The sequence below is a fragment of the Vanessa tameamea genome, chromosome 17 (genome assembly GCF_037043105.1).
Source record: "Vanessa tameamea isolate UH-Manoa-2023 chromosome 17, ilVanTame1 primary haplotype, whole genome shotgun sequence".
NCBI lineage: Eukaryota > Metazoa > Arthropoda > Insecta > Lepidoptera > Nymphalidae > Vanessa > Vanessa tameamea.
Genome location: NC_087325.1, coordinates 8,323,303 through 8,467,481, shown reverse-complemented (window position 1 = coordinate 8,467,481; position 144,179 = coordinate 8,323,303). Strand labels below are relative to the sequence as shown.

Below are 144,179 nucleotides of genomic sequence, written 5' to 3'. Positions count from 1 at the left end.
ATTTTGTACTGATGCTATACTTAGTACCTTTCATGACCAGATACCGTCAGCGGGCCGCCCCCCTGATTTTTGTGTAATATAAAATAATTTTAATTGACTTGTTTAACCAAGAAGATTTATGTCTTTAGTTTTAGTTAATTAAAAAAAACTGATTAATATTTACCTCCATTATTTTTATTTATAATATTTAAGTAAGTGGTTATTTAATGTGTCTTAACGCCCTAATTCGTTATACCTACCAACCTTAAAATATCCAGAAAATAATAATTTAGTTAGAGGAGAGCAGTAGAATCAATAAAAATCATAATGTATATGAGGCATCTTAATGCACTCTGACCGCACCCTATGCTAACAAATAATTTATAATTGTGTTTGCGAGTGACAACCTTATAGCTAATACATTACTCATAAATAAATGTATTTTTATAAATCCTACGTTATTAACGCGCAATGAAAATTTTATTTATTCGTTGCAACGAAAACAAGCAACTAATTGTCTAGGGGGTGCGTACGATACACTGCACAATGCAAGTGTATTATTGGAAAGTACCTATGTGTGTGTTCTAAAATAAATTCCTACGCTTACAAACTATGCTCTTAAATGTTGTGTTTTCAATCATTTTATGAGATATTTTGATTGAGAAGTAACAATCAATTGATAGCGGCAGTGTTACCCCAAATTTTGCTGCCGAAGACATTTCGCGAATGGAACTGAACTATACCTTTGCCGTTTAGCATAAGCAGAAGTGCCAGAAAATTCAATTATTTCTCAAGCTATCATCTCCATATTGTACGTAGGCCTTTAAATGTTTAACATTTGGTTAATTAAATTTGACAACGTTTTTATTTACACTAAATCAATGTTAATTTGTTGTCATATTGAAGCTGTTTTTATTGTTAAATGCTATAAGGCGGTATTATTATTAAACTAAAGTAACATCTTTGTTTTGATAAACATGTTCAAAATGTTTGATAACAAGGATTATGTTGTAATTTATTTTACTCAACTTCTGCGTACATATTATATACTACATAAACTCTACACCGTTATATTATAAAGTAATGAGCAAGCTTCGTTTAGATAAGCAATCTTTAGGTATTAATATACTGACTTTAACTTTTCATTAGAACTGCACAATTCATAACATTAGCCATTTAAAGCAGTACAGCCATAGAAAATCGTCAGTACTACGCATATATTTTCTGAAATATATTAATATTAGCCAATTGGAATAACACATTTATAAACTATATGTAGGTTGCAGGTATGTAGGTTTCCTACATGGAGTGTCGTCGATTTTTTATTTATAATAACAATATATATATATTAATAAATTAGTCTATATTTCTCCTTACAAAACCAGACAATCGAAAATATATAAATTAAAGTGGATTTAATGATATGTCGATTACAAAAGAAGGCTGAACTTTGACGTGTCGTGTGTTTGATAACACATTGTTACGTAGAATTAAATGAGGAACCCGTTTACTGGACAAAGAGGTCCCTTTCAATTTACAAAAAGGATTAAAAAGGATCATTATTATTATAAAATACTCTATTGATATAAACACAAATATATTTAATATTTTTTATATATTTTAAACTAGCTGAACCAGCGGTTTTAACCGCGCGTAATTTATAGGTAAACTTATAGCACACAAACCGTCACCCCCATTTTTACGCCCCTCGAGGCGTAAATTGAAAAAGTAGCCTAAATCCTTCCCCCGGGACTTGACTCAACTCATCTATGTCCATACCAAATTTCATATGAATCGTTTCATCGGTTTAAACGCGAAGAGTTACAAAACAGAGTTACTTTCACATTTGTAATATTCTCATAGATAATGAATATGGTATTGTCATAATATCTTCAATAATTTTGCTGACGGCAAAGCATTGGCGTTATAAGAATTGGCTCATATATCTTACAATGTCTTTGTTTACAGTTGAAGGTGACTAACATAATGTCCTACCTAATATTATAAATACTAAAGTAAGTTTGCTTGTTTGTTACGCTCTTATATTCAACAATTCAACGATTATCATTAAATTTGGACATACATTAATACGGACATAGGGTACCTAACTCATATAGCCCCCAGTACAAAGACCTTAAATTGTTTTGACACAATTTCAATTCCAGGAATCGAGCATTCGAAAACGCAGCAGCGCCAAGATTTTTCGTATTAGAAAATTTTGTCGGACTCATCGCAAAAAGGGCACTCACAAAGTTTTACATTTATATGTGTCAAAACAATTTAAGGTCCTTGTACTGGGGACTAATACTCGGGTGAATTCACAGAAGGAATCTAGTTGATTATATAATCTCAGACTTTCTATAAAAATAAAACAATGACCTCAAAGTTGAATTGATGTCCATATAGCCAACGCTGGGCCTTCTCTCTTTTTAAGAAGGCTCATGCTCATCTCAGAATTCTACCACATTGCTCCTGCTTATTTCCATGGCGATCGATGGAACGGTATAGAAGTTTGATATGCTTCATAAAATCGTTTCTCCATGAATAAGTACACGTCAGTCGCAAGTTTCATGGTGACCTAAAAACAAATTGGAAATGTAAATCGAAAGACAACAATAAATTATAAATAAAATACTGATTTATAAATTGTTTTAAGAAATTTCAGGACACTTCACTAAAATAATTGGAGCAGTGGAGCGGTCCAATGAATACCACGTTTAAATAGGCTTTGTGATACTGATATACAAAAGTGTTGAATTTTGTATGGTGAATATAATTCAATGGAATATTTTCAATAGCTTACTCTCTGTATATAACCCATTGCAAAATAAGGTTTTTTTATTACCTATCTGTTTGTCTGGCCGCGATTTTCATTAGATTTGATGTTTCGAACCTCGTTCAGTATCGCGGTCAAAGCTTGGTGTGGAGCAGCAGGGCAAGACGATACTTCACGTCGGCCCATCGCCTAAAACTATACAAGTCGCAAATTCGGCCTCACATGGAGTACTGTTCTCGCCTCTGGACGGGTGCCCCCAGTACCAGCTTCTTCCATTTGATCGTATTCAACGTAGAGCTGCTCGAATTATCGACGATCAAGCCCTTTCCGACATGCTTGATTCTTTGGTTGTTGGACCACTCTGCATCTTCTAGCGCGTTTTTCACGGGGTATGTTTCGAGGAATTGTTTACATTAATCCCAGCTTCTGAATTTCACCTTCGGACATCGCGTCAAAATTCCAAGATTCACCCGTACCAATTAGATGTCCAAAAATCCACAACAGCGCGAAGTCTCCTGCATTTTCTGCCTTGCAACTCTGAGTAGTTTTCCCGAACCGACAAGACTTGGGAACCTCCAAGAAAAGAGCTTACACGTTTCTTAAAGGCAGGCAACGCACCTGCAAGCCTCCAGGCGTTGTAGATGTCCATGGGCGGTGAAAGTCACTTTCCATGAGGTGAGTCTTAAGCCCGTTTGCCATCTGTACCATAAAAAAAAAAATTCAAAAACTACTCAACTGATTTTCATACGGCTTACAGTAATGGGCGAAGTGATTCATGAGAAAGGTTTAGGTGTATAATTCATTAAAGGTTTGTGCAAATTATCTGAATTATTTATTACGCAAACGTTTTATGTAGACCCTTATTCCGTCTCTGCGAAGCTGAGACAGGTATATAATTATAAAATCGTTTTTGACTGACTATTAATGCAAATCTACTGAATCTGGAAAGCTGAAGCTTGGTGCACAGGTTTACCTAATACGTATAAAGAGGTGAAATAACGATTTTTAGAATTTTAAATTTAAATTTAATTTTTCCGCTATTATCTAGTTAATATTCTAGAAGAAACTACTGGTACCTAAAGTATGTAACATTATATCTCCAACAGGATTAACAAGTTGCATATTTAAAAGATATGCTAATTTTATAACTAGTTCTTTCGTCAGTAAACTGGTGTTACTGGTCAATTAAATTTTACTTTTATGGAAAGTGACAGTGTTTATCTAAAAATAGAATCACCTTCTTAATTTGCTATACACATTTTATTTCGATGATATAATATTACTCGAGGCCTTTTGGTATTAAAATATTAATAATGCCTCGAGCTTAACGTCTAGTGTAATTTTGATAGAAATTATGCTCTGTTGAGATACCCTGTTATCTATTTACAGCACAATCTCAAATTATTTATAGTGAGGAAAATATATTAAAATCGGTTTTAGTTCTGAGTTTCATCTTGGTAATAAAACTGGAACATTTCACACTAAACATTGACCAAAAATATTGTTTATTTCATTAACATAAGGTTAAAGATTATCATTTGAGTACCGAATTAATTGAAAGTTGAAAAAGTAATGCTAGATTAAAGATTGACAATTACGATAAGTGAGTGTACGATAAGTGCTGTCCATATAAAATGTGGTAAAGTCCAAATTGAGAATATGTAAGGTAAACATTTATGTTTGTAGACTCGTATATGATAAGCTGTTTCAATGTAGCTTATCGATTGATTTTCTATTGTTAATAAATTATGCCTTTCGAGCGTGAAATATAGGTAAAGTGGCTAGAATAGATCAATAGAACAGGCATAACAGCCACATTATTAATGACTCGGTAAAATTTGACACCTAGATCGGCAAGTACTGGTGCGTACACGACTTGCACCAGATCTTGCTTCGTCTGACACGTCGATTATATTCTTACAAAACCACTTGCTTTTTTTTCAGCGAGAAAATTGTATAAGATAATATCTTACTAAAGATCATATTTGTTTTAATATAATCCGTTGAAAAATATGGAAATGTATTCCGATTTCGTTGAAAAATGCCCCGAACTTATATTGTTATAGTATAAGTTCGGAACATAATAAAGGAACATATTGATTTAGTATAATCGTTAAGCCGAATTTACAAAAGCTGGAGAAGAACCAACGGGAGTACAAAATTGGACAATAAGGTTTTAACAAATTACGCTTCAGCTTACAAAAAGGTTATTTTAATATTTTTTCTTAGAGAGGAAAATAGGGAAAAAATATTGATTGAATTTTTATTTTTTTACAGAATAGATACGCTGTTGACTAATTGGGTCACCTGATGGTAAGTGGTCACCGTTGCTCATATACATAGGTGCTTTAAAATATAACAACCATTTCTTACAAAATCAATGCTAGCAACCTGTAAAGCTAAGTTTTTCTGTCCCTTGCGTGTAAGCATGCCGAGTATTTACCACCCACTCATCATGTATTCTATCGCCAAGTGCCAATAGCAGCAGCAATGTTTAAAACTGACGTAGAATATTATCGTAATCAAGCTGAACTAAAGCTAGTTACCATAAGCCTTCATAAAAATGGAGAAGATAGTCGTCAGGTTACAAACACGTAAAATTAAAGTGATGTATTTCATCGTTAGTGAAAGGTGACCACGAGTGTAAAACCAACGGAACAAAACAATCATAAATTTGTCATACGTAACAAAAGACCACATACAAATACTTTTATCAACGAGTAATAAATCAAAGAGTTTTCGCGCGGAATTCACTTTTTCACTTCCTCGTTGTAAATTGTTTGAAAGTGAATGGAAAATAGTTTTTGTGTAGCCTCTTAGTTAGCTGACAAATAAATTGATCATTTTATATTGTTGTATAACAAAGCTTTGTTGGTCCAGTGGTTAGCTTCACATCTTGAGGTCTTGGGTTCAGAATCTGAGTCGATTTTTTTTCCTGATATACTTAAGTGCACCAGCAACTGGGCCACCAGGATGGTTAGTGGTCAACACTGGCATAGACATTAGTGCCGAGAGAAATATTAAATATTCCTTATAACGCCAATTCACCACCAACCTTGTTAACTGAGATAGTAGATTCCTTGTGCCTGTAATTACACTGGTTCATTCATAACTAATAATAAAAGTTTATTGGGTTTTTGTGTCAAAAATAATTGGCAGTCCGACGTTTGAAATTTGGCAGTGTATACACAATCATTGTAATGTAATATTCGTAACTTTATCCATTAGAAATTAATATTTATTTTGTAAATGTTATCTTTTATTTATATTGATAGAAAATTTATTTATTAAATAAAAAATTATTGCGTTCTCAATCATTCCAATCAAAATTGAAAAACAATCGAATTATTAAGTCGTTATTTGTTAATCTGATTGATGTGATTCGGTTGTGAATGTTTCATATTTCAACAAAATAAAAAAACGTATACATTTGTACGTAATGGATTGGTAGTCGAATAATCTGTAAAAAGTATTTGGTATTATTTATACAGAGAGATTGGACATTAGTAATAACCAAAGTAGCAGTTTTGACAAACCTTTGGCCATATCGATTCTATACTACACTCATCACATATTCTACCAAACAGCAATACTTAATACGGTTGTGTTCTGGTTTGAGTCAGTTTACATGCAAAAGTGACATATTAGTTCCCAAGGTCGGCGTATTGGCCATGTATGAAATGGTTATTCTTATGGCGTAAATGTCTATGCACGGTGATCACTTATCTACCTTTTGTATACAACAATCACTGAGTTTTCATATCTGCTTAATTTAATTTGCTCGTTGTTAAAGAGAAACATTGTTAAGATAACTGATCCGAATCGTATGAAATTCAACTTTTTTTCCATTAGAACCCTAAATCTCCTTTTTTCCTGGGCTCCTCGCTCGGCAGTTGTATTTTCCCCCTTTCGTTTGTAAATAATCAGCAAGGTGATGAAATATAAAAATCACTTACTGATAAACGACTACATTCGCAGAAAATGACTTAAGTGACATGGTGATTAGATGGATTGGGTAAAGACAATTATCATAACTAATAATGCTACCAAGAAAAAGATTTACAGCGGATTTTTTTTTTCGCTTTTACGAACTATAATAATACTTATATATTGTAAATCGTACGATTTACAACATAAAATATTTTTACAAAACATATCGTATATCACTGGAGACTTTAAAGATATTATTTATAATATACCTACATAGTTCTCAAAATATTATATAGACGTGTAATTCTCGCTTGTTACGTCAATAGGTAGCATAAATTTATACAGGAAGAAACTGCGAAGCGTAGCTACTTATATAATAATATTATATAATAAAACTTTATCTGAAACGTGCTGCATCTTCTCCTATATGATTTATGAATAATTTATTTTTATTTTTATGCATTAGGTAGGTGAACGTAGATTTGGGCCACCCGATGTTATGTGAAGAGCCGAGATGGCCCAGTGGTTAGAACGCGTGCATCTTAACGGATGATTTCGGGTTCAAACCCAGGCAGGCACCACTGAATTTTCATGTGCTTAATTTGTGTTTATAATTCATCTCGTGCTCGGCGGTGAAGGAAAACATCGTGAGGAAACCTGCATGTGTCTAATTTCAACGAAATTCTGCCACATGTGTATTCCACCAACCCGCATTGGAGCAGCGTGGTGGAATATGCTCCATACCTTCTCCTCAACGGGAGAGGAGGCCTTAGCCCAGCAGTGGGAAATTTACAGGCTGATTATGTTATGTTATGATGTTATGTGGTCACCACCACTCATAGACATTGGCGCCGTAAGAAATATTAATCAATTCTTACATCTCCAATGTGCCCTCAACCTTGGGTACTAAGTTATTATGTCCCTCGTGCCTGTAGTTACACTTTTATTTTGGCTGGAAAATCGCATGACACGTTTCCCCCACGATGATTTGGGGGGTATGTGGGGCTCGCCGGCGCTCAAGGGTCCGGAATACCCACTAAAAAACCAGCGGTACCCACTCCGTCTTTACGGTGGGGGGGGGGGGCATCACCGGATCGCTTGCGCATGCTACCGTGAGCCTGTAGATACACTGGGTTACTCACCCTTCAAACTGGAACACTCAATACAAAGTATTGTGGCTTGGCGGTAGAATATATGATGAGTGGGTGTTTCCTACCCAGACGGGCTTGCACAAAGCCCTATCACCAAATAATATATTAAGTATATTTGTGTTCTAGTTTTATCAGTTACGACTTACTAAAATCAGTTTGTTCATTTATGATTAAAGATAGATAGAAGTGTTGTCAAAACAAATGAAAAATATTTATTTTTGAAAATGGAGTTGTTTTAATGTGATAACTTCTACCGCTTCGTTACGTAACGCGTTACGGCGCCAGTCTGTCTGGCTTCCCTTTCTCTTACGCATAAGGCAGCGATAGGCGGGCTCCTCCTCTCTCACTCTAACCCACAGTGATTAAACAGACGTTTTTTTTAGTTCCACCACTTCTGTCGGGCGTCCCCAGACGCACATGTTTTTTTTTTATAATAACAAAAATAAAAAAAAAATAATATCAAATATTTTCCTCTATGATTAATATGTATGAAAAATAAACGCAAGTTAGATACATATATTTACAACCTCTAACAATAAGAGGGTAAATCCTGTTTGTAAAGGAAGAGGGACCAACAAAGATCATGATGTGAATTTTATTTGTACGAAAAGTAATGGAACGTTAAATGCTATTTACTTCCTTTAATAGAGTTTTAAGTGGATTGGATCGAAAAGTGTTTAATGTCGTTTGAGGATACTAAGCGTGTTTTATTTAACACTACTGGATTTATAAGCAGGTTGTGAAGGGATTAAGAGATGAGATGACTCAGTAGATCAAACGTAGATTTACTCGAAGGTTTAGATCCTGGCCAGCTCTACTATATACATGTGATTATATTATTATTATTCTTTTTATATTTTATGTCATAAAGGATTACTATCTGAATACAGTTTTATGGTCGAATAAAATTACGTCTCTCGTATATCTAATAACGCACAGAGGATCATCGCAGCTCTTTAAGAGAAGAGGTTTTTACTATGTAACAAAATAACGATTTGTCCTACTACACATTATATCACATAACACAGGTCATGTTCAATACCCACTAAATCAAAGACGTATGGACAATTTTTAATACTACGAGTACATAGTAAATGTATTCAGATTGACAATTTATACACAATGTCATGTCAATTACTCACACAATCCTGTCACCGAATCCCGAGTATGAGTACATCGTTAGTTCAAGGGTCATGCTGTCTCAGAGAGAGGTGTGCAAATAGGTATCCATTGACGAGGTATCTATTGACATTCTATTTGGTGTATATTGTGAAAATATTCACGTCGAATTTCGTTCGTCTCCTATAAGTACGAATATATTTTTTATTTGCACAAATTACGCAAAAGTATACAGATATAATGCCAAAAAGTATTGTGCTTTAGGATAAGTTGAACAAAGAACTGTATGGAAAATTAATAAAGGAAAAACAAATATGATAAAAAAACACACGCAATATATAAACCTAAATAATATACAATATATATTTGTAATACAAGAGAGAAAAACTAATCAATATGACTCAACTTAAGGGGGAAACCGAATGAGATAAGAAATTGCGTACATAAGGACTGTTAGGTTAGGTAGGTTAGGAAGGTACGCTGCAGCTTGAGAAAAAGTCTTTCAAACTTGAACGTAAAGGATTCTTAGTGTTTTTCTTGCATCAGTGGAAAGGAAGTTTCAAAACATTTTCATTCGTTCATTTATAAAAGAAACACATTAAGATTATGTTATGTCTGTATTCGTTTATTTCAGAAAATACTAGTGCGGTAGGGCTTTGTGTTAACCTCTCTATATAGGTACCACCCACTTTTGAGATGTACAAAGAACAATACTTAGATTTGTTAGTTGCTGTTTGAAGGATGAATGAGCTGTTGCTGCTACAGGCATAAGGGGCGGGCACCTAATATCTTAATTTCCAAGGTTTATGACGCATTGGCGATAATTATAAGGAATTAATGATATCACTTACAGCACCAATATCTATTGGCTAAGGTGACCACTTATTATCAGGTGGCCCATTTGCCGGTCCAACTATCTTTATAAAATAAAATTTAGTTTTATTTAATTGAGTTCTGTACCGTTAGATTGTCAATTTATTGAAGAACACATTGTATAGAAACCCACCTATTTTTTTTTAGTATTACAGTTTTTTGATAACTGCGTTGCCTATTGACCAATATTTTATTTTTGGAAAAGAGAGAAACACGTGTGCTGGTAAAAAGGTCAATTTTTTGGGAGTGCGACAAAGAATATAGTTGTCAAATTTCTTTGTGCGCGATGGGATTGATGTCACAGTTAGACGGTGACATCGTGAGCCAGCACGCTTAGATCTGTGAAGTAAAGGGGAAGCAGGGATTAGCGAGATAATTCCTCGGAGCACTCGCCGTGATACAGCTTATGGGATTAGTATTAAAAATGATTTATTGACCGTCTTTTACTCATAAGCAGAAGCTTAAATACCGAATACCATATTTTTTACTTTAAAAAATGACGAACTTCTATACAAACTTCATCTTTAATTTCATCCTAGTAATGGATAAATTTTCAAAATGACTGTTATAAGTTTGTCCTTTAACAGAAGCTTAAAATCAATATATTTATAAAACTCTTCCGTTCTCTTTCAAAAATAAAGTTTCATGTTTTAGCTTAAAAAATGACGAACTTCCATAAAAAAATTACATCCCTTATTTTATCCCCTCAGAAGTAGAATATCAAGAAACGCATAAATACGTATTTACTCATTTTAATCAGTATCCCAAAAATAAAGTTTCATATTTCTATCTTAAAAAATGACGGACTTCTATAAAAACTTTCAACCCTTATTTCACCCCTTCTGGGGTAGAATATGCAAAAACACTTAAATAAGTATCTACTCCTTTTTAATAAGTATCCCAAAAATAAAGTTTCATGTATCTAACTTAAAAAATGAACGACTTCCTTTAGGGGTAAATTTCCAAAATTCGCTCCTTAGTGGGTGTCATGATAAGTAAGTTTATAAGTGTACAGCCTAAAATATAAGTTTTATGCTTCTAGTTCTAAAAATGACAATACTTTCAACAACTTACAACCTTTCAACCCCCTTTTCAACACTTCACAGCATTTTTTTCCAAATAAAAAGGCCTATGTCCTTTCTCAGGCTCTAGACTATATGTGTACCAAATTTCATTTAAATTGGTCCAGTAGTTTTGGCGTGAAAGCGAGACAGACAGACAGATTGACAGAGTTACTTTTTCGCATTTATAATATTAGTATAGTATGGAAGTATGGATTTGCAAACATATTTTCTGAGGTGTGTTTTCTGAATCATTTTAACGAAATGCAGAGACACGATTTTATTCAACTTTAACCTGCAAACCTAATTACGAACTAAAAAGAAACCAACTAAAAATAAATGAAACCTAAAAATAACTATTCAATTGAAACTAACCTACCTAATAAAGGGCGAGTCGGACTCGTGGACCGAGGGTTCCATATACATATTTATAGGTATGTAAATAGCTCATAGACCTACCAAAAGGGAACGATGCTTGAAGATATTTCCCTTTTTTTCAAGTATTTTAAATTTTCCAATGTAAGCAGAGCCCTGCTCCTAAGCAAAATGTACGCAGGGTGGGATAAATTTATATTCGTTTGTTTTATAAACAAATAAAAAAATCATGATTTTCAGTTTTTTTTAGTTTATTGTGCTATAATAACTATCTTCATGCCAAATTTCAAGATTCTAGGACTACGGACTTTCAAGAAAAAAATACAATTCCCGTTTATTCCCTATCTCCTGGGAATTCCGAAATATCCTAAAAATAGTTTTTAGTTGTTGTTATAACCTACTTGCACGCTAAATTTGAAATCTCTAATAATTATAGTTACGGAGATAGAGCTACTTTGGTTCCAAAATATAAATCCTATTTATTCCCTATCCCGTGGGAATTTTAAAAAATCCCTTCTTAGTGCACCTATACGATACTCAAGGTATATGTGTGCCAAATTTCAAGTCTCTAGGTCCAGTAGTTTAGGCTGTGCGTTGTCTGTCAGTCACTTAGTCACTCAATCACTCAGTAACGGAAGAGTTTTATATATATTGATAAGGTAAGTTAAGTATTATACAGTATGTGTCAATTTTAGCTTCCTGTAATTCTTCTCGATAAAAACTTTGATAATGCGAATGCAATCTCACTCTCCTCGGGGTATAAATGACGTAATCAGTATCCAATGCCGCACACCCCTCGAATTTTTATGTTTATTTAAATAGCTTATGATATCGTCTAAAATATTGGACCGAATTCGAAAATAGTGAAGATATTTTTATAGAAATGTTAAAATGAATACGTTAACTTTGATACCGAATATAACTGAAAAATAAATTTAACTAAAGTGACCCTTTTTACCTATTATTTTGGAACATTTAAATTGTTAATGTTTGCCTATAATAGATAGCATTAAGCATTAAAATAAGCATACGATTCATAGTGACTTTGTTATAATTTTTTTTTCATATTATCTACATTAATATTATGAAAGCAAACATAACTCTGTATGTATGTATTTTACGCTTTCAGGACTAAACCACTAAAAGAATTTAAAGAAATTTGTATGAAGCAAGCTTAAAACCCAAAGAAGGACTACTTTTTATACCAAAAATAAATATATATATTACTCCCTCCTCCAAAATGCGAGTGAAAACTATTCCCATTAAATAACGAGTCCCATTTAATATTCCCAGATAAATTATACAACAACCAGTCTCAACATCCAATGTGTAGTATAGAAGAAATTAACAAGCTGCAAAAATCTATTCTATGATGCATCATAATATGTACTAATATTATAAATACGAATGTAAGTCTGTTTGCCTGTCTGTCTGTTACGTTTTCACGGTTAAATCTCTGAATTGATTATGATGAAATTTGTGCATGACTAGTAGAACCTTAAGACGCACATAATTTATTTTTTCGCCTTTTGTAGGCGATGTTGAAGACAAGTCTTGTATAATAAATAAGGCGATGCCGCGGGTTCAACTAGTCCAATCTATAATATGGATATTAAAGAAATATTTCGAAAAATGATTGGAAAAAAGTAATATTCTATATGTTGCAAAAGCAAATCTCTAATATGTGGCTCTTCTTAGTAGAAACGGAATTTAAAAATAAATTTAATAAATCCTCATATTCCGACGGAACACTCGTGTTATTTTCATAACACTTCGTGTATATTATGTATTACTGTAGTTTTCAATAGATTAGAAGCAATGTGCTAAGTCACTGCAATTTTTATAATTGCTTTCAAATTATAGATAGTGATATTGTCATTATAATAACTTGTAAGAAATATATATAAACAACGTTAAAAACTATTCAGTATCTACTGAAGACCTCGAGACTCACCATTATGAAGGCTTTGACTACAGCTGTCCTTTTATTCTTCGTGTTAATGGCTTTCACTGTTGAGGCTGGTAAGCAAATTTTTCATTTATAAAGCTCTACCTATATTACACAAACCATAAACCGTCTACTCCCGTTTGACCTTCTCAAGGGGCAGGGCCGGATTTACCATATGGCTTTTTGGTCTTCAGTCCAGGGTCCAATGGATACAAGGGGCCCCAGCATCCATTAACTTTATTAAATTAAACATATCGTATGGTTTAACAGCCCTGTGAGTACTGCAATTAATCAAACCCATTCAATTAATTTAATTAAAGTCTACGTTCATATATGTATGTCTTCGGTGGGCCTAAGTAGTGTTAGCCCAGGGCCCCCTAAACTTACGATCCGGCTCAGTCAAGGAGTGAATTCAAGAGTAGCCAATGTCCTTCCCCAGGACTCAAACTATCTCTGTACCAAATTTCATATAAATCGGTTCAGCGATTTAAGTGTGAAAATATAATAGATTTACTTTTGGATTTATACTCATAATATTAGTATAGATTTTAATTTGATTAAAAACAAACATTTGTGTTTTCGAATTTACAAATATACTTTTAAAGAAATATATTTGTTTCTCTGATAAATCCTGGTACACATTATAATATCTGTAACCTGCTATTCATTATAACATGATTTTTATTTTAGTAAATTATGTGTTCGTTGATTCGGTGTTGAATTTTTTTTTTAATTTAATTGGAATCTTTTACATTTCCGGCCTGTTTTCGTCCATAGAATCTATATTCCAATCGGCGGTAGCTTAACGTTTAGCAATAAGTCAAACGACACTTTATGAGATCTCGAAAATTTACGTGTTTATAAGACTCTTCTTCAATAAAATTATTATCTGTTTAGAAGATTATTCGATGTTTTCAGTTCCTTGTGCATATTTAGTCATAAATCATGATGCAAATGATTAGAATGGTATATTTTTCAATATATATTTATAATTGAATAAAAGTATGTCATGGTATGTTATGCGGAGGAATGACAATCATTTTTAACCATGTTCAAGGTCTTGAGCATAGACGTGGATGGATGTAGAGGTAGGGGATTGTGACAAGACGATATAGCTAGACCCGAAATAAAATTTGGATAAGAGGAGGATGATGATGATTATAGTTGAATAAAAACTTTTTCATAATATTAGTGGCCGATTTTGTCCAACCCGTCAGGGTAGATCCCTTATCAGATATTCTACCGGCAAACAGTAATATTTACTATTAGTATATTGTATTCCGGGTGAATATAACTACAGATCCAAAGAAAAACGTCTATATATATTTTTTACTATATATTTATAGTCGAATAAAAACTTTTATAAAAAGTCTTTAGGTAGATTTTTATAAATTTGATCTAACATTTTCGCTTAATTTATTTTGAATTTGAAGGAAAATATTGTATTGAAGAAAAGTATCTGCATCCGATACATGGTAATCTGTCCCGTGAGTAATATAAACATAAATATAATAGATAAACATAGAGCTGCGTTTGAGAATAATCCCCAAACATTCCTCTAAAGGGGAGATTTAGAGGCCTTAGTCCAACTGTTGTGAATTTAAAAACTTTTATTCTTTTTACTTTACTTATTTTTTTGGCAATGAAATGAATATTGAAAACTATGTTGTAGGGAAAATTACGATCGTTTTATTACGTAATAGTAGTTTAAAGTACATATTGAATACTTCCAGATGCTGGAAGTTTCAATTTATCAGGGTCTTTTGATCCTGGTTTTACGATCGGACGCGGTAAGATATTTCCTTAAGTCACTTTTATTTTAATTTAGTTACAGTTCTTTTTCGAATTTGTCTTTTGGCACATTTTTGTCTTAAATCACTTTGTTTAATTTGGTTAATTCAGTCCTTTTTCGAATTGGTCTGTTGGCACCTTTTTTTCTTAAGTCACTTTTAGTTTAATTTGATTAATTCAGTTTTTTTTTGTGATATAATATAGCTATTCTAAAGTAGTTTGTTTTTTGAAGATTTATTAGACTACAATATAATATACTTATATTTTATCAGGATCAAATAAAAAATATTACGCCGTTCTAAATACAGTTTAGTATGAAGATACGTTTAAAAATGCTATACATATATCTTCGAAAGTGTAACAGCCTGTAAATGTTCCACAATATACAAGACGAAGCCACATCTCCTCTTAAGGTGACTGCAAGATGGCTCAGCTTATTCCAATATTCTGCTTCTCTCTCCAAAGTTGGTGGTGCATGTTGGCGATGTAAGGAATGGTTAATATTTCTAACGTCGTCAATGTCAACGGCGATGGTGAGCTCCTATAGATAGGCCAATTGACTACCTATAGCATCATGTATTTAGTATTAAACGAGATTATATATAATTTACATATCTATAGAAAAATAAGGAAAGACAAAATGACTTAGTACCTTTTTCTCTCTTGTTTCTCGAACGTTTTACTTTTATTGTTTAGCAGCTAGGGTAGACCGAGGCGAATCGGATCACAGGGCGAATCGGATCTAAATAAGAAATTTGTTGATAATTCAAATATCGCATTTACATAGAACGCATTCAACCGTCGTTTTTCGTCTCTCCTCTCACCCCGCACCTCCCGACATAATCAGTATTTCGATCGCGCTTGTGAATCATTGTCGAAGCCGCTCGTCAGCGACTCGGTCGTTTGTGTATGTCGCAATTTTGGCGCTAATCTAAGGTACGTACTTACAATTTATTTGTGTCATATTACGTATTTGTGTTAAAACTCAACTGCTTAAGGTTTATCTTGTTAAGCAAGGTGTCTATATTAGAGAATCAATTCGCTTTTAAGTATGATCTTAGATGTTAACGTCTAAAATATTTATTTCAAAAGTCTTGATTATGGGGCTAATCGGATCATATCGTCAGGGGCGAATTGGATCACACTTTTAAACTGACTTATTAAATGTTTAAGGTTATTGATTCATATTTATTTAATTGTATGTAGATGGTTCGCACGTACAAAAGAAAGACTAATACCGGAGAATGGTCACAAGAAAAAATGAAAGAGGCAGTAAGTAAAGTCCAGAATAAAGAACTTTACGTAAGGCTGCTGAGATTTTTGCAGTACCGTTAACGAGCTTACAGAGAAGAGCTGCTTTATCCAGGGATATTATTAAGCGTCGAGGTGGACAGCCAGCTTTAGATGAGAACGCAGAAAAGAAGTTAGCTGACCGGCTATTGCACTTGGCAAGTCGTGGCTTCGGAATTACACCCAAAGCAGTGCGTTTGAATTTGCAGAACGTCAAAACATTAAACACAAATTTGACAGAAGTGCCAGAATGGCTAGCCAGGACTGGTTTCATCGCTTCATGCAAAGGAACAAAAAATGGTATGCAACCTGGTACTTAAGTGGCCATGACAGAAAAGGGTTGGGTTACCGAAGAAACTTTTAAGTTGTGGCTGCAACATTTCAATCGCTACCGGACCCCAGGAAAAGTAATTCTAATTTTGGATGGACACGCGTCTCACACCACGCGGGGACATGGACCACATATATGTGAATTATGTGCCGATACTTAAAATTGATCTCATTATTAATTTTTTACTCATTCCAAACCTATAGTGTTAAAAAATTTAAATTTTATTTTTAATTTTGTGTACGATCCGATTCACCCCGAAAATTGGGGCGATTCGGATATTTTTGTTTTTTTTTGTTTTTAATAGCTAATTAAGAAAATATATGTATGATTGAAGTTTTCAAATGTTTATTCCATAGCTGATTGTTACTTCTTACGTTTTTATCAATAAAAATAACATTATATAACACTTTAGTATGATTTGCTCAACCTCAAAGAAAAAGTGATCCGATTCGCCTCGGTCTACCCTACAGCTTAGTGTCAAAAATGAAATCGAGAAAAAAATAGAACAAGAATTATTCTTATTCATACACGTTTTCCTAAATTTTCAATAAATATTATGGTTTCCGGAATGAAGATTTGGTATAAATATAAATATTCGAAGCTCACTGAGGTCAAAATATTTTATCGGGTATCAAAACGTTATTCGCAATTACTGGCAGCGGGTCCCAGGTTGGTCCTGAGTAACGATCCGGACGCAAACAGGATCCGATAAGGAGTATCTAAATGTCTTACAGTCTGTTGGACTTGTCATTTCAAATCTTTAATTTAGTAAAATGCCACCTTGAATAATGTTTCAGACGAACACAGCCGGCGTTTACATTAATTTCATGTTTTACAATATTTTGACTTATAATATAACATTGGCGGCCAAGCTTTGTGCAAATCTATCTGAGTAGGTTCCACCCATTTATCAGATATTCCGACAAATATCAATACTCAGTATTAGTATATTGTATTCCAGTTTGAACGTTGAGTGATCCAATGTAACTGCAGACAAATAGCATATCGTCTTATTTTCCAAGGTTGGTAGTAATACGTTAGTGATGTAAATGTTGGTTAATATTTCTTATATAGGTAGTGATGACCACTTAACTTATATAGCTAATATACATATATATATATATATATATATATTAAAACGAAACAGAACAGTACTAAGTATTACTGTTTGATGGTAGAATAATATGACTTGACAAAGGAACTGCATACAAGCTGATGAATTTTGATCCAATGGCTGTTAAATATTATGATGAAAGATGAAATGGCTACTACATAAATATAATATTTTTATTAATGTTTGCCACTAGAAGGACAATTTATGACATTAAAGTGGAAATACACTCGAATACTCCAAGTAACGTGTACATATTCGTATTAAGAGTGCTACATCGTAATATATCAAAAAGACCGCTTCAATATTGACTATTAAACATCTCTGTATTTATGACGTACATTGCTAAAGCACCAGATAAATTGCTTCAATAACATTTCATATCATGTTGCAGCACGTTATATTAGAAAATTAAAGTTTAAATGTAAATTAGCTTTTGGTAACAATAACACCGTTAATATTTTACCTGCAATGGCACATCTGATTAAGTATCACCCAATTATCATATATTCTATCAACTAATACACCAAGTACTGTAAAGGCCGGTAACGCACCTGCAAACGCCCCGGTAGATGTCCATGGGCGGTGGTAATCACTTTCCATCAGGTGAGCCAGCTGCTCGTTTGCCCCTATAACATAAAAAAATATATGGTTGTGTTCCAGTTCGAGTGGCATTGTAACAAGGGATGGTAACATTATAACTTCTACAGTATCAATGTCTATAGGCAGTAGTGACTGTCCATGGTCACTGCCCATAGACAAAGGCGCTGTAAGAAATATTAACCATTCCTTACATCACCTATGCGCCACCAACCTTGGGAACTAAGATGTTATGTCCCTTGTGCCTGTGATTACATTGGCTCACTCACCCTTCCAACCAGAACACAACAATATATAATATACAATATTTAATATAATAAATACAGAGTACTGTTATTTGCCGGTAGAATATCTGATGAGTGGGTTGTACCTACCCAGACGGGCTTGCACAAAGCCCTACCACCAAGAACAGTTAAAGGAATAAATAACTTTAAAACAAACTCTTCAAATTTAGTATAGGTTAATTCGAGAATTTCACAAAATATAATAGTTATTTAATTGTAATGCAAAACGGAGTACCTCAGTCAAATTTCTGAGTCTAATTAGAAATGTCAATGATCCAGTGTAGTTACAGGATCAAAGGATAAAAGTTCTGGGACTCGGTGGCATATTATATCGCAGAAGTTTTTTTTTAGTCCTTGAAATGTTTTTGATTATTCCTAAAAAATTTAGTTTTTCATTGCTTATAATTTTTTTATTGAATCTAACAATTTTCTTAAGGTAGTAATTGTCGATTCCAAAGGAATTATACTGACAGATCGCATTATGCGATAATATTACAACGGTTCAGAAAATATACTTACGATTTATTGGAAAGTGGATAGCGCTAATCCGTTTCTGGTCTAATGCAATATACAGCATAAAAATCATCAAATCAAGTATAAAAAGTTTTGATATAGCCTCTGAAAATCAATTACGGATCGTCGTTTTATAAGATATATTAAACTGAAATCTAATACCGGTTCGGAATGTCGATTCTTCAGAGAAGAACCAGCATGGAAGCCAGAAGAGTAATTACTCTTCTGTATCTATCATATACGTACATATGAATAATCATATGACATTAGTATACTTATCTTATTTTTCAAGGTCGTCATAACCGAAAATCCAAATCCCAAGCACGCAGTGACGAAGGAGAGGAAGATGCGGCTGCTGATTTCCCAAAACCTCAAGATATTCACAACTTCGATGTACCTGAGGTGTTTACCCAGACAGGAGAAGCGGGTGATAACAGTGAAAATGATGACGTAAGTGTTGCGATTTTTTTACCGATTTCGAAATTCAAAAATGGCGTCAATAGCTCAACGGTATACTGCCTAGTAATGTTGGGGCTTCAAAGTTCGATTTAATTATTGACGCTATTTTACGCTAATTTAAAAAATATATATATTTATATGTAAAAAAAATTGAAAAGATGTTACATATTATCTATATTATATTGTTATATATCTTAAAATATCGTAGAAAGCCTATCTAAATTCAATTTAAAATTTTACATAAAGTATTTTTTTAATTTCCGATTAACATCTATAGTAGTAGTAGACTAGCCAGTAATGTTTTACATATGAACATGAGAACACATTCAATGATTTGAATGATATAAACCTATTTAATTCAATTATAATATTGAGCAAACAGCTCAAAAAATGTTCATCGCTGGCGTAAAATGATAAACTTTAACTCTAAAAAAATAAATAGATATATCATATATTTTCAAATATAGAAACTATTTCACGTCAAACTTTTTGGTTACTGTATTAATAATAATATCATATTACATTGTATAGATGAAAAGTTACCGTCATATCAAGATTCTATACAATATCTACTAATGATAATTTTAACGTGATGTTGTGAGAGCTATTTATTAAACTGCATATGCGGAATTAAAAAGATGATCATTGTAATTCATTGTAATATTGATTTTTTTTCTTGGTTGATCTTTGATATACCAATGGATATTTTAATATAAATGAATGGATTTATTTTTTTCATATAATATTACAAATGTAAGTCTTTCAGCTAGGTGCCTGAAAAAGGGTATATCTTGCAAATTACCAGGCTTCCAACCCTCAATTGTTACAATATTATTTGCACGATCGTATAAAATAGGAATTATTGAGCTCCTCCGGGAGGTTTTATCAGCATTAAGCATAACTACTGCGCCCCCGTGGCTCGTTGTGAGTCTATCCTTTTAAAATAACTGGGCTATTTAATAACCAGTCTTGAATTCAGATAGGAAAAAATCATATTATTATTTAGAAAGGATTTCCGATAAAGTTTTCTGTATGATATAATATCAAATGCACTAAGATTTATAGTTATTAGTATTACTAAAATTTGGATTAGTACGATGATGCCTAGAAATAAAATCATGCGGACACGTCTAAAATAACGTCAATCAAAACAATGGAAAAGCTGCATTAAAGACACGGAAAACACTTCTGTGTAAAAGTGATTATTTGAGAAAAATGTTTTAATAATAAATTTATTTTATTTTAGCAACCGACCCGCCACCGTGGAGGCTCTCATCGCCGCGCCCACAAACATTAAATAAAAGTAATGATTTATTCCAATGTACTATGATTTATTTTAAATAAACAGCGCCGAATCATGTTTAAGTTTTTTTATCTCATCAATTAACCCTGTAGTCAAATCAAATCAAATGAAAATATCCTTTATTCAAGTAGGATCTTATGAGCACAATAGAACCATCGTTTGACAAGATTAGTACGGTAAGTATTGCTCCGAAAATATATTTTACTGATAAGGTACGGGAAAAATCACAGTGGTTACTCCTTTCTGACAATTAGTTACATAAATCGCATTACTTTTAGAAATATGAAGCTTATTAAAGTTAAATTATAAAAATTCAAACCTAACCTAACCGAAATATCATAAACCATCGAAATTTTTGACGTTTTATTTTGAGTTAAATCACCGTTCACAATAATTCGGCAGTACAATCTCGTTAGATAGATTACAATCTAACGGTATTTACAATTCTACGGTGATATACAAGGATATAATTAACTAAGATGGGAGGATATATTGAAGCTCAATTTGTCCTATTTAGATACTAGTTAATATCTAAACTTGAGAACAATAGATCACCGTAAGCACGTGAAGAGCACGCATCGCTGGAAACTCATCAAGTTCATCATAATCTCCCATTCTATCACGCGTCGCATGAGAATTGCGTCGCACGTCTAGATCACGCAATTTGTTGCACGAGATATTGACACGGTAAGTTTAATATGAGCGGTTAAATACCTTGTACATAGTACTAAATAGGTAAATGATTAAAGGATGTTCTGTAATCGAGATTATTAAGTCAGTTTAAGAACCGGCGAATGAAAGCCATGAAGGGTTTCATTCGGCGGTTCTTATCAGGTCTGAGATATTTCTTACCAAACCGATGGTAGATTTTTGTTAATCAATAAGTAGGTGTTGGTGTCATAATGGCATGAATTGAGATTTGATGTTTGAGTATTTAAAATGAAAACGACATTTCGACTATTCGTGGTAGATTTTATTTTTGTATTTGCCAACTGATGATAATAACTCGTCACGGTTCACTAGTCGACCTTCAAGAAAGATCAGCAATACAAAGTCAATACAAATTGCAAACAATAGCTGGTAGGTAATACTGTTTGCAATAAATTTTGTTTTATCAAACTGCCAATGTATGTTAAGTAAATAAATAAATAAATATCGAAAAATGTTAATTTAGATTGATCTCAGTATATAGAAAGTATTTATTTGTGTGTCCAAGAATAAAATGTTTAAAAATTATAGTTTCAATAATGAGACAGTTATACGTTGTCACTTTTTACTTTATATAGATATTATCATAAGAATCTTCATTTATTTTTATTTGCTTGTCTCCAAGGAGATCGATTATTTAATATAAAATTTAGTTGTAGCTAACTAGACCTACTTCAAGATAAAAGCACATTGGAATAAGGATAATTCTGTACATACAATTTAGAAAAATATTAGTACATAGTTGTAGCCCGCGGCTTCGCTCTTGTTTTAGTCATTGATCGTCAGGTTTAAGGTATAAAAAAGTAACACATGTCCTTTCTTGGGGTTCAAGCTTGCTTCATACAAAATTTCATCAACATCAGTTCAGTGGTTTGGCTGTGAAAGAGAACTACGAGATAGAGTGGCATGTGGACCGCCTTAAAGTAGTTATATATAAAAATAAAAAACATTTTTAGGTGATTACATATATTTTTACATTGTGTTAATATTAAGACAGGAATACCAATGTCAGGATAATTTAATTTTACTCGAATATAAAGCAACAACAGTAGAATGATGACATCACTCTGCAGCAGTTGTAGCTTCAGTAGTTGTTGTACTTATTTTGGGAGTAGTTGCTGATGTCGTTGTATTGGTTGTAGTAGTTGGAGTGGTGGTACTTGAAGTTGTACTTGAGGTTGAATATTGTAGGCACGATGGATCGAATCCTTTGCATAATAAGCATATTATCTGAGGGCAAAATAAAGTTTAATTATTCATATTTTTAGTAAGTCTTATTTGCAAAAAACTAATATGCTTCATGTTAGAAGTGAGAATGTAACTTAACGAGACAGAATTTAATCTGGTACTCACAGTTTGCTAGACAGACCATGGAACATTGAGCTATTGACTCTTGAAACAAGCGAAACATATAGATTTTTTAATTCTATATTTCATTGAACTAATGTCAAATCAAGACTTTAAACATCGAGTTTTATCTTAAACTAAATATATTTGAATTTAAAAGAGTAAGAAGGAAGAAGGAATAATAAGAACCCTTTTAAACATTAGCATTAATTTTCAACGCCTTTTAGTCTACAGTTTTTTTTATGTGTCCTGTACAAATAAAACGTGTGAAGTAAAACATTAACGATCTTTTGGAAAGGACGCGAGGGTTCACTAAAATGTCGTAAAAGAAGAGTTACAAATCTCGCGGGCCTGAAAGTAATGGCATTGTGACTTCAAACTCCTGCACTGAATGAGGCTTTTTTTGTTATTACTACTAGTTTATAGAATTATTTATTTATTTATATATACAAAAGATTAATTGACTTTTAGAATGAGATATGATTTGAATAATAAAATTTCACTAATCTAATTTTGAAATATTAAATGACGTGAACCCTACCTACTAAATCTAAGCCTATGTGAGACTATTACGGTAATAAGCTAGAATAAATCTTTGTTTAACAATATATCTATAATAATAATTTCATGCAGATCAGAAACCTACCACAATTATTTTAATAATATTTTAATTATGTTAAAAAATAATATTTAATATGTTATATGTTAAAAATTAATATTTTTTAGTAGCCAACATATACCCGCAAAATTCGTATAATCGAGATATTTCTATATTAAATCCATAAAATTCAATGACATAACAGTTCAACGGGTAGCCATATTTGAAGTTTACGCGTGATGTTATTGATATTTGATAATCACATCGATCATGAAAAAGTTATGTTATATGAAAATTAAATGACGGCTTATCATTTATTATATATATAATAATATTATATATTTGTTTAGTTTTATCACACACACAAATATACTTCTACATTAAACTTCTTGAGAAACATAAACGTAATTACCTTCCTACTTCTTGCGAAATATAACCGATCGGAGCACAATCTGGTGACGTTGAAAATTGGAAAGGCAATTTTGGTATCTGAAAGAAAATCAAATCAATCAATAGTCAAATATGAAAATCTTGAGTTTAAGGTTCTATATTGAATACTAGTTTCCGTAATTTCACTGGCGTGGGTGGGGGGACGCTGCAGGTGGGTAGATGAAAGTGTTCTATTCCAGACTATAATCTATCTCTGTGTCAAATTTCATACAGATTAGTTCGGCCGTTTTTACGCGATTGAGTACAAACATCTATCCAAACATTTATTGGTAAGATTTTTTTACTAAGATGTTATGTCCCTTGTGCCTGTAGTTACACTGGCTCACTCACCCTTCAAACCGGAACACAACAATACTGAGTGCTGCTGTTTGGCGGTAGAATATCTGATGAGTGGATGGTACCTACCCAGACGGGCTTGCACAAAGCCCTACCACCAAGTAAACCACCACCACTTGATGGTGATTATAAAAAAATGTCCCTTGCGCCTGTAATTACACGAAATTATTGAGCAGAACATATCCAGATCAGTTTGCACAAATAAATTAACTATAATGTCCAATATATTTTATATGGACAGTGTCAATGACATAAAACATTTTTACTTCTATATTGTATAAAGTTATAAGAGTTCCTCCACCAACACCAACACTGTATTCATTAAAATTGAAGTGATGCTCTGTGTAATTACGCGGAGCCAGAGTTCATGAGTAAAAATATCTTTTTCGTTCATATGGGACGAGTGTAATTAGAACTATAAACATTAATAATGTTAAATTAAGTAAAATACAAAGAAAATCTCGTTTATCTTACATATCACTACAATGTGATATTTTTACTGAAATTTAAATAAAAATATTAATGTTAAGTAAAAGCCTATGAATGATACACAGCTGGAAAAGTGCTTCCCCTCTTGTAATTGTAATCCAATGACATTTTGCTGACTAAGGTACAACTCTACTGCTAATAAAAACCTCTTCAAGGAAAAAGTGAGGTTTGAATATTCTAAACTCCCTCATGACATTAGACATATCTTCGTTAAGCGCTCGGGTAACTGGGGTCAGTTGGGTTATCTGTGTCTAATAAAATCCCTTTGGCCGTCCTCGACACAGATTTGGAAAGCGTTCATTTATGTAAATATATGTATATATAAAAAATAATAAGTATATAACAAAATATAATAATTACCTTTGCTTGATTCAGTTCCAGATATTATAGAGATTAATAATAAACAAAACACAATAGAAAATTTGCGCAGATACGCCATGTTGTTCTAGCTGAGAATTTGCAATAATGAAAAAAAAAGCTATCAAGCTGTCCCTATATTTACTAAAACAGGATTGCGCTAGACATATATGGATACGACAATAGAATTACGTCACGTCGGAAATTAAATAGAAAATATATTCGCTGCCTAAAACATTTACGCGTTGATTATTTTGGTAAATTAATTTAGAGACTTGATTGAAAAATAAATTTGAAACTCTATATTTAGAATATGGTTAAAATGGTAGTAAAACAATTTTTATCATGAGTCCAAACATTCCCATTAAAGTATTTTATAGTATTATAGTATTAATGAATTATTGAAGAAATACAAGTAGAACTCGTATTATAAATCTAAAAATTTATCAATATATATAAAAACCAATAATTAAATTAAAACAATCACGTCTGTCTTAAAATTAAAATACCATTAAAAAAAAACCTTTACGTATAACTTCATATCTCAAATCAATCAAATCAAATTCCTTTCTTCAATATGGAAGCATCACACCCATTTAATGTACAATTCTGTTCTAAAAATAAAATACCTTGACCTGAGTCTTCTCAGAACACAGATCAGCGAAAGAAACTCAGCGGGATTCGTGGCAGGGCTTTGTGCAAACCCTTCTTGTTAGGTACCACCTATTCAACACATATTCTAACGAAAGTATATTTATTTGTCGATGATGTACAATACGGGATTTGATTTGACTACGAGCCGCAAGTATTATCAGTGTCACAAAACGTTTCGACGGAGTGTAGAGCGGTCGGTCGGCTAGCATCGTACAAACAACACTTACGAATCATTGTATATTATTTGTTACTCGTACCACCTGATGGTGAGGACATCCACTTAGATCGAGCACTTCATCTGTCATATATAAAATTAGTCCATTTCTTTAATAAACAATAATAAAATTAGTCAAATCCCTACTATTGCTGCCTAGAAATGTAAGAGTTGTAGGGTAATATATTAATTGTAAAAAGTCTTCGTAGTCGTTATCTCTCAAGTTTTTACGAGTGCAGTAAAAGTGATAAAGCAATTGTCAATGCGTGAAGCGGATATAGAATAGCAAGTCTACTTTAAAGAGCTTTTAAATGAGGAATCTTTAAGCATTGTCTTTAACGCACGCACACATACCAACAGCCACGTACGTCATACACACCTTCTGTCATATTTCTAAATAATTTTTAAACGCTCAAATGTTGTAATAGGGTTACTTGTGTGCGGTTATAAAAATGTGGAGTATTTTTGTTTGTTTTAAATGAACAGATAGTCTATTGCATGTTTATTATTTTGAAATTTCATTCAAAGTAACAGAATGCTATGGAAATCTCGAAGTCGCTTTATAATGACTGATGCATACATTTCTCGACGTTAGCTTGGAAGGAAAATTACTAACGCAATCGTACGTCGCTATAATTTAGTTGGTATTTTACTATTTTTACATTCGTTCGACAATGAACTAACTTTAATTCATAGTCAATTTTTTCCAAGCATTAAGAATAAATATAAATACTTAGATATTTAAGAGTTACAACAATGTTTGGCAAAGTGTAGGAAATAATAGTCAGAAGCAAATAAGTCGGTTGCTCAATGAAGTGTCACGATTCTCTTTATTTACAACGCTGTAAATATTTTATGAAAAAAGAAAGCCATTCCACAAGGGGTTCTGTAACGTTTTATATTTTACGAGCTAGAATTTATCTTTTACTAAGTAAGTCATTTACATTATAATAGTAATTGTACCTTATATCATATTAATGTCTATCACATTAAGTAATATCACACAAATAATTATAGTAGTCAATTCTTTTAGAGATTGGCGATATGCATCGCCAATACGCCACCAACCTTGGAAATTGGGATGTTATGTCACTGTTGTATACAGCTGTAGTTACACAGATTATCTTAGAGAAGAATATATGGTTTGAGGTATGGAGGTTATTTTACATTGATCTTTTGTTAGAGGATACATATATTATATAACATATTTTTAATCGACTTCTGCAAGTTTTTTCAACATCATTCATCACTGCGTACGAGATGAATAATAAACGCAAATCAAGTCCCAATTTGATTCAATATTCTAACAACGGGGCCGTTTCGGTTTTTAATTAAATAAAAAGCAATTAAATTAATTGAAAGCAACCTCGATATCAATCACAATCCGAATTGTAAGTACAATCGAAACGTTAATTAAATTATTATTATTATCATTTGTATATATTGTAATATAATTTAAAATAATTACATTGAACTAACTAGAGCGTATATAATGTATAATAATTATGTATATTTTCATCACAAAGACGAGACATTATTTGTAGTTTCGTGAGTATTCTCATTAGCCTGCATTTAATATTATTGCATGTAATAAACAAAGCATTCTTGACAAGATAACAACTATTATACTAGTTTATTCTCATGGTACTGTCTTGCTTCTTATAAATCTCCTCAATGATTTTTAAGTGATTGTATTGTGTTTACGCTCTCGATGGTAAAGGAGAGCATGCACCCTCGTGCATTGTAGCAGCCGGAAATAAACTCCTTATGAGGACAGGAGGGCTTTGACCATACGTGAGCTAATTACAAGCAATGGTTCCTTTTTTTAATCAAAGTTGCTTAATTACTAGTCATGGTTTATAATAATCAAATAATTGTTGTTGTTGTTATAAAACTTATCTAAATATCATGTAAAAGTTTATTTACACCGGTAATGTATTACAGAAATATTGCTATAAAATGAAATACAAAAATGAGTAAATAGTAAATACACATACACTATTTATTTAGAACTAAATTATATGTTGTCGGCAACATGTTATTTATATTACTATTATTCTAAGAATCTCTGTTGTTACCAAAGTTCGCAGTAAAGAATTTGTGTTCGAATTTTGAATTTTAAATTGTCTCCACCGGTGACAGAGGTAGTTCATTTTTCGCCTAGAGAATCGGAATTGCGATTCACGCGCTATGGCCATGGTGACCACGCTTTCGGTATTTCTATAGGAGCTATTTTTAATTTGGGTCTTAGTTAAACCCTTAACATAAATAATCGCGTATAAATAATTTTGTACATGATTGGAATTGGCATGTTAAAAAAATTTACTAACGTTTGTTCAAACAGTTGGTTTTTGTTTACCAAAATAAATATTCAATTTCAAACCTTCGAAAAACAAGAGAAAAGGTAAAACTTTCTTTTGGTAATGTAACTCATTAATAGTACCTAGTGATTTGGTTGGAATTCGCAAGGTAAACTGTATTAAGTCAAAGTCGAAAATTTATTGGCTGTATTTATGTAATCCAAACTCCAACTTGAAGTTTTCCGGCAAGTCCCGAACTTCTGGAAGACTGCTTTGGTGCATCTAGAAAATCCTTAAAAAAACAATCGCTCAGACACCTGCAATTATATGCCTATAACTATCACCTCCACCTTTTTCTCCAAGAATACTTATATGGATTCTATTATAAACGGCCAGTTCATGCCAAATTTGTGTATGACATCGAGTATTTGTTAAATAAATTCTCGGACTGGGGGTGTCTAAGCCTAGTCTAATTCAATCACAAAAAGACGCAATTTTGCACGTTAACCGCTATAAAGTCACCATTTGTCATATTTTCCCTATTTGCACAAAACGAACAATCTTTAGGTGGTATTACAATACTTTTTTATGGTGACTCTCGTCACTCTACATGCGAGGGCTGATGAGGTGAAACCCTGTTTATAGAGTACCATTCTGTGGTGTTACATGATCCCTCCGCATTTGACAATAAATCGCCGACCACACTACTGCAATAAACGTTGAAATTTTGGGATTTGTTCCAGGGGATAATACATCGATCAACAGAGTTATGGAACAGGATGCCTGTACTGACTATACAGTTAAGTTTTTGGAGTCGCTGAGTGCTTCTGGCCTGCCATAAGAGCTCATAAGATTAATTTGATAGTCGGCGTACCTATAAAAGACCTCCTTAGAAATTTAGGCACCAAAAAAAGTCCACGAAAGCTACGTGATAGAAGCAGAATTTTTACAGGGTGCGGTGCAGCTGATTCTTTATTTAAACACTGGATCCATTTTATTCCAAAATAAAAATTGTTAAGTTTTCAAAGAGTTCAATCTATAAATAAATACATGATAACTTTTTACCAAGAACATTATAAATTTAAAACATTCGCTTGTTATTCCCTAAATTTTTAAATTTCTACACCCATTTGTACTATAGTTTCTGGTTGTTTATTTGAATACTTAATTATAATCATATTCAAAGCGGTACACTATTAGAGCTGTTTCAATATCTCCGAGTGTAAAACAAGGCTATTATATTCTACTCGTTAAACAAAAGAATATATTCATTAAATCGGTTGTTACCTTTTTCTGCGGGTATGGATTTGAAGAAAACGGTTTTGTTATATAACTATTTAATTGTAGAAACCTAAATTTATAAATCTTACAATAAGTTTAGTTACAGCTTTTGTACTATAGATAATTAAAAAAATATATGCCAGCTAGACTTAGCGTGGGATAAAAGGAATGTTTGAAAATACAATGCATTATACTTTATCTTATTAAATATTAAAATTTAGGCGCCACTGACGATTCAAAGATTGTATATTTGATTATTTAGTACACCGTTCGCCAGGCCGGTGTAACTAAGTTTGTATAAAAAATTAAAGTGGGTACATCACCAAATTTCCAGCTACACGTGGATATTGTTTATATCTAAGGGAACAGGCATGCCATCCTTGGAGTTGCATCAGCAGCTATCTGGACACACTCAACCAAGAAACTGCAGCCGTCCACACTTAATATATCAAATCCATGTGGTGGGTAAAAAAAAACTCCATTATAAATATATTCTGAAAAGATATATGCTGTTAAAGCACTGAAGTAATAATCAATCACAAATTAAGAAATTCAGCTATTAAGGTAACTCACCGATATATTCAATATATCGAATTTGAAGTTTGAATTCGGTGTTAAACTGAAAATGTAAAAATGCAAAAAGAACGAAATCGAAAGTTCTTGAAACTTTGAAAGATTGCGGGAGCGTGGCCAGCATCACCAACAAAATTAAATAGGAATTATATCCATATTTAAATCAAAGAAATAATTATGGAATAATTATTTTAATAAAAGCCAATTATAAGGCAAAATAAATCTGTCATAATAAATTTCCGACATTTCCATACAAATACTAACCCTTGATTGGATGACAGCTAATAAATGAATCTGAAACGATGCGAAATGACTTCTAGACAAATATAGTAAACGAATTAGATAATAAAATCCAATTGTACTAATTATTTCACTGCACTGATAAAATAAATGTAATTTATTTTATTATTTAAATTCAAAGAAAATGCCAAAATTATGTATTGTGCTAGCAATACCGATATATGGGAAGTGGGAAATGGGTTAACGGCACGCATTTTAGAGAATTGACACTTTTGTGACGTTTTATATAATTAAAAAAAAAAAAAAGTTAAAATTATAAAAATATTTTTTAATGTAACACGGTTACTTTTATCACGACTGACGGCAATGACCAAAAAAAAATATATTTTAAAATATTATATACGGCACGGAAACTTTATATTTTTTCTACACACGCTATAATTTATTCCATGTACTAAACTGTGCTAGATTTTATCGACACCAACGTCGAATATGTATGCTAATTTACAGCTCAATCGGTAGGGCAGTTTTAAATTCAGTTGATATATTTGACCCAAATATTAAATTATTTATTATATTTGGATATTCATGATATAATACGCCTTACCGGCATTCTAGTCATCATTCCAAAGATGTTTCTCATAAAAAAAAGCTATCATACACATTTACTTGATAGTATTTTTTTTATATCATTAACAGAGCATCTTGTTTAAAAATTTTAATATTTAATAATATTTTAGAAAAGTTAGATGAAATCTGAGATTTTGCCGATAGAAACTCCAATCGGGATGAAGTTACAATTACAATAATTTCACAATGATTAATGATTATACCAGAAATCTTTATACGAATTTATAGTAACAAATACCCGTTACTTTATTTTTAATTAAAACCTATCAGTCTTCTCACCTGTTATGTCATAGCAATTTATATTCAAATAATATTTTTTATCTCTAACGACCAGGACAGTTATTCAAAGCAAGCTGCGTCGACTACTAAGATAAACTACGCGTACCCTATTATCGTACTTTAAATTAAATTAGTTTTTCAAGATGATTCTGACAATTGTTACAGTTCCTGGCTATACAAGTAAACTTTTAAAAAGTTTTGTGATTACATTTTATTATAATAATTGATACCAATAATACTTTTTATAACTCGAAGCAAATATTCAATATCAGCGAATTCCGCGTCAATTTATTATTGTCTAAACGTTGGTTCAATATGTTTGACTAATGTTATAAGCATAAAATTATTAATACGAATTTTAAAGGCAAGTAAGTTATCTTTTACATCATCGTTCGAATACTATTCAATTAATTACTTTAAGAAAACAGATTTATGTATTTGACGACCTCCGTGGCCGAGTAGTGTGTACGCCGGTTTTCAAGGGTACGCCACTCCGAGGTCCCGGGTTCGATTCCCGGCCGAGTCGATATAGAAAAGCTCATTAGTTTTCTATGTTGTCTTGGGTCTGGGTGTTTGTGGTACCGTCGTTACTTCTGATTTTCCATAACACAAGTGCTTTAGCTACTTACATTGGAATCAGAGTAATGTATGTGATGTTGTCCAATATTTGTTATTTATTTGTATTCGTTATCTGCTAATCTCTTATTATTATCGCCTTACTATTCCAACGTCGTGTCTTTCCTTTTTTCAAGGAATTCTTATTAAATACCTGTTGAAGGTTAGCTCGAAGTGGGACGATAATACCGCAAAGAATGAGCGTTCAATTGCTTCCGCGATATTTTTTTTTATTTAATTTATTATTATATAAAATAATTGTTTTCTAAATGCTCATCAGGTAATATCACCAGCATAATTTTGGATCGATGCCCAAAACGTATAAATATTTTATTTGATGGCAGGGCTTTGTGCAAGTAGGTACCACCCACTAATCACATAGTCTACCATCAGATAATAATACCTACTTAGTATTGTTTTGTTTTGGTTGGATGGAGTGACCATGTTAACTATATTCACAAGGGACATAACATCTCACTTTCTAAGGTCGGTGGCGCATTGGCGTATGTAACGGTCAATATTTCTTACAACGCTAATGTCTTTGAGTGTTAGTGACCACTTAGCATTGACCCATTTGCAACCAACCTATTCGAAATAAAAATTAAAAAATCTTTCATTATCTAGTATTAGTCCAGGTCTTTTTTCTACAAGATATCTAGAAAAGGAACTTGTACAAATTACTTCATTATTTCGTACATTTAGGCTGGCATTGGAATGTGTTTTCATGATCGTGCCAATTTCAGATCTCATTCTTTTAACAGGAACGATGAAAAAGTTTTTCAATTTTCCTTAACGACGTATTAATTTGTCGCACAAATTGTACCGTAGATTGTCATTGTTTAGTGAATTAACAAGACTTTTTAATTAGTATGAATACAATTATTGTGATTTTTTTAGAAGATAATTGTTTTTGTTTAAAACTTGTCTGTTTTGTGTTATTTTGTGCTTAAGTTGCTACCTATCCGGGATTCTCAAGGGTGCGACTTATTACTATAAAAAATGATATGATATCAAAATGATGTATATAAAATGTATGTATATCATAATAATTTAGCTGTTTATCAGTGAAATTGGGATTGGATCATTAGTTCTGGAGAACAAACGGACAAACTAATTTTACCTCTTCACAATATTACTATAGAAGATTTGTGTAACTGCCCTTTATTATTCTACCAACGAGTTCTTTGCTAATAAGTTCCGATTTGATAGATATGTAAAATAGTGTATTGATTAGTAGTTTAGATATAACGTACATGCATATTTTGAGTGTCCGTAATGTAATTAACCTCTAGTATAAGTATACTTTAATAAGAGGGTTTACTTATCATAGTGTACTCGAATTGTAACTAAGCCTTCTTCAAGCAATCATTTGTAGCTGACCGGAGTTTATGTAACATAATAAATAATATAAAGCTTATTTTCATGTTAGGAACGAAGTTGATACCCTGAACTGGAAACATTCCAAGATATTTTCGACGTTGGAAATATTTGTAGTCTATAATATGTCGGTTTGTAAGTCGATGTTTCCTTTTTCCATTTTCAAATAAATCGGTGTCGCATTTTGTGGTACTTGCTTAAGGATTGTTTAACAATATATTTATTTATTATATAAGAATTATTGATATTAATGCCTTTATTATATACAAATAAAAATTTAAAATAGTTATCGTACAAATCATGACTGCGTGTAAATTACAAAATTAACAAAATTACTTTTCGATGGTAGGTTCTCTATTGACTCGATTCAATACCCTAGAAGGGTGTTTACAGCTTATAATCCCACAAGTACGCGTTTTTATATACTAGTAATGCGTTTATGCATAGCACAAACTTTCACATTTTAGTAAATTATGGGTTATACCCATTTCTGTAAGATCTCAACGTTAAAATATCGGCGTACATTACGACAAAATTTGTGAATTTTCAGGAGAGCGATTTTTAACTTTCATCTTTGCATTGCTCAACCACCAAATACAGTTTGTGATTAATTTGGAATACAGCACTGATTGTAGGTTAGAAAGTATAATAAGGCTTTATCATTGAATTAAAAATTCATATTTTAGTAACAATGGGTAAAATTTTAAATCTTACGACTTCATTCTTGTTGTCACAAGATCTTTACTTTAATATGAAATGACGCATGTAATCGTAAGTTATACTTACGACGTAAAATTGCAACTTCCATGTTGCAACGTTTCGCGTCGGACATAATATTTAATTTCGGACGTCGGAACTGAGCCATGGTTCACTTGTGCGTGTTATCCATCTATCCATCCATCATCGTTATATAGATCCACGCAAATCGTCGCCGAAACCAAACAAACTCCAAACCGAGGACACGACTATATTCGCGGGAGTTTAAATATGATAAGACTATTACCGAATTTATTTTGGCCAAAAATTATGTTATGTTTTCATGAAGGGTGTCGATTAGTATAAGTGCTGCTCGTACTAATAATTTCGCTCTCTTGAGTGAATAGATCTATAAAGTGCTAAGTGCTATGTTGATTGTCATTGTAATATTGTTATGTGTATACCCGCTGGTAACATATCCTACCTTTTTATTACGTTTATAACAGCTATGTAAATAGTTCTAAACCTAATCTCCATTAATATATTTGCGTCAGCGCCATCTAACGGTCATTTAAAACAACTATAACTATAATAGCCTATTAATAGCCCATTGTTGGCTTAAAGCTATAAAAGAGCTCATTCCATCACGCTGCTCCAATACAGGTTGGTGGATACACATATGGCATAAATTAATTAAATATAGACACATGCAGATGAGCCGATATGGCCCAGTGGTTAGAACGCGTGCATCTTAACCGATGATTTCGGGTTCAAACCCAGGCAGGCACCACTGAATTTTCATGTGCTTAATTTGTGTTTAAAATTCATCTCGTGCTCGGCGGTGAAGGAAAACATCGTGAGGAAACCTGTATGTGTCTAATTTCAACGAAATTCTGCCACACGTGTGTTCCACCAACCCGCATTTAAGCAGCGTGGTGGAATATGCTTCAAACCTTCTCCTCAAAGGGAAAGGAGGTCTTAGCCCAGTAGTGGGAAATTTATAGGCTGCTAATGTAATGTGATTTAAAAACATGCAGATTTCGACGAGATGTTTCCTTCACCGCCAAAATTCTCAGCTCATAACGTCATTTGCTCTAAATGACTGTGCTTAAAGTGGCTAGAATGTGATGATACTATCGTGCTTCTACAGAACGATTAAAATCAACAATTAACGCCTCCATCTCACTGAGCACGTCATAAAATGAGATAAGATCTCATCGAACAATATCAGGGAGGACGTCAAACGGAGATAAGTCGAGAAGTAAGAAAACAAGGAAGAATACTTTGCATCTAAGCGGTTTGTTTTTAAAAACCAGAACTTATTGATTTGTGATTTTGAGTTTATATTTCAATTAGTAATAAAAGTGTCAATTAGTCATTATGAAAATGATTTTAATCACCGAAACAACAAGACATGTGCGCTTTCAAATATTTAATTTCTGTACGTCTCAAGAATAACAAACAAAAATAGTTTTCTTTATTCATAATTTTATATTACTAAGACTATATTATCGGCTTTCCATGTGTTAGTAAGCAATTAATATCCTGTTAAGTGGAAATGGTTGCTGGTGATTAAAGGGATACTAGGAAAGAAGATGTGTTTCCTACAGAAGCGCATTATTCATGTCACCGATGTTATTATTTTTCTACTGTTATTTATGTTAGTTCTGTTATTTATGTTCAAACATTAACGTAGACTTTACTAGACCTTTCTTTTGACGTCCTAAGAATGAGACTATGTATACAAGTAAATAAAAGTGTTTTAAGTTCGTCTGCCTTTTGAGTTACCAAAATCGAAATAATTATTTTTTTGTCTGGCTTTTTCTTTACGGTAATCTTCAAAAGGCTAAACATATATTAACGAATATTCCAAGGTTTTTTATCAATACGCACGAATCTATCAAAAGTTATAACAACTTAAAGCTTACGTAAATATTTTTTGACAACAATTTTAGGTGTTAATAATTAATTATATTTTTAGAAGAAAATAATAATAATTCACCAACCTAATTTTACTTTGTCGAAATTATCTAATTTGGACATAAAGGTTATTTCGAATCATGAACATAAAAGTAAAGTATGAATAATTTTCAGGATGTACGAGATGAAAATTACGCTTTTAGATAAAAATATTTCTAGAAAAAATCACAACCATAATTACTTACAAGAAATTGCGAAAAGATATTGCGAATATAAGAAAACCACGATATAAACAAATCGATACGTTATATTAAAACACGTATGTTATTTAATCGGTCGAAAACACTAACTGAACACTACTGATTTTCTTGTCCGTAAGTCTAGATCTACATTGCAAGTTTAACAATCTTGTAACATGATGTATGTAACATCTTGTAATATGATTTATAAGTCTATATAGCAGTGATGGTCTAATGGCCTGAGAGTTTATGATTCATCTCTTGCTCGGTAGTAAATAAAACATCGTAAGGAAATCTAAACTTGGCGTATGAGAAATTGTCATATGTTTCCACCAACCCGCACAATGAATTAAGCGTCAAGCCTCAAAAGGGAGATAGGCCTTTGCCAAGTAGTTGGACATTAATACGCTTTTACTTTACTTTACTATATGTTTTTAATATCATAATGTATAATTGAAATATATATAACATGCGTATATAACATTTAATCAAAGTAATGTTAGGCCAAAGTTAGTCTGCGGCCTGTCTATATTTGATTTATAGCGCCTTGAGACCTAATTACTGCAAGAACGGAATCTGCGGTTGAGCCAAATGCTGGAGGCATAGAAGCCTCGTCCGCTATTGTATGTTGATTTAGATATTAATCTATGTTATATAATGATGAAAGATTAAGGAAAGCTACCTGAAGGCAGAAGATAACGCATAGTAATTATACACGAATATATTTCTACAATAAACGAATAAGTTTAAAACATTTATATAATTATAATGGTCGTTTCAGACTATAACTTTAATTAAATAATCTGTTATGATACAATTATGTCTAATATCATAAAAAAAACTACTCAATGATAATTTAGTGAGAGAGAACAATAAATGAAATACATAGATGAAACAGACGTTGAAATATTATCGTGAACTAGAAGCTTTGCAAATTGTAAAGTCACGTCGCTCTACTCCAATCATTCCTATGTTTTATAAATCGAGACAAATATTAATTATTAATATTCCATAGCAAATTGGAACTTTATAAATCTATCAAGAGAATGAAAATTGATTTGTCATTTTATAAGGGTGTCATGGTTCATTAAATTTAATAGTACGAAATATACTCTATGATTATTATGTTGTTGTTTGATTGTAAAAAATGATTGAACGTCTACTTACATAGCTTCATTATAATATATTAAAAGTAATAAATAAGATGTGCAATTCATTGAATTTTAAAGTCGTTTGCTTCTGGACTCATTTCTCTGAGTCGTTTATTTAATCAAATATATTAAACAAAACGGGTTTTTTGAAGATTGAAATAAAAAATGGGACAAACAATTAAATTGAAATTTTTGTTTAAAATATTTAATTAAAACAATTTGAGTTTATAAATTGATACGTTGAATTTAATTAAAAATAAAAACATACAATGTGGCAAGAAAATTTATCTTATTCCAATAAAATTTAGATAAAAATGAAGGCACTTTTCCACGATATTAGCTAACTCTGCAAGTCCGAAAGTTTAACTTACTTTCCGTCAATACTTAATTTCAAGCAGGTTTTTCAAGATGGTTTGGCTGATTTTTTTTTAACAAGATTGAAGAATCAATTTTGCCGATGAGGTCGTCATTTAACACTCAATTCTAGAGAGTAACAGATTTAAAAGAATATGGTAATTTTCGATTGGTATTAACTGAATAGGAAAATGACTTTAAGACTCTACCAGCCGTAACCATCCACTATTTTTTTTTAATTTTGCTTTAATTGTTTTTTATTTCTCATTGAGTCTATATGTTTGGTTGTTGTCTATTATTAAAATACAGCTAATATTTAACCGGGCATACGTTGCAAAGCTAGAATGCATTTGCTTCTAAGCTGTTATCCAATACTCTGGAATATTCTCTAGAGCATGTCAAATGTCTTAGAAATCGGTTGAACGGCGCCAAAGGGTATTAATTTCAAAGAGATATATATATAAATACCGACACAATTTATATATACATATAATATGTATGTTTGTATTCATATTTCAAATTCAAATAATTTCATTCAACATAGAAACAACACTTACTTATTGATTGTGAAAAGTCTACCACCGTTTCGGAAAGAAACACATCAGACTTACGAAAAAACGCGAAAGTAATTCATCAGGATTCATTTTTTTGGAAGTAATTTGTGTTTACAGTGATAAATTACATATTTTGATACGGCCGGGAGGCGATCGCTTTATTCCCAAGGCGTATCATATCTGAAGTCGTTATAATAATCATCAGCACAAAAACGTTCTCTGCCAGTTTTTTAAGTTCACAATAGAAACAATTTGAACGTTTACAAGGTTTTTATATGATATAAATAGGCGGACGAGCAAATGGGCCACTTGATGATAAGAGGTCACCACCGCCCAAAGACAATGGCGCTGTAAATGAAATATTAACCATTTTTACATCACCAATACGCCACCAACCTTGAGAACTAAGACGTTATGTCCCTTCTGCCTGTAGTTACACTAGCTCACTGACCCTTCAAATACGAAAATACTGAGTACTGATGTTTGGCGGTAGAATATCTGATGAGTGGGTGGTACCTACCCACGTTTTTACAAAGCTCTATCGAGTGTTTTCTACGATCCTCTTGTAAATTACAAAAAAAATTACTAACCCTGTGTAGTTGGATAAAGTTATGAAAGGGAATTTATATGTACTCTAAACTCCTCTTCTGCACTCTACGAGAATTCAGTATAAACATTAAACAGCGGATAAAAAATAGAACTCATAATAATATCTCATAGTAATTTAAATATTAAAACGAATGACTTGAGATTTAGAATTAGTTTATTAGAAATAGTCAATGAAATTATTTTTTATGGCAATGACCGGCAAGTACTCTATCGCTTCTCGAACAATTATTACAGGCAAATAATCCGAATATAAGATGTTATTTGCCCGTAATAATACTGGCTCACCCATGCTTCAAGCTAAATAACAATACAAAGTATTACTGTTTGTAGGAAAACCTAGTCGTACGTGCACAAAGTTCAAGCGATCAGCCTAAGTTAATAGCAAGTAAATAATTCGATCAAGCCAAGGGGATAATCTCTGTCATATTTGTTTGAACGTATCAGTCGCATTAATTAAGGACATGGCATATGTCGACTGATAAATATATTAACATAGCCATTCAATATTCCATAATCGTGGCTTCGATTACATATTGCTTTGGCAATAGGAACACTGAATGTTATTAAAGTATAAAATATGTTCTCAAATAGATTCAATACCTTTTTTTGTTTATGTATATAAATGACGATTTATAATTTGACGCACTAGATTACATTTTGGCAGATGCCAATAATACTAAGTACAACAACATACAACTTTATCAATGCCATGTAGGATTCAATTTGAAGAATGTATTAAATTCGAAGAAAGACAATGTAACTTCGCTTTAGAAATTCTATTTATACTTATAATAAATATTTTACGTTATTCATAAAATAAATAAAAAAAGCAATTTTGACGCTAAATGTTCATTGCTTTAAATTTCCCCCAATTGGAACACACATATTACTAATACAACAGAATTACACTAACATTAAATAAATAGTATATTTAAATTACAAATAACCACGCTGAATAGAGTTATTTGAGATAGTCACGAACGCATACAATTTGTAAGGGAGATATCACTGACTTGCATCTTATTATGATTTCTCATTAAGTTACGAACATATTTATTATTATAATCACCATTATTAATAACTGCCTATCTGTATATCAAGCCAATAGACCAACGGACCTAGTGGCTAGATAAAAGGCAGCAGATACTGGGTTGAAACTCCGGGTCAGGCTGATAAAAAGTTTTGAGGTTTTCGATCGAAATACACTCGGTTACTGAACTGTTCGGAGTCTAGAAGTTGGAAGTGTGTATAATTCCGTACCTCAGAAAACAAGAAAAGCCGTTGGTCATGCGCCTGAATTGTTTCCGCTCGTGTCAGATTTGTCGTCCCATCGGATAATGAGTGTAAGGGAATAGTGCACCTGTGTTTACACACACTTGTGAATATATCTGGAATATTTGGCTGGTGTCCCTTGAAATTAGCCGCAGTGGCCAAAATAGTCAGGACGACATCATCATCATAATTACCAACCTAAATGACAATAGTATAACAAAGATAATGTTATAGTTAACCACTATTTATTTTTATAGTTAATCAAAACATGCATCAAATATTACGTAAAATTAAATATAATATTTAAAAATCTTTTAATAAAGTTATTTAATTAAATAATTGCATTGTTTGGTCGTAAAAGTTATTATTAAAAGGACAGAATTAAAAATCACAGCACATTAAAAGAACAATGAAATCATTTTTATCTATATTTTTATAATGTCTTATTCCTGAATACACTGTAATTTATACATAGCTTACTAACTTATATAAAACAGAGACACTGCGATTGTTCGCAGAGCTGACCAAAAACGAGGGTTTGTAAGCAACCTTAGCGTAAGAGAGTTGGCTGATAACATCGGATCAGTTAAAATCTTGGGCAGGGTCTTTGTATAAAAAACGATAAAGGTGAATTCGATATTATATTGTGAATTAATAAATAATTTATTTTATGGAAACATTCAATTCAATTCATAATAATATGATAAATGATCAATATTTCTTACAGTACCAACGTCTACGGGCAGTGGTGCCCACTTACCATCAGGCGGGCCATTTGCCGGCCCGCCTTTCTATGAGAAAAAAAAACTGAGTAATATAATAAATCAGAAAGTTTGAGTATTTGGATTTTGTCTTACCATCACGCTTAAACAATTGGACGGATACTATTTTTTTTTAAATCATAAGAAATATCAAATTAATGTAAAATTGTATTTTCCGTAATAAATGCCAAAGATATTACTGTAAAACTTAAATACTTCTAAATCACAATATATCGATACACACAAAATCTATAATTTTATATAAATTAATAATAGTGTAATTTAATTATTAAATACTTTTGATTCAATTTCTATCGAAAATAATATTGTATACGTAATTGAGAACCATTCTCTAGGGGTTTGTGAAGCGTTAATGTGTTTTGGCTTATTTTTGTTATATTCTGATAACGTTTTATTTTATTAATAAACATCATTAAGATACACTCGTGTGTGTGGAAGAGTTTTAGAACTAAGTGGAAAGCTTGATTGGCTTTAGACAGAAATGTTTTCGAGAACGTTCATACGAGCACTCTGAAATATTTCGTTTTAAATGATACATATAGCAAAAAATATAGTCTTATTTTTTTCTTTAAACTTTAATTTTTTAACTTTAAACGAGCCATGACTACTTAAAACGTAATATATCTTTAAAGATTATTTTATATATATTATACAAAAAACATGTAAGGATTGACCAAAGTAGTGTCCTTTAAAACCAAGGCTGATAGCTTGCAAAGCTAAGCTCAATAAACATTTATTGATCGATATTTTGTCACTAACCGTAAAACATCCGATCATTTCTATTGAACTTTAACATTATGTAATAGATTTTGCTACGCAAATGAAGAAATATTCAAATGAATTTACAGGAATTAAAAAATACTATCATTGCCAAAAATCTATTGTCTGAGAAAAACCGGATAAGTAAATTTTAAGAACAGTTTATTTTTAAATACACTGAGTAAGAACAGAATATTAAATTAATCTATGAATTTTGATATGTCATACTCCTGGAACATTTTCATATATCATCAGTGTCTTTCTAACTTTGGACCGCTTTAATTCAACTCACTGAAGGCGGTTAGTGTTTCTGCTAACACGAAAAACAAGCAAGAAACACGTTCCTATAATTCGTTTAGCTCGCTGAAGGTGGAATTAGATGATAGAACTCTAAGACTGGTAGGGCTCGCTACGATTTGTGAAGGAAATTGTGTTCATTAGTTCCACAGATTTATTGAATAGCTTTGAATTCTTTATTCAATGATGAAATAGAATTGTGAATAAAAAAAAAACTCTGATAAAATATTCTATTTTTGAAATGTTTTGGAAAATTATCCGATATCCCATATTTATTGAAAGGTTCATTTCAATAATATTGTTAGTATAAATTTAGGATGACCAATCTCAAAAGTGAGTTTAATACGTAAGAGATATTATCGTGTACAAGTGAGTAAAACACACTCAATCATCTGTTCTCGCTTTTATACGTTCGATAGGAGGGCAATCAATTTTATGCGATGACCCCGGAGTCGAATATAGGACTTTATGATTCTTACAAGATAGAGGTAGTTTTGATATAAACGCATTAAGTAAACGACCTTATTTCTATACTGATAGAGTTGATTATAATTATGTATATATATAATTATTCTTAACACCAACATACCGTTTCTAGTTAACGTTATCTTTGGTTGTAGATGTTAGTATTATAATAGACAATTGCCATGCTAAGTTCAAGTGAATTCAGTTAAGCGACTCGTTAAAAAAGATGTAGAGATGTACTTATAAAACAATAACATATCACCTACATTTTTCGTCGGTTAATATTTATTTATTGAATAGTCATATATTATAGCCGGTCAGTATAGGTTATAGGAGGTCAGCCTGCGACTCTACATTGTTATTTCCTGTAACGGAAATCGCTGAATCATTGCGTTGGAAAATGACAACGTGTCTGAAGTACGGGGCCTTTTGTTCAAGAAGTTTGTATTAATCTCTTGAAAGGAACAATAGCTCGATGTAACGACTTACGTTGCTATATTCTGAGGGTAAATTTTGTAAGAGCCGTAAGTCTTGCGGTTAGCGTATGATTTTATATATTATAATATATGACATTAAATGACTTTGGAAATAAGGTTATGGTTATAATTAAGTTCGTTTAGCGTCAATAGCGCAATGGCGTATGGGCCGCCTAGCGTTGTAAAAAGTCGCAGTATCGATCCTGACCCCTTGGGCTATTGTCGTCCCCACTGTTAACACAAGTGATAAGCTTAAAAGGAGGGGTAAATAGGAATATTAGTAATTCCTTAATTAATTTGGGGCATTGCTAATATTCTTTTTTTTTTTAAAGAAAAAGCTCGTGATTAGCGGTGCAAGAAAACAAGTGAGGATGAGGTGATGCACCTGCATGTGTCTTGATGCTATGAGATTCCGTCACATGTGTTGGCCAACCAATCCGAGTTGGATCAGCGTGATGAAACTTCTCCTCAAAGGAAAAGTTCCTCAACACATCAGTGGGAATGTAGTATACATTACTCAACTTTTTTATATTTGTATTCAGGTTAGTTTATTTCACAGCAAATTGGCTGAAAAAATAAGATCTCGCATGATATTATTGATTTTATAGTTAACTAATAACTTTATAGTATACATAGCCTAGTATTCGTTGATTATATTACTATTTTAAAACAATGGCATACTAGTGTAGACCACTGAAGCATCATGAAGACGACGGTGAAAAAAAAAATATTGCGAAGAAACCATTAACTAAAACGAAATACTTTCTAATTACACAACAAAAGTTTGGACTTTATTCCGCCGCTCCAAAGCGGGTTTGTGAGTCAGATTTTATTACTTATCCCATGTATCCATACAATGTTTTCCATAGCCTAGCAATAAATAATAAAAATTAAGTGTTGCTTTTGATTAAAAAAATATCAATTTCAAACATAAGAAAATGTGCTTGGTTTTGAAATTACAATCACCTGTTGAGATTTACACGTGGTCTATACACATGTACATAAGGCAATTTCATACTTTTATTTTAATCATGTGTAATTTTATTGTTTTCATTATAAATACGTGTTATTTAATTTCTAATCCAATCAATCGAATGTGTAATTAAAATTATTCAATTTTTTTTAATTTTATTATTTTATGTATCGCTTATTTTAATTTATATTTTATTACCACCAATATTAATCAAATTCATTAATTATTACTTGAAAATAAAAGTATTTTAATTATTTATTTGTAGTGTAAATTCCGAGTCTCTATCTAGTTTATAATTTAATCTGGACGGATACATTGACATTCAGTCAGACGCCAATGCCTTTTAATGTATTCATATTCTTGTGTCAAAGTATTTATTATTCTCTTGATTTTATATTACTTTTAATTTGATGTTATTCTCTTTTATATTCATTCACTCAACATCTAAAGTATGAAATACACTTGAAAATAAAATTGTTCAATAGCATAATAATAAAAAATTGCGATCGATGCTGTATGACGCCATTTATTTCCCTGGAATTGAAGCCACAAAACGCGTCTTACTTTAAAGTGCTTCTTTGATTTATTTGAACTGATAGATTCCGTCTCGACATTTATTTTGAAATAAATTTTAAAAGTTTTCAAAGAAACATTCTTTCTTAAAAGAACTTTCGCTCTCGGAGAGGTGAAAATTGTTTTGTTTAAGAAATGTGTATCTTCTAAAATTAAGTACAATTTTTTTTTTAAATTAAAATACTCATCGTAATATTACGTAAGGTATTACGCCCACAAGTGAGAAAGTGTGTTTGTTGTCATTCTTGACAAATTGAAGTGATTGTTTGCATCAGTTCATAAAAGTGTGGTTCATACTTAAAGGCTTAAGGGAAAATGAGAACTATATTCTTGGATCTGAATCATCATTGTTTATTTAAAAATAGCCTTTATTGTACCACAAAACATGCTCACATTATTCCAATTATATTATATCCAATATATATTATTTCAATTTTATTTAATATCAATTTCATCAATTTAATTGCATATGTATATTATAATCTATCATTCATCAAATATTGAAAAAAATATACACAAGTAACAATCATATACAGCAAAATAACAAAAACATTAAAGAACTCATATCATAAGCAACCGACTATTCAATTCTATCTTAAGTCAACTAAATATGGCTGCCTCGCCGCCCGTCTGTCATATCTTTTCTTCTTCCACGTCGTCTGTCCGGTGACGTCACTTCCCCGGCGACGTCACTCAAACTTCGTTCAACAATAATATATATATTATTTAATTAAAATATTATTATTCCTAAAACATGCAACTAATCTCTTGTGGAAGTCGTCTCTTTGGCGTAGGCCTCCCCCAATTTTTCTCCCCATTATTCACTTACCACTTACTAAAACCATTGACTTAACTTTTAATTCGAAAGTAACTTTTTAATCAGGAGACATTTACGGTTCGCATGATATCATTCGAGCATAATTTTTCAGTTATGATCACACAACTGATTTTAATGATTTGAAGTATGAGAGTGTCTTAGATCTAGTGTTAATACGAAACAAAATATATATATATATATATATATATAACGTTTGAATAATCGATCCTTTTGAATGTGTCTGTGTGCGTGCTAAATCTATATCTATGCATAAAATGATAACATACTTAACGTTAATTTTACCAGCATTAATATTAAGCTCCGGAAGCATTATCGGATTTGCATGCAATTGATATTACATTTTCATTTACATTGGATCAATACTGTTGAAACATTTTTATGTACGAAATGTTAAATAGAAAAGTATAAAAAATATACGATTGTCACGTATATATCTAAATCTAAAGCGAGAAAAACTGTATAGTGCTGTCCCTTTTTTAATTATAGACTCTTTCGCTCTGTCTCTTTCTATTTTAAATAATATTATTTAAACTCATTTTTTTAAAGTTTTTACGGGTTCAAACCCAGGCAAGCACCACTGAATTTTCATGTGCTTAATTTGTGTTTATAACTAACATCGTTTTCGGCGGTAAAGGAAAACATCGTGAGGAAACCTGCATGTGTCTAATTTTAACGAAATTCCACCACACGTGTATTTCACCAACCCTCATTGGAGCAGCGTGGTGGAATATGCTTCAAAACCTTCTCCTCAAAGGGAGAGGGTTTAGCCCAGCAGTGGGAAATTTACAGGCTGTTAATGTAATGTAATGCAAATAGGCATAGTAATCGGTTACCACCGCCCACAGCTGCGCTATTAATATTTATGACTAAAATGTTATGTTCCTTATGACTGTAATTATACTATCACAATCCCAAAAATAGCTGTTTGCCAGATGAATATATGATGAGTGGATGGTACCTACCAAGACGGACTTGCCCTTCCAAAAAGTCACCACTTCTGCAGGCTGGGACAGATAATTCGGTGTTATATTTATCTGCCTGTACAAATAAACTACGACCTTCAATGTAATATCCTCCATAAGAAATGTATTTCAATAAATGTTATAGGCGTCAATTTGTTTTACGCTCGCAGGTATTTTCGGAGCCTTGTCACGTTGCCTCACTTTGATAATAGGACGCATATAACGTATAAAAAGTTCGTGTGATAAATTTTGACTGCGTTATGTAAACTGAAGTATTTTATTCCACCTTATAATTATCCCGATAAATATGTATGAATTGTTAGTTATGTGTAATATGCATGACCTAACTTTGCTACGTTTGCTACCTATACCATAAAAAATTAAAAAGCTATCAATAACATCGTTGTAAATGTGAATACAGGCAAGACTAGGAAACTAAGTTTGAGAAGTCACTTTGAATCTGACAGTGACTACGTAGGGCCATTGAAAATAAATTGGAAGAATAGCTATGTTTTCCCGTCGCAATAATGATGTTTAGTGCGAAAAATGAATCAGCCCTTCTATTAGTAATATAGCCCAGAAAAAGTCGAAGGTCCGAATGTCTAATGCCTACGAAAATATAGTTCGTAATATATATTGCTAATATAATATCTATATGTACACCCATCAATCAGCAATGACTGATTCATTCTTTTATTCCATCTCTTTATACACGAATATAATATAATCACGTATTAGACTAAGGGGTAGACAGACCATATCTGTCTAGAGGTACACCTACCGAACGTCCCATACCGTTTTTCGTATGCAATCTTTCTTATTATAAATAGATTATGTCTCTGAAACCATTTGAATTTTCAGCAACCAAAATACAAATAACTTTATAATTTATTTTTATATAAATTGATTTTTGTTTTGTTTTAAGTATCACCTAAATATTGAACTAATACTTTGTTAGTGAGATTTATCTATTTTATTAATTATATTAATTAATCTCTTGAGTTTAATTTTCATTTCGAAGTCGGCTGATAAGTTTTGTCTTTTAATAGGTAAACAGCGAAAGTTGTCACAAATCTTATTGGTATTAATTACAAAGAGGGTGGAATAACACTTATACCATTCCTGTATACGGCGTTCATTCAAATTAAAGTTTATTTCGACCGCATATAAGCCTCATTATTATATACAAACGTTATCCTTAAATCCTTAATCTTAAAAGTAGGTAATCACCAAAAATCGTCCAATCGCCAAAAACCAAAAATCTACATAATTTTTTTGCTGCATCGTAAGCAACCATAATTTGAGCTGCATGATGAGACAAATATTTTCCTAAAGCCTGAGTAGCGCTATAGCTACCCGTGGAACATTCACAGACTGTTACTATTTTTACTTTTAAATCATGATAAAAATATTATCTTTATAGGCTGTGAAAGACAATTCTCAGAGTGGCGTATTTGCCGCCTAATAATTTTGATTTTAGCGTTGAAACTTACTTGGTGGTAGGGCTTTGTGCAAGCCCGTCTAGGTGGGTACCAACATTAAATATTCTACCGCCAAACAACATTACTTCGTATTGTTGTGTTCCGGTTTGAAGGGTGAGTGAGCCAGTGTAAATACAGGGACATAACATCTTAGTTCCCAAGGTTGGTGGCGCATTGGCGATGTAAGGAATGGTTAATATTTCTTACAGCGCCCTTGTCAATGGGCGGTGGTCACCATTTACCATCAGGTGGCGCATATACTCATCTACCAAACTATACCACAAAAAAAAAGTTGAAAACACAAAGTATCATGTGCATTATCGAAATGTTCACTTAATCTGAAGGTAAACGTACAAGTACATCAAAAGGATAAAAGTCTTGGTGAAATGTTGAAATTGTTAGTTTGAATTGTTATAGAACCTAAATAACTTAAAAATATATTTTTTTAATATTTTAATGGTATGGTAAAAATTAGATCATTACTAATAATTTGTATCACCACGAATTGGGTTTTTCGATTATTTCAAAATCAAAAAGATCGCTACATTAATTTTAATAGAATAATTGGCAAATTAAATTGACTTTGACTTTGACCTGGAGGCTTACGGATATGTTTCTGGCCTTAAAGGAATGAGTTGGCACTTTGATTAGTTATATTAACGCTAAATACAAAAGGTAAATAATATTATTAGTTGAAAAGAATTTCAAATGCTAAAAAATATTATCAATAATTTTAGTGAAAGCTCCTGAAGTAAATTGTTTTCAATACTTAAGCCAGAATATCTTTGACAGAAAGTTTTGTGTCATCGTATTTCAGAGAGATATTTTTATCATTTTTATTTTGGAAAATGAGCGCTCCGCGGTGCACTTTGACACCTCAATTTTTCTGATTGCATTTGAAGTACTTTTATTTTAAAAGATCATATTATATTACATCAATAATGAGTCACTTTTAGATAATTAAAGTTAAGTTTAGTGAAGAATTGCAATTGGGAACATCACTGTTTTCTTAGTGAAGGTTTTCCTGACAAATTTTAATCAATAAGCTCTTGTCGTTAGCAATGTTCCTTAATAAGGCAACAAGAGTTAATCAGTTCGTATGACAGCTGATTGAACGAAACTGGCTCCACGCCTTGACACATTAGCGTCTTCTCACGTTGCGGAAACAGCGTTAATATGATTTATTTATTCTTTATGATGTTTCCAGATTAATTTTTTCATTATTATTGAAAGGCGTTTTAAATAATAATTTAAAAAAAATCTAAAATATCTTTTAATCTGATTTATTGCCTCTACAGGTGAGAGCTGGTTCATTTTACGCCCTGAGAATTGGAATTTTAATTCAAATTGAAAACGCTGTTAACACACCATACGAAATAACCATATATCACACATGCCCTTGATTTGTATAGTAGCTGTTTTAGCATTGATTTTGTTTTACAATTTCATCAATCCCATCGGAGATTATGGATTACAATTTTAAAATAGCGATCCATAACACCATCCAGACCAGCCGAGGAAACTAGAATCCCACGAAGACTAATAACACCAAATCAATGCGAGTTCAAGTTCAATGCAATTTTCATAAATTTAAAATTCAAATATGATGATGCTTTCTGTCAAGAATATGCAGCCACATTAAAATAAAATAAATGAGATACAATAATGGATTGAACAACACGTCAATGATACTAAAAAAGTATAGATTTCAATTGTCAATATAAATAAAGGTAATCCGATAGCCTATCATTGCCCACTACTGGGTTAAGGCTTCTCTTCTTTCTTGAGAAGGGTTAGAGCTTATTATACTTAGTTATTTTATTTTTTAATGTTAATTATAATATTGTCCATTTTTTAAAAGTGGCTGTCTCTTGTGGTAATCCTTAAAATAACATTACATTATATAATGTGCAAGTGATAATAATAATAATAAGGTATAGTATCGTATAAAAATCATAATTATATTTTAAATAAATACATTATATGAAGTCATAAGTACAGTCATCATTAATCAAACGTATGGCTGGTTCGATTTTGATCTTAAAAGTCAATGTTGAACCAAAAGATAATAAAAATAATTTAATCACGGATACTAGCTAGCACCTTCGAAATGTCATAATACAATATACGTTTCATTCAATGCTACCGGTTTGAATGTATATTTACCGGAGACGAACCGGCAAGTTATTCAATAGTTAGCAATACCCTTAGTCATTCGTCATATAACGTAAGAACGTAAGTGAAGAGCTTATCTCTTAGAATATAGCCAATTCCCTAGATTAGAACAATAACTAGTACCCAGCTTCTCCTCCGAGATAGCAGTACCAATTGAATTATTTCTATGTTAAGATATATTTCAACATCTTCATGTAACAATTCACTCTCAAACTTGACAGTAATTGGGTTACAATTGACCCTGGCCTTTCAGGGCTAAAAGATTGACGACGATAGCCGGTGTGGAGAAGCCCGGGAAAGCAGGCCGCAATCCTCGAGGCCCGTACCCAGACTGACTTTTAGGTCAGTCAGGAAGCACCATATACTACCACTACTGCACTTAAACTATAACTGTCATGTAAATATGACATAATATTTTTTATTGGAAATGTTACTGTGATACTTCCATATATTAAATTTTTTCATAACCTTAACACGAGTTGAGTTGAGAACGAAGGCATTTTTCTCAATATAGCACAGATATGTGTATTTTATAACGTGAATTCATATCAAATCTGATATAACATATGAAATACGATCTCAAAGGTTCCATTAAGTTTTATGGCAAAAGTGCACGTATATTCTTTGGTTCGAAGTGTAATAATACAATGCATTTAGAGCCTTCCCAGTTGAGGTTTAGCCCCTTAGAGTCCTTACCATGCGCATAGCTCCCGTAGCCACGGGAGCGATCGCCTCCAGTCTATTTTGTGAGACTCCGGAGAGTAGTCGCTTCAAAGAACGCGCGGGAATGCGACCAACTTTGAACGATTCGCAACGGTTTGAACGGTTCTATTTTTAAAATAATTCATTCAACATTTAATGACAGATAATATAGTTATTGAATAAAAATAATAAAAGTAAAAATAAATCAAAAACACGATTAAAAAAGTATTACAATTTAAAAAGTTTAGTTGCGGTTGTTATAGAGTGAGTTTTATAAACTGTATGAATATTTTGGCTGATCACTTTGATCCGTATGCAATATAATTATTTTGGGAAGGCGAGAAAGATAAGTTCGTAAAGTTTGAATGATTTACGATGCGGCCGCGACGCTGTGGAAAATTTTAACCTGCATTTGTCTCTTTTCGGTAAGTAGAAGATTTATTGAAATTGAATCTTAATTAATCAATAATTTGGATTTTTATTAATTGATTATATGAACACATTCATATTTTTTATATTTTGTTTAAATCAATATAAAATTAAGTTTTATTTTGTATAAGATTGTAGGTACACAGAAATAACATTTACTTGTTAATTGTGTAAAGTTCGTATGTACGTCTTTTTTATAATGTTATTTTATAATAAATCAATTACCGATTAAAAACAAAACTGTAATTAAAAAACAAAAAAAAAATTACGATAAAATGTATCAAAAAAAAAAAAATCTAACACGAATGTCTGCCGTCAACGAGCTTTGGCAATAATGCCGAACATTGACCTTGACTTTTTTTAAACGCAAGGTCGGATCATCGGATGATTTTATAATTTAATTCAAGTAGCAATGACGTCCCCAAAGAATACTTTCTTCACTAATATTGGCAATTCATATAATTCATTTATACAGTACTAAGCTATTATTCTCTTTAATTTTATATGATAGGTAAACGACCTTTTGACAAGTATAAATATTTACATATTACTCGAGTATATGAACAAAATTAAAATATTATATGATCGCGATTCATTAATAAATATTAATAACCCACCCATTACCCTTTTTTACGGTTGTTTCGGACATGTGAGAATAACTTTAAACTGAAAATCTTCAACTGAAATTCGTAATCCTCAACGATTTCTAGTGTCGTTTAAAAAGTTATTATTTGCCATTGCATTCATAGTATTTATTTATATATTTGAAATTCTTTGTAGACATTTAATATTATATTTAATTATATGTGCTTATGTATTAATATACATACATATAGAGGCAGTTCTTTAGATTAGAACAAAACACTCTATATTTTGACGACCCCCGTGGTCGAGTAGTGTGTACACCGGTTTTCATGGGTACGCCACTCCGAGGTCCCGGGTTCGATTCCTGGCCGAGTCGATGTAGAAAAAATTCATTAGTTTTCTATATTGTCTTGGGTCTGGGTGAATGTGGTACCGACGTTACTTCTGATTTTCCATAACACAAGTGCTTTAGCTACTTACATTGGGATCAGAGTAATGTATGCGATGTTGTCCAATATTTATTTATTTATTTATATTTTTTCGAGACTGCTTAGTACCATTGGAATTATTTCCATGATAGGATGTTTAAATAAAATTGTCAACCGCAATGGCGTTTTAATATTGTTTAAGGTTAAGGTTTTTTAATATTTTTAAAATCAGATCACTTTATACTAAAACTAAAACCTTCATGCAACGGTTTACTCTCAAACTAGACAGCAATTGGCCGTTCAGCCCTAAAAGATAAGCAAATATCTACATAAAACAAGTACATATATACCTATTTATATATAAATGAATAGGTACTTATTTTGTGTTTATTGACTAGTATAGGGTACTGCAAATGTCCCTGTAGCAATTGCACTATCCCAATTCCACACAGATTTTTTCCTCGAAAGAAAGATCGTCTCTCGAAAGAGATTGTTTAAAGCAATGAGATCGCCTTTGTACACATGTAAAATCTAATAAATCAATGTGTATTTAACTTTTCTTTTATGTATGTATGTGCAATGAAGACTTATTCCTGTTTTTCTCTCATTTGTTTTTATTATAGTTCAAATGTAATAATTACTGCAATAATCCAAATGAATTGCTATCTGTTGCCAAAGCTAAGTAATTCTAGTTGCAATAGATCTAGATTACAAATACATTCGACTGTATAAAATAATAACATTCTATCTTATACGTCCGTATACAAGAAAAGAATCAATCTAATATTATATTACTAAATTCAGTTGGTTTGTTCTTGTACGGGTTTCAATTATAAACTGATTATCTTTAATTTGGAATAACAATAATATATTTACTTGGAACTTAATGATTAAATAAAAAAAGACGATGAGTTATATATGATTTTTTTTTTTAAAAACAATGTAGTAAAAAGAAACCAAATTAAGTAGGCTGTATTTCATCGCCAAGAGTAACATTTAACATTGAAATTTTAGCTCCATCAATTGCTTCAAAAGTCTAATGCAAGATTTAATGTGTCACATATTGCACACACTCGTAATGTTAGGCTTGTTGAGTTCAAGCTCATTTTATACCAAATTATATCAAATTTGGTTCAGTAGTTTGGCTGACAAAGAGCAACAGATAGACAGAGTCACTTTTGCATTTATAATATTAGTATAGGTTTTATTATTCAAATTCCAATTTAATTTAAAAAAATATATGTGAGTTTATGCATCTCTATTTGTCTCGTATGATATAATATAAGTTGTCTTGGTAGTCAAAATCACAAATATAATATTTAGTATAAGTTAAGTTCAACATCTCAATAACGGTATACGGGCCATCTTGTAATGAGAAACAGTATCCTGATCCTTGGGGATATTGCGTTTCCACTTCTAGTTAACACTGGTTTGCCGGTAAATTTAGACTATTAATAATAGCTTGAAAATAAATGTCGTTAATATTATTTTATTGACGGATACGCCTATTTAATAATGATAAGCTTTAAATGTCACTTCATGTATATGTTACTGTTTATAACTAAACGCAGCGCTACTTTAAAAAATCATTAACAAATATGTCAAAATGGGAAAAATTATACGTTGATGATACGGTTTTTTGAGGTACGTCTAATTTTTTGTTTTGCGATAATTGATACAATATTATTAATAAAATATTTCTAAAATAATGTACCGATTGTCGTTCAAGGTTTTTTTTTTGAAGACCTAATATTTTTTAAGTTGAATCACAATATTTATTGCTAATTTTTATTTTACTTTTTCAACAGAACTATGTAATATATAATACAGAATGTAGGCGGTAGAGGGTACATTTTGCCTGTTCCACAAGCCATTTAAAGCGTATATCATTTTTATGTAAGTACAGCTTATACAGGATGTAAATAATAGCCGAAATTGAGGTGGGTATTTTAACCGCTGTTACTGTAGAAAAATGTACTTTAGGCAACATTTACTTTTAAAAATATTTTTACTTGTATTAACAGTGCTTATAAAATTGTACCGTTAGAAGAAAAAATAAGTATCACAATATTTTATTATACAGATTGATCGTGTTCTTCACGACATATTCTAGGAATATTGGAACGCAGCAAAAACTTTCGTTCATTAAAATCATCAATTCATGTAATTTATTTAATCGTTTTATTAAAAAAGCAATAATATATATGAAAAAAAATACATCAACGTAATTTCTCATGGGAATATTAATGCCGATGTCAACAAATTTGAACAATTAAAAAAAGATCGATGTTTAAAGAAAGAAAGGTACAGAGAACAAAAAAATGTCATAAATTTAATTCTACTTGAAGAAACATGAAGCTCTCGTACTAATATCGTATTGATATACATTAATAATATCTTCATCATATTGCAGTCTACGTAAACTAATAAAAAACCAATATTATAATAATATTAAAAACATTGATAAAACAAATGCTAGTTACGAGCAATTAATATCCAATCATATTATTGAATCAAATAGGCTCTTGAAAGCACCTTTGAATATTAAATGAAAGGCTACAATTGATTCGAAAAGCAAATTCTGCTGAGATGATCTAAGAAAAAACTAAAACAGAAGACTTTACTTTATACTTTATTGCACACTGCAGAGAGAATAAAAATAGAACATTGATACAGCCTTAATAAAAGTTGCACACAATTTTGACGACCTTGCTACATATCCAGGCAACCCAGATCAGATATTCATTAAAACTGGCCGCTAATCAATAACATGTTGAAATACCGAATTGACTGTTTTCTTTATTCAAAGTCAGCTAAAATTGCTTAAGTACTTGAAATCAAATCAAAATATACTTTATTCAAGTAGGTTTATACAAAATTAAAAACACAGTCATGTTAAATAAAATTATATATGTATGTTATGTCTCCTGCCTGGAAGTCGACAAGCATTAACTCCGCGCTTTTTTACTAATGTTGAACAGATACCTTTGTCCTCATAGGTTTTATGTCAATCAGGTGACTGTTTATAGCTTGCCGACACTCAAACTCGCGTTTACCTTTGTCCGGAATATATTAGCGCCATTGCACCTGGCGTTTCGATTTAACCTAACTTATAGTATATTTTTATAAAATATGTAATATTTTTTCTGTGTGGTTTTCGGACCGCCTAGCAGAGTAATAGTGCTAGGTTCGACAAAATAATTAATTTTGAAGCAGAAAAGAGACATAGTATGCAGTGTTTGAAAAAAAAAGTTTGTGTTATAGAAATTTTGAAATAAAATTGACGTAATTAAAATAAATGCTTCTATATTTAGTTTCGAAGAACGATTAATTTGAGTTATTTACTGAGCAAGAAATTTAGATGATGACGAGAAATTCGTTCGACATTAAATAACATTATAATTAGGCTGAGATATTTTGTTTCTTAATATTTAACAAGTCGAATAGACGTATAATTTAAAAACAATAAATCTAAATAAACATTTCAGGCCCAAAGTTTACACGCAGTTTACTTAAAGATATTCAAAATTATTCCTCAAATTTAGATTTACCTTATAGATGAATTGTACTTATTTTGTTTTTTCATTTGCATAAGACCTTTTTTGGTTTATCCAGACCTTTATAAGAAACTTACTATATCTGAGCCACTTTCGTTGATAATCTAATTTGTAGGGTTTCGTTCATTAAAAAAAGGTACAGTTTTACGATCACTTTTGTATCTGTTTGTTCGTTTATTATATACTTTCCTCTGAATATACTCAACGTAACGACCCAATCATGGTTGTATATCGTAAATAAACGAAATATCTGACTTTGTAGGATGATTTGGGATGCAAATCAGAAAATAAAATAAGACATAATTGTCATTCATGAGGCATATCAAGTGCGAGGATACGTCGTGAAAACAAAATTTATATTTAGTTTTAATTTAAAGCTTTTTTTTCTGAATATATTAAATAGGATAGCAATCATGCGTCTCCCTCTTATCTCTAAAACTACTGAGTCTAAAATTTCGAATAGCATAATCAATTATAATACTAATCATTTAGAGGAAACTAAAGGGATATTTTGTTTTAATAAAATACGGATACAGAATACTCGTAGTACAGAACCCTCTCCACGCGAGTCGAGCACTGGGTTTGATAAACTCATCGCTTCAATTGAATACAGCCTTGCCTCCTTATAATGTTCGTGTTTAAAGCTACTTGGAGTATTTTATGTTTCATAAAAATAAGAATATTTATATTTTATAGAATCCTCAATTCATAAGTTATAAGCATACAATTGTAAACTTAACTTATTTCCTTCTATTAAAGGAAATCATAGTTTGCTTAAAAACATTTTTTAAAATTAATATTTTATAATTTTCTAAATTAAATATAGATATAAAATATAATAACAATTTAGAAATAACATTTATAAGAATGATATGATGGCTAAAAATAGAATTAAACTGAAATTATGTTAATAAAGATGATATAATATTTTATAAACAGAATATATAAACAAATGAATAACAAAAAAACATCCTCACAGAAGTGAAATCATTTATAAGGCAAACACGTAACGAGAGTCGTTTAGCTAAATAAGCTATTTAGGGAAAATGAAAAGCAGCAGTGCGATCCTGCAAGAATGGATTTGTCACTCGTGAAATGTTGACAACCGACGACGAGTTACGGTAATACACCATTTTGATATGTGTATACAGTACATTTTATAAATAATATAGTCAATTCTGCGGCGACTTTCGAGTTTCTTTTTACAGAATATCTCTACTGAATAATCAAATTTATTCTCAGTAACAACAATGGCGACACGAAACTATGATGTGATCATTGTCCTCATCTTTTGTACTTTACATTTATTTTTTAAATTGCTAAACAAAAAGACATGCTTATATTATTTCGTTTTCGTTTTCAGAACTCTTGCATAAAATGATCTCACAATTGAAATGAAATTTTATCATTATACGTTCTTAAAGTTAACTTCATATTAAAGATTTTTTTTTTGTTATCCATTTCAGCTGTTTTATAAAAATTCTCGATTATGAAAACATAAATACAGAAATATATAGTTCTTCAAAACTGTGTTGTTGTTGTTAAGGAGATTTCTAGAAGAAGATAAGGCAGGACAAGAGTAAGCAAAGGATTATAATGTTCGTAAATGGAATATAAATCAAAATAAATGTGTACTTGTAAAAGTGTCTTAAACAAAGTAGCATACAAACCATACAAAGACAAGAAAATAAATTAAATCATTAAAAAAAAAAAATCAAAGATTTCAAAACTAATATAAAAAGTATAAATAAAACTCGATTAGGGATTTTTTTATATGTTCATCAAAACTGCTTGAAGTCAGAGGCCAAACTATTACCACTATCTTCTTCTGTACGATATGGAATTGGTTCCACTCTGTGGAACCAGCTTTCGCCGGCGGTTTTTCCGAACCGATACGACTTGGGAACCTTCAAGAAAAGAGCGTACTCTTTCCCGAAAGGCCGGCAACGCACCTGCAAGCCCCCCGGTGTTGCAGATGTCCATGGGCGGTGGTAGTCACTTTCGATCAGGTGAGCCTGCTCGTTTGCCAACTCTAACACAAAAAAAAAAATGTTTATCTTTATTAAATTAAATATAGATTACGATGACAATAACAAACGATAATTTATTAATATTAAATTATTATTTTTCTTTTTTTAATATTTTATTAAAATAGTAATATCGGCTTTCTTATTCCACCACTCTGCTCCAATACGGGTTAATGGGTACACACTTCGTACTTATATTTTAGTTTTTAAGTGCTTTTTGAATATCATGTAAAATATCCGAAATTAATAGTATAAATTATATTTATACTTACAGAAAATGATTAGAAATTATTTTATTTAAATTTTGTGCCCAATACTTAACAAATGAGCTTCCTTTTTTTAAATCGGTTAATTTTTGTTTATATTATGTTTCGCGTTAACGTAATATGCTTTTAATACCATACTTTACATTTTCTGCCTCGCACAACCACTCTGTGGAACTAGCTTTCGCCGGCGGTTTTTCGTCGGACTCTAAATGTTTCCAATAAAGGTTCCAGGTGATTATATACTCTACAATCTTTGTAATAACTGTTTTTAATTTAAATGGCGCTGAAATTTAAGACGTGTATTATCGAAAAACTCTTTTTTGGTACCATTTCACGAAGAAGGCGGCGCGAGGGGCGGTTGATAAAGTTCGCAAATTCCGAATCTTAGTTAGAGCACACAGCTAAACTATTGTACCTTACTTTATGTCTTTTATGACACAAATCCATAGTGGTACACTATTGGTTTATTACTATGCATAGAAATACTTGGTGACAGGACCTTACGCGAGACGAGGTGAGTAGGTATATTATGTTCATAAAATCAATATTGTAATGGCTGGTATCATCCATCCATCACACAAATTTCCCCCAAACAGCAATAATTATTATTGATATTATCCGGTTTAAAATGTGAGTTACCCATTTGTAAAGACAAATAGCGCACGGGACGTACATCCCAAAAACGACGCCAATATTATTAGCAGCCTGCTAATAATTATAATAAGATAGATATAATGCAAAGCTCACAGCCTATTCGTAACTGACAGTTCGTTCAAACTGCTTTATTGTTTATTTAATTTGCAAATTAAAAAAAGTTTTGCAAGCGACTGACCACACATTTGATTAGTATGGATATGCACGGCGTGTCTGCATACCAATTACAACGCTGCAAATTAATCAATCAAATGAATAACCTTCAAAACATTACCATAAATTGTTATTCTTGATACTTGTATCGGTTTTTAACTAACTTCAAAAATAGAAGGCGTTATATACATATACGAGTAAATATATTTAAATTCGTTATCTAAACTCGTAATCATCGGTTATCGTCGTCCAAATACTTGGCCAATACGGCTCATACACGGCACGGCGGACAAGCTGATATTTAAATTAACTAATTGGCCGGTGACTATCGGTGAAACAATAGGCGACCGATTAGCGTTTAGATTCAAGCCGAATTATTAAATCGGAGCTTAACGAGGGCCTATGAAACTGGAGATTAATCTTCTTATAAAAGTTATATCATTAACTAGCCTCTGGATGAAATCCATTTTATTTGAGTTTGGAAATTTAATCCACTAAGCTGTTTCAGTTCATGGTAGAGATGTAATCTTTGTATAACGGAAACATGTACATTTATACGGATTTACACGCACGATGGAGTTTCTAAAGAACTACGTGCATGGGTAAGTTACGAAAATTTACTGAAACTATTTACTCAGCTCGTTATAACTCAAATTAAGGACGTCGTGGGTGTTTACAGAAATTTAACTGCGCTCTAAGATAAGATACTTCAATAAGATACATGTATAGGTATGCATCTAGAATGTTCCGTTTTGCGTTAAATGAAACTGTAGCGTTGGCTCTATATTACGTATTTTTGCATGGTACAATTTGATATATTACAATTAGTGACCAAATAAATTGTTTATTTATGAAGTGAAATAAATTCGTTGAAGAATTACATAGTTCAATCTAAACAATTTAAGAGAGAAGTTTAAAAAGCTTTGATGTCCTAATTGTTAAACAACGATTATAATACGTTTCCGTTTCTATTGCGATCCAACTTCGACTATTCCTCACAAAAATAAACTTTAGCACTGATCTTCATGAAATTTTGTAAATAAGTTAAGGATACACGAAAGGATTTAGGACTAAACACGTCAAACCAACACCCCGCCCCCATCAAAACAAATCTAACGAATAGTGTAATGTTAACAAATAATCTGCAAAAAACTTTACCCGTATTATAGTTTTTTTTTTTTAAATAACGCATCTATTCTAAATTTAATTTTGCCAAGCGCAGGAGCGTAACAGCTTGGTCTACCGCTAATACGCTAATTAATTTATTTGTACTTGATAAATGCTCGATAAATGCTCGATAAATTGATAAATGCTGCTGTTCTTTATTTCTAACTGATGAGTATTATAGATTAATCGAAAATCAAATAAACGATTTAATGTGAGATGGAATTCTGTGTCCAAACGAATGCTGGCTAACCACAGTAACCAAAAATTGATTAAAAAAAAATGAAGTCAAACAAACTATTCTCTACATTATAAGTATTTTTCGTGTTTTTTTTTATGTCCGACTTTCGAGTTATCTTTGACTGTTTTAGTGTTTATTTTTTTTTTTTAATTATTCTACTCCAACACAATATTAACTTAAATCAAACAAAGTCGCTTACCGCTATCCGTCCCTATGTATGCTTAGAACTTTAAAATTACAGAATGGAATATGATGTGTTTTTTTTAATAGATAGAAAATGATAAGAGGAATGTTTATATATATAATACATGCACAATATAGTAGAAAAATACTGATTATTTTAGAGGTTTCTAAAATTATGTCGTAAATAAACACATTTTTTGCGCTTACATTGCAAACGCTGGCTGAATCCTACGAGATAGATCAAAATACCGTATAAAAGTATTGTACATCTTAAAAAGGTCTTTAAAAAAGACCCGGATGATATACGTCTATCTCTTATGGATAACCCACAATAACCACTTTTTAACCTTTACTTTTTACGATTTTAATAAAGCATTAATCCTTATCCAATTAAGTACCTTAAATACATTGTGCATTTAATATAGATCAATATGGTCCTTTACGGCATGTAATCTAAATGAATATTTTCGAAGATATTAAAGATTTAAAACGCAGGAACATAGCGGTTTGTACTGTCTAATGGCTGAAAAACTGTGAACTGTTATATTGTCCCTCTTCAATCAGTTTTTTAAAAAGAGAATTGAAATAGAATTAAACATTTATTTAATATTTATTGGATATAGAATTAAAATAAGATATAGAATTAAAGTAAGAAATAGAATGATCTTTAGGCAGCCGTCGCGGATGTAAGTTGGAAGAGAACTAATCTGATGCTGAGCCCTACCTACTGTCTCTCCTGCCTATACTGCCGACATTGGCGCAACCCAGTGGCTCAGCGTTTCCACTTACTAAGTAAGGGTATAAAAGAACGTTGTAAGACATTCTGTGGTATATTTAGTATCAGCATTGCACCCGTGCGATGCCGGGGCGGGTCGCTAGTGCATATATATAACTATAAATATTTATGTTGTTATAATTAAGTCCTTAATTCCATACAGACGACAGATACGAAATACTGCGAATAATTTACTTACAAATAGCAGTTTGCTCTCATCAGCTTCTACAAGAACACGGCGAATCTTTTTTTAAATATATTTTTATACTATGATTTTCATTATTGCATCGCGTACTTTCGTATTAAAAGAATAGTTGCATTGTTAAACCTGTATTATAAGTGAGTGCAGTTTTCATGTGATATTGTATGGACTGCGTGGAATGCTTGATTGCAAAGTTGCAGTTTCGTTGAATTCATAATTTTTACCGAGCCGTTATTTATCTGCATACATTTCTACATATTTACTGAATTTTATACGTGGAAAAGGAGTTACATTAGTCAACTTTATACAACAAATACGGCTCCCCAGATAAATATATTTGTATAAGTTAAAGAAATATAGGAATGTATCATTTTTAAGTACAGACCACGTTCTACTAAGTTATTAATCAAATAATTATTAGTGTAACACGCCATTACTCATCATCACAAAACAATTCATCGCGACCAAAGTAATAGCTACTATAGTCTGAAAAAGTTGCAATATAATGTTATATTTAGAGGACAATATGAAAGAAAGCGAACGCACTTCCATTATGAAGTTTACACCATAGTACAAACAAGTTATGTAGCTATGAATGAATGTTACCATTTATTTTTAACTAGCCACCCGCTTCGGCTATGCGCGGCTGCTATTTTTAATGATAAAAAAAATTCAGAAGTGCACTTTGCAATGAATAGGTATTTTATAACGTAAGACGTTGCAAACACTGGCTGATGTTTTTTTTTCTTTTTCTTTTATTTAAAATAGGTCGGTAGTCAAATGTAAGTAAATCATCAACTACATCGTCGATTCATCACAAACCTTAGAATATAATGAGTGGGTGATACCTACCCTGAATTGTACAAAGACTTACAATTAAGAACACAAGTAAATCCAAAGGCTTTATATATTAATACAGATAAACAAAAACGTATTTATTTTATTTCGTGACTTAATCCGCTTCAATAAGATTAGAATCTGTTCAGTCGTTCGAATGTAAATGCGGTCACAAACATCCATTATTTGAATTTAATAAAAAATATAAAATGTTTATTAAAAATGTAACCTCCTTTTATTGCTTCCGCTGGTAACTGGAGGGCTGGTTCGTTTTTCGCTCAGAGGATCGGAATTGTGATTAATTGGGGAAATGCTAGCAATATTTGCCAGCATTTCACGTATGTTTTGTACAGTAGCTATTTTTTTTTTTATTTATTTACATTTTTAATATAACTAAGACCTTAATTAAAATTATTCTTATGTAAATCAATAAATATGGGCAATGGGCATAATATTCGCATTTGTAATATAAGTGTGCTAATTATAAATGAATATAATATAGTATTTTTTTTTTATTAATAACTGTTAGTGTATTTTCATAATGACCATCATGTAATTTTTAATATAATTAATATTACTTCTACATTTGAGAAATTATATAATGTTGTTTTGATTACGTCTTAAAATTTCGAAAACATTGGGACAATTTTAAAACAAAATATGTTTTAAAATTGTCCCATTGTTTTCGTTTATTTAAAGCGCTTGTTTGCCGTGAGTAGTACTAAGTTAGTCTGCGGATACTCGTTCGGTCGCAAATATTGTCACCACGAAAAAATATTATAAAAACGTAAAATAATAAAAACGCACAATACAGATAAATCTAGTACAATATTTAATAATATACTTGAAGCCAGAAAAGTTAAAATGTCACAGAAATAAGTTGAAAATGTATAAGACCCAATAATGAGTAATACGGAACACAATTCGGAGATTCAGAGAAACTAAGAAACATATTTGTAAATTAATGTCTTAAAATTGGTTAACAAGTATCAAAACGGTCTCGCACTATAATATAACTAAGTTAGTCTATTGGTTTAAAAAGGGATCCTTTTAACTTTTAATTCATATAAAAATAAAATGTAAATGTTAGGAGAACAACAAATATTAATCCCAAATGTTAATTACTACCAAAAAAAATTAGGATTGTTTTCATTTCGTTTTCCAATTGTGCTACTAGTGCAGAATAGTCTTGAGTCTTGGCGGTAGTTTAAAAGCAATTTTTCAGTAGAAAGTCCCACTTCGCAACGACAAAGACTTGGTTGTTCTTGACCTTTTAACTGAAAGACATTAAACTATAGAAAAAAGGTCAAATAGCTGTTCTATGCTTATTTGTAAGGTATCCAGTTAAACAGGATTGTGATAGAATAGGGAATTTAAAACAATGTCTTTTCTTTTTAAATTTGTCAATTGCTGTACGAAGTAGTTTTCATTAAAATAAAATCACGGAATATATACAACAAAGACAAGATGTCGACAGTACTGGTGCAATCTCAGATAAAGATCTTTCTTTTTTTAAAAAAAAACCTGGATGTACTTTCATGTTTTTTTCTTTTATTTTAATGTTACTGGCACTTTCAATCTTGAATCTCATAACGATTTTAGTTTAGTTTGTCTTTACAATTTCTATTTAGCTAAGTAATGTTTGCTTTGTTTAAAATTGGAAAAGTTAAATAGTTATTCGACAATAAACCTTGGATGAAGGCTTCATGTTATAATATGATTAGATTCCAGTATGGTTCCGTATTGATACCAGCTTAGATTAGGAAACCATTGTTTAAATATATTCTTTTGCTTTTATAGTTTATTTTTTTTCATACGTGGAGTATCTTTTTCTTCATAATAAAAAACCTTTGGAAAATAATTGATGTTATTGTCGATCTTTAATACTATATCATTTGCTCACAAAATAGCTTTAGCTATCTGATTAAAATCATCAGATAGTTTAACCCAGTGATTCCCAAAGTGGTCCAGGTGGACCCCCAGGGGTACACGGGAGACTTGCTGGGGGTCTACGTAGGCGTGAATAAAAAATGGGGGTCCACGAAAATTTATATGCTTTTGATAGTAAAGAGCAAAAATGTAAGCATAGTTTTTATAAGGGCCTCCCAACAATGTTTTAAGTACCTAACTAAGCAGATAATATTTTAGTAAGGCAAGCGACTGTTACTTGTCCAAGCTTGCGTATTCGATATTACGCAAGTTTATTTAGACTTGCAAAGCGCTATCCGCCCGACAATGCTTAATGCATTGCACAAAAAAAAGGGGACCTACCTTTTTTTTTATTTATGGATAGAATTAACAGCACCAATATTAAACAAATTTAAATTTAGTTCATATTTTAGTGTTTCTCTCAAACTGTGGTTACGGACACATGCCAATAGGTGGTCCACGAGAAAAATAAGTTTGGGAACTACTGGTTTAACCTTTAAAATTTTGCCAGCTGCTTCGAAAGAGGTAACCGGGTTATGCGGGATTCATACTTACTAAACCCCGTGATGACATTGATGACAACGAAAGGTCATTTTCAAAGACTTAAAAAATAAAAACTAAAAATGATTGGTTTTATACAGTACAGGTTATTTTAATATCTGTATTTTAGTATCTGGTACGAGATAGATCAATTACGTTCTGATCCGAAAACGAGAAATGAAAGGCAAAAAATAATGTTAAAAAGGAAATTGTAAATTTTGCTTCTGCAAGCGGGAAGATCCTTACAAGAAGTTGGCGATGGTTTGGCAAAATTGCTCACTCCTGTGGAAATTATATTTTTTGGTCAAACAAAAGCCGATTTATTTCATTAACTCTGTCAGAATCTATCATTTGAAATTGGAAAAACTTTCGGAATTACTATTTCCTATCGGATGTTTACATAGTTTAATTTATTTTATGATTCTTTCGAGCCGCATAATGTGTTTTCATATATTTGTCTTACAAACTCAATTTAGCAGAACTTGGCTAGCGAGCGAAACATATATCGCAAATCAGTAATGCGTAAAGCGTGAAAGATATATGTGATGATGGCACACATGACACAATCGCAACTCGTAACTTTAAAGAATTTTATTCGTTAAATTTAAAAATAACTTATATTTTTTTGTATTTTATAATGTCTAGATTAGTCAATAAAAATAATTCAATGACACATGATTGGATCTCTCACTAGATCTGGACTGTATATATTTATAATTGGTAGGGTTTCGTACAAACCCGCCTGGGTACCATCCAGTCATCATATACTCTACCGTCAAACAGCAATATTTAGTATCATCGTGTTCCAATTTGAAGAGTAAGTGTAGCTAAAGATACAAGGGAACATATCCTAGCCGATTATGTAAGGAATAGTTACTAATTTTTATGCAGTCATTTTCTATGAGCGGTGGTGACCCCTTATCATCAGGTTGCTTACCTTACTTGGTGAGAGGAGTGTCTTACTTGTTCTATAAAAAATAAATCCTACGAATATACATAAAATATTGTCTCGTATACTTCATTGGACTGGTGTCGAGGTCCTAGGTTCAACATCTGGATATTTAAACTCTCGATAATTTCTCAGAAGTAGCATTGGCCATACCAAAATTAGGTAAGCAATTCTCAGATTGGAATATTTGAATGGGAATGCACTTGTGCTAGCACACACGCAGTCTTGTGCACTATAAAATTTCCTGCTCAGGTGGCTATTTTTCTTTGAGCATTAGTTTATATATCGAAATCGGTTTTTATTAAAATTTAGATAGCTGTTTTAAGGTATTAAGAATAACACCATTGTTAAATTATTTGAGATACTTGTAACATTCATAACAATATATAATTCTTAAAAAAAAATCCTCTGTTTTTTTAACATGTGATTGTTTATTGCAAACTTAAAAAATGCAAGCCGAGATGGTCCTGTGGTTAGAACACATGCACCTAAACCGATGATTGTAGGCTTAAAACATAGGCAAGCACCACAGAATTTATATGTGCTTAATTTGTGTTTGTAATTGGTCTTGTGCTTGTAGTTGGAGGAAAACATCATGACGCAATTCTGCTAAGTGTATCCACCAAAACGCATTGGAAAGTAACATAAGATCCAAATCTTCTTTTCAAAAGGCAGAGAAGGCCTTAGCCAAGCAGTGGGACATTTACACACATCACAGTGGCATATTTATTTTACTAAAAAACTAAAAAAAAATTTTAATTAATGATCAATATCAGTCCTTTCTAAACACTCACTTATTAATTTAAAAGACAAATTGAAACTAAATTTCAATAAAGTTTTAGGTATGAACACATACGATCAATGAATTTATAACAATATTCGGCTGCGAAGCTAAATTCAATTTGAATTTATATTCGACTATTGAATTTTCTGCCGCTTTAAAATTGATTTTAGGTGTCACGAATAAATTATACCATTGTTCCATAAACAAATTTGTCAATGACTCGAAAGGTCTTATGATTGACTTATTTTATTAATCACTTATTGCAGTATTTTTTTATGTTATGTGGTGTTTTGGACACAATGGGCCACCACCCAAAGACGCCATAAAAACATTGGTGCTGCAAGTATCAACCATTCCTTACATCGCCATTGCGCCACCAATCACGAGAGTGAACTAAAATGTTATATTATGTGTTTGTAGATACACTGGCTCACTCATTCTTCAAACCGGAACGGTAGTATTTCATAAGTGGGTACGGCTGCGTGCCCTTCTGGGTAGATTGGTATCCAGAAGGGCAACCGTGCATCCAATACATCCATATTCTATTTTTAAAAGTAGACAAATTTACAATTTAAATCCATCGGTATATAATTTATCCAATAAAAATAATCGTCTAAATCGGATTACAAGTGGCCAAGCTATCAAAGAAATGGATACGATCGAACAATCGCTAACGCTTTAATTTGTACCATTAGTTTAAAATATATCCTCTATTAATATTACATATAAATACGTAAGTGTCTTTCTTTGTTTGTCTTTCACGTCTTTATTACATAACTGATCATCATGATTTTTTTAATAATAATAATATTATATTTAATTATTTCACAAAAGCATTTACGCATTTACTTAATCCAGTCAATAATTGAAGTTAACAAAGATAATTTAGAGCACAGTCTAGTTATCTTTGCTAGATTAAAAGAATAACCATTTTATTATTATTTTTTTCGCGAGAAAAGTGCTTTTACCCTGGATATGTGCTCTTACGCGTATCACTCACATGAAGCGGGGGTTATGTAGGACTCGCCGGTGCCGTGAATGCATGCTGCGTCCCAGCTGCATGATGCCCACTAGAAACCAGCGGTACCCACTCCGTCTCTTCCATTGGCATGACGGGACTGCTATATTATAAGAATAACGTGTATTAAGGATGGTCAGACATTTTTATGCAAACACGTTTTTGGTATAACATAAATGTATGGGCTAGACAAAGTAAGAGAGCCTTTTGTCGTTACGGCACGATTCGGTCGTAACCCCAAGGCGCGCTAATAAATGATTTGCATTTATAATATTTGATAATATCTCTCGCAAAATATCAGGATCTAAAATATCAATTTTAGTCACGCTTTGATATATCTGAGCACATTAAGTGTAAGAATATCGACATTTTTTTCAAGACTTAATGACCTGACCGACTTGGGTGTTTTCCAAAGAACCTCTCAACCGCTTACTACGTGCTCCTCTTCGAAGGGGAATCAGAGTATTTTTGTTTAATTATACCAGTTTAAGTAATTAAAAAATCTTGTATTTTGATATGTATGTATTAAGTTAAAGATTTTTATTTCAGCCAATATATTTTTTATTACACTTTACAAAGGCTGTATCAAAAATGTACGAAATTACAGTTTTTTTTGCGTTTGCTGTACTAACGCGTACTATTATTAACAGTTCGGACATATTTTATTTCTTATTTATTTATATATCCTTTGTTTATTTTATTAGTATTATTAAATAATTTTTAATCTGAATGACATTCAACAATAACAATATGATTTTAAATACAGCCTTATTTTCTTATCATAGAAGTCGGGCTTCTATAAATAATAATTACAACTTACGCGTGTAGGATTTGTTCATGGGCTTCTATTTAAACTGTGTTATTAAAACGTAACCTTGAATATCTTAAGTGCTGTGTAAGTTTTCTAGCTTTTTATGTTAAATATAATATGTAATATTGGTTCAGATTAAATGCAAATTATTAAAAATAAAATCCAAGTTTTGAGGATGACGAGTCCATTGTCATTCTAAAATAGTATCAGCTGTGATCGTGCGTGGGCGTGTTGTGTTGTTTGTATTTTTTATTTTTTATTTTACATTAGCCCAAGAACAAATAATAATAATTCTGAAAGAATTTCATGTGTATTTCCTTCATAAATATTTTATCATTAAAATCAAGTAAGCAGTTTCTTAATATTACAACAAGTTTTTTTAATACAAAAACCATATATAAATAGAAGATCCATATTGTTTATAAAGGCGTTCAAAAATAATTTGATAGTGAGATCCGATCGCACCAGATTAGTTTTCCATTTAGTATTCGAATTTCTATAAATAAATAAAAACTATAACTACAGTTAGTATTTTTAAATTGTTTGTAAGTTTTGCGATATTGTAAGATTTTTATAATGAAACCTTTTTTGAATTTTATCCAATAATTTTATAGGAAATTAAAAAGTTTACATCAATGATGATGCATTTAAATAGGGCTTCTTAAATATTAAAGTTTCATAATATACATAATATATAGTAAATTTAATTAAATTTTCTACTTGATTTAACATTTCACCGACAGCCCTATTAATTTTAGAATTAAAAGTATGGATCGGTTCACTCACAAAGACGTGCTTCCATATTAATTATCGGCGTGGATTAACAAATATAATCTAATTTGATTTTCTTTGCTGTCTTTATTGTTCAAATTGTGATCTCACGCATACGAAGACATCTTGTTAGACTGAGCATCACTCACACCAAGGCACGTCGATAATTTAACGCGACTTGTCACCAGCACTAAAAGCGTGTGCAAGGTTCAAGCTCAATCAGTTGAATGATGGATAAAAATTCAGTTGTTAGACCCACTTATAAAAAGAGATGATCTCTTAGATGAAGTTGGCTGGTGAGTTGAGTGCGTAAATTTATCGATTCTAAAAAAAACGTAATAATAAACACGAACGTCTTCACACGGGTGCATCTTTTAAACAATGAAATTGAGAAATACTCCTAGCAAGAAAATATTAAATTGATATATTTATTTTATAAGATCTATTTATTATTTTATAATTACAAATTAGTATAATATCATAAATGAGAATTAATGATATAAAAATTGGTTTGCACGGTAAATATTTTGAAAATTAGATTTGATTTTGAATCAATTTAAATGCCAAGTTCAAAATTTATTGCTACAATCAAGAGTTTTTAAAATCGCTTGAGTACTTTTTGAGTTTATCCATTTCAATCAATCAAAGCTTTAAAATTAAAGAAATTAAAATTGGTTTAAAACCATTGGACGCGTTCCCCAAAATGCGGTGCTATTTGAGGACAATTTCATAATAGGATCCATGATTGGACGTCGAATCTATATGATTGTTTCATATTATTGTTGACACGAGGGACGTGATAGCTATCACATAACGAAGTGCGTTATATTAAAGGCATTGTGTAATCAGTGGAATATACCATGCAATGATCAGGTTAGGCCTATAGGTTTATAGGTTGATTACATTTTTTATTAGCATATAAATTTTTATGATTATAATATATTTTGAATAATTATTATTTGTGTAAATTAATTTATTTTTGCTGTTCAACATTATAATATTTCTATAACAAAAATATTTAAAGGAATATATCTGCACAGCGACCGGGAGCTCGAATATAAAACCGTTAGTAATAATCGAACTTCAAAGAAGATTTCACATATTTTATCTCATATATAGTAAAAAAGAAAGGAGGCTAGTAACAAGTTATGTACATAAAATGTAAATGTGAAAATAGAGATGGTTGGTAGAAAAACAAAACACACCCAACTGATCCTATAAATAACATAAGGATAAGCTTTGGATGCCTCAATACGCCAAAACTTACGGGCCGCCCAGCGATGTATAGAGTCCCAAGTTCATACGGAATTTTATAACTATTTTATTTACTGCCATGAACTTAATCTCAAACGTTGTTGATTTATTACATTGTATGTTATTTAATATATGATATATGGTAAAAGCAATTTCGTTCCATCTGGGTATCCCACGACAAGCCCCTTTTTTTATTTTATTGACTTTGTTGTAGGGCACCAACAGATGATGTCGCAGAAGGAAGCCGCGGAGCGGGAGCGGGAAGAGGATGCCGCTGCAGACCCGCTCCGCCGAAGACGACCGGGGAGGAGGAAGAAGCGCTACGCGCACCTTCTCCCCCCGCCTCTATAGGCGTCGCAGGGACTAGGGGGAGTCTCAGTACCCCGAGAACCCCCTCTAGGTGTTGGAGGCCCGCATAGGCGGGCCGACCGTTAGGGCGTCACGGTAGCATGCGCAAGCGATCCCGTGGCGCCCGCCGAAAGACGGAGAGGGTACCGCTGGTTTTTTAGTGGGTAAACCCGGCGTACCTGGGCGCACTCGGCGTCCAGGGCTCCGGGGAGTCCCACACCCCCCCACCTTCCATCACGTGGGGGAAGCGCGTAACGCGTTTATCCAGCGAGAAAAAAAAAAAAAAGGCCACCAACAGATGGCGCTGCAGCAAATCAACTTCTATACAAAATAATTGAGTGCCATTACACTTGGTATCCGAGTACATTTAGGTACATTACAGTATGTTAGTCTACAGCGCGGGTGTACGATAAACGTCTAATGAGTGAAAATGAAAAAATGAAAATGTAAATGAAAAACGAAATGAACGAACTTATGTCTAAAAATTGTTACCTATTATCTGAAATAAAATGTTTTTCCACGTATATCATTATAAAACCGAGCACGGATAATATTTTAGTTGCGCTAAATAGAGTCACATCGGACAATAGCTTACAAACAAATTCAAAGCACAGGATTTGTAATGCAAAGCGCGCCGAAAATTACTTAGTATTTCATAAAAAAAACGGTTGCTTTGTTTGAAAATTAGTTAATATGTTGGCTTATGTAAACTACTGGTTTAAATAGGTCGCATAGCAAAATACGTTCCACTATCTTAAATTACAGCTCTTAGTATGCTGTTTATACCACTTTGTTAGAATTTTGAAATAAGTCTGTTAAAGAGGTATTAGTTTACTCTTGTTAGTTTAATATTATTTGATTTATAACAAGAATTATTAATGAAAAAACTCTGACGATAATAAATCTATACTAATATTACAAAAGTAAGTCTGTCTGTCTGTCTATTTGTCGCTCTTTAACTGCCAAACCAATTAACCGAATTTGATGAAATTTGGTATGAAACAAACTTGAACTCCAAGGAAGGACATAGGCTACTTTCTTTATTTAACACATGACAACCAATCCCCTAGAATGCGAGCGAAGCCGCAGGCGACAACTAGTACAATATAAAAGAAATAAAAAATAAAAAGAAATGCGATTTTAAGTAAAGTTAGAAATGAATTATAATTATTTGTATCAATTAGCGTATACATTTCAGACTCTGGGCTGTTACTGAGAATTCTTCGACAGAAAAACTCAATACAACTCGCGCACTCTCGCGTTATTGTATTGAGATATAATATCATATAAGCAGAATTCAGAGGTTTAACACATGCGGTGGGTGATTTTCTCTCTAAATCTTTTAAGGTAAAATTATTATCTTAGAAAATCGAGATCGCGCCCGCCCATATTTACTTTAGTTTGATTAAAAAAAATACTTTGTATGCCTTTGAAAAATATTAACTGGAATTCTTGAGGTTTTATAAAAACTTTTTTAAGGAAATCGATTGAAGAAACTTTATGTGACGGAAAAAAATTGCAGACTTATAAAAATCATCAGACTTTCAGTCTTTAGAACTCATCAGACTTTCAGTCTTTAGAACTCATTTTTTATTGCCTTAGGTTATTCTAAACTATTCTTGCGAATAGTTTATTGAGAAATATATCACCGTATTCATTAAAACAAGTATTTTAAGTATCAGCTTTACTTGCTTACTCAAATAAAAAATAAAACTTATAATATGCGCTTCAATTGAGATATTCCAGAGGTCCCATATGCCGGATATAAGATACACCCCATGCTTACCTTAAAAAAAATAGGTAAAGTTACAGCCTATAAATGTCTCACTGCAATGTCTCACTCAATGGGTTAATACCTCCTCCTACTTACGAGTAGCTTTGGAGCTTATTCCAACACGCTGTCTAATGCGGGGTAGAATTATAATCATGCAGGCTTCCTCAAGGTCTTTTCCTTTACCGCCGAACACGACATGAATTATAAACACAAATTAAGCACATAGTAATTTAGTGTTAGAATTAGTGGTTTTGAACAAGCATTTATCGGTTAACATGCACGCGTTCTAACCACTAGTCATTCTAGTAATATCGTCTCACCTTGATTTATTTTATAGAAACAATTTACCTTTTCTTTAAGATTACTAATGTAGATATTCACTAAACAGTTTTGTCCCTTCTGAATCTTTATAAGTAAACGTTTCGAAAAAGATATTTAAAAGGGATATCTAATAATAGCAAGTAGGTTCTTAGAAGTCATTTCACCTTAAATGTTGACAGCTGTAGACCCTCGTTTCCCTTTATTATTCGAAGCATATTGATGACGAAACCTCCTAAAAGACCTTTCAATGCTTCTTCTTAAGGCATCCGTCGGCCTTACGGTTGTCAGTTTCCTTCCGCTGGTTTCGATTTCAAATGAGTTTGGTAGGCTTTTTGGCACAATGCCGCAAAAAAGAAGATGTATGTTAATCTATATACGTTTCTTATATCTTTTTATATTTCGCATATACTGTATAGATTGGAAGCAAGCAAAAAATGAGATAAAAAGCAGTGATTTTTTAATAGGTTCATCTCAGGGCTTTTTGATAATAAATAAGTGAAGTGAGTTCTGATTTAGTAGTCGACTTAAAAACGGGTATTAATCATTCTCACGAAGTCGTGCGCGTCGTTGGATTTTGCGGCGTGTATTATCGAATATAATATACCTAAACATTTTATTTGCTGTCTTTATTCGTACATTAGTCATCTCACGTACACGTACATTAACATTAAAATCTTGTAAGCAACGTGGAGACGCGCCTTCGTTATTTAATCAAGATGATTTAAGCTTTATTTAATTGAGCTGTATTCACAACCATGTCATATAAAATAGCATGTAAATTGATTGATATTAAACTGCGTTATATTTCTCGTTTAGACAAAAACGACTTCGAAATTTTTGTACTAGCAGTACTTACACTTAAAACTTTTAATAAAAGACGCAATTAACATTGAAGCAAGTTATATTTCTCTATCTACTAAAATATTAATTACTATTTTTCGTCCGAAATGTAAGTCCTTTCTTGTGCAAGATCTCTTCATATAAATTTCATCAAATTCGGGGGTTTGACCGTGAAAGCATAATAAACAGACTTGCAGACTTATTTTCGCATTTATAATATTAATATAGATATTGTCAAAAACATCTTATTGTGGTCCATTTTCCTTTATAAACGTACCTTTTTATATCGACTTGTTACTTTTCACTTTCGAGTGAATACAATTACTTTAAAAAGCAAAAAAGAAAATCGATGACTTCATAATGTCTAACATTATCATTCAAAGTGTTTTTATTTTTATAAAATCAAACAACATTTTATTACCAATCCGTTCACTCAACTCGAAGTGAAAAATAGATTGTCTGGAACGAACCGTATTCTTATCTTCATTCACTCTCGGTTTGTGTACTGAGATGTTCATTCACAGCTCGTCTTCAATATAATGGATGAAATACATTATCGGATGCAGTACTGCGCTTTCAACGTATGCCGACCCAAACTTTTGATCGGTTAAAATACATTTACAGTGTAATAATATTTATTTTTATGTCTATAAGTGTTACAGTAGCTTGAAGTATAATTTGCTGTTGTCATGCATTCACAACACTAGAGTAAACAGATTAATGTTCTCGACGAGAGAAGACTAACGTTTAATGCCGCAAATGGGTCCGCAGTTTACCAACATAGGAATATTTTGATAAGTTTTCTGATTTATGCAAGTGTTTTATTTTTAAATTAGTTCGAATCGATTATCTATCTATATCAGCGTATAGTTTCAAATATTTCGGCATGTTTCTCCAGACTTTTAGTGAAATGTGTTTTATTTTCTTATAAAACTTATTTACTTGGTTGTAGGGCTTTGTGCAAGCCTGTAGTAGGTACCACTTACTCATCAGATATTTTACCTTCAAACACTTAATATTACACTTAGCATTGTGGCGTTCAGGTTTGAAGGTTGAGCGAGCCGGTGCAAAACATCTTTGCTCCTAATGTTGGTGGCGAATTGGTGTGATGTAAGGAATCGTTAATTTCCTACAAGTCTATGGGTGTTTGTGACCACTTAACATCGGGTGGCACATTATCCCGTCCGCCTAGCTATTACATAAATAAGTAAATATAAATTAATCTTGAATACACTCTGTTTTATTTTGTAATATTATATACTGACATACTCCCAAACACGTGTTTATGAAGAGCCAAAAATGTTTCTCTGCTGGGCTCTTCTGGATAAGGCTGTATCCTGTTCCATTGTGAGCTGGTGGCAGAATCCGTCATATACAGGGTTCAAGACATAATTGTTTTCTTTATAATTTTTATATCCATACATAAATATACATATGAATTCTTAGAAAATATGATTTAAATACCAACCATAATACAATATAAGCTTCTTTACTTACCCCTCGTACACTTTCACAAATACGGAATGAAGTATTGATGTTTTGCGATAATAACTGATATCTAGATGTACCCCTAGGTGGGCCTGGAGTGTGCAAAGCCCTATTAAGGATACACGATTTGATTCACTTGGTAATAGTTTTCTGAGACGGTATTATTTTTTATGTACATTTTATGTTTTGTTGTGACTAACTTGTTTAGTAGTAGTTTTGAAGTATGTTCCACATTTTCGCTGTAAATATCGTTGATAGGCGCAAAAAGTTAAGGTAATGAACACACTCGTATTCAAGATGCACCATGAAAGACATAGTGTAATGTTACTTTTTTTTATATGCACTATAATAATTTCCATAAATATTATGTGGTTAGTTTCGAGTTTGTTTTTAAAGAATAGTTCAACTAAACCAAATTAATAAGTGAATGTGCTTCACAAGTGTATGAACATATTTTCCACGTAATCTTTTCGGTAAAATCGCACCGTGAAATTATACCGTCTAACGCAAATATCTGGAGCCCGCTTTAAAATAAACGCCGCGTAACATTATCGTTACTTATTCCCGAATGTGTGGTATGTGAGGTGAATTCGAAAATACTTTCCAAATGTTTCATTTTTGAAATGAAATCTTTCGCGCGATGAGAGTAATGTTCGAGGTCGAATTGAAGTGTATCGTACCATTCGTACATGACGCTTCTGACGTATCTGTTCACGTGATTAATCTGAGTTTCACGTGCTTTCGTTTTATATTTGTTTGTGTTTTACTGTGGTTTCTTGTGGTCTCTTTGACTGTGGTTGATTAATGACAAAGTGTTGTTTTATTGTATTGGCAAAGTATCTCAAGATATTTGTTCAATTTAAAAACATTATCTTCCATACAGTTTACAGTGAATTGTATCACAATATTATAACTTAAGTCACTAAACACTAACTGTTTCCTATCTATTATTTCGTTAATTATTATGTATCTTATTTTAACTTGACCTAATTATAATTGAAATAAATATATTTTCTGATTTTTTTTTAGTTGTTAATTTTTTATCTATACAGACATGTTTTCTGTGCCGTTGGTGTATCTAATCTTTAATCTGTATGTTATTATTTTGTGTGCCTGCATATTTTTATAACCATCAGCAGCATGACAATTTAAGTTTGAAAATATATATATTATTAATATAATAATATAAAATATGATCATCTCGACATCTCAATTTTTTCGGAATGAGTCCTTGAAGGAGTAATATTAATTGTCTTATTGGGATTCTGAATTCCTTAGCAAGTTTGGGTGGTATTCGGCCATTGTTCATTACCGAATAATCTTTAATATCGACATTATCACTTTGTAATCCAAAATCTGATTGGTAGTCGCTTCTTATTAAAATAATGTATCTAAACGAAGTATATTATAGAGAACGGCGGCAAGATCACTTGCCGCTTGTTACTGACTCGTATGCCATCACGTTGTGGCATCTAAGGTAAAGTAATAATCATTTGGATATTACAATATTATATTAAAACACTAATATTACTAATCCAAGATTATACACAGAAAACTATGAATTTAAAATGGGATCAACATTATTTTATTTAATAGATACATCAGACAGTATTTTTTTAGGCAGAAGTATAATAATTACGGCTCCATTAACATGTTTTATTAAGAAATCATTTCGTAAATAAACTAATTAATATATATTCGTATTAATAAACTAGTTATTTTAAATAAAGCACATGACATATACGATAGATTTTTTAAGTAAGTTCGAAACTGTTCCAGAGTAATTGAGTAACAATTTTTAAACATGTTAGCGTTTATAATCCATTTAAAAAATGTAAATTAATTAAAAAAAATAATAAGTGTTTAAAATTATGATGGAATTAATTACATAATAACAGCTCCATCGCACGCTAAAAGACGATTTGTTTTAAAACTCTAACCTTATAATTTATTTATAATTCACGCAAACGAGTTCAATTTTAAAGTTACTGGTTATGATAACAAACCATTTAAACCAACTGGTTTTTTTTTTTTGTTACATCGATGCGATTCTGCGGGAAGTCACTTCGTATGTCACTCGTGAAATGTTGAAAACTACGTTGATACGCCATTTTGATACGTGTAACCTATAAATTATATAATTATTATATTGAATGTCACGTCATAAAACTTCCTGATATTTCATACTCGTAATCTTAGAGTTTCAAGATGTTTTTGTACAGAATAACTCCCCTACATTATTTTCTTAGTTAATCAACTATTAAATTTTTGTTCAATTACAAGAACCTATGTACCTTAAAAAATTTAAGCATGCTCATATCGTAGGGTAAAACCGAAATGTTGATGCTACGACGACAGTGTGGTAATTGTTTTCATGCAAATATGTTTCTATGACTTGACAAGGGCGGCACAGTTGCGACCGTTATGTAACGTCATTTCGATAAGTCGGAATTGACGATTATTGAAATAATTAATAATTAAAAAACTTATTAAAAAAGCTTAAATTTATAATAATAAAAAATATATATATTTATGATTATGTACCGCTCATAAAAGGGGGCATAATGCTATGGCATAAAAGGGGGCATAAGGAAAGAGGGGATGTCGTTTACCGTCACGGCACACGAGTCACCTGAACATTCACTCCAATAGACGTCTCATTCAAATTACATTAAAACATTAATTTTATATAACTTTAGTAAAAATGAAATAAATTGTGTGATCGGTATAATTTTCCACGTTTTTCCAGATTATGACCAGCAAGTTATGCGGAAAAAATATGTAGTCATGAATATGTAGAAGAGTGAGACAGAAAGCACACATACAAAATTAATAGTGTATATATATATACACAGGTGATGTAAATCTTATTTACTTTTATATTCTGATATTAGTTAGTTTCTTCCAATTACAATAGCCGTTTTTTTATTTGGTTGAATTAGGACAGTCACCGAACAATAGACCAGCGTTATTACTAACAGACATTGGCGCTGCACGAATCGCCATACAACCATACATACGTGACGTAAATACCATACATACCATAAAATACCATACAATATTTATATACTAAGATATTTCACTCACTCTTCGAACAGAAACACAATAATTATTAAGTAGATCTGTTAACAACAAGTGTTGAGTAGTTAGTACCTCTTTTCATAAAAGCTGGTAACACATGTGGAAACCTTCAGCATTGTAAATGACCAAGGGCGGTGGTAGTAAATTTCCATCATGTTAGCCTTCCGCTCATTTGCAAATAACGCCTTAAAGCTCTACCAAGTAAAAGTTTAATGTGTAGTGCTTAGGAGTTTTACAAAGCGAATTATCTGTCTATTGTCATGTAATTTCATCGCTCTTGATAAGTACCTACTTGCGTTCCAAGACGATTTAAATCATGAAGCTTCTTTGAACATTAGAACACAGAACATTAACTTTAAATATTATAAATTTTAATTATTTAAATGTCTCCGTTGATCGTTTAATCTGTTCGTTACGAATTATTTATACTTAGAAGCGATGAGAAGATTTTTATTTGTCAATGTCGTTGTTAATATTATCCGAAAAATTTACTGAACCAATTTACATGAAATTTATACCGCGTTATATTATAGTGGGGTTTATAATATTATTATATAAGTACAAGCGCTTCGCAGTTTCTCCCGATTGAAATTTAGACTATTGACATGACAAGCGTGAATTTCATATCGTTGTTATATTATATAAGAAAATATCCTTCACGTGACGCATTTAATCGTCAAATTAAACAAATATTTTTATCTAGTATCTATTTTAAAATATTACATAAGTAATTCTTATGTAGATATTATATTTGTAATTTTTGTCTATGATTGTGTAAATTGTCGTTCTCTTAAATTAATTTATTCTTCTGCACACCTACAAACTTTCCTGCACTTAATAGTTTTAATATTCAGCCTTTTGTAATAAATAAATATTTATTTGACGTTTAACGAAGAATCATCGAACAAAATTATTCTACGTTTGTTAAACGTATTACTAATAAAATCGAGTGAACGGCATTTTTAAAACTTTAAAATGTACGCACATGAACGGCTCCCGTTAAGGTACATATTTTTAAACGAACGTTTGTTTCACTTGTGTCAATTGTAATATTTTATTATATAACACAAAATACTTTAATATCATGAAACTTAACGAATCATAAAACCGCTATAAAGTAGCAAATAAATAATATATATGACAAATTAACTTCAATATATTGAATTTCACATAGTGTATAAATCTAATACTCTTAAACATTGTATGCTTAAATTCTTTTGATATGATATATATTACGTGTATTATAATTAAAATACTTACCAACTGGTAAAATAATGATACTCAAATACAATAACAGGTATTATTTTTTAATTTTATATAAAATTAAAATATTTTTTTTAGTATTTCAACGCCACCTACCCAGTTTAATAGCTAGGTATCATTCATTTAATTCAAAATCATTCAAGCAATTTAGAGAAGAGAATAATTGAAAACACTACAATACTGGAATTTTAAACATAAATATGTAAGCACACTCTAGGGCGGTCGGTATATTTTTTTATAAGCTTTTATTTGTATCACAATTAAATTTTTATATTTAAATATTTTTTGCACAACAGCATTTTTGCATAAATATTGAAATAAGTTTATTTAATTTTAAGTAAAGCAACTTATTTTTTACATTTTTATATTTTTATGTTGCTAGTATTCTTGCCACCATTCCACGCGGTCTCGGAAGATTTATACAGTATACTATTTTTAATTCATATTTGTTTATATTTAAGGACTTAATTGTTATATAATATGTAATATTTTTTATGTATATAATTATGTAAAATGTAACATACACATTACATTAACAGCCTGTAAATTTCCCACTGTTGGGCTAAGGTCTCCTCTACCTTTGAGCAGACAGTTTTGGACCATATTCCACCACGCTGCTCCAATGTGGGTTGGTGGATACATATGTGGATAATTTCGTTGAAATTAGATACATGCAGGTTTCCTCACGATGTTTTACTTCATCGCTGAGCACGAGATGATTATAAACACAAATTAAGCACATGAATATTCAGTGGTGCTTGCCTGGGTTTGAACCCGCAATCATCGGTTAAGATGCACGTGTTCTAACCACTGGGCCATCTCGGTTTTCTAATGTAACCCATTTATCTAAATACATAGGATTGATTGAGCTAAAACCTCTTTCTTATAGGATAGGTAGCAATCCAGCCACCTGATGATGACAAGAGGTCATTGACATAGACATCCATAGACATTGGCGCTGTAAGAAATATTAACCATTTTTTTCATCGACAATGCAACCAACATTGGGAACTGAGTGATGTTCCTTATGCCTGTAGTTACACAATATTAAACAAAATAATATCACACGAATAATCCATTAAGCCGGCACTTGAACGTAAAAGCCGGTAAACATATTTGTCAGTTCATTCCTTTCGCGAACGTCGATTACACGAAGTTTGTTAACTTGTCTGCCCACTAACCTACATAGTTATGTTTATTTAACGATCTTCTTAAATTGTTTATATTTAGTCGCTTCACTTCCTACCTTTAAATCGTAAGAATAGGTTTATTAAATGATGATACGGATTTTTAACACGTGCACATGTGCGCTCTGTTTCATAATCGACTGCGGAGTACGGTTTTATTTAGACCGCAGTCGATAATGAAACTCTGATTTACACAAGGTACAAGTGCTATCGAGAATTTCTTTAATATTCTTCATTTCCTTTGCGTGATCTGTGATTCTACCTCCGGGCCTTGGGTTATGCAGCCTTTGTATCCTTATTACTTTTATGAAAAGTGTGTCTATTCATTTGTTTGGCTTTCATGCCTTAGTTATTCAATAATTATGAAATTTTGTATACGTGTTGTCAGAGGTTCATATCATCATCATCCTACTGCCCTTGTCCCAATTTTACTTGGGGTCGGCGCAGCATGTCTTCTTCTTCCATACTTTTCTGTCAGACGTCATCTCACACGTAACATTCTTTCTAACCATATCGTCTTTCACACAATCCATACATCGTTTCTTTGGTCGTCCCCTACCTCTATATCCATTCACATCTATGTTCAAGACCTTTCTCACAACGTGGTCCTCATTCCTCCGCATAACATGCCCATACCATGAGAGCCGGTTTCCACATAGCTTCATGAAGATATGTTAAATACATGGCGTATCTAACATCTAACTTTCCCTTAACACGCGGCTGAAACCGAGGGGAGAAACAAATTTATTATAAAAGGAATTTTATTGCTTAATATCGAAATTCATCATATTCCGTTGTTTGGCCGCGAAATAGCAACAGACAAACGTAATTACTTTTCCCCTTATAATATTTTGATAGATGAATATTCAGATGATGACATATACATCATCATCATCATCTATAAAAAGAGATTATAGTTAAAAATAAAATATGAAATTATGTTTATATTTTTTCTTTTTTAACGTCTTAAAAAGTATGTCTGCTTAGCATTATTCTTAAGGCCATGGCTTGGACTTTCCACCACACTGCTCCAATAGAGTTGTCAAGTAGAGGTTGTTTTGTCTTATGTTTATGTTTTTTTTTTCCACATATCTTTTATAGACTATCTATTGTCATGAGAGGAAAGAATAGCTATGATTAAAGTACAGTAAACGATAAACGTTAAATAAAGGCAAAAAAAAACCAGTATTGTTTAAAAAAAATATTTAGTGAGAATTAAAAAATATTTGAATTGTATGGTAGAAAAGTAATGGAGTAACTTCGGACAAATATAAATGAATTAAAAAAACAAATTTGAATGGTGTGGTAGAAAGAGACAGAAGTAATGGAGTAACTACTGGTCCCTCTCAGTTGAATCAACGTGTTGTTTATGAAAAATCGAAATAAAATTTAGTTTTTCATTAATATATAATATTATATAATACATATAAAAAGACGCTGTATAAGATGGCTATTTGATATTATTGAATAGCAATTATTTTAAAAAAAGTTAAATATTAGGTTTTTTGCAGGTTAGAGTGTTTTAGGTTTCATACTTGATTGATAGGCAAAGATGTCAAACTGTCAACATGTCAAAATGTCATATAAAATTTATCTCCATTAAACTATTTTTACAACAGGCTGCAAACACTCTTGACTCTGTGAACTAACAAGAATATTATAATAAAAAATTGTTGCCGAACGTAAAGCACTTTCTTTTGCTTCGCATCATGAGCAAAACATTACACACACAGCATCACACACACATATATAGTATAAATCGTCGCATCACAACAATAGCATAACACAAACGGAACTATAAGAAGTCACATCAAAGGCACAGACACCACTTCTGTGGATATTTGGTTATTAAAAAAAACATATACGTAACACTAAGGATATAAAAATATTGTATTAAGATATGAGGGTGACTCACTTATCACGGTAATAATACTTGGATTAATCTATTTCAAACAGCTTAATTAAAACGATTAATAAGAAGAGTCTTCTAAATGAAATTACTAAGCTAACATAACAGTTATGATCCCGAATAAGAAAATTAAAATAATTTTACTCTCATTAAAAATGTTTTTATAAATAAAAGTCGTATCATATTCCTACGAAAAATTTAATGTAAATTCACGAGCCGTCTAGAGATTTTATCATCTAAAAATTGAAACAAGCTTCTTTTATTAGTCATTATTTGCATGTCTCGAGGAAATATTACGAAACCAAGGAAATGTAAGGAGTTCTAATGGAAAAATTCTGTCGGGGTAAGAAGTAATCGCTTAGAATGAATTAAAAGAAAATAGAATAATCAATTCAGTGTTTACATTGCAATAAAGGTCGCCTCCGTCGCGTGTGTCGCAAGTTTTATTTTATTTTATGCTTTCATTTTATTTGTTACTAAACGTAAATTCTAACGAGGCATGTTACATTTCTGAACGTTTTCCTTTGTTTCATTTATATTGTGATTTATTTTATTGTGAATGAGGTTGCATGCGTGCTTGGTAGTTTATATACATGCAGATGTGAATATCGAGTAAGAACAATTAATCCAAATAATGATATAATCGTCTTCGTAGTTTTTCGACTTCTCTGTATGTAATGTAGTCGCAACCCGCCCTGGCAACGCAACGAGTGCAATTTATTACTAAAGAAAATAAAAACGTTTAGCGAGAAATTATTAAGTAGATAAATTTATTTTTTATATTCGTGTAAATGAGTACGTTGTAAATTAGAATTATTAATAATACTTTTTTGTGAAACACAGATAAAAAACAATTGTCCACAGATTATAGGTACCGTTTTCGTTAATTTAAATTGCTAAGTTAGAAAAAATATTGTCATACACCACCCGTTTTAAGTTTTTGTTCTTGTGTTTAATATGGAATCGGTGATCTTCTCGATTATTCTTTCGAATCTTTCAAATATTTTATTTGTGAGAACTTAGTGGCACTTTTCCAAGCAACGACATAAATATATATATTCAACACTAGTTCTATGATACATATTGAATAGGTTTTATATTTATATTTTATCACCAAAATAGTTTATAAGCGCGCCCATGCTTAAATTCACTTTTCATTTATTTTATATAAAAGATTCGTGATTCATAAGGCCGGAACAAAGTTGGCGTATTTATGCAATATATCAAAGCTTGTAAATGTTGGTAATTCTTTATTTTAAGCTGTTGCATGTGTGAATTTTCGTGAATGTTCGCAGTTTAAACTATTCTTTACATACTGGAGCAAGAACTAATATTGATCTAGTGTGCGATACTAAATATTTTAGGCAAACAGATTAACAAATGCATGAGCGTTCATTTAATACGCCGGGATCTAATATATCCACTGACTAACTCACTTTCTAAATCGGAAACAGCGTTAATGTATTGATGCGGTGGAGTAATTGATGAGGGTTTTTTATTTAACCACCGCATACGAACTTAAGAGCCGAGATGGCCCAGTGGTTAGAACGCGTGCATCTTAACCGATGATTACGGGAAAACATCGTGAGGAAACCTGCATGTGTCTAATTAGAACGAAATTCAGCCACACGTGTATTCCATCAAACCGTATTGGAGCAGCGTGGTGGAATATGCTCCAAACTTTCTCCTCCAAGGGAGAGGAGTTCTTAGCCCAGCAGTGGGAAATTTACAGGCTGTTAATGTATGTAATGTATACGAACTCGGTTAGCTTTATTTTTATTGTAAAAATAGTAAGTATTAATCTAAGTAAAAAATACAAGTTGAAAATTATTAATTTATGATTAACAGGGACCTCTCATACCCTTTAATATTATTTAGGCCGTTTCAGAAAGCATAATTATTATTTTTACTAAATATGAGAAAGCTAATTTTTGTAATGGAATATTGGACATTTTTTCACGCAGTAACAGAACAATCGATCAAAGTTTTTTTTTGCAGAGTCAATTTTGTTTCATCCCATAAATATATATTTTATACATACGAGTATGTACGACCACTGTCGCGGCAAAAAACAAGTATACGTATACAGTAAGTCGTTTTAAAATATATTAATTCTTGTTTTTAATTGGATAATCTTCAATCACAATAAGTAGGTCATGTTACGATATAAAAACCTTAGCAATCCTTCGACGCCAATTTTATTACTATTGTCAATTTAGCTGAAGCACTTGCTTCAAGAAAAAAAACTGTTGTAAACATTTACAAATATCTTTTTTAAATTAATAAAAATCTTATATTTCTATTATATATCGTGTTATACTATATATGTTTTAATTGGTGGTAAGGTGGTAGGACTTTGTGACGCGCGCCACGACGTGTGGTACTGACGTGACGACGCCAAACAGCAGTACTCAGTATTGTTGAGTTCTGGTTGGAAGGGTGAGTGGACCAGTTTAACTACAGATACAGGGGTCATAGTATCTTAGTAAGTTAGTCCCCAAGATTGGTGGCGCATTGGCGATGTAAAGAACGGTAAATATTTGTTACAGCGCCATTGTCTATAGGTGGTGGTGGCTACTTACCATCAGTTGCCTATTTGCCCGTCCGCTTACCTATAGTTTCATAGATTCATACTTATAGATTCATGTTATTTTATTTATTATTACAGCACCACCCACCTCATATTCTATGAGTTATCCTAACCTACACGTTTGGTCGCCTGGAAGAGATCGCTATGTAGCGATAAGGTCGGCAAAGTTTTGCCCCTCTTTTATTCAGGCTGTATTCATGTTGTGTTTATTTATTTTCTCTGTTTGGTGTACGATAAAGTAAAAAGTAATATGGAAAATGGGGAGGGGCGGTCATAATTATGATTATTTAAATCTTACGGGATATTATTATTAGGAACCATAGAGTAATTATAAATTAACCTACATAATATTTGAATTGATTGATTGAAAATAAATATGTTAATTAATATGTTAATATTAGTTAATTGATCCTTTAAACAACATCCGATATTTGTAAATATTTAATAATTATATATCTTTGATATTATATATCGAATTAATCCTTATAAAAAACCAGACAAAATATAACTTTATAAACACAATTATATTCGTATTATAGAATAGGTTATATTTTTCTCAATGGTTTTGATTGTAATTATTCTGATGGTTTTATAGACAGTGATCTCCATATTGACAAGCGAACCACTCTACTTTACACGAAAAATGTTTTATTACTGTAATGTTGTTATATGTAATTACTTATCGAAATATACAGAACCGCTTAAAGCGCCCCCCACGAACCCCGAGGGTCCGTATAATATATTCTAGGGATCCATAGCAGCGCGGTCAAGTAAACTACAAATAAAAGTGCTTATTTAAGATTTGCTTGCTTAACACAAATTATTTTTAAGACATGGGTCAGTGTTGCAGAAAGTTTAAGAAAAATTATACTAGTGAGGTATTGTAAATAATAAATGGCGGATGCTGTTATCAGTCCGACTTTCGTTTTTCTTCCAGACAAGTCAAAAGACTCGAGAAAGTGATATACAAGCATCATCGTGACGACGATTGACGGTTTAAAAATTGGTTAACATTAAGGAATGTTTTAAACTAATTTATCAAATTTTATAAATATTTTTTATATATGAATATATATATTTTTGTATTTGACCTTTGTATATAAAAAATATTAAGTAATCTAAAATCCTTTGTAGATCTTTTCGTAACATTATATTAATCAATAATTCATACTTTAAAGTTACCACGCTGCGTCTGTCTATCTTAACGCAATATACTCAAAAACTTCGAACGGATTTTCATGTGATTCCCACTAATGGTTGCAGCGTTTCACGAGGAAGGTATAAATGAATAATTAATTTCGGTTTTGTGTAAATTCTCTGAGAGACAATGATTGTTGAATATATCCGAAGAAATAATACCGACTGGGAAATTTAATGGCATTCATCACGTAAACCAATATTGGATTACAATGTAAGCGTATTATTTAAACCCCGTTTAAATACCTGTGCGAAAAAAACCGAGATGGACCAGTGGTTAGAACATGTGTATCTTAACCGATGTTTGGGGTTTTCATGTGCTTATTTTATGTTTGTATTACATCTTGGCGGTTAAGAAAAACATTACATCTTGAGTTGAAGTGTCCACCATCCGCATTGAAGCGGTTTTGGTATAAACTGCAAACTTCCTCAAAAGGGAGAGGAGACCTTAGGCCGTTACAGGTTACCGTGGTGGTACCAGGTGGCCGTGCGAAGCCGGGACGGATAGCTAGTTTTAGACAATTACAAATATCATCTAGGACCTAGATCCTAGGTCATAATGACAAGTAAAAATAATGTAATATATAAATTGTTTGAATTCAACCCTATTCTCTTTCCGATGGCATTCAGTAATAAAATATTAATTACACATTGTTACTTACAACAAAAGCCTTTTTACGTGATACGTTTGAAATTTATTGATCGTTTAACGACGCATTGTAATCAAGTAAATGTAAAATATAACTTTAATTGAATATAAAGTAGAACATCGAGTTATTCAAAAATAAAATGAAACACTTTAATCAAAATCAAAATATGTTTTAATCATTTTTAGTTTAAAGTTAACACTGGTTCGGAATGTAGATTCTACTGAGAAGAACTGGAAACTTAGAACTGGTTATATAAAAGCGAAATACCACTCACTGATTAATCACGAAATCTCAGGAACTAACACCAACAAACTTGAATTTGGCAGGTAGGTTTCTTAAAGGGTGTAGACTTCCGCTGAGAACGGATTTTACGAAACTCCAACCCTAGGGTTAAAACGGGGTTTGGATGTGTGTGTTTTATAAATTTCGCGCGGGTAAACCTGCAGGTTCAGCTAGTAATATACAATTTTATTTATGTATTATATATACAGAAATCATTAAAACAACCGATCAGATATATACATACAGAATAGCGTATTAAATTTTGTATTTAGAACGTTAATTGGTAGAAACACGGTAGCCTTGTGCTCTTATGCCTGTAGTGACACTGGCTCACTCACCTTTCACCAGAACACAAAAATACAGCTTGTCGGTACAATATTTTCCCAGGCGGGATTGTTAAAGTCCAACAAAGTACACAGATCGCTGTTTCCGTTCCGTAAGTTAAATTATGTTGATTCATTTAAATAATTACGTACAGAATTTATAATTATAATAATGCTTGTAATTAACAAGTTTTAACTTTAACATATAATACTATTTTTTGCAGTTGAACAGGAAGGCTGGTTCATGTTGCCCAGAGGGATTGTGTTTTAACGGGGACATGCTGCTAGCATTATTGCCACCATTACACGCGGTCAAGATGTAGAGTAACTATTTTTGAAGTGAAATTTCATTAGCCGCGTTAGGCACTTTTTGGTAGAGGAATATCTTATGAATTCGCGTAACCGACATGCTTAATAGATTTATATCTATAGGTATACGCATTGTGCAACATTATTGCTTTGTATATCTTGTGTTTTCGTTCGATTATTATTTGAATAATAATATTCAAAGGATTTTAATATCATCTTATCTATTTAAGTCAGCACAATACTGTTCTTTATTAATAACTTATAAATTTAATGCGTTAGTTAAATAAATTAAAGTACGTATAGAACCTACAATTCAAAAAAAGTGGCTTAGCAGACGCTGGTCCTATATGGAAGCACTTATTGGAGCTGGGAGAAATTAATTTGAAAAGTAAATCTCCGCGTATCGCTGTTTTATTGTGCGGGATTTCCCAAACAGTTACATTTAATGCTTATAATGTATATTTATTGTTAACAGACAAAAATTGTATATATTAATATTACAAACAGATACTAAAATTTTAGTATAAGTTTAGATTAATCTGTGTTATTTGGTATACGGGTATACCAAATTATGCAAGTGATGAAATTTACTCACGTACAGAGAATCTGGAACGTAGTTCATGATGCGTGCGATACATCAAACAACATGTAAACGGAGTTTTAGTTGGTCTCGTTTTATTGCTATATAAACATCGTTTGTTTGGTTTTCTTTAAATTAATTGCAAATTTAAGTGTATAGTCATGTAAACATGCGTAATTATTTATAAATTTATTATGGTATTTAATTCGGCTTAATAAATATTTCGATACGCTGAAAGTAGTGTATTTATTGAAGCAATGATCGGGCTTCGAATACACCCACTCCATCCAATCCACGAAAAAAAATCGTAAAATGTTTTTTTGGTAAAATGAGATGTTGGTATCCTTGAAAACCATATTTACATATTTCCTCGAAATACCGACATTTTAACTCGCTAATAGTCTTATCATTTTTAAACTTGCACGCATATATTCGTGTCCTTGGTTGCAACGATTTGCGTTGATCTATTAGAACACGCTGTGACTATTCCCTGCCTATCTTAGTTAAAATATAATTTTACGTTTATATTTCTTATATTTAAATATCGGTTTGGCTCGTGATTTCGTCTAGTTAGTTAGGATCCATATAACGTTGATTTTGTGTAATAACCATGTTCCTTTAGAGCGTCAGAGATTATAAGTTCAATCGACTATAGAGGAGTCAAATAAAACCAGATTTATCTTTTAAATGCGTTTTTAATATAAATATTCTGTTTAATTAATTTGAATAATAATAATCAAATGTATGAGATACCGGTCCCATTTCCTTTAACACCTCTTACGAGTAGCTGAAGGATGTCGCTCCTACCCATCTTTATATATTTAACTGTTTTGAAAAATATAAAAGGGGAAGGAGGTTGAATTAGCCCAGCGCCCGCCATCAACTGTAGATTCCAACCATAGATCGGCGAAACTTCCTCGAACATGGGAAGTGCAATTTTATAGTGTGCCAACACTTTGTTAAATAATATATGAACTAGAACTAAAGTCCAGCAGGTATCACAGCCGTAGCTGAGATGTATAAAAGACTAATAGTCTTATAAATAAACTACACCATAGTCCAGCGGTTAGCACAGTAATAACTACGTTATTCAAATCGACGATTTGACTTATCAATAAGCCAACAAACTAGACCGTGGTCCAGTGGGTTTCCAATATACACGAACGATTTCACCAAAAACGTATGAAAAAAAAGTATGTTTAATATAATGTCATTCCTTTTAATATCCTTTATTATTCCATGTATATGTATACATTTACTATGCAATCTCATGAATTTATTTGTATGTATGTTTTTATGTTTCTATATATATATGTATGCATGTTTTTATGATTCTATATATGTATGTATGTAAACTCTCCAAAACAACTCGACTAATTTTGATTAAATTTTAATATGTGCTTAATTGGGTCTACGGACGGCTTATATTGAACCCGGTAGGTGGCGCTGCGACCGATGTTATGTTTTGTATATATAATTTTTTTTTTATTACAATAACAATAATTCATTCTCACGTATTCGACGTCGTACAATGTAAAGAGACCAAAATATTACTACGGTGTGTAAGAATCTAATAATACAAGAAACTGTCTGACTTTTATATTTTAATGTTTTGTGAGAAGTGGGCGGAGAATTCTCCCGAGCGTTATACATGTCATGTTCGGTAAATAGAGGAGCTGGAAGGAGATGGTCTTCTTCTGTTTAAATTTGTCATGACAAGTGCGCGTTTGAATTAAAAAAAAAAGTTATTGTTGTAGCCTAAGTCACTCCTTATTACATCAGCTATCTGCCACTGAAATCCCATCAAAATCGGCCAGAAGAACAAACAAACAGACAGAGAAAAATAAAAAAATATATCGTTTTATTATATATAACGTGTAAACATACATATGCATTTAGTAAAAAGCGGTTATTTTAATATTACAAACAGACACTCCAATTTTATTATATGTATAGATGAAATGCAATGCCCCAAAATGGCTGCCTACAGTATCAGTTGGAATGCAAATAGCTGTTAAGGCTAAATCGTAGACAGTTTAACATTAGTACTTTTCTCGCCTATCAACTAATACAGATCGTGAGATCTTTAAGAATAAAAACAAATTAATAAAACTTCATAAGTGTGTATTCAGATATCAAACTTCGACCTCAACCAAAGATCTACGTCTCCCAACTGAGCTCTGTGCTAATGCACGTCTTTATATAGTGATTTTATGGTAATATCCTATGAAATCTTCTTAAAATACTTTTAATACAACTCTAACTTAAACTTTTACCATCAAGTTTGTAATAAAAGACAGAAATGTAGCTAACTTTGACGGATAAAATTTTTGATCGTATCATTCGATTCTGTCAGATTCTATTAAACTCTTGAAATAAAGTATTAAGATTGTTCCATTACATATAACAATTCATTAACATCAAACGTTAATTACTATGTAATAATTAAAATGACATAAAAGAACAATAAAAGAATTACAGAAAAAAAATTATCATTAAAAAAATAATAACTTTATTATAATATAATATTATTTAAACAATTTAGTCGATTTTTTATGGCATATTACGGTCATTTTGTGAAATTTTAAATAAATCCGTTTTTAATTTCGACCATCAAAGTAAAGTCACATTTCATGCAAAAGGCAGACTTGAGTAATGGCGTCATTTCCCGATTTTATTACGTCTATAAACTTTTTATATTAAATTCTAATATCGCAATGGCACACAAAGGCGATACATAATGATATCCAATAAAAAAATATAATGCCAAAAATGTTTTGCATTATTTTATATATATATTATATATTTATTTTTTTGTTTACATTATAATCTTATCACGAGCTACTCAATTCCAATTTTCAGTCTAACGTACGAGTAAGTTCGTTAAAAATTACAAATTTCCATATTTTAAAATATTACAAAGCGACTAAATCAAACTTTCTTAAAAATTACCGTGAAATTATCACGTTATTTTCGAAAAAAAACTTTCATAATAAAAGTACATCATGTGTTTATTACAGAACACTTTGATGGCTTAAAACAGTAAACGAACTTTGTAAACTTAATATTAAATTTTCAAAGACAGCATTTGTAGTATAAAAAGTTTTTGTATATTAAATTAAATTTAAGGATAAGTAATTACGTGTCAGAATTAGTACTTTAGATAATAAGATTACTCAGGCAATTCGACTTGAATGAAAATTTCAAGATAATTATTTATAGAAATATATATTTATGACTACGCATACGGCAGCACAAGTTTATCACAGTAGCACGCGCAAGCGTTCCCGTGATGACTCGCTGAAGAGAAGGAGTGGGTAGCATTGGTTTTTTTGTGGGTATTCAGGTGAGCTTGGGCGCACCAGGCGTTCACGGCACCGGCGTGTTCTACACTTCACGGGGGAGAAAAGCGTGATAGAGTTTATCCGACGAGAAAAAAAAATGGCGGCATAACTTAAATATTTAGAGTAGATAAAATACAACACATATTGACTTGAGAATATTCTTACTTTTTTTTAAAGAAACACACGCACGCTTCATTTATTTATATTTACAATGATAAGGCAGACTGACCTGACTACCTGTAAGTGATCGCCATCACAACAATACTACGTTTTGCTTTTTGGCAATGGAATACGTGATGTGTGGGTGATATTTACCCCAGACAGACATTTTTTTATTATTCATGTTATTATTGCTTAAATTATAACTCTTGTAATTATTTTAACTAAGTAACGATTTTTTGACTATAATCATTTAAAAGCTTTGTGCGCAGTCTGTCTCTTTAAAAAAAAAACTTGGTACTTTAAAATTGATCGTTCTGTTTTAGAGTCGTATTTAAACGTTTAGTAGTAAAACATGTTATTTATTACATCATAAAAGTTCTTTATTAAACTGTATTTTAGATTACTGCCTAAAGTTAAAGTGAAACAAATTGTGTTTTAAGAATACAGGATGGAACATCTTTATATCATACATAAATACCGATTTAAAAACGAAATATTTACGGAATTGACTCTGATTAACAAATTAATATAATTTAAATAAATTGTTATTATTTATTGACGACTTAGATGAGTGTTTAAATATTAAAATTAAAAATTGCTGCTGCATTAATAATGACTGCGTGAATGGATGACAACAATGTTAACTGTTTTTTTCTTTTGCGTTAAATTGTAATTCTGATATATTGTGCCCAAAATAAACCTGATCTATTAAATGACAAATATGGCACAATTTATAGAATATAGTTAAAAATCATTTATTAATATTTATATTGATATACAGATACCACGATACCTTTAAACAAGAAACATTTGATCAAGAATTTAACTGCGGTGGGTATGCGAATACATAGTTGGGTGATATTCGTCGAGTGATGTACTAAATTAATTTTATCATTTGGGTTACATTATATACTGTAAATTACACCTTAGTAATGTAATTTAAAAAAAAAATTAAATATAATACTTTTTGATTTTCTATTTAAAGATATATTCCATCGCCTAAAACTATACAAGGCGCAGATTGGGCCTCACATGGAGTATTGCTCTCACATCTGGGCGGGTGCTCCCCAGTACCAGCTTCAACTACAAACAGGCTCGTGAATCTCACATAATTACAAAACGCTAACAATACACATACACATAAATACACTATTGTTTTAAAAAACTTATAGAGAACTATCAATCATAGTCCCAATGACATGATACTACTAAATAGAAGTATCATCAATTTAAGAAGTCATTTAAATTACTTCTAAAATGATAATTCTACGAATCAACACAATTAATAAACATAATGAAGGTTAAATAAAATATTTCATGAGAGATTATCAGATCTTTGTGTGAAACTTTAAGAACAATCTAATTTCTTCGAGACAAATCCAGTTTAATAGGGAAGAGACTTGACGTTTACATAATCTTTAACTCTCAAGAACGGCAGTCGTCTATGCTATCGAATAAAGTATACAGTTAGATATTTAATAACAACTATAGGAATTATAATAATAGGGCATCGCTCCGAACTCTTCTCAAATGGAGCCATCTATGTACGCGCTGCAAATATGTATTTGTGTAATCAGTTATACAATAACATGAAATAAATTTAATAATAATAATTTCCGTGGCACGGAGTATACAATCTTCCAATTTCTAGGTTCCGGGTTTTCAGTGAGAATTTTACGAAAGAAAAACAGAATTACCGACCTTTGAACTAGCGCTTTGAACCCAGAACTTCGGGTTATGTGGCCTTATCATCGTCATCATCAATCATGGTTAGATCTTCGTAGAAGTAAGATAAACAACTACTTTCGGAAAAGTTCGCGAACTTTCCCGAAATCAGTAGTATTCGTGAAGTACGGAACGGAAACAAAAACAATAACAACAAACCTACATACCTCCATTCCTATATAATAATATGTATGTATAAAGACATATACGTATTAACACACACATTCATAAAAGTTTTTGTGCTATGATCAATTAGTAAAAATCAATGAATATTTACAGGTATATTAAATAGCAATAGATATAGAAGTGACTTAGTCGAAGACGACTAAGGTATCTAAGTTATGTAGCTTGTAATTAAACTGCCTCACTCACCCTTGTCACTAGCACTGAAATATTTAATATAGCGGTTGAATACCTACCGGTAATTACTTCGCAATATTTTTAAATAAACATAATCATAAGTCTGTCATCACTAATACATATTATAAAGCTACATCAGCTACACATTTAATTTGTGTTAAACCTGAAATTGCGACTCAGAATTTGTATATTTTTTTTTATTTTAGATCGCTCATTTGTTAAAAGAGGTCTTAACACTCATCAGATTTTATTATGATACAACCCACGGAGGCCACGCAGTAAATACAAGTAAAACTGCAAGGATAAGCTAGTTGTGAATAAAGATTCACCCTGATCAAGGCGTATTGAAGATGTTTGTACAATAATGCTCAGTTTACCACTAAGTACTTCAATGAACTTGGCTAGCTTGTGTGATGTAGATTTTTATATGAAGCATTTGCTCAATATTACCATTTTTATTTTACTATGAAATTGCCGAGAATTCGTTCTCAACAATATTCAGTAAATATTCTATGGATTATTATATTTGCTGATGTTATTTACATTTATTTGTTGAGGATATTTTGTGAAATATTTGGTACTTGTGTCTATAAGCGACTCTATGTACTTCAGCTTTAAACTAGAGTTGTATGTTCCACTGCTAACGTTAACCTACATAGATACATACATACATACATATGTATACAATATTTGCTAAGCAGTGGTGGAAAAAATCGAGATTAAACCTGTGTCTGATATTAATACTATTTTTATTGTTATTTTCATGTTGGTTAGGCTTTGTGAAAGCCCGTCTGGGTAGGTACCACCCGCTCATCATATATTCTACCGCCAAACAACAGTACTCAGTATTGTTGTGTTCCGGTTTGAAGGGTGAGTCAATAAGTCAAGGAACTACAGGCACAAGGTTGGTGGCGCATTAACGAGGTAAGAAATGATTAATATTCTTACAGCGCCAATATCTACGGGCGGTGGTGACCTTTTACCATGAGGTGGCCCATTTGCTCGTCCCGTCTATCTCTATCATAAAAAAAGTTATAACGAAAAGTTTAGATATAATAATGCCATTAATGGGTTATATTATATTTAATTGTATTTAACTGACATAACTTTGTATTTCAAATGTTAGAAAAATAAATTTCTGAGTTTCTTGCCAGTTCTATTCGGTATAACCTACATTCCGATCATCGTAGCTGTACGTTTAATACGGTTATGTAAAATGGCGATTCAAAGGTGCCCGTAGTAGCCTATTTGAATTAAGTATATTTTGATTTTGAACCTAATAAACAATCGAAGCTTAATTAAAATAATAGTAATTTTAAGGCGATTATTAAAAACTATAATTGTTCAGCCATTTTGAAGCTAAAGAGGTTCGTGCATTAAGAAGGAAAGGCGGGTAAGAAAAGGAGTGAAAATAGGTAGATATTTTAATAATTCCCTAAAGATTTGTGAGTCTATGTAAAATATTGTAATTTTCTTAAGATCACTTTTCTGTAGCTATGCTTTCTGTAACTGTTAGATCACTCGGACAAGGATACTACACTTCAAATTTCATCTGAATAATGAAAATAACCTCGAAATTATTTCACCAGCTCACCGGACGCCAATTAATTTCACGATATGAACATATAAATCGTCTAATTTTCAGGATCACGGATGAACTAAATTTAACTATATTTTTGCTCATCAAACTAATTACTACGTGAAATTACAGTTTGTTCATTGATTGGCTAAATTAACACATATGTACGGAAATATTTAGTTTAGACTAATTTAAAGTATTATGGTAATTTCGAAAACTTATGTAAAACTATTTTAATAGAATGTATGACATTTGATTAAAAACGTAAGTCAGGCAAGAAATAAATGAAAATATTACCTTATATTACTACTGTGCTTTCCGTCATTATATAATAAAATATCTAAAGTAAGTAGGTATTTTTTTTTTTAGTAATGTTTTTTCTCCGCACTCATATTCGATCTTGATAATGAATACTTGTCGCATAGATTCGATTAGAATTTCGCTTCAAAATCGTTAAACTGTGTCGTCGACTTCGATACCGCAAAACACCTGGCATCAAACAATGCAAAACAATATTCTATTTTGCGTACTAATTATTTAACTAAAAATATTAAATTTACTTTAACACAGTGATGAAATAGATCAGCTGTGCTTGACTCGAAATAAAATCAAAATGTCAAAGTATATCAATATAAATTTATTTAACTAATAAGTCAGCAAAATTATAAAATTTACCTTATAACTTATTATATTTTTATTTAAAATAGGTAAGCATAGGAAGACTGCAAAATGGTCCACCTAATGCTAAGTGCCACAAGATATATTAATTTTCTCAAAGCGGTTATGTGCTACCAGTCTGATACCTTCTGTCTCACTTACTAGGAGCACAGCAATGATAGGTATCGTTGTTTGGTGGAATATCTGATGAGTGCGACTTGCACAAAGTCCTAACAGCAAGTGAAATCGATTGATTTGTAATGCAGGACACTATTCAACCGTGGCGTACAATTGGAGAGGCCTATGTTACACGTTTTCTTGCCATAAAATTAAATTATATTTTAAACGTTTTTTGTCCCGCGAAAACGCTGTCGGTCATTTTGGTGACGTCACATTGGTAAAAACAACAGCTGCGTATGTACGACTGGCACTCATTCAACGTTAACAGCTATAAATGTATGGTGTTTTTTGGGAAAATAATGAATTACAATCGCTATCGTTGGTGTAGACAAATACTAGCATTAAAACTCCGGAAAAGTTGTTTATCAAAGTGCCAGATGATATTTAAATGTCAGTTTTTGCCTATCTGACGCCACACCACGGTGGCTCGTGTTTTAGGTCACGTGATATACAGACTAAAAATAACGACTTTCAATTTTAATATAATAAAATAATAATGCGCTTTTATGACGACCTCCACTCCGACTCACTCGACCACTCCGAGGTCCCGGGTTCGATTCCCGGCCGAGTCTATATAGAAAAAGTTCTTTAGTTTTCTATGTTGTCTTGGGTCTGGGTGTTTGTGGTAACGTCGTTACTTCTGATTTTCCATAACACAAGTGCTTTAGCTACTTACATTGGGATCAGAGTAATGTATGTGATGTTGTCCAATATTTATTTATTTATTTATGACTCCAAATCAAAATATTTGAGTATATTTCTACATATATATATATATATCTGTGGCGGAGACATCGATCGTCGTTTCTAGTCGGTGCTAACGGACGAACCAAGTTGCTCAAGGAGACGCCACTGACGCGCTTGTTACGTACCCTCAACGTCATAGCCGACAACGTAGATTTGTTTTATTGCAGCCTGAGTGAACTCATACTTCTTCCACTTGGACTATATCGTATATAATGTAGAGACTTATTTTAAATATTTTTAAATATCGAATTAGGTCAACCATGTCCTGTAATGATATGTATACAGTTTTGTATTATAAATAAATAAATATATTTTAAATTTTATCAAATTATATAATTTATTTTTCACTGACGAAAATACCCTACTTTTAAACTGATTAATCAATTGTTATGAGTGGCCTTATTCACTACGGGCAAAACAATGTAAAACTACGAACGTGACCGAATCACATAAGTAAAATAATCACGTTCGTATACAACAAATTTCTACCACAATTATAATTTGTATTTATGTAAGCTACCCAAGAGTTACTCTCCTGTAACCATAAATCTAAAACATTATTATGTTATACTGTTATGTCACCAATAAAGTTCAATGACCACACAAAATTTTAATATTGTACAGTCAGAGTAAGAAAACCTTCGTCAGTTTTCAAATTCATTCCTTTATCAAGTCGTAAACTCTTAGTACCTTTTGAATCTAAAGCACTAAACAGACAACTGCATATAAAATTAAACTAACATAGTATGATAACTTGGTTCAAAATAGTGTAACATCTTTGGACTACGTCTAGTGTCATATCAACATAAAAACTATTTTATGGCCTAATTAGTCATTACAAGATTTAAATTAGATATGATATCTTCTACTGAATTGGCGTGTCGCGTTTTCTTGCAATATCTTGCAATCTTAGAAAAAAAACGCTTGTAATATTATTCGGCCGTTATTTTAAGTGACGGTTAATGTAATGACGTGACGTATGATGAGTGGTTCCATCGGCACCCTATCGAAAATCTATGGGTTTTGATGGTGCAGCGGTGGATAAATAATAACGATAGAACCAAAGCAGCTGTCGTGGAACATTGCCGAAGTGTCTGGGAGGGCTTCAGAGGAACCGACATATGATCTCGCCTGGTTAGATCAATGCGACAGCGATTACAAGCTGTGATTGATACGAATGGCGGATATACTCGTTTATAATAAAATTTATAATAAATAACATTTGTTTAAATGAATAAATTTTACCATAATTACTATTTATTTGTACTATTTTATTTAACTACTTCCGTCCTGCGGTTTCACCCGCGTTCCCGAAGATATTATGTTTTCAATGTTCAAAAAATATACAATGTTATTCCAGTACATATTCTATCTGTGTGCAAAATTCTATCCAAATCCGTTCAGTAAATTTTACGTGAAAGAGTAACAAACATCCATCCATACCTCAGAGAAATCAGTCAGATCCATACACACAAACTATCGCGTTTATAATATTAGTAGCAAGTAAGATTAATACTATGCACTCTTATAAGAGACAAGACAATGTCCTAATCTCCGATGTTACACGAGCATTCACGAAGGACTATGAGGTTTCGTGAAAAGTTGGTAATTATCATACCGATTGACGGCTTCTCCTTATTATTATAGTTTTTAAACGCTATTGTACTCTTTGCTAGATTCGACTTATAATGACATTGCGACGCAATATGTCATACTCAATCGGTAAAGCAGGTTATCGCTCATACTGAGCACACGGAAATAGATCTTAAGGTGACGAACCTTTTCTTACCCCGACTGTACAACAATTACGATTAAGTTTAAAAACCGGCCAAGTGCGAGTCGAACTCGCGCACGAAGGGTTCCGTACCATTGACTAGGTAATCAACAGTAGGTACACACATTTATTAATATCGAGAAAAATAGAAGAACAAGAATATTTCAAGTGCCTACCTGTTGCCATTATTGTTGTCGAGCAGAATGGGGTATAAGAATCGCGTTTATTATATGGAGGCCCCTTAAATATTTGTTTTATTTTATTTTTAGTATTTGTTGTTATAGCGGCAACAGAAATAGATTATTTGTAAAAAAATTCAACTGTCTAGTTATGCCTAGTGACAGATAGACGGACGGACAGCGAAGTCACTAAGACTTCTAGCCCTTTTTACATTTTTTATGTAGTTTGAGTACGGAAACCTAAAAAACGAGAATAAAGTATAATTCAAAATTTCATTTTACAATGAAAACAAAAAAAATATATATATACGTAAACCTTGTCGCTGAAACTAACGAGTCTAAAAACACGTATTATAATATCCAAAATTAAGAGTAGAATCTTTAAGATATTCCGCAGTACAAACCCTGCTGAAAAGTAAAGAAAAGTGAAAGTTCAAAAACATCTACCTTCAGCGTGAAGCAAAACGGTAAATAATTAATTAGGCAAGGGTTCAGTTGTCGTCTTCTTATACGTTGGTATAAATTGAAAAGTTTGTATTTGATAAGTTTTTCTTTTAATTTTATAAAACTTTTTCGAAAACTTAAAATATTGAATACGTTTTTTTTAGTTAGATTTTACACGTTTTTTTTTTTAATTTTGTTTTTTGTAGAAGAAAACATTTTTGCTGCAGTTTGAAACAAGGCCTTATTACACCTAACGATGATGTTGCCGATTAGGTTAAATTATAAAATCAAATGCTACATGACAAATTAAAGAAGTGTATTTTTTAATTGTTTGTAGAACACTTCTCTACTATTTGATAATATTATATTGGACTTGCTAACTTTAAAATTCAGTGGACATTATAATAATCATTCATCATAAACTTACAAAAATTTTGTAACATTGGCCTCATAAGCCTTAGCGTTGTTTTCTTCAGCGTTTTAAATAATAAAGTTTCACGTTTTCCGGGTAAATGGAAGCAAAAACCTTTTATCTAAATTAAATTATTAGTAAAATTTAATAATTAAATTGAATGTCTTTTGTTTGTCTTGAGGCATTATTGTTTCTCGATGTTTCAAATTACGATTCTAAAGAAGTTTGACTTCAAAGAACACTTCAAGCTCATTGATAAACAATTCGCCAATTCAAATAATTTAAGTTGATGGCTTACTAGGTACTATTGTGATATAGAGGATGAATAAAAGTATATTATTTTTTAAACTTTTTATTAACACTATCAAAATATACAAACTACAAGCAATATAATTATTTATTTTCAAAAATAATATATTTTTTTATTTACGTAAGAATTATTAACATTAAGTCCTTAACTGTATTCAAATAAAAATTAAAAATAGTTGCTGTATAAATCATGTTCTCAATGACTGGTAACAAGAATGTTCGTTACTTATATGTAATTGATATATGGCAGACAGACAGATATACGATATTTTATAAGGACACAAAAAAGTTAAATCAAATTAAATAATTATGCGATTAAAATCATTAACAGATCTCAACGATACAATTCTTACGGATTGAAAGATAAAAACTTCCTTGTAACCAACGCAAAGAGAAATAATAATGACAGAAGTCCGTGATACTGCTTACAGTAGCATATACATATGGGTTTTTATTTCATAATTCATAAATGGGAGAGAGAATAGTTCATTTATCATCTGTTTGTCAACCATTTTGAATTCGATAGCTATTGACGAGTTTTGTATTACCTAATACCATAACAATGTAATATGATCGCATCGCGACATAAACTACCCACTGATAAACACAAATCATCAAAATTAGTCCAGCCGTTCAGGAACAGATCAATATAATGTTCAATAGTTGAATTGTACCATATATTTTGTGGGCAAATTTTAAAATTCAGATTATAGAAAACATTAGTTAAAAGTAGAAAGACAGAGTGTCAAGTAAATTGTCTTAATGCTACCCAATAAAGTACAGGAATATTTCGAAATATGGTTAAAAATTTCTTAAGATAAAAAATATACTTAACATGAATGATCTTTACAAGCTGTAATAGATTGAAAAGATATATTATGTTCCATACATTACAGTCTGTAAGTATACTTTATTTTGTATAAACGTAAAAGTATACTAAAATAGTAGAATATCAGTGTAATATTAATAGCAAAGCAAAATGTTTGTTTAGTCGAGCAACTAGATTTTACGTCTTCTTTATAAGCAATATTATTTTAATATTTAATTCAAATCGCAAGTTGTCAGTATATCAACGTCTTGAAACTTAAGTCAGATACTTCTTATAACATCAACGAGAAATAATACTATGACATCTAAGTTTATAGTGATAGTACTACGACAAAATTGTGCTATCAAGTATACCAAAGGGACGTGTCTACATAACTTGGAAATTGTTCGGAGTTTCCAACTATTGTCAGTGTCATAAGTCATGAAAAATAAATGAATTACTACTGCAATATGTTGTACCTATACGGGATATAGTTTATATATGTATCGAGTAAGGATATTATTTGTATTAATAATAATACTAAAAATCATGACTCTGACTGTCGTCATTGCAATTTATCCTCAAGGAAATTATAATATACTATTATTACGGATTTGACGTCTGGCATTTAGTGTCGAGTAACGTTAGAAGAAATTTTAAATGTGACAGTGGACAGTTGATTTCTGTGTCTTTTTTTACTTTACCCTCTGTTTGTGTAAAGAACAATACTGTTGTGAAAATTATCAAAAAGGTAAGTGTATAATCAATCATTTTTCAATGTAAAAAAATAAATTAAATATTTATTTCTAATTAGCATAATATCATTTTGTATTACACAAAAAAAACGGTCAGTTAATTTTTCAACTCTCAATAACATTTTTCCTCTTAAATTAAGAACTCTTTTTTTGTCTAATCTTATATCTTAATGCTGGATAAGATATTTGATACACGTGACTGTCAACCATACCTTACCAACTAGGCCTTACCACTATTAAGTTTTAACATGCCTAATTTCTTAATAATTAATCTCGTGAGTATTGACGGAAATGTTGAATCAGAACAGGCATTTGACGAAATTCTATTTTACATGTGAGATAAATCCCCAACAAAGTCCACCGTAAATTCGTGATAAGACGCGATATTCTTGTTAGTTCAGACGAATGCAATGTAAATCTAAAATCATAATAATCATCGTGTTTTAAATGCTGGCCAGCTGAAGCTAACAGCCAATGATAAATGTTCGAAATCACGTTATTTTAAATAAATATTATGCGGATTTTTGTTGCAGGTACAATGTCAGACGTAGAAGAGAATAATGTGACCTTACCAGTTTATGGTCTCCATATAATAGGAGCTGGGTACTTTATCTTGATTGCTATGGTAATTTATTTGCTTTTTAAAAAATCTTGCAAAAATCGTCGAGTATACACTACTTTCGAAAATGAAAACGAGCAGTATATTAATCGAAGTTCACACATTGATAATAATGAAATATTATATAATATTGGTCATTTAAATAAAACGAATAAAGAATTTCAAGAATGTGAGACCAACGTTAATTATACAATCGAATCAGAAGGTATAAATGAAATTATTAATATTGAAAATAGCGCTGAAGTTCAATCTGAAGTAACTACAAATAAAACTAATCGGGCCATTACGATGATAAATAGAAATAATCAAGATGCAACCATTTTAATACCACCTGATATCATGAAAAAGATATGTATTGCTGTTTTGGAAAAGAACAAACGCTCTAATAAGGACGACGATAGTACTAATGAAGAATGTAACAAGATAACAGATAGTGCAGATAAAAACGAAGAATTAAATTCAAAATCCGACGTGCCAGATGAAAAAACAACGAGTGTCTCCGATTCAGAATTGTATGATGTAATACCAAATAATAAATCAGTAAAGGTTAGAATTTCCACGAGTGTAGATTATCTTGATAATCACATATCAAAAACAAATCAAAAAGATAGAAGTAGTTGCTTTATTATTCGTGATAGCAGCAATCAATACGTATTTCCAATGTCAACATGCCCGAGTTACGTAAATGCAAACCCAGTCAATACAAAGTAATTGAATAAAAAGTTTACATGGTGGTAGGTCTTTGTGCAAGGCCATCTGGGTAATTACTGCCAATTCATCATAATACTGTACCACAAAGTTCGAAGGGTGAGCGAGCCAGTGTAACTACAAACACGAGGGATATAAACGTCTATGGTCATTCGTGACTACTTACCGTTAGGTGGCCTGCCTACCAATAGTATATAAAAGACTTGATTTTTTATTGATTCATTGAAATTTTAGTAATGAAGTTTTCAAACTTTTAATAGTAGGGGAAGCGAGGATGCTAAATTTGCAGTTGCTCGAGCGTCATGGAAACTTATTGAATTCGAAAGTTAATGTTTTAAAAAGAAAAAAAGTTAATTACAAGTTTTTTATTTTTGTGGGGAGGAGAGCGGGTAATCAATGTTAAAAATGTAAAAAAAAAATCACTTGTATAAAAGTCCTCGAGCGTGTCAGCCATTAATAGTATAAACGCGCTTTATATTTCTGACAACCACTATGTATTAATCTGACGATTAAGTCGAGGAGGCTGCCTTTAACAAGCGGTTGAAAAATTAAAAAAAAAAAAGTTTCTCGAGTCGTATTAAAATTTCTGACGATTTGGATGCGGCCCATAGGAATAATAATTTTTTTTTTCGGAAAAAAAAATACGTGATCCTGGGATACTCCGGCGTTCATATTGATAGGATAGTCTTCCTGAATAATAATCTGACATTTACATGAAGGATTATTCTTATTCTGACCGATTTAAAGGAACTCTAGAAACAAGGTATACGTATTCATATATAAAAAAGGTATAATTTATTAATAAAAAAATCAAATAGAGACCCGTATAGAATATACGAATGCAAATGTTAATTCTCATCTTCACTGGCTGATTCATCTTCGAAGGTTGATACCATTTCTTCGATTTCCTGGACATCCTCGTCATCTCGGGGTTCTGTAACCAAGAATAGTTATGATCATTATGTTATATTTATGTTATGATAGTATAATATATGAAATAAAACGTACATAAATCAGAAGTATCTCCTAAAATGTCAGGTGTTATGACAATATCTTCATAAGCTTCAGGTAGTTGTTTTCCAAGGAACCAAGTTGGCTCCAATTTTCCATTTATTGCTCGATTTTCTTACAGTAGGCTTCACTTTTCGATACTCCAAAACATGAATACACTTTTTTAACGTTTCTGGAGATTTATTTTTATTTTTTCACCAGTCTCTTTTTTACAAAAAACACACGATATACTTACGTCAATCATGATTATAATGGATGTAAGACTAATCACTTTAAATAGACAAAACACCACAAACTCGCGAAAGCGTCAAGCGTCTACCAAACGCAAAAACGCCCCATGGAAACCGTCAGATTATTATATCTCTATGTTTCCTACGGTGATTCCTTCGATTTAAAAAAATTAGAAGCGGCTCGAGTATTTCGAGATGACATTTTTTTTTGCAACTTCAGAGCTCGCTAATTTCTTAACACCACTCCCAAATCGTCAGATTATTGAAATATACACTTTTCTAAATGTAATTAATCTGTCATTACTTAATCTGACGCGCTCGCGTTTTTCAGAGGATCGATTTTTTTTTACTAATCTGACCGGCTCTCCTCAACACACGCCCCCATACTAAGGGGTTGATACTTTATAAAAGTATATTAAAGGGTACAAGGATTCTTCCTATATGTTTATCTGACACGCTCGAGCCACTGCAAAAATCCACTCTTCGCCTCCCCTGCTATAATACTTTATAGATTTATCGAGGATTATTAGCAGTATAATTCAAGAGTTTGCCGTAATACTTTAAGAACGTAGGTGCTCATTGACGGACTGCATATCATGTTGCTTTTAGCAGAAATTGAGGATGAAACCGGCTCGTATGCCATGATGGCAAACGATAGTGGTACTCTCTTATTTTCCCCTTTCCTCCTTCCTTTCCCCTCTGCGATCGAATCTAATTCCACGAGTGTGTGTAGCGCGTATACTATATTGCTTTTAATAAATAATTAAGAAAAATAGTTTTTTGTTATTACAAAACTCCGTTTTTTACAACATATTTATTTATTGGTATTCTATAATTTTATTATAAATTTCAATAACCACCAATTTCGATACTAACATGGGCTAGATGAACTCGACTGCTACTTCTTTTTATATCGATACTTGGTTCTTTTGTAACTATGTTATTTCGTTCGCTAGAATATGAATTTTAAGTACAAAAACCAATTGAAAAAAATTGATGGATTTTCCCATATTCAATTAATATTTTTGATAGGTCCTTACTACTTGAAATAAAATGTATTTTATCAACTACATAAACGATTTTACTATAATTTATTAAATAAATAGTCAGACGTACGCCTGACAAGTCAAAACTCATTATTAATTCATATAGCGAGTTTATTCTCAGATTTATACCAAAGGATAAAATGTATTTAAAATGTAGCGTGCATAGTATTTAAATTTGTAGAATCAGACAGACTTTATTTAACTTTTTTAAATATCAAGAAATGACGAATTGCATTGATACACAATATACACACACATATTATAAATTTGAATTAAGATAACCCAGAGGTTAAGTTAAGCAACGATTGCGGGTTAATCTTTTGGAAAAAAATGGACATCACGGTATTGTCAATTAGGTGCCCATTTTTTAAATCGAAATACGACATACTGACAACATTGCTCATTTCTATCCATATATAATGGCGAAGAAATTATTATTACAGTGCATACTTATTTTTTTTTATCTGTTTTTTTTGTTTGATCATATTTACTACGTTCCAGCTAAAAATCTCTTCTTTGATATTCAGTATAAATGCTACTTCATTTTATGTAGAACAATCTTTATTTATTTGATTTTTTATTTATTTAATTTTTATATAAGTAACAATTTAATATTTTTATATTTTTCTTAGTAATAAAACGCAACAACAAATTAATAGATTACAACATGAAGTGATAGAAAGAGATAGTTGTGAAATAATTTACCCGCCTATTTTTTTCCTTAGATTTTCCTAGTATGTACTATTGACTTTAATTACTTGCAGCTTGCAAAACTTGGTTAACTGGGTTGTCGAAGATGCCGTATAACTTTTCAAAATCTAAATTGAACAAAGTACTTCAATTATTTGTTTACTAATTACTTATTCTCCAGTGGGACGGAATTTGAAGTGTAAATATAAATTAAAATTTGTTCGTTAAACTGTTTAGTTAATTGAAACGAATTTGGTGATTACATAAATTCAGTGTAGCTCTAAGGCATCATATCAGTTTTAAAAAGCATGTACATTTTTTTGTGTGATAAAATAATTAAGCCAGATGGGTTATATGTATTTTGCGGACCAGCAAATGGGCCATCTGATGGTAAATGGTCACCACCGCCCATAGACATTGGCGCTGTTAGAAATATTAATCACCCCTTACTTCACCAATGTGCCGCCAACCTTGGGAACTAAGATATTATGCCCTTGTGCCTGTAGTTACATTGGCTCACTCACCCTTTCGAACCGTAATAAAACATACCAAATATTGCTGCTTGGCGGCAGAATATTTGATGAGTGGGTGGTACCTACCCAGAGGGGTTAGCACAAAGCCCTACCACCAAGTAAAGCAGATTACACACAAAACTTTTTTTTATTTATCATCAAAATTTACTGTCTTTTTTATTTGAAAAAAGGGTAATATAAAAGTTTCACGGAGTTTTTATTTAAAAGACAAAAAAGAAGTAAATTTTCAGATACTTTTTTTTTCTTAACATAAAAACTTTAAAAAAAATTGTTATAAAAAAGAAGATTTTCTAATGTTCGCTAAGACTATAAAAAGTTGTTTACAACCGACGTAGGGATTGAAATTGATAATTAAAGCAGGATGGGCTCAATATTGAATTATAATAAAAGGTTTAGAAAAAAGTAAAATAGCAACAGTCTGTAACTGCGGAAAAAGCTGAAGCGAAAAAACGATCCAAATATTCGTGTCTTATTCCAAATATTTTTTTTGTCCCATTTTCTGTTTGAAACACTTGGACCTTCGAGTAGTACTTCAAAAAGCCTCGCCTTATCGCCCCCACTGGTGACAGGAGCATAGGTTGATTTTTTGCCAACTACGTATATTACTGAAATAAAATTATAGTCATCGATCCTTGTAAAGTCTAAAGTATTTGTTATGAATGAGTGCTAGATTTTGTAAACTCAATACAATTATTTTTTTTAACTAATAAAAAGCTAATTAAATTATTTAAAAAAAAGCTAGTTAAGCTAGTTTAATTATTCTTTATAGCCTTTCACGACTTAACTACTTAACCGTTAATCATAAAATTTTGCATAAAGGTTGTCAGGGGTGAAGAGAAAAGAGGACATGGCGCCCTACTACCTATAGGAAACAATATGTCTCGATGTGTACCTAATTAAAATTGTATTGCTGTCTAAAATTGCCCAGTGAGCTGAGATGGCCCAGTGGTTTGAACGCGTGCATCTTAACCGATGACTTCGGGTTTAAATCCAGGCAATCACCGCTGAAGTTTTATGTGCTTAATTTGTGTTTATAATTCATCTCGTGCTCGGCGGTGAAGGAAAACATCGTGAGGAAACCTGCATGTTTCTAATTTCAACGAAATCCTGCCACATGCATATCCACCAAGCCGCATTGGAGCAGCGTGGTGGAATATGCTCCAAATCTTCTTCTCAAAGGGAGAGGAGGCCTTAGCCCAGCAGTTGGAAATTTACAGGCTGTTAATGTAATGTAATTTTATTGGTATATTCCAATTTCTGGCTTTGTACTGAGAATTAATGAACCAAAAAAATCAATATATATCCCAACAATGTCAACCTAGGATATGATTTCAGGATATTGGGATCTAAAAGGGCAGTAATAAAGTGAAATTAAATAGATAGAAACCAGTTAATAACAATTTTAATTACAAGTGGCCTTTTTAATCGATCAAACTTATCAAAAGCAAACTTCTGTTGATTATGCCTTTGACGTGTGCACTCACCCGCGATAAATTCATGTTAAATATTCGTTACCTATTTCACTGGGTTTGACATACTATTGAATGTATTTGGTAATCGTATTTTCCTTTATATTATATTTGGTCGCAGCTCGAAAGTTGATTTTTTTTTATTTAATACTACGCAGCTCGTACCTGGTTCTCATGTTTATATTACACAAATAATTCTCGTTTTGTTGGGCCAGAGGCTTCTTCATGATATGAAAATTTGATTTCTGATCAAAGTTTCATCATAATCGGACGAATAGCTTACGATCACATAGACTGTAAAATACAAACATATTTTTTAATTTATGAATAAGGATATATAAGATGAAATATTAGCAAATGGACCATCTGGTGGTAAGTGGTAACCGTCAATAGACATATTAATCATTCCTTAAATTGCCTATGTGCCACCAACCATTCGTATTATAGATATTATGTTCCTAGTGCCTGTTGTTACAACGGCTCACTTATCCTTCATACCGGAACATAACACAGGTCTGCGATTAAAAAATTTTTGTCAGCTGCATTAGATATTTTTACTGAATTATATGTTTCAAAGTGCGCTGATTTCAAAAGTGATGGCCATTTTTTTCTATCACATAAGGATTTTTTTCAAATTCAACACACAAAAAATTGGTTAATACACTCATTTATTCAAAATTTTCTAACAATAAGTATTTATTTTTAAAACAAACGAAACATTATTTTGATACATATACTTATTCATGTTCTTTATGAAACCTCTTCTTTTTTTTTTTTTTTTTTGAATCTTTATTGAAAAGAGGCTTTAGTCGTTGAGCGACTATGTCAGCCCCATCGTTCTAATTTACAAATCACTAACTTCTTACCTTAATTAATTTGATTATCATAGAGTACACACTAATGGCCAATTTGGATGAAGGATTAGACAAAATCAAATTACATAACCCAACATCATGTAAATTAATATCAAATTCTAATTCTAATGTATCACGTTCAGCTCCAATCCGAGCACACTCCACCAATGCGTGGAAAACATCTTCTCTTTTATTGCATAATGAACAATTAGGAGACTGTACGGTTTTCATCATGAACCCGAACGCATTCAGTGGAATGTGTCCGGATCGGAGTCTTAAGCTTGTAACCAACATTTGTCTACTCAGCGGAACATTAATAAACCACGGTATTTTAGGCGGCTCATTCATAATGGTTTTATACCAAATACCTTTTTCCACTGACCTCTTGTTAAAATACTCCTTCCAAATTTCTATACAATTAATTTTAATATCTCTCAAAATATTTGTGAAAAAAGGTATATGGTTTACAGGTATACCTTCTACAATTCCCATCTTTGCACCAATATCAGCAATTTCATTACCTATCAAATTGACATGTGATGGGACCCACTGAAACTTAATATTTTTGCCGTGTGTTTGTAAATTCAAAAATAAATCCAAAATACAATATGCTACAGGCAACCCTCGCTTTCCCGAGGTGCACCGAGCTAAATGTTGTAGGGCACTTTTAGAATCACTAAGCACTACGAAATTATTACCTTGACATGAGTTGATGTATGATAAGCATTCAGATATTGCAAATAGTTCAGCTTCCATAATGGATATTTTGCTATTTAATTTAAATTTTGCGGTCGTATCAGCTTGTGGATCATAAAATGATGCCCCAATTCCGTTATCATCTCTGGATCCATCCGTGTAAATTTGATAGTAATCACTATACTTTTGTTGAATGGTTGCTATACAGTTTTCTAACAACATGACTGAGCTATGACTTCTTTTAGAACCATGTACATTATTGATGCAAAGACATAAATGTGAATTAATATCTATGTTAGTGACCCATGTAGATAGAGAAAACATTTCTAAAAGTTGTGAACTATGTACGTTTATATCAAATAGTTCATTGTATACAATAACTAGCAATGGTTTGGTTTTATTATTCCAATAACCAGAATTCTCACATATAGAAGCTAATTTCCGAATAACTGCAATAGTGTCACCGTTATCAAAAGACTTTGTTTTTAACAAAAATTTCGAAGCTAGATATCTTCTACGTAAAAACATCGGTTGTAAACACAATTCAGATTCCATCGTGTGTATAGGGCTACTCTTAATAAAACCTCCTATCATTCTCATTGCTTGGTTTTGAACCTTGTCTATTTTTTTCAAATTTGTCATGGCACTAGTGTCTATTAAAAAACTTGCATAATCTAACCTACTCCGTATGATTGAGATATACAACTGTCTTAAGTGTAATGGATGAACACCCCAAGATGATCCTACTAGTACATTAAATATATTTAAAAATTTCTTAGCTCTACTACATATTTCGTTAATTTGTTTTCCCCATCTTAATGACCTATCCAACCATAGACCCAGATACTTAACCGTTTGTACATTTTCAAGAGAGACCTCATCAATAAGAACATTAACCTGCTGGTGTAATCTACGTCTGGAAAATAAACATATTTTACTTTTTATTGGTGATAAATCCAGTCCTAAGTTCTTTAACATTATGGATAAACTATCTAATGCATTTTGTAAAGTAATAGTCATCAATCTTAAATTTTGGCCCGATACATACAAAACAAAATCATCTGCATACTGAGAAATAAAAACTCCTTCGATATTTTTACAGATAGCACTAGTTGCAACATTGAATAAAATTGGAGACATTGGATCCCCCTGCGCCAAACCCTTGCAAGTCCATCTTGTGACCGAGTTATTAGTTTGTGATTCTAATATAGTTATACGTCTTTCAATAAGATACTCCCAAATGTATCTGCATATAGAAGATCCAACTTCCATATCATCTAATATACGTGTAACCTGTACAATATCAATGTTATTATAAGCATTGTTTACATCTACAAAGCAACCTAATGTTTGTTGTTTATTTGAAAACCCAATTTGAATTTGGCAAACTAATCTGACTAAATTATCTAAACAAGATTGTGACTTTCTAAAACCTACAGTGCTATTAGAAAATAATTTATTTTTTTCAAAATGCCACTCAAGACGCCGTGTAATAATATTATGTAACATTTTACATAAACAAGAAATAAGCGATATTGGTCTTAAAGATGATATATCACTTGGATCACGACCCGGTTTTGGGATCGGCACAATCTTAACTTCCCTCCATTGTGGTGGTATTTTCCCTTCAAATAAAATTCTATTAAAGATATGAATTAATATTTGTTTGTTAGGAAAATGATATATCATCGAATATGAAATAGCATCAATACCTGGGGCCGTATCTTTAATTTTTAAAATATTGTTTAGTTCTTGTACCGAAATAGGGGATTCTAAATAACTATTATGAGAATGAAAATTGGGCGATTTTGGTAAAACGTAATCCGGCGTTAACTGTTTTAGGAGCATGCAGGCTTTTTCCCAATCCAAATTACTTTTGCAACTCTTGTAACCTTTAAGCCATTGCATTTTCCGCCACATCTCACCACTAGAAAGGACTTGTGAAATAGTACTGCAGAATTGTTGAAACGAATAGGCAATTGCCCGTCTAATAAGTTTTTGAACATTCGAGACTTTTTCTTTAAAATTACTTAAATTTATCGGTGTAGGATTCCGTCTAAGCTGTGCTAACTCTCGCCTCCGTTCAGCCACAGCTTTAGATAATTCGGGTGACCAATAAGGTTTCGGTTTGAATTTAGACGTGGGATTGTCACAAAACTTGATCACAGGGATCGATGCGTCAGCCGCTAAATTAATCAGTTCCACAATATTATCGTATATTTCTAAAATATCCCCCAAAATGTTAAAATTTTGTAGCTTGTCGTGTAGTATATTTCTATATTTTTGCCAATCTGCTTGTTTAAAATTACGTTTTTTAAAATAAAAGCCTGTTAATGTCATATCTATAGAAATACAAACCATTAAATGATCACTACCTAAGCTTTCATTTATTATATTCCAAGCAAAACGGAGAGCAATATCAGGGCTCGCAAATGAGATATCCGGGGAACTTTTCTGCCAATTATTTGAGGTGTATTTAATTCGCGTTGAATCTCCGTTGTTAAGTGAAACATAATTATATTCAACAGAAGCGTCATATATTTGAACACCCCTACTATTTTGTTTCGACGACCAATTTAAATGGTGTGCGTTGAAGTCCCCCCCTATAATTGTTTTATGAGACAATTTTGAGAATAATAACTTCCAGTCGTAACTAGACGTGTTAATATTTGGCGGACAATATACCAAAATCACATTTTCTAAAAGACAACAGTTAAAAATTTTAATATGCAATGCTTGTATATGCCGGTTAGGTAAACTAATATTATTACACTGCGCTTTAATTGATTTATGAACAACAACAGCGATTCCTCCGTATGAGTCATCACGATCCTGCCTATAAACATTATATGAATTAATTTTTAAACAACTGCCGGGCTGCAACCAGGTCTCAGATATTAAACAAATATGTATTTTTTCCTGAAGTAAAATATTTTCTAAAGCATATAGTTTCGGTCTTAAGCTTTGAGCGTTCCATTGCAATAATTTAACTTTTATTACTTTGTTATTGCTATCCACTGATAAATTTACTGATAAATTCCAAAATACAACTCATATACGGCCAGTCAGAAATATTATCAACCACCACAAGAATAACCCATTCAATACAACACTTAATAGAATTTTGAAATTTTTCACTTAAAGTTAAATTTTTAATAAATAATATTTCTTTCAAACGTGATACAAGCTCGCTAAAATGCACCTCGCGTTTATTATTATTTATGTTACTATGGTCATCGTTATCAGTTGATCTGTGTGGAGTGCAGTCCGGCTCAATGCACCTGTCCCGCTCTGACTCATTCATTTTACTACTTGCTGTGCCGACTGTGTTTTTGACCTTGCTATTATTTTGTTGTGACTTAGTTCGCTTCGGAGTAAACAAATGTGAGAATTCTGGTAAGATTGGCGTATATTTATGCGTAGTAGATTCTTCATTTTGCAGATGTATAAAACTATTTGAAGTAATAATATTTTGTTTTTCCTCGTTTTGTTTTATTATTTGCCGTGATTCCGGTAATGATTCTGGCCGCACATATAAATTACACGCACTCCGGTATGAGCAGTTAAACTCTGCCATTAATTCCCGTAACCTTTTTTCTCTTAAATAAATAGGGCAGTTCCTATTCAGCGCCATGTGATTACCATTACAATTCACGCACTTATATTCTTTAACTTCACAATTTTCATGTGAACCGCCACACTTAGGACAAATAATCACCCGAGACGAACATCTGGCTTTAGGATGCCCGAATTTCCAGCATCTTGAGCATTGTGTGGCCGGGAAAATGTACGGCTCCACCTTGGTACGCAAATTATCGATGTATACATAGGCCGGCAAGTAGGAACATTTAAAGTCAATACGCGCAACTTCACTAGGTATCCATTGGCCATCTTCATTTCTCCGTTTTAGTCTTTTTAAAGCTAGGATCTGTATGTTATTAGGACACTTAATCGCATCTAAAACCTGACTGTCAGTTAGTTCAAGGTCCACATTTCTTATAATTCCATGAGTAACGTTAACTTCTGACTCTCGATACACTCTCCAGCCTTTCTTTTCAAAATCCGGGCAACTTATAACTTTGCTAGCGTAGTCATCATTTGGAACTTCCAACTTAATTCTATACGGATTCATATATTTTATTTTTATTATTTCGATAAAGTTGAGTGATGTAAATAACTTGGCAATAGCAAATTGTTTTGGTAATTTTTCTCTACTCGATATAAAAATTTCAGTTCTAATTTGGCCTTGTTTCCTGATCTTCTTTTCCACCTTTGTCCATCCATTATCATCTTCCTCTCTGCTTCGCTTTATCGGTCTATCTAAAGTGATATTTTCTTTCTCTTTAACGTCCTCCTCCATGTATACATGCTCATAATTTTTCTTATTGTGATCCATTAGAATTGGCGATATCCAACCACGTAATTCTTCGTCCTGACTCATGTCTAAGTTTTTGTCTTTCTGCTCACACTCACAATCATCCGGATCCATACCTTACAATCTTTGCGGAAACCTGCATAGCAGACCCGCCTTAATAAACGTAAACAACTAAGATAAGAATACGTTAATTATACTCGTAATAATCGGTCGGCGCGTGCGACGTACACGAGTACCGTGACAGGAATGGAAACCTCTTCTTCTTTTGCTTGATACTTTGACGAGTCCTTTTTCGATTTTCATCTTCAGAGTCTCGCTTAAGCAGCCAACAGTAGTCAGAAAACATAGTGACATCCCATCGCCCTTGGTACCTTCTCTCGATATCACGGACATCCTGGTGAAATCGCTCCCCCTACTCTTCACTGTAAGCTCCCAGGTTTTCAGGAAAATAGTCTATGTGAGAGTGTAAAAAATGGATCTTCAAGCTCATCTTGCAGCCTTGAGCTTCGTATGCTGCTAGCATCCGTTGCACAATGGTTTTATAGTTAAGATTTTTAGTATTTCCCAAAAACTTTCGCACAACGTCCTTGAACGATACCCAAGCTTTTTTTTCCTTCTCATTCATAGTTTCCACAAATGAAGGGTCCGTTAAAAGTTTTCTTATGTCGGGGCCGGCGAAAACTCCCTCTTTCAACTTTGCTTCTGACAGCTTCTTCTGACAGTATGTCTACTGAGAGCTTTTCTTTGTTTCAAGCGATATACGTCATTTGACTTGTCTTAACATGTTAAAACATTCCCAGTCTCACCAACAGCACAGGTTGTTTTTCTCCATTATCAAATAAAAATCATATAGGTTTATTACCAATGAACATAGATACTGCAATATACATAAAAACTTATGTGATATAATAATTTGAATATTTTTCTGTTTTTGGGAGGTCAAAATCTGTAAGAAAATGTAAAAATATCCTATGCAGTTTTTTAGTCGCAGATCTGTGTAATAGTATTACATACTGCTAGTTGTCGTTAGAATATATTACGCGATGAGTGAATAGTACCCATCGAGATGGTTAAGCGTAAAACCTTACCAAGTCAATATAAATTATATTGCTTAAAGTTACCCGAAGCTTTGCATCGATAATAGTATGTTTTAAACTTAGGAAGACCAAAATTTGATGATAAATTGTCAATTGACCAACTAAAAAAACTTATCTAAATTGTATGTACCTAATTTAAAAATACGCTTATCCAGATACATGTAGCATCTGTGCATGGCTAAGCTCGATTTAAAAGGAAGGGGGCAGGTTTTAGATAGTCTATGTGTTAATTTTGGAGATAAACTATTTCTTTTCCAAATTCGTTTGTTAGTTTTTGTCTCTCCGTCCTCAAAAACTGTTGCGTCTATAATATTAGTAGGATTGTTTTAAGCATTTCAAAGTATCCTATAGTCCTAATGTCCTATTCTGAGGTCATATCTACAACATAAGTAGAGATGAAATAGTTCCTATACTTAACGACGTAAAAGAAGACATTAAAACAGTACGTTATTTTTTTAACAAAGTACAAACGTTCGTTGCAAGTTTTACAATATTTTCTGCTTAGTGCAGCCATGTTTCGTAGTTCGAATCGACGTGGGCGTACTTTAAGTTTTGTATGTTTCTATTCTTCTACTCCCTTGATATTAGGAACGAGATTTGTAAAAAATAGGTATATGTGAAGATTATACATCAAAATAATTGTAAAGAAATATCATAATATTTAATTTCTAAAATTAATGACGAAAGTTATTTGAAGAAATGAGAGATTTTGTGGAGAAAAATTAGCATAATTTTATTATACTAAAATATTACACCTTTGATGATAAAACTCTTGATTTCATTGCTTCATATTAAAATCAAAGAATTCAATAGGTGTCCATTAATGGAATAAAGTCTTCTGACAAAAAAGATAAGGTTCGACAAGGATGAATTTTGGGTCTTTTTTATTTTTGGTATATGAAAATGTACTTCCTTTGTCATTTATTATGATGATCAAGTACGCCTGGGCTGACGTCATCGTAGGTATAAAAAACGTGAAACGCTACTCGAAATGTATGGCTTAAGTTCGATTCAATCTCGTAGTCATACTGAGTTGTACGTTATCGTTTCTTTTGCGGCGACCCCGTCAATAGCCTTAATGCTAAATTGCCTAGATTTTCTAAATGCTGATCCCGTCCGCATAAACGTACTTTTAATTTCATTTTTAAAAACAGTTTAATTCATTTTTGACATAGAAATATATTAACTGGCATTCTTGAGGTTTCACATAAGCTTTTTCCCATTTATCACGTTATATTGTTGTCTCTGTTTAGGTGCAGTTTAAATGCAGTGTAAAATTACCTAAGCTAGTAAAACTAGGGATGGAAAGATTTTTAAAGAAATGTTGAAGGAAAAGACTTATATAATGTTACCAGAACAGTAGTACTTACTTTTGATATTTCTTTTATATATATATTATATGTATACGTACACAATAATCACACATTCAATATCCAGTGGCCCAGTAGATAGAATACGTGGATGTCACACACGAGCGCTTAATCTGTATTTATGATTCATCTAACGTGTGGTTAAACAGTGGATTTAATGTATATTATTTTATTTCGTAAATAATATGCTATAAAGTTTAGCTTATGTATTTTCACACTGCATTTAAACTGCACTTAAACAGAGACAACAATATAACGTGTTAAATGGGACCAAAAATGCCGACTAAGTTCTGCATAGCGTTGTAATAACAATTCTTCGTTATGGCAAGAGATATAGATGTATTTGAAATCTTATGGGTCGTGTGACTTTAAGTGTTTATTCTTGATTCCTTTAATAATAGTTCGAACTCGTGAACTTTCTTTTGTTTTCATATAAATGTTGATTTAAAAATAATATGATTTAGTCTTTGTAGTGAACTAATCTGTGATAATAAATATTAAACGTAATGATAGATTTTAAGGTATCAAAGAATTTTTAATAAAATAAATATTAAAATTATGCAATCTTTTTGAATAAAACTAAAAATATTAATCTAATAATATATATATATATATATAATAAATCTGTTACATTTTATTCAATACAGTGTAATATGATGATAAGAACGAAAGTTCTTATATGAGTATAGACTCATGTAAGTACCTTTGAAGTGTCCTAATTCGTATATATGACATCGTTAAAATAGTTGAAAGGAAAAAAGGAAAAAATCTGAAACCTTGACGCGGACGTGTCCGAGCGAGTGGTAACCGCGCTCATAATTATTCTAATGCCTTCCGATGGAAGCTGCCTAGTCTATTCGATTGCATATTCTTTGTTTGAGTATACTAGTATACAACAAAAAAATAGGTTTCGTGAGACTGTAGTAGAGTATGTATATCGTAAGTGGGATGATTTAAGTATGTACTCTAGCGCTACAAACGGGGATCCTTATTGCTTGGAAGAACAGTATCGAGCAAGCATGCCGATGTCAATCTTCTCTCTTTGCTGACGCAAATTAAGCACGCAAAAATTAAATGGTACTTGTCTGGATATGAACTCGCAATATCTGGTTAAGATTCATGTTTTCTAGTGACTGGACCATCGCAGCTCTTAATGTACGTTAATACTAACTAAGGAATACTGAGCTGTCTTCTATTCTTCTTAGATGTTCTGAGCTATAATTTGTTATTATAAACACAAACTACAATTTGTATTTATGAACATATAAGAACTAGCCAAGTCAGACCTTAGGCAACAATATATTATCCTAAGTTATAAGAAGAAATGATATTTTATGTAGTTATAAATAAATTTCAGGAAGGACCATTGAACTTGGCACCCATTTAGATCTCACTTCTTTTGTCGTTGAAGTCAACTACCAAGGTATATATCATAATATTGGACTTGGCTCTCATTTTTACATTTATGTTTTTGGTGTGAATGTTATTAACATATTATTAACATATTATATCTTATATTGAGTAATTAATACACAGCTTATATATAAAGGGTTTTTTACATGATAATAAGTAAATTTAAAATGTCTGTGAAATCTTTTTATATAAATAAATACCGCGCCCCAGGAAAAATGTTTTGAGGCTTAAAGTCGGAAACTAGATGTTTACCTTTCCCCCTCGTGTTTATACAATGATTGTCGCTCAAAATAAAAATCAAAATATACTTTATTCAAGTTACCAATAGTACCACCAGTTCGGAATGCAGATTCTACCGAGAAGAATCTTAATTTCTTAATTTAAATATTTTTTTATCTATTCTATTGTAAATATTCATAATACTGTTGTAAGCATATTCTAATTAAATAAAAACTCCCTGAAGATAGTCTCGAGCTCCAAGATTATAAATAGATCAGACCTCGCTTTTCGCAGAATTGAAATAGTTTCTAAGATAATTCTGTAGCGTTATCCCAAAGTAGAATGCCTTAAGAATAAAACTCAAATAAAATAAAGTATTTTTATTAAATAAAGTATAATCGAACAATATTAACATCAGTTAATTGACTAATTTTCTAGAACGAAATTATTTATTGTTAATTAATTTGTTTGTTTGCACCGTCATAATTAGTATCATAAGAAAACAATACAATATCATAAACATGATAGGATGTTAAGATTAATTAACTTACCGATGGTAAGTAATACTTCCATTGACTCGACTTACTACCCTCAAAGAGTTTTTACAGTTTACATTACATTTTTTTTACATTAACAGCCTGTAAATTTCCCACTGCTGAGTTTAAGCCTCCTCTCCCTTAGAGGAGAATGTTTGAAGCATATTCCACCACGCTTACTGTCTGTAAATATAAATGTTTATAAAATTCATTGGCATACTACTATATTTAAATTAAGAACATATTCCATGTGAAGTAACAGAAGTTGGAATATTTTATTTCTTTTCGTAAAAGGTATGATCGACTTTCGATCACACCATTTACATAATGTTATCGTCAGATACGTTTCATTTCGAATTCCTTCCAGTTTACGATATTGAAATCGGAATATATTCCGCGTTTTTCTCTAATATTAAAGATTTGACTGTTTTATTAAATATTTATAATGCACTTGGTGCACTCAACCCGTCTTCTACTACTGGTGCTCATCACATATTCTAATACCAGCTCCAAGATACATACCATCTTTACAAGGTTGGCAGAGCCTTGACGATATCGAGAATGATAAATATCTCTTATAGCGCCAATGTCTACGAGTAGTGGTGACCACTTAGCATCAGGTCATTCGCCCGTCTGCCACCAGTATAATTTAAAAAATATCTAATTAACAATATGAACAAATATTCCAATTTATAATGAACTCTTACTTAGTGTTAAATATTCATCTTAATTTATACATTTTTTTGATCCCTATACTCATAAATAATACTCATAAATACAATTTAACATGCAGTATACAATGTTAGTTAATCGAAACAGAATTATCTTACATACTCCCGTACATTTTTTATATTACATTAACAGCCTGTAAATTTCCCACTCCTGGGCTAAGGCCTCCTCTCCCTTTGAGGAGAAGGTTTGGAGCATATTCCACCACGTTGCTCCAATGCGCGTTGGTGGAATACACATGTGGCAGAATTTCGTTGAAATTAGATACATGCAGGTTTCTTTACGATGTTTTCCTTCACCGCCGAACACGAGATGAATTATAAACACAATTAAGCACACGAAAATTCAGTGGTACATGCCTGGGTTTGAACCCGCAATCATCGGTTAAGAAGCACGTTCTGACCACTAGGCCATCTCGGCTACTCCCGTATGTCATAATCCCGTAAGAACTTTATGATAGAAAACGTCATGTAATCTGTTATTTAAACACATCGAAATAATATCGATTATTTCGATGTGTTTAAATGTCGCTAAACTAAAATTACTTAATAGACATTATTTAAACAACATACATTTTAGAGCCATGCATATAATATAAACAGGAAAAATGTATATCTAATATACGCATGATTTAATATGTGCCTATGAATTTCGTTCTAATGGAAAATTTACTTGACAACTATAACATATACCACGACATAAGTGAACGGAGCTGAAACACGATAGTCGTTTAATATATGCATTGCACGTACCCTTGGTTTGGTTCAAACTGTATACTGCTCTGAGAGGAAAATAAACGACCGTTCAGGCGTGTTGGTGTGAGGGCATAAAACAGTTTAAATTTAATAAAACTCCAGACAAGACTTAAGTAATATTATTTCATCCGTAGTTTTCATACAAGTATTTACATAACTATATAATATAGTTAATATTTAATGATTTATTTTGATGTTTCTTGCTGTGTGAATAATAATAATTAATATTTTCGTCTACAATTATAAATTTAACTAAACAAACTTATATATGTAGGTATATGTTTAAGTTTATATTTGATGTGAAATGGGTAAATTAGATTTGTTTTACTTTTTCAAAAACTTTAATTTGCCACTAAACTATGTGGAATAATAGTTAAATATTATAAATACGAGAGTAACTCTGTTTATCTGTATGTTACGCCTTCACGGCTAAACAACATAACTGAATTCGATTAATTTTGTTTGATATGAAGCAAGCTTAAAACCCCAGGCAAGTATAAGATTTTTATGATTTGTTTGGCCGTGCAAGAACAACAGACAGACGATGTTAATTTCGGGATCATTATATAGCAATAAGGATTAGCAGAATAGAATATAATCACAGACATTAATCAGCCGTTGCTTTGCACGGAATCCAATAGAAACATTATATGTTCTACGTGAAGTATACGTACTTTACTAGGAGCTAAAGCGTTTACATGTGCGCAAATACCCAATATAATAAAAATACGTCGCGATGCTGGAGCAGCGGGATAGGAGCGTTGCGATAAAACCTTGACGCGGACGTGTCCGAGCGAGTGGTAACTGCGCTCATAATTATTCCAATGCCTTCCGATGGAAGCTGCCTAGTCTATTCGATTGCATATTCTTTGTTTGAGTATACTAGTATACAACAAAAAAATAGGTTTCGTGAGACTGTAGTAGATTATGTATATCGTAACTGGGACGATTTAAGTATGTACTCTAGCGCCACAAACGGGGATCCTTATTGCTTGGAAGAACAGTATCGAGCAAGCATGCTGATGTCAGCAAAGGACTGGTGAATGGGTCCAATGGAAAAATAGAGAAGGTACATTGGGACGTCGACAACAGCAATAGCGCACGTAACAATTCAATTTAAACATAATTTAATTTGCGTACTAGAAGTCAAAACCAAGTTTCAGACATTAAGTAATGTATATGTTCAAAGGAAACATTTCTCTATTTGCTTAACATATTCTACTACTATCCACAAATAACAAGGCCTTCGCCTTGACAGTGCTTTTCTCGACATAGGCTTCTCTATATTTAGTAAAGAGCAGGCTTACGTTGGCCTCTCCAGAGTTAAAACTTTAGATAGAGTACATCTTATCAATTTAGGTCCAAGTCAAATCAAGGCACAAGAGAGATCTATTGTAGAGTACTGTCTGCGCACGTTATACCGCCTCGACTTGGCCAAATTGAGTATAAACAGAAAACGCGTAAAAAAAATCCGGACACTGAATGGGCAATTCACTCGAACATTTCAGAGGTACAATAAAATATAGAACGTATCACAAAAAAGACAATTATACCCCGTAAACGTAGGAAAATAGAATAGTATGACAAAAACCATTTGGTATTAATTTTGTTATTAATAAGTACCTACTAATAATTTATATACAAAAAGAAGTGATATCCCACCAAAAACATAAATGTAAAAATGAGATCCAAGTCCAATATTATGATATATACCTTGGTTGTTGACTTCAACGACAAAAGAAGTGAGATCTAAATGGGTGCCAAGTTCAATGGTCCTTCCTGAAATTTATTTGTAACATAAAATATAATCTCTTCTTATAAATTAGGATAATATATTGTAGCCTAAGGTCTGTCTTTCAGTGTCATTCGGGTAGTAGTAACCATTTACAGGACCAATTGTCCGACCTATCCAATAAAAAAACATATATATAATTATCATCATGAAAATTTTTTTAACATCCTCCATTAAAATGTATTTGATTGTTTCATTTTAAATTATTCATATTTTTATGGAATTAAAATGAAATCAAGATGACCTTATTCCATTAGGGTTTTTTGGGGTCGTCATATTTTTGACTGTAATTAAAAAAATGCTAACGTGAGCCGACTTGAATACAGAATATTTTGTTAGTTTAAAGTTAAAGTTTTATAATTATTGTACATTAATTTTTTTTTTCAAATCAAATCCAATTCTTCAAACTTATTGATTGTCAAAGGAAACAGTACTATCGGTTCGGAAAAGAAAGAACCTGAGAAGAATCGGCGAAAGAGCTTTTTTTTTTGTAAATTTGTGATTGTTTACATATATTCAATGTCATAAAGAAATAATCAGGAGACGATTGTATCATTCCCAAGGTGTGCTATTAAAATTGAACTCACTAATTGTATAAATAAAGTTTTTCACAGAGTCATATTTTTACATTTTTTTTATTTGACAACAGATACATCGTGGACGCTTTCTCGGATCCTGTCGTAAAACCGTTAACATGGCCGCAAAAACCGTTACAAAAGAATTACTGGCTGTAAGCAGTCGAGTAACAGGAGTAATAAGTTCGTGTTTGTTCCTTGTACCAATGTTATGAGTTTTCTCACAAAATCATTAATATTTTTCCGTACATACGAAGAGAGAAGCAACATTAAATATTTTGATTTCCTTAAATTTATTGCTCGTAGGTTACAGATTGCGCGAATAGCCCTTTTCTCCAGCACAAATGTCGTATGGATAGCGACTGCGTTACTCCAAAAAATAATACCGTGAAAGTAATTGAAGTGTATTAAGTGAGCCGTATCAACATCGGTAAATGGTCTAATTATTAACGCGCAAATGCCGCAGATTTATACTATTAAGTTATTTTAAATCTATTTATGTATAATGTACATACATATTGATTCTTCCAAGTACATATGGGGATCTTCCAAGAACACGACAAGCTTGAAGTCCAGCGAAGATCTGCTGATGTAAAGTAAAAACATAAAAAGCTAAAATGTATTTAAGTAAAATGTAAAAAAAAGGCACTGTAATAATATTATAAATACGAAAGTAATTCTATCTGTCACCTCTTCACGCTTAAACTGCTTAACCGATTTGGATGAAATTTGCAATGGAGATAGTTTGAGTCCCGGAGAAGGACAAATGCTACTTTTTTTAATTCACTCCTCAAGGGGGCAAAGTGAATAAAATCGGAGTGTCGGTTTGTCTAAAGGTATAATTATATATTTCGTGAGGTTAAAACCGCAGGTTAGCTGGTAATTAACATATCGTTTTATATATATATACAGGGTAATTGGTAATTCGACGTATTCCCGTTAGGAGGTCATAGGGGTGACTATTTGCTATAATTTTAACCCGCATATGCCTAATGCAAAAGTGAACCATTTTTGAGTTATCGCGTTTTTTAGATTTTTTCAAAATAAGTCAAAAATGCAACTTCAAAAATTTATAAAAAAAAAGTATCATTTAAAATCTATTTTTTTCTTCTGATTTATAAAAACGATTAAACACAGGACATTTTTCAATATTTAAACAATAATTATCGGTCCAAATTTAACGGACGGAAAACGATATTATTTCAAAAATTTTTTTATGTTTTTCCCTCAAATATGCCTGAAAAACAAAAAAAAATCAATACGAAATTTGTTCTGTAGATTATTTTAAAAACATAATCGTTTCATTATCTTTCCGAAAATGTATAAAAACTAAGAATTTATTTCAAAGCAACCGAAATAAAATGATCAGAAAGGACGCTGGTGGAAATTTGTATTCGAACATGACCGAATTCGTACTAAATGTCGCTCTTTAAAATTCCCACAAAATTGATCTAAAATAATATCCAATGTAAAAAACCTTACTTATTTACTTAACTTAATACAAATTTAAAATAAAATTTAGATACATAAAACAGTTCATTACCTAAGTTACAATCAAGATATTTCATCATAGGTATTATTATATCAATTAACATCAGCATTATTAAAATAATTATTTATAAACAGGCAAACATAAATATTATCATGAGTAGTAGTAAATTAGGAAACATAAATATCACATAGCGTAAAACATATTATTTGTATATAAACATTGTATAAGTATGTAATTAATATATTTTTGTTTTATTCTGTTTTATGAGTTGATCATACAACATATTTATATATTTTTTTAACAAACCCAAAAAAAACATTCGAAAGGGAAACAGTCTTAGGTAGGAGCGGGACGTTATATGGGGTTCCCAACCACTTAAATCAGTACGGTGCCCGTCTCATACACGGATCGTGTCGATATAACGCACTGCTCCCGTGCGACTTATTTATATAATTTATATATTATAATGATTTAATTTCCCATTGTTGCAGATGGCAAAATGTATACACAGTCAAATTTAAGCACGTCGATGTTCGAGTTCAACTCGTCGGAGAGCGATTACACGCCATACAAAGAGCGCGTTGAGACCTATTTGGTTCCGATCATATTTGCTATCATTTTCATCGTAGGCGTTCTCGGTAATGGCACACTGGTTGTGGTGTACGTTAGACATAGAGGAATGCGAAATGCACCGAACACGTAAGTATTAAAAATGTATTATAATATTAATTGACTGATTCATTGGTTTAATAGTTAGCTTATAAGAGGTGCTTGGTTTGCATCCTATATCGAGTCGGTGATTTTTTTTGGGTTTAGTGGAACGCAGTTATTTTACACGGCTTACAGAACCTTAGAGTAGAGTGAACTGGCATTAAAAGAAAAAGTGTTATTTAACCTCTTGATGACCTTTCCATCTCTTTCTTTTTTTCCCTGTTGTAGGCCAGTCAATAAAGCCCGTGAAGGCCAAGTAATTAGTATCATTATGATTTTTTGATAAGTGGTTTCGGACGTTAAAATAACAAAAAATTAAAATTTTCAACCCTCTGGGGTGAACGCTAGGGAGTTGAGAGGGTGAAAAGTGTTTTTGCTTATAACTTTGTGAAAAAAATTGTTAGACGGTTGAAAATTGGACAGAAGGTGTAAATAATTATAACTTACCTTGTATTAAAATTTCAACCTTCTTTTGTTTAGTGCAAAATTAGTTTAAATTTAATACATTTTTTTTCTCGTCATGTAATAATTCTCAAACTTTGTTATATCTAATATATAGCGTAAGCAACATCATTCCAAACGGCTGTATCTCGACACCTCTCGTTTACCCAGTAGTTTTCAGTAGCAGTCTGAGATAGAAAGTTGTTTGTTATTACAATCCAGTGCGTCAGAAAGGACTTAAAGCACTTGAATTTTCTCTGACCGTTAGATGACAGTCCACATTATTATGATAGTGAAAAAATAAACACTCTTTATTTCAAGTGTATGCACTTGTGCACAATAATATTTCCCGATAAAGGATAAACCTAACTTAGCAATTTGTTGAATATAATGCAAGATAAATAAAAAATTGACGTCTATATTGATACGCTTAATTGCAAATTTCTGTATACGGCTTTTGTCTCGACTAGATAGAGTTTAAATCTTTTTAAAGAGCACTCGTTTCATACGGACTGATGAATCAGATTTTCCTTTTACTTTTTTCTATTAGTTTTTTAATTCAATTTGCTTCGAAACTTACGGATAATTAAAAATTTAAATATCGATAGTAATTTAAATTATAAAATCAAGTTCCGTTTCGAATTATCAGCGTGAATAATTTAACGAATGTCACATTACGTTTAAGTGTTCTTGGTATTCTTGGTTCCGTTTCATGATACACTTCGAAATATAGACGGTTTTTATAACGTCATAAAAAAGATAAAAGTAATGTATAATTTATTTTCAGATACATATTTTCCCTCGCGTTAGCAGATTTACTCGTGATTCTAATCTGCGTGCCCTTTGTGTCGGTCATTTATACACTTGAATCGTGGCCGTGGGGCGAAGCCATTTGCCGGATATCGGAGACGGGGAAGGATATAAGTATCGGAGTATCCGTGTTCACTCTCACCGCGCTATCGGCTGAGCGATACTGCGCCATTGTCAACCCCTTTAGAAAGCTTCAGGTAATATTTTGTTATAGCTTCATATTTTTAGTAACATTTTCTTTAGATGAAGAGATTTTCTGCGATATAAGAACTTTTTTCTTAAAATAAATTAACAAAACAACACTCTCTAATACAAGATACTAGATTCAATATTGATCAAAGATTATGGGTTCAATCGCAGTCGCGAACCTCTTAAGGAAAACGTGACGAAGAAACATGTATAAAAAAACTGCCACAATCTAGTAGAGGAGCGTCGTGGAATATACTCCAATCCTTTTCCTCAAAATTAAAGAAGATCGTAATTATCCAGCAGTGGGATATTTACAGGCTGATGACTCGTAAGCAAGAAGTAATACAATTATTACTTTTCATTTCATCAAAAATAGTTATGATTCTCCTACAGAACAACACGATTATCCGACGTTTCTATTGGTTGTGATACTCTATGTACTTCTCTGTCCACTAGGTGTACACTCACAGACACAAGAAATCTTAGGGTATACTATGTCTGGTAGCAAATTGTCTTTAATGATTCTATAATTGAAGTAAATTAAAAAAATATATTTATTTATTATTTAAGGCATATAAAACTAACCATCATGTAATCTTAATACATCTCTCTCTGTCTCCTGTGCATTTATTATACCCATCTGATGGTGGGGTCTGCCTCCCTAGTCTTTTGCTTCCACTTCGCTTATTATTGTTTCAAAAAATGGAATTTTCTTCCAAGAATACTATGTACTAGAATGAGATTCATTCACTCTTAGCGATACATAGCCAGCTCAGGCGTAAATATTTATTCATTCGACGACGTTCGTGGAATTTACTCGTAGAGCTTAAAAGACATGTCGTCCGTGCTTTTGATGTTTGTGTTTGACCTTTGATTTGTATTTATAACTTTTTTATATTATACTCTAATATGCTGCTTGTATTTATTATCAGATAGATTATTAAATAAGTACATAGATCAATGAGACTAAACGATTAAGTATTTAATATATTAATTAACACAACTGCTAAATTAATTAATTCATTTGAAATATAGAAAATTGTATGCTAAGAAGGAATTTTATCTTTTTAAATATTACTTTTGTTAATTATGTTATTATAAAAAACGTAAAATAAAAGTAGTTTCGGCGTGAAGTGGATACGTTAAAAAATATTCCCATTTGGCGAAATTCATATGAGGCTAACGCATTTTCAGTCTCCACGTGTCGGATATTTTACTCCTACGCGATGGCAATCATAAAATTGGGCCGAGTTCGTGTCAAACCGCGTAAATGGATTTTCTGATAACAGAACTTGGCTGTTGTACACTTTAAATTATCGTGTAAACTCTACATTTTATACATAACTGACGATGTGTATTGACGTAGAAAATACCCCTTTTGAAATCTATGTAATCTATGGTAATCAAAATCAAAACAAACATAATATAGTTTCATAATTGTAAAACATAAAGTTATCACCGGGATGTTGATTCTACCGAGAAGAACCGTCAAGAAACTCAGTAGTTACTCTTTTCCTACATTTGAAATACAAATTTATATAAGGTAAACACAAAGTTTATTATCGTGACCATTTCACCTATCTACTTTGTATAATATTTATGTATCTAGTTCCACTGTTCTAATTCATTTAACCCGGACGTTTTTCATATTGTTTAAATAAAATATCTATTTTAAATTATAAAATGTTCTAAAGGTTTTTTAGTAGGATTAATTAAACTGAGTTTTAGTGCTCCTTTCCAAATATAAAATATTTGTAATCGCGGCTCCACCCGCTTGGAATTCATTTTGGGATGAAAATAATTTTAAGAACTTATAATGAGCAATATTACATTAAAGCATAAGAAGGAGCTTAGTTCCTATTTCCATACTTGAGGTTCAAACTTGCTTCATACCAAACATTATCAAAATCGGTTAAGCCGTGACAGCGTATATAGACAGTCTGAGTCATTTATAATATTACTACAAATAATAATATTCTCAGATAATATAAATAAAATCATGTAAGCGATCATACCTTTTGTATTTTAAATATGATTTGGATTTGAATGTTATCTGTCATGGTTACAAGTAGTCAGACTTGTGACCAAGACCATGTAACTCTAACACGTATGTTCGCGGTCAGAGGTACAGGTCACACATCTAACAATGTGTTTATAAATAATTTCTATATAAAATATGTTAATTGAGTTACTTATCTTGATTAATTTTGTTATATATTCGCGATGAAAATACGTGGTAAATTGACTCGTATGTTTATGAAATATAATACTTTTTATATTTCATATAATACTATACTTTTTATAATAATTAATTTTTAACAAACGTACATGCTATGAATTTTAATTATAGTAATTTACAATTTTCTCGTATCGTATCGTATATTATATTACACTGTGTATAATTTTGACGAATTATACAGTTAGTATAAATCTATTAAATCGTTAGTTCGTTCGGCATCTTGGTATAAATTGAAAGAAAATTTGTGGAAGTCGGCGAAGATCTTGTTGCCCGTACTATTTTCTTTAGAAATCTTTTCGAAATTTAAGGACCATCTTTTAAGACTGTACCTATAACTGTTAACTTATATTGAATATTAAACTAATATAATTTTATTATATACATAACAAAATCTCTTACTGTTGGCTTAGGGTATTTTCTCACTTTGAGTAGACGGATTATAGCTAATTACAATAGACTGCTCCTATCCAGATTGGTGGATAGATACACAGTAGCAAATTCAAGTATGACACATACAAGTCTCCCTTCAAGCACGAGATGAATAATAAACACACCAAAAAATATGAAAATTCAGTGGTGCTTGTCTGGATTTGAACCTGCAATCATTGCTTAAGATTATCGTATTTCAACCACTTGCCATCTCGGCTCAGCACTCTATTTATTTAATACACATTTTTTAAAGAATCAAATGTCAAAATTTAAAAAGAGGTTTTAATGATCAATATTAAAATAATTATTAATTCTTTATTTACTATAATACGCGTAGACGTTCTAGAATGACGTCTTCGGATTCACGAGAAATAACAGCCTGACATATTATACATACTCGCATATGTCATTCTCCTAATGAGTCCCCACTGTTATAGAGGACGTTTAATTTAATTGTTAATTACTATATAACTAGTCTTAAACTAAACGGCCATTTAATTAGGAAGTTGTGAACAGCCAGCTCGTTAGTGAAACTATTGTCGAGGACTGAATAGCATTAAGTATGTTACGTTTTGCTTTAAACTGTAACATTGTTATTTTGAGAAGTGTCATCTCAGTTACCAGTAATAATATGTTCTCTATTACATAATATTAAACTCTTTTATGTAATTTTCACAAACCCACACACACAAATAAATACATTATTACAACAGCGTTATTTTTTTAATTCTAGATAGTTCATATTAATTTATATCATAATATGTTGTAAGATTTTTAGTTTGTCTGAACGTAGCTTATTGATTAATTTATAATTGTAACGGCATATATGTAAACTCTTTGATCTCATTATATAACTTTTTATGATTAAACATTTAAATGAAATTCAATGCTGTTGACTACTTTCCAGTAAATACTTTGTTGTATGACGTTCTAGTTAGTCTTTTACAATGAATTGTCTTTGTTTAGACTTCGTTCCGATGAACTTGACACGTTGGACAGTTGTTAGAATTAGTGTGAAGGTTCAGTAGGCGCGTGACTCGTATCGGGTTATTGTTTATTACGTTAAAGATATATCGTAACGCGTGTTGGTAAGTTAACTAGAATATTTAAATAGATAGGTTATTTATATCTCTTCTCCTTGTGTAATATTGGTAAACGGGCGGGAAAATTCGTGACCTGATGGTAAATGGTCACCACTCTCAATAAATATTGGTGTCGGAAGAAATATTAACTATTCCTTAATTCGAAAATGCACCATCAACTATGAGAAGATGTTTGGTCCCTTTTGCCTGTGGTTACAGTGGCTCACTCACCATTCTGACGGGCTTGCAATATTTATACTTGGTGTAAATTTTTACAAAAGTATTTTTTTATTGTTTTAAATGTTATTGCTACAAATTAACATTTTTTTATTACAGGTTTCTCTTTAATAGTGCTTGAGTGTGCCAGTGTAATTTAACAACACTCACCAGAAACATAGCATCTTAGAATAATGGCTATGATATAATGATAGTGTTAGGTGTGAATTTCTTACGGTGCCAATGTCAGGGGCGTTTGGTGATCATTTAAAATTAGATTGCTTATTTCAAGAACCTGCCTCCTCCCCTTATTTTAGAAAGTATCTTATAAAAATAAAAAGTATATGTGCAATTTTTTATGATTGTAAAGTATAGTACATTAACAAGCCTGTAGATGTTCCGTAGTTGGGTTAAGGCCTTCTCTCCTTTTAAAGAGAAGATTTAGAACATATTTCTATTCCACCACGCAACTCCAAAGGGGGTAGGGGATACACATGTGGCAGATGAAAGCAAGTTTATTCACAATGCTTATTTTCATCACTGAGCACGTATGAAATATAAAAACACAGATACGTATAAAAATATAGTGTTGTTTGTCTGGATTTGAACCCGCCATCTTCGGTTAAGATTCAGGTGTTTAATGGCTGGGCCATTTCGACCATTCTAATAGGTAGTAATAGTTGGTATGACTATTCTCGCTCATAGTAATTGTCATTGTAAATAATATATGATCATTGTTACCAATGTTCAGTCAGACTTGGAATCTAAATTGCTAAGTCCTTTGTACCTGTGATTACGCCATCTCTATTACCATTTCAACTGCAACAGTGGAATATAAATCATTGTTGTTTTGGTAAGATTAGTGGTAAATAAGACTTTTCTAAACTGGCAGTAATAAATATTATGAATTTTAAAATTAGAACACTCGATTCTTAAAATTAATTTTATTATTAATAAAATTAATGTCACAGTAATACATTTTTTTCGGCGACATGATGGTAAGTGGTCCCAACTGCATATAGATATTGCGCCGAAATATTTTTTATTATTCCTTATATCGCCAGCGTGCTAACAACCTTGGAAACTAAGACGTTATGTCCCTTGTGTCTGTAGTTACTTTGGCTCATTTAATCTTCAAACTGGAACACAGCAAGACTAAGTGTTGCTGCTTAGAGATAGAATATAGGATGAATTGGTGGTAAATACACAGATGGACTTGCACCAATAAAACCTTACCTAACTAAAATAAATATTATACGTCGAATTTAATTAAAAATACAGATTGTAATCCAAGGGTCACTGAGTTTCATGTTCTTCAATTGTTCAAAAAGAGTAACAGCTTGTAAACTTCCCACTGCTGGGCTAAGGCCTCCTCACCCTTTGGAGAAGGTTTGGAGCTTCCACCACGCTGCTCCAATGCGGGTTGCTGGATACACATGTGGCAAAATTTCGTTTAAAATATATCTCTAGTATTTTTCTAAAGATAACATAAAATGAACTTACGTATTCTAATACAATACTATACACGTGTGACTTTTTTTTTTTAAATAAAATTCGCATAAAATATTCATAGTGTCTCTCGATCATTTTATAAAACTTCATCCTTTTTTTCTAGCTACGCAAGCTGCCTTTGGTGTGTGCGACAATTATATGGGCCGCTGCACTTATATTTGCAGCACCGGCAGCGATTTTTTCCAGCATAATCACAGAAGATATCGACAGCAATGTCTCTATTGTTTATTGCTCCCCATATCCAGCCGACTGGCATAATTATTCCAAGTGAGTTTTTAATTTTATTCTAATATTTAAATATCGAATGTTCGTTTTCGATATAGAAGCATTAGATTAACTTTAATAAACAGCCAAGAGGCGACCGAGGTATTAGTCGTTCTAGTAGTTGGGTAGTTGTATTCATTTTCACCCAACTACTAATTTACTGACTCTATGTAGTTGGTAGTGTTTTCTAGTAACAACTTTATTATTGAAAGTGGGACAAGCTTATAAACTATACAAGTCTTAATAAAACTCTAAGAATAATTAGAATGTTCTATATTGGATTGTGTACACGTATTACAATAATGCAATATGCTTTTAAAAAACCATTAGCCACTTTGCGTTGTCTAACAGTTTGTCTTGTTAATTGAATCGTAATTGTCACACCAAGACATAGTGTTATTGAAGAAATTATTGTTTTCACTATCGACCTTTTTCATATATAGTGTATTTTAATTAACTAAATATATGCGTCTGTGTAAATATAAAAAAAATTGAATATCTAAATGTATAAAGCAAAAATATAAATCTACTTTTTCGATATAAAAAAAAAATAATTACAATCAACTTTTTCTTAATCCAAGTAGGCTCATAAAAGCACTTAGGAATTTTCATGTTAAAGTGTTGAATTAAATGTATAATAGCTAAAATCGTTTTGGGTAAATTCTGAGCCTGAGTCTGAGAAGAACCGGCAAGAAACTCAGTAGTAATTCTTTTCCAACATTTTAATTACAGAGCATTTCAATAAATAAAATAAAATTTATATATATCCTGCCAAAAAAACAACAAACACTAAATCGAGGCGTTGATTTATCATTAATATAATCTCGTATTATATATATATATATATATATATATATATATATATATATATGCCTTATTTGTCAATGATTTGTGACATAAGATTTAAATTATTTAATAGATATAATTTTGGTAATAAGTAGGGTACACTTTAATCTTTTGAATCTCTAAAATGTTATATTTCTATTTTACTAGATGGATGACACTAACGAAGGCAATCGTTTACTACGCTTTACCGCTTCTAGTGATTGCATTCTTTTATTCTTTAATGGCGCAACGCCTATTGGCGAGTACTAAGGAGATGCCGGGTGCGCTACACGGCGGACAAGGCGAAGCTCAGGCCAAGGCGAGAAAGTCGGTCGCTTGTATGGTCTTGATATTTGTCATTGGTGAGTACTTAACACACTATTACAAATACATATTTTTAACAAACACACAAATAATCACCTATATTAATCATACTAAAATTTTTTTAGTCTAAAATGTTATATAAAAGTCAAAATTAAAATTTGAATACCGATTTTTTTATAACAGTTTATTATGAATTACAATGAATTTTTTTACTTTCAATGTTCCGTGATAAGAGAATAGATTATTAATATTATCAGTTCGGTCATATGTTTCTAGATAGTTTCGATGATACAACACTGATTTTGATATTAATTTTATTTGATGAAATCTATAACGGTGCAAAACTAAAAATATTACCCATAAGAGTGGAATAAGGGTGGATTTTTTTTGTCATACCTTATTATTTTATATTTAGAAAAGGAGTAGTTATGTGACAACAGGCTTCTAAGAGGTACAAAACAAATCTTATGTTCTTTGTCATAAATTGTACAATTCTAATACATTATTTTGTATTTTCATTCCACTCCGAGTAATTTTGTAATCAATTTCGTTGCGTAATTTTAATATTCATCCGAAGTGTACATTGGTTAGTAAAATGTATTTGTACGTTGTTATTGCCTTATACATTCGTTAAGGCGATGTTTACTTGGAATTCTGATTAACTAAAGAAATAAGGAGACGTCAGTTAGACGTAATGAATGTTATTTGGAATATTTTAATCTGTGCAAGATTGTTGTCTTTATCGACAGTTTTATTAAAAGTAGAAACGAACGGCGAAAGAAACTCAACAGGATTACTTTTTCGTCATATATTTTTTTAATATCCATAGCAATACACACACTTTTATAGGAGGATAGGAGCATTTTAGTATTATGGTGTGGTGTAGATTTTATTAAGATTATTCTCAAATTTTGCCAAAAATCTTACCTCTACGCAAGTGTTATCGTTTTTATAGCGCAATCTAGAAACACCATTCACATGAGTGCATTTTGTGAAGTACCCATTGTGAATTTAAAATAGGAACTCGATGTTTAATGGAAAATAAGTAGGGTATCCATTTAAAAGCTTTAGAAGAACACTTCTAAAGATATCTTATCCGATTCGAATCATATTTCACTATTTTATCGATAAGGCAGGGTCGGTTTTGTTTCAACTTTGAATTTTTAAACCAAATATACTTAAAGTTATATGTATACTTCGTCTAGTGGCTAGCCAATCATAGCCTTAGTTTAAATCCTTTTTTTTTTTTGTTTAACGAGGAGGAATTGCATTTACGCATGCCGCCCGGTCGGGGGACCGGGACGGGTATGTGGGACTCAACCGGGGTCTAATGCCCCGTGCCAGGGCACGCTAATGCTAATGCCCTGTCCTACCCACTAAAACCATCCTCGTGTTTCCACCATGCCGCCGAGTGGTGAGGCCACGGGATCGCCAGGGGCATGCAACCGCGACCCCACCAGCGGCAGCCGCTGTAAGGCGGCTGAATATTCATGGAAAGCGCGCCTAGTGCGCGCCTTCCCCCTCATCTTCCACGTGGGAATGTGGCGAACTCCCCCGAGTCCGCCACTGGAGGCTGGGCGTCAACGAAGCTGACTCCCTGCGGCGGATAAGATGGTAGGCTCCGCTGCTGACCGCCGGTGTAAAACACCTGGGAGGCTCGAGTAGCGAGCCCTCCCACTCCCTCCTAGCCAACGAGGCCACTCACATGGTCCGCCCTGACGCCGATCAGGGACGTACCAGGAGCAGCCCCGCGGCATCCCTCCCGCCAGTCTTAGCCGTGACCGACGAGCAAGCTCAAGCCGGCCCCGTTGCCCAGGGTACACCACGAGGAAGTGACTGACATGTACCCCGCGTGTCATCCTTGCGCAGGGGCCATGCTAATCTTCTCTGTATCGTTCCAATTTTAGTATATGTACTGCCGAAGCGAGTACATTAGTTTAAATCCTGGGCCGAGTTATTAAAAACCTTGTCGGATTTTTATTTCGAGATATATTATAAACAGCAGTCTATAAGTTAGCAGTGTTTATATTTATACTTGCATTCATCGAAAGCCTGTAGAAGTATTGGTCCGGTGTTCTTTTTTATTAAAGCTCTTACCGTTCGTGTGGGGTTTTCCGTCACATCGAATTATGAGAGTGAGGGAATATAGAGTGCATTTGTGATTACCACCACTTATGTTTAAATTTTTTTAAATAACTAGTATAAATACTATAGTTTTCAAGGTATATTTAACATTATTTTTATGCTATTTAAGAATATGTAAAAAATATATATTTAAACAGTTATCGATTATAGTTATAATTAAACATTCTTAACTTTTCTAGTATTAATTTAATTAAAAAAAAATAAGGAGCGACGGCGACGTTAAAACATGTGGGTCTTGGCAGACAAGCACTACTGAGATATATTTATAGGAATATTAGATGGTAAAGGATTGCCATTTTATGATATAACATTGATGTATGTTTTACTTTAAACCACGAGATGTTGCAATGTTAACCACCAACCATAAACATTAACATAAGAAGAAAAACATGCCTTAAGCCAAGGGAGCTAACACGTTATGTTCCAAAAATATTGGTCAGTCCAAATTACAGCAATACTTTCTGTAAATGCTTCATTGATTTGACTGAATTTATCGTGATGATCCGGTAAAAAGTCATTTATTAAAATGATCCTCTCACTTTTTTCAAAGTATGGCAAAATATTTGAACTGGGATATTAATTACAAATTAATCGCTCTTCTCTTTTTGAGATATTAAATTAAATAATAAGGTACCGCTGAGAACATATCTACAAAATCTGTACGAAATTCTGATACATGTGTCAGACCAATCCACCTTGGAGTAACGAGCTGGATCTCCAAATCTTATTCTCTATCCTCCTATTCCAGCAGTGGATTATGGCTGTCATTTTACATTCTAACTTCAAAGCAATATATTTAGTTCATTATTCTTTTACAATACGTTCTGCGTTCATTTGTATGTCTATTATATTTTGAAAATAATGTTATTATAGATCCATTTATTTCAATTTAATATAATATCAAATTAGGATGAATGAAAAAATTGCTGAAAAGGCGCATTTAATACGATTTATCATTATTACTTTGCTATTGTTAAGAAAAATGGAATAACCAATTACTGTTCAGTGTAACATTATACGATAAAGAAGCCCTTTGAGAAATAAGCGGTATTGTTATGTTTCTTTGGTCAAATTATCAAATAATATCGTTTACGTAGCGAAGTAATTTACCTTAATGTATTTGGAAAAAAAACTGAGTTATGAAGCTTTTATGATACTATAAATACGCATAAATAGTTGTTAACATAAGTAAAATGATGATTTACATAGACAGGTTATAGAATTGAGTTGCGTTTCCAAGCAATAATCTCGTCCGACTCACAGCGGGGTTGCGCGTCTTGTAACGACATTTTTAATAGATTACTATATCAGTATAGCATCGATGTCATGATGATGTAAGGTAAAATTAAAGCTGTCTATATTTTAGGTTAGAGTCTTGAGTTAAAATTTCATCTCTTTCGAAAATCCATATAATAAATATTTTTCGAATAAATAATTCACAAATTCAAGTGGTTTCAATAAATGGACTGCATTTTTTTATAAATGAAATATAAATTATTATTTTTTACAAATCTAATCTGCGCGTTTTGTAAGTCGAGTGAGAAGTGAGTTGTCTGTTTATATAGAAACAATAAATCCGTATTTTAAAACAATTTACTTACAAATAACAAAAAAATAATTTGAACTACATAGCCGTGCGCCGTCACAAATATTAGAGCCACTTAAGTCGGCAACCTAAAAGCCTCTAACGACGGACCCTCGACTTACAACGCAGATTTGCACCCGCCTTATAATATTCTATGCTTACGAGCGACACGGACAGCTTAGCAAAATTTAAAAAGAAAGATCATCATTATGTAAAAAAATAAGATCGTTTCACCAAGGTGTTCCAACTTCGTTAGTAAAACATAGGTTACATTTTAAAATAATCTGATTTATTTGCAGTGCGATTCAGTAAGAATTCACTTCTCATTCGTGTAATTTTGACAACCGACTTACAGTGATACGCCATTTTGATACTTGTATCGTATAAATTTTGTAATTATTGTCACATATCACATATTAACATTGCACGCTCTTTTTCTACGGTGAGATTCGAGTTTCTTTTTGTTGTCAAATTCCGCTGATTTTTCAATACCCAATTTCATAGAAAATTCGATCAATATATTGTTGCGCATATTTATGTCCATATAATAAAAGCAAACGAGGTGTCTAGTGAAGATAAATATACTTAATTCGTATTCGTAGCAGAATTTTCGTGTGTTTCATTTGTAATATGTCATAAACGGTGGTGAAGGTAACCATTACGAGGAAACCTGCATCTGTCAGATGATTTTTTGCCTTATATTTAGTTACAGTCATACACCTTAGTGCAGCATTATGGAGTACGCTTCATTAAAGTACTCCTTACGTAGATAAAATGTCTTTGTCCAATAGCGGACATTTCGAAAGTTTAATTTTTACTGTAAACTTTATTTATTTATACCACTACTAACACAAATTGCAACAATACACACACATTAACACACACACATTCGTAAAACTTAAGTTTATTACTTTTACTTATAAGTATTTAAATCATAAAACAATAATTCAATTGAAAATTAAGATAAAAAAAGATAAATATATGGCATAATTAAAAACACACAAATTTACACTAAAATAGATATATATTTACTATAAAACAGTATTTGTTTCAGTATTTTTCATTTGTTTCTTACCGTATCACGCACTGGAAGTATGGTTCTACATGTCGCCGACAGCCCAAAGCGACTATAATGACTGGACCCACGCTCTCCGAATAATCGCTTTCTGTCTAAGGTTCGTAAAATTTATGTCTCCAACTATGCTGACGATTGAAAAAGATGAGGGTAAAATTTTATGAGTAATTTGCATCTCGTCTAGCTACGAAACTCGCATCAATCGATGAGATAAAATCGGCTAGCGTTGTAAAATTGGATGGGCGAATAATTACTGTATCGGTAATTGATAATTATCTGAGAAACGACGGAAGGTTCGTTTCATTTGTTTTATCGTATCGTTTCATCTTCTTTTGGACATGCTTTCAGAAATTTCCTTATGGACATGTACTTGACAAAATAAATGAATATGTAAAATTTCTTCAACGACGCTGATTTAACTAGGTCATGAATATTGTCTATAAGTACATTTAAATCATATTTTAAGTTTTCCGTTTTCCTGTTATATATACTGTTAGGTTATATGCTCTTAATTTATGTAACTACGATTCCCAGTAATCGTTTGGTCTACCTCGTTAGTCTAGTGGCTAGATATAAGGTCGCAAAATCTGGATGTCCTGGGCTCAAACCCCAGATCCGGTCCGGCTGATAAAACTTTATTGATACGTCGATCGGAAAAATGCTAGTAACAACTGGAGTTTGGAGTTGATGTATGTGTACTCCCGGAAACCACGTGATACCGTATACCGATAGTTTTGCGCCTAATTTTCCATTTGAGTCGGATTTGCCGTCCCGAGGGATTATAAGAGTGGGGGAATAGGGAGTACACTTGTATTTGCACACACACTTGTTCACTATCATAATATATACTGCGTAGTTCGCTGGTATCTCTTAAGATTGGTCACAATATCTGAAATCAGTCAGGACGACATCACCAAGCTCTTAGTTTATATAACTATGATTCCTAGTATCGTAATTGTTATCAGTTAGTATTAGTAAATTAGTATTATAGTACAAGATTGGCAACGACCTGCCTGGGTCTATTTTTCCTGATAAGTTGAACTCTGGAGCCTTTAAGACTAGAGTGAACAGGTTTCGTCTTCATCTACACTTTCCATCATGTGAGATGGAAGACAAACGCCTATTCCATTACAAATATAAAAAAAATATTTAATATATAAGCCATTATGTTATTAAAATCCTATAAACAGTTCGATTTTACATTTGTAAGCTTTATGACCATTCTCCTATCGATGGCGTAGGCAAAATAATCGATTCGCTTAACGGTGATCTCATCGTGGTCTAGTCTATCTGTCATGGTATTGCGGTTAACCCGTCGAAATGCCATTCGTCGTTTACATTTTGACGTTATTTGATACAGATTCCAGTTACTTTAAGCTCACATTTTGTCCAATTTAATATAATTATGCAATATACTATACCAATATATAAATAAAGAAAATAAATTAATATTGTTTTATAAACAAACAGTTTTCTCAACTCCTGCGTTAATCCGGTCGCCTTATACTGCGTGAGTGGCGTCTTCAGACAGCACTTCAACCGATATCTCTGCTGTCGCCGAGGCGCCCTCCATCCAACTTGCAGTTCTAGATTGTCCAGAACGGCCATATGCGAGACGTCCTTTAGAAGCACTCAACGCCATCGCTGTAATAGGTATGAATTGATTATCTTTATATCTACCAGATTTATGAACTCCTGCTTCAACCCGATCGCCTTGTACTCCATGAGTGACGTCTACAAGAAGTACTTTCTGCGTTATCTCTGCTGTGAGAAGGACGTTCTTGAAACATCGAGCTTTAGACTGGCGAGAAAGGCTGTTTTTGAAACGTCGATCGAAGAACCACAACGACATTGCTGTAATAGGTACGAATGGTACATTCAACATTAATTCAGGCATTCATTGACTTATTTCAAAAATATAAATATTTCATCAATCATATGATGAACTTTAGATAACAAATACAGCAGCCAGAATACAAAAAGGTAAGGCAACAAATCTAATTACATTTTTATTATATTACATTAGTAGCCTGTAAATTTCCCGCTGCTGAGCTAAGGCCTCCTCTCACTTTCAGGAGAAGGTTTGGAGCAAATACCACCACGCTGCTCCAATGCAGATTGGTGAAATACACAAGTGGCAGAATTTCGTTGATATTAGACACATGCAGGTTTCCTCACGATGTTTTCCTTCACCGCCGAGCACGAGATGAATAATAAACACAAATTAAGCACATGAAAATTCAGTGGTGCTTGACTGGGTTTGAACCCGAATACATCGGTTAAGATGCACACGTTTTAACCACTGGGCCATCTCGTCTCAATCTAATTAATTAATAAAAAAAAGTTAGTTAATCTAATTATTTTCTAACTCAAACACACACATTTCTAAGACAAACACGGATGGAGAACTTCTTTAAATTCAATTTCCAACTTAGTATTTCCTTTACTGTGAGTACTACAAGTAACTACTTTTTCGTTTAGTGCTGGAGTTAACAAACAAATAATTATCTTAACAGGAATCCGACGGAAAGTGTCGTCATATCTAACTACGACTACGGTAGCTCAAAGAAAAAGAATAACATCATATCCAGGAACAGCACGGATGGTGTCACGATCATGACCGTCAGGGACTCCAGTGATTTCATCACGGATGTCAACGAGAAATGCATAGATAGATAAATCTAAATATAGATAAAATATCAACAATCGTCATATTATTGTACTAAATATTATAAGCCTTTAAGTATTTCAAGATAATATGACCAGAAACAAAAAAAAAAGGTTTAAATTTATTTATTTATTTCAAATTAAAAGACATTTAGTGTTAAATTATTGATGTAAAATAATTGATATATGTCTTGTTAAATGTACTCTAGTTATAATCAAAGATAAAATCATTTGTAAATATTAATAATATGATGTCAAAGACATTTAAATATGTAATTGTAAATTTGTGTATGGGTAATTTTAAGCGATATATTAAAACAGGTCGTTGCTTGTTCAATGCGCGATGTGGAAACATCGCTAAATAAATAGAAATAATTGGACGTTGAGTAAACTATAAATATGTACCTAATTGTTTATACAATGTTTACAATATAAATAAAAATATTGATTATCAATCACGATCAAACTGCAATATTATAAATATAAACTTGACTGTTATGAATGTCGTTATACTAAATAAGTAGATACTTCATATCGTTGCAATTGAATAAAACTACATGAGTTATTTTTTTTACATACATTTTTATTTAATCAAATCATATCAAATCAAATTTCTTTATTCAATATAGAAGCATTACACTTTCTTATTGATTGTCAAATTAAACACTACCATCGGTCCAGAAAAGAAAATACCAACCGGCGAAAGAAACTCAGCGGGCCTTTTTGTCAATTTTATTGTTTACAAATTCAATATGAAAAGAAATAGCCAGGAAACGATAGTTTCATTCACAAGATGTGCTATCAACCATAAACACATTGTATAATAACCTTTCGCACACAAGCGTTCTTTGACATATATTTTTTTAATTTGGCAATATCTATAAATTGTTCTTAATAGTAACAAGTGACAATCAATGCAGGAAAGCTTAGAACTCTGAAGAATCTTTGAAACATTTCGACATCTACAATCGGACCATTGAATTCTTTAAAGAACTTCCCGTGAAGGATGACGAAGTTGGGATGAATACTTTCAAAGAATCTTTGTGTACCCGTTGTCGACTATAAAGGGTCATTGTCATTAATTACGTCCTGGGATGAAACGAAACACAGCTATAATCCAAAAAAGTACACTAAAAACAAAGAAATATCATTTTCCTTTTATTAATATATATTTTATAAGTATTGTTTAATAAATTACAATATGAATTATTTAATAAAGACAAAAACACATATTACTAGTCCTATAGTTTATTAATAAATCGTATTATTTTTGAATAAGGCAATTCAAATATAATTAAAAAACCGGCTATGTTCTTTATTTTTTTCACGCGGTTACTCTTACAATAGTGTTCGTGATCCCAGTGCCTATGTAACTATTTGCGCAGTTAAAAGCGTTTTGCGCTGAATAAAATGGTAGCTTTCTCTTGATGCAACGGCTTGTAGATTCGTTTCATTGAACATTTTAACTAAATATTTTACGTCTGTACAAAAGTAAAAATAAAGTAAAGTAACAATCCAATCAATAGATATCTTATAGTTGAGCAAATCTATTTGGAACTTCTTCCACTACGCTGATACACTGGGTTGGTTGATTGACAGACATTCCATCAGACACAGATTCGCTTACGATGATTTTCATTGCTAGTGATCATGAAAGGTACTGAAACTTACAATATAAATTAAACTCATCTAACCTATGGCCATGTCGGATTGAAATTCGCGAACTATGGCTTAAATTCGCGTTCACTATCTACTGAGCCATTGCATCTCTTCAGCTACAAAATAAAGCAAATATCCTTTATGTACTCCGTAATAGAAGCTAAATGTACCGCACTTTCTATTACTTAGTTAACTGCGCAAACAGCATAAGCATATGGTTGCTTCTTTTCGTGTAGCTGGTTTATAAAATGTAACATTTATTATAAATATTTTATCATAATTTCAAAAATGGAATTATTCAATTTGGATAAAGTAAATATGATAATAGGATAAAATCCAGTAACAAAATCTAAATGGGCATGTTTACATGTAAAAGAAAAGTATGATTATGAAATCGAATTATTCTTTGCACGTTCAACAAAAAAAGGTCATCAAATGAAATTTACTTGACAAACGCAACACGGCACAAAAAAGATAAAATTGTAACTATATAAATATTTAAATTACACAAATCTCGATGATGTTTAAATATTTAAAAACAACAATTGCATATTTATTTATGTTTCACGTTGATGTCACGAACTATTTTGTAAATTGTAAAACACTACCGCTATAAACAAATGATCCAAATGTACATATTTTAAGCTTTCTAATTATTGTTTATATACGTGTCTATGTTTATTGCGAAAATAAATAAACAACCTTATTTTAAATAAAATTAAAAAAAATATTGTATCGTTTTATTTATATCATATTCGATTAAATTTATGGGAAGTCTTTTTTTTTATGGTATAGGTTGGCGGACGAGCATATGGACTACCTGATGGTAAGTATTCACCACCGCCCATAGACAATGGCGCTGTAAGTAATATTAATCATTTCTTAGATCGCCAATGCGCCATCAACCTTGGGAACTAAAAAGTTTTGTCCCTTGTGTCTGTAGTTACACTGGCTCACTCATCCTTCAAGCCGGAACACTACAATACTGAGTACTGCTGTTTGGCGATAGAATATCTGATGAGTGGGTGGTACCTACCTAGACGGGCTAGATGGGCTTGGGACAAAGCCCTACCACCAAGTTTTTTGTTAGTGTATAGGTGGACGGCCAAATGAACCTCCAAGTGGTATGTGGTCACCACCGCCCATAGATATGAGCACAGTTAGAAATATCAAATACACATGACAAAGCCCTATAAACAAGTAACGCGCCCAGATTGATTAAAGAAATACTCAAAACAATTTACGAACCAATCGAAAATATCTCTAACTTCAATTTTACTATCAAATAATACAATATCAAGTAAATAATTCTGTTAATTTTATAATTCTACACGGTGACGTATCCAGGAATAACATCATAACCTGTTTTTTGAAGCACCTACCGTGCTAACTGCCTAACTAGTAGCACAAATTACATATCATTTCTTCACGGACAAACGTTTATGCGAATTTGGGATCTTTTTATTGAGTTAGTTGCTTGTAACATATATATATATATATATATATAATGAGCGATGCTATAGCCCTGAAAATACCTAAAGAGCAATGCAAATATGTATGATACCATAATCACGAGAATTTTACTACCAACTAACCTTATTTTGAGCCATGAAAGAATTTCTGTCAACGAAAAAATAAGTGTAAATCAAATGAATAAATATAAAGGCATTGCATAAATAACGCAAATGACTTTGATAAATAACGAATATATTATTCAAACAAATATTTTGCTCACTTTATAAAATATATTGCTGATATATATATTATATTTTAATTCTTCGTTATTGTAACCTTTAATAAACAAAGCAAATAAGGAAAATAATAATATTATTATATTATTATTATTGTAAATTATTCTAAGCGTCACTTACTAATTGCGGCTTATATACACAATATGTCTATTTAAACAGACTTGAGATTTCTATACATTTCACGCAGTCAAGAATTTGATCTTTATGAAGAAAAGCGTTTCTCGTATAAAATGTGATCATTATCATCATTTGGAGGTTTTACGGATACTTATTTATCTCTGATATTTCGAAA

The 144,179-nt window shown here is 31.9% G+C and overlaps 2 protein-coding genes, 1 long non-coding RNA gene and 1 other non-coding gene across 6 annotated transcripts; 2 read left to right on the top strand and 2 right to left on the bottom strand.

The window, feature by feature from the left end:
- The first annotated feature begins 13,167 nt into the window (after positions 1-13,167).
- Positions 13,168-20,951, top strand: LOC135193746 (uncharacterized). Of its 2 annotated transcripts, XM_064217551.1 has the most exons (4): positions 13,185-13,286; positions 14,946-15,002; positions 19,425-19,582; positions 20,838-20,951. In XM_064217551.1, exons 1-4 carry the CDS (start codon positions 13,223-13,225, stop codon positions 20,886-20,888), a joined length of 330 nt encoding a protein of 109 aa, XP_064073621.1. In that variant the 5' UTR covers positions 13,185-13,222; the 3' UTR covers positions 20,889-20,951. The 2 variants fall into 2 exon arrangements, with proteins under 2 accessions (XP_064073622.1, XP_064073621.1); XM_064217552.1 differs by lacking the exon at positions 14,946-15,002 and having other exon boundaries at positions 13,168-13,286.
- A 1,639-nt stretch (positions 20,952-22,590) lies between these two features.
- LOC113400442 (uncharacterized) lies at positions 22,591-25,308 on the bottom strand. The gene is made up of 3 exons (XR_010309399.1): positions 25,183-25,308; positions 23,960-24,036; positions 22,591-22,832 (listed from the first exon to the last, which is right to left on the bottom strand). It is a non-coding gene; the product is annotated as an uncharacterized LOC113400442 (long non-coding RNA).
- Positions 25,309-50,670: 25,362 nt separating this feature from the next.
- LOC113400504 (neuropeptide CCHamide-2 receptor-like) lies at positions 50,671-140,587 on the top strand. Of its 2 annotated transcripts, none has more exons than XM_026640086.2 (8): positions 50,671-51,045; positions 124,455-124,662; positions 125,903-126,122; positions 131,696-131,859; positions 132,850-133,043; positions 137,790-137,910; positions 139,281-139,463; positions 140,327-140,587. In XM_026640086.2, the coding sequence occupies exons 2-8, from the start codon at positions 124,463-124,465 to the stop codon at positions 140,487-140,489; spliced, it is 1,245 nt and encodes a 414-aa protein (XP_026495871.1). In that variant the 5' UTR covers positions 50,671-51,045; positions 124,455-124,462; the 3' UTR covers positions 140,490-140,587. The 2 variants fall into 2 exon arrangements, with proteins under 2 accessions (XP_026495871.1, XP_026495872.1); XM_026640087.2 differs by lacking the exon at positions 139,281-139,463 and adding an exon at positions 139,494-139,673 and having other exon boundaries at positions 140,327-140,550.
- LOC113400615 (U6 spliceosomal RNA) lies at positions 134,829-134,936 on the bottom strand. Its single transcript, XR_003369074.2, has one exon. It is a non-coding gene; the product is annotated as a U6 spliceosomal RNA (small nuclear RNA).
- Positions 140,588-144,179: the final 3,592 nt, after the last annotated feature.

Coding starts and splice junctions, on each gene's coding strand:
- LOC113400504 (XM_026640086.2), top strand. CDS start 124,463: ATGTATACACAGTCAAATTTAAGCACGTCGATGTTCGAGTTCAACTCG. Junction 124,663..125,902: donor ATGCGAAATGCACCGAACAC/GTAAGTATTAAA, acceptor ATTTATTTTCAG/ATACATATTTTCCCTCGCGT. Junction 139,464..140,326: donor CAACGCCATCGCTGTAATAG/GTATGAATTGAT, acceptor TTATCTTAACAG/GAATCCGACGGAAAGTGTCG.
- LOC135193746 (XM_064217551.1), top strand. CDS start 13,223: ATGAAGGCTTTGACTACAGCTGTCCTTTTATTCTTCGTGTTAATGGCT. Junction 15,003..19,424: donor TGGTTTTACGATCGGACGCG/GTAAGATATTTC, acceptor TTATTTTTCAAG/GTCGTCATAACCGAAAATCC. Junction 19,583..20,837: donor ATAACAGTGAAAATGATGAC/GTAAGTGTTGCG, acceptor ATTTTATTTTAG/CAACCGACCCGCCACCGTGG.